Source organism: Mustela erminea, chromosome 5, assembly GCF_009829155.1.
Source record: "Mustela erminea isolate mMusErm1 chromosome 5, mMusErm1.Pri, whole genome shotgun sequence".
Taxonomy (NCBI): Eukaryota; Metazoa; Chordata; class Mammalia; order Carnivora; family Mustelidae; genus Mustela; species Mustela erminea.
Window position 1 is genome coordinate 81,279,055 of NC_045618.1, and position 128,008 is coordinate 81,407,062.

The 128,008-nt window shown below is 37.5% G+C and overlaps 1 long non-coding RNA gene across 1 annotated transcript; it reads left to right on the forward strand.

Annotated features, from left to right (window-relative positions):
• The first annotated feature begins 1,269 nt into the window (after positions 1 to 1,269).
• Positions 1,270 to 114,855, forward strand: LOC116589995. Its single transcript, XR_004285470.1, has 4 exons — positions 1,270 to 1,350; positions 10,795 to 11,005; positions 29,639 to 29,757; positions 114,608 to 114,855. It is a non-coding gene; the product is annotated as an uncharacterized LOC116589995 (long non-coding RNA).
• Positions 114,856 to 128,008: the final 13,153 nt, after the last annotated feature.

Here is a 128,008-nt window from a genome sequence, read left to right on the forward strand (position 1 = left end):
AAGTTCGTCCCCTGCATAAAAACCACTGAGGTCCAGGATGGGAAAATACAGAGGAAAGGAGGAAAGGCTTGCTGTCCCGGAAGCCTCAGCTCTTCTGAAACCACCTTTCCATTCCAGACACTGAAGCGGCAACCAGCGGGGCAGGAGGAGCAGAACCACGCATGCGGCCCACACGCGTTTCCCATCTGCCCCCGGGGCTCTATACCCGCGCAGGCGCAGCCTGCAAATGCCAAGCTGTTAGCCCCGGAGAAACGATTCCTGATTGTGGGGAATGTGGGCCGAAGCATAACCACCATGTTTTAAAGGCTCTGTCGGTAAGACCACTCAGACAGGGAGAATCCACTGGCCCACCGTGGGCACAAACCCCAGTTTCGTACCTTCTCTGTTTCACTGTCCCCGGTCGCACTCCTGACTCCGGCCTGGATCGCTTCCCTAATGAATAACAGGCATGCAAGTCCTTGTCTCCGGCTTTGCGTTGGAGAGAAAACAGCCAAAATTCTACCTATGGAAGGAATATATTAACAGCAGAATTTTGTTGTTGGAGGAAAATGGCCATGCAATGAAATAATATGCAGCCATTCAAAAAGAGTGAGATTTGGGGTGCCTGGGTGACTCAGTCGGTTAAGCCTCCCACTCTTAATTTCGGCCCTGGTCATGATCTCAGGGTCCTGAGATCCACCCTGGGTGTGAAGGCTGATTAAGATTATCCCCTCCCTTGCCTTCTCCCCACTTCCCCAAAAAAGTGAGGTAAACTAATCAAGTTGACATTAGAAGCCTTTTTTTTTTTTTCCTCTGAGAAAGAGAGAGAGCAGGTGAGAGGAGGGGCAGAAGGAGAGAATCTCAAGTGGACTCCACAGAGCTCAGTCTCAGGACCCTGAGATCATGACCTGAGCCAAAATCAACAGTGGACTTACCGACTGAGCCACCCCAGCGCTCCTTAATCAGAAACTTCTAAGACATACTGTTGCGTAAGATAAGGAAGACGCAGAGTAGTGTTACGATATGATGTCATTTTGTAATACAAAACAAAAATAGCCCCTCAGAAAGCTCCATATCTGTACATAAACATCCTTATTTGCAAATGTATACGTAAGCATTTATTTTTAAATTCTATATGTATATATACTTTAAAAAGGATACATGCTAGCTTTTTAAATGTGTTTGTGTATATGGGAATAGAAGAGCGGAGGTTAGTGAAACAAAAAGAGGTCTTTATTTAAAAGCCATGTCTGTGACATATTATTCCATTCAGATAAAACTGTACAAATATGAGTACGTGCTTACAACAGATGAAAGAGAGAGAGTCACCAATATACTAACAATAATCACCTCTGAAACATGGGATTTCAGGTAGGCTTTTACTTTCTACCTCACACTTTTCCTGTTTTAAGTTATTCAGTAGTTGTAGATTAAAAACAAAATATGGAGAGGCAGTTTGGCATAGTGGTAAAGAGTACAAACTCTGGGACCTGACAACTATATTCAAATCTTGGCTCTGTCACTTATGGTTGTGTGACTTTGGACAGGTTAGTTCATTTCTTTGGGCTTCAGTTTCCCCCTCTGCAAAATGGATATAATATATTACCTACTTCATTGGGCTGTTAAGAAAATTAAATAGGAAATATAGGTAAAGCTTTCAGAATGGTACCTGGCACATAGTAAATGATAAATAAAGACTAGCTATTATTATTTCTTTATAGTTGACTGAGAAGGAAAATAACTGGAGGGCTCAAGTACACCGTTAGTTAGGCAGGGAAAAAAGATAAGCTTCACTGTTATTCTGGCCTGGGTAACCACTCACATGCAGCCACTCTGCTCCTGTAAGTAAGCAGCCTCTACTTCCTGGACGGAAGAAAAAGAAAGAAAGAAAAGAAAAGAAAAGGAAGAACAAAGAGAGCAAAGGAAGAAAGGAGTTAGAGAGAGGAAGGGAGGAACAAAAAGAAGGAAAAGGAGGAGGATGACAAGGAAAGAAAGAAAAGGAAGGAAACGACCCCAAAGGTTCCACTTGGATACTGATGCGACAGGGCAAACCCCCCTCCTCCCAGGTGTCTGGTCTGACCTGAAGGATTCTCTTTCCCGTTTCCTGGTAATCTCAGTTCTTCAAGAAGTGTGCAAGTCCATGTTGGTGGTCTATTTTTTCTTAATTGAGATATATAACTGTTAGTATATACGTTTTGCTGACATTCATGTCACTATCCTAGATATCAGATTTAAAAATACTTTTAATCAGTTATAAATGAGAATGTATACACAATAATTCTAAAACTGTGTCTTCATCAAAGTTTGCTTCCAAGTATGATACATGTGGCTTTAGTGCCAATTCTTATTAACTGTGCAGCGCAATGTGCTGACACCCATGACACATTTCCCCTTCTTCAGTCACACAAATACTTCTAATTAGCCATAAATGAGAATGTATACACAACATTTCCAATAGCTACTCTGTTCCTATCAGAGTTCACATCAGAGAAAACTTAAACTGTTGCCACTGAGCTGCCTTGCTCTAATTCCAACAACTCTTATTTCAGAAATGCTTAGAAAATTGAATCTTTAGATCTTGCTGGGTAAACAGATCTGAGGTAGATTTATTTCAACCCAAGTCCTTTATTTGAGATATGTGTGCTCCTGAACCCAACTAAAATGCATACCATAGCCATTTCAAAGGCAGTGATAAAATTACTTGGTTAAATATTTTGGCTAGATTTCCTGTTTCCAGAGGCCTGGGCTTTGTATTCTGTGGCTTCTGCATTTGCATGTGGTGATGGGGGTAGTATTAAATGGCACCACATCTGCCAACCTCCATAAATACCAAGCCACACAGGATAAGCCCCATGCACCCATCGCCACTGTGAGCCACACAGACAAGACAACGCCACATCTCAATTACCACCTTCAAAGTCTCAGATCTTTTTGGCTTTCTTCAGGAATCTAGGCTGTAAGTTTATTAGGATATCACAAACCATAACATAATTCCTCAGTTAAGCGTGGAGTCTATAGTATCACCTTAGTTATAATTCAGATAATTCTCCAAACTTGAGGCTGTGAAGCATTCTGATCTGCTCTTAGATTTCTCTATAATCTCTCCTTCGTTTTATAACAGGCTTAGTCTTCTGTTGCTGTGTGCAAATGGCAGTCCTTTACAAGTCATCAGGCCATGATTTGTGCATGGCCTGATAAATTGAGGTGAAAGAGAAGCTTTTTGTGAGGGGAGGAAAAACGGTTCTGTTAAACTTTGCTTACTTTCACTACCTTTAAAAACTCATTAAATAGGTTTCTGCCTTCTACTTGCCGAAGTGTTTAAAACCCTTTTTAATGAAAAATTCTAATCCTATATAATCACACCATAAGTACTTTCTTTCTGTTCAAAGAGGAAACAGTGTTAAATTTTAATGCATACCTCTGGCAAGCTATAATAAAAGTGTTCAGTCAGTTTTAAATCCGATTAGTGTAACTGTTACAGATTAGAGAAAAATCCCAAGTGATTGAAGCAAGTCCCCAGCTCAAGGAACTAATTTAGGGTCCAGGCCTATCACACCAGAATCAAAGGGAACATGAAGGCTTTCGCATCCAGTTTGCCCAAATTTGTTCAGAAAATAATAAAATAGGGTCCTGTGCTAGATATTGCAGCAATATAAAGATAACTTTTCGAACAGGAGGCAGATAAGGCATAAGGCACCACTAGACAATGTGAAATGAGGGGAAGAGCAGAAGTGAGGAGTCCTCTAAGAGAATTCAGAAAGGACGGAATCACATGCCAGGGAGAGAAACCCTGAGACTTCTTAGAGGATGTAACTTCTAAAAGAGGATTTTTAGGACAGACAGACTCCACAGATGAGGAAACACGATTATCGCTGCTAAGGTGGCAAAAAGTATAAAATTTTCCAAGAATTTGAGAAACTTTGTTTAGAACTTTGAGAAGGGTGGGGAATGCCACTTTGTTGAGCAGAATGTTGAGCAGGCACTATACCAGGAATCAAGACCTATTTTCTCATTTACTCCTCACAGCATCCCAGTGAGCTGGTTATTATCCCCATTTTATAGGTGAGAAAAATGAACCTCAGATTGTCAAACTTGCCTAATGTTGAACAGCTAGCAAGTGGTGGCACTCCGAAGAAAAATATGGTTGAGCTTCTCTCAGTATTTAGCCTCGGGAACTTCCTGAGTCATACATTCCTCTTACTCACCTTTAAGGCCTGATTTGTTCTAAAAGACTTTCCTGACCACCTGAGTTAGAAATTGTATTTCTGGTCTCTGAAATCACAACATTCTTATTGTCATTACCCAAGTGGCATTTACTGTACCCTGCCTTCTATTATTATTTCTTCTCATGCAGTTGTTGGTTGGGCAATTGTGTTGAGCAGGAATATCAAAAACATCTGAAAAGAAATGCGTATATATATTTAAATATTTATATTTTTGAGGCTGTCCTTCCACGTCACTTTGCCTTCTTCAGTTGTCTAAGACCATCTAGAGGAGAGGGTAGTTATCTAAACCCAAAGAGTTTATGCCAGAACATGTAAAGGCACCAGCAATAAGCATTTTTAAATATTCCCTCAGTGTTTCAAATTCCCACCCCCTCCCCAGTGAGAACCAGTAAGCTAGGTGGATTGAAAATCAGGTGATTACACTTAAAAAAAAAAAAATTAAATTGAATTTTTTAAAAAATCACGTGATTTGATATCAGGTCCCAGCTCTGCCACTTACTAGTTGTGTGATCCTTACCATTTCTGAGACCCACTCTTATCATGTATAAGTTGGAAATCATTTTATCTGCTTTTTAGGATTAATTTAAAAGTCTAATGACTAAGTCTGTAAAGTCTTATATAATGGGATGGTATTAACATGTCTGGATTAGAAACATCTTAAAATCTGGACCCTGCGTGCTCCTTGCTTTTATATATACAAACTAAGTGATTGCACTTAGTAGATACTTAATAGTAGGTGTTGATTCACAAATGTATGTCTCAGAACCTTAGGAAAATAACACATTCAACTAAGATGTCAAGGAAACATACTGAAATGTCCTCCACCTGGGATACCATTTATCTCACAACTTTTCCCCAGCCTGGATACATTTTAAGGACAATGCCTACTTAAAAGTCATGGCTGTCTCTGAAATGAGGAGCTTTGGGCTCCAGATTGTCATTATCTACCATCTTTCCTCTCTCACACTCTCCATTCTATACCTCCCAACCAAGATGCTCACTTACACCTCTTTACAGTCAAGGTGGAACTCGGCCTTAATAAATTAATGATTACTAAAGAATAGAGGACACTTTTTACCTTTCAAAACAAATCTTCTAATGAATGATAAGAAAAATTAATTTCCTCATTAAAAGAGGACCAGGAAGGGGAAATGAAAGCCAAATACAAACCCCCTACAGTAAGAGAAAGGATGGCAAAAAAATAAAAACAAGGATTCATGAATGCAGGAAGAAATTAAAACAAACCTGCAGGCCCTCATAAATACAGCAATCAGGCAGCTCCATGCATGCATCCCATATTTGAATTTTTATTTTACATGAAGTATTTTTGTATCTGCTTTGCCTAAATTTGGCCTCTTACCAAAGCCTAATGACTCTACTTTATGTTAAGCTTTTCGAAGGATCTAAACTTAAAACTCGGGGGGAAAAAACCTGTTAATTTATCTTGTAGGAAAAGGTGTTATAATTTGAATGAAAAACAGCAAGCAGACAGATAAAAAGGAGCTGGCACAAAGCTCAGGCAATCAGTAACATTTTTTGTACCTGCAGGCTGAGAAATTGTCTCCAGTGTTGTATGATGTTATTACCATTGCCTATTTTCACTTGTACATTAGGTTCAAGCATAATTGTGTGAAGATTTGATGTTCTCCACAGATTTACTATTTTAATAAGCTCATAATGTTAAAACACTATATGTGTTGACAGAGGTACTTACACTGTATTAAGCAAACAAATCAAATCATTTTCTTTAAAATGCTAAGCAGCCTAATTTGACCTTTCTACAGGCCCTGGTCAGTTCGGAAATGGACCCAGATAATAGTCTTCTCTGACTCTCTATCTTTATTCCTTTCATCAGCAAACATACTTGTCCTCACAGACCATATGCCATTATCACTCCAGAAACTGCCTTTACTCTATTGAAGTTTATGGGGCAGAGTGGAGCCACTATGCTTGATACTCCTGAATATTCATGGTAGCCAGAAGTAAGCTCAGGTACCAAAAAGCAAGTGTGTCATCTAGTTCATAAATCTATTTTTTGAAGTAAAATTTAGGACTTGGTAGGATGTGGCTGTATTAAAATAGGAGACATTAAATCCATGCAACAAGCAAAAGGGAGACTCATTGGCATAAGTAAATTCAAGGTCAGAGGCAGCTGGATTTTGACATTGAGTTCAATATCGAAACAAAGAAAAAGTAGTGTCCCCAGTTTTTGCAGATCATTTTGGCCTCTTCTTTATTTGAAGAAATAATTTAATAACTATTTAAAAATACATATCATTTTCTTTAGATTAAAAAAACACATAAGCATGGAAGAAAGAAATCAGTGATTCTCTCTCTCAGAAATGATCCTTGCTGATTTTAGATCTTATTATTCCAGGCTTCTTCTGTGCATGTTTGAATAGGTTAATCTGACACAAACTGATTTTTAAGTTGGTGTTTTTCTTTCCACTTAATGCTTTGTTAATATCTTTCCATGTGGTTAAATACTCTCCAACTTCAATAACACATTAATAGCTGTGTAGTATTCCATCAAGGAATACTGTGTTGCCTATGGTGGGATATCTGGGTTGCCTCCACAACCCAATTAAGATGGTAATGAACTTATAGCAAGTTCTTTTTTAATATCAAAGCCTCCATCTGCACTCCTCATAAGACATTTTATAGCTCTAAAAGGCTTTAACTCTTGTGAATTTAGTGACTTAGACTTTTCTGTTGACTTCCATTTAATCTTAAGGATATATTACACAAAACAACCCTTTTATCTGAAAACTTGTCAAAAATAATTACATCTGCATCAATTAACATTTTACTTCTATAATTCCATAATGTGTACTTCATATATATTTGTTTCTGCAACATCATCCTTAGAATAAATATATGAAATAATATACACACTTAAGAAACATTGCACAATTACTTCCACCTAATCCAAAGACAATTCTCTTTTATCTACTGATTCATTCAACAAGTACTTATTAGGTACCTACTGTATAACATGTACTATGCTGCATGCCACTGGAGAAATATTTAAGCATCTACATTGGGTATGTCTTTACTTCAAAGTCAAAGCCACTAGGAAATGTTTATGTTTTTCCTATATTTTCCACAAATATCAGAGGCAATACTTAATTTATGTTATATAAAGATGTTGTTCTACTTTTGAGTGGCATGTGGGCCTTTATCACTTGTTGACCAATTAACTAATAACAAGAAGGTCTAACAAATCTCTCTCTTTTTTTTTTTTTTAAAGATTTTATTTATTTGACAGAGAGAGTGAGCACAACCAGGCAGAGTGATAGGCAGAGGGGAGAAGCAGGCATCTTGAGCAGGGAGCCTGATGTGGGACTCATCTCAGGACCCTGGAATCATGATCTGAGCTGAAGGCAGATGCTTAACCAAGGAAGACCCCCCAGGCCTCCTATAACAAATTTCTCTTGACAGAAATATAATCTATACCAATCTGGGCCAAATTAACAGGGATTTTCAGCAGTTCTGTACTTTCTGTGGCCCTTAGATAACAGCCAATAGATAATCAATTATGTAAGAGGCTCATCTTGATAGGTGAGATGGGCAAATGAGCATTAACAAACTTTTAAGGGTCCCATCACCTCCACAGTAAGTTTTAGGGCCTGCCCATCAAGATCATCCAATATCTCTCTTGCATATCCTCAGGCTAAACAATGTTCCTTTATCCCATCATTTCACTTTTTAATATGTCTACCTTTACCTTCTCATTTCTTCAGTGATTCAGCTATAACCTAAAAATTTACCCATTCTATCTGCCATCCTTCTAACACCTTCCCAAACTTCCATCAGACTAAATAATGACCCTCTTCTAGTGAACACTTCAAAGAACACTCAAAGCTGGCCTCTTTCTCAAAATCTTTCCTGACTGATTGGAAGATAAAGCAGCTTTCCAAAGAGTTCCATCTCAACAGCATGCCATTCCCCATGGAATGTGTATTTGGATATAGATAGTGTTGTTACATATGTATGAGAATATGTTTTACTTATTCACCTGCCTTTTTTCAGCCTGATTGTGAGCCCCTAAAGACTAAGAACATGTTTTCTCTTTATTCTGTAATGATCCCACCCCCACAGAGTTACACTGCTAAATGTTGGTGCCACCTTTCTCGAAAGCAGCTATCAATAATTACAACACTTTAACTAGCTAGGTCTTTAGAATACAGATTTTTAGAGGTAGAAGACAATGTTAGAGGTTACCAAGTCCATCACCTTTCTCTTTTTAAAGCTCACATTTATTTAGTATTTATTACATTCCAGATACTATGCTAAGCTCTTTATGTGAATTATCTCATGTAGTCCTCACAAAAATTGATGGAGTAGGAATTCTAAATATCCCCATTTTTGTGTGCCTACCAAAACTCTCCTTACACCTTTCCACGAGAAAGTATACACAAATGAACAAACAATAATAGCTTAACCTAGGATGAGGACTAGAATAAGATGGAGGGGTGCAAGGCAAAATTTGAGGAGGCTTGCTCTTTCAGGGTTGTGCAAGCACTTCCTTACATTTTGCCCTTTAGGTACCTCTCTTGCCTCACCCTAGTCTCAGTCCTTACTAGACCTTATTGTATGTCAGGTACTGCTGTAAGTATATTATGTAGTTAATACAACAAACCTATGAGGTAGGTAGTGTTATCCTCATTTACAAATAAGGAAATGGAGATTAAATAATAATATGCCTGAGATCCCACAGTTAGTAAGTGACAGGGATGGTATTCAAATCCAAACATCCTGGTTGTAGATAGATAATTAAATGAATACATGAAATAAGGAATGAATGACTATTAAGGCCACACTGAAAGTTAGGCAGAGCTGAGGGAGCCCCAAATCCTGATTTCTGGCTCTCAATCTAGTACAATTCCCCCATACCTTTCAATATCAAAGTTTCTTTGGTGACTTATCAAATTAAATGTAAGCAATTGTTGACTTTTCTCTAACTGAACAATTTTTTTAAAGCAGGTAATAAAGACGTTTGAATCAAGCGCATGTAAAAGGTAGCAGTCCATAATTTCTAACAATGCTAGACTTCTTTTTCTCTGAATTATTTAATCTCATAGTTAGGTAAAGGTCACATTTCTAAACTATTTAAACAATTACTGACTATAAGTATAACTGCATGCTACCAAGCTGCTCATTTTCTACTAAAAGTTGTAGATCCAAGTATTAAGATCAAGTTCTTTCCTGCCCCACTTTCTAGGTAATTTTTCTGGTTCTGGTAATATTTTCATGGATTCCATGATTCAGAGCAATAGAGATTATCTTCACTAAGGGATCTAATACTTCACAGAACATTGAGTTGTTGCTTTATCTTCCATGGAGTATTTTTGCTCTGCCTTAAAGCTTCCTTCTCTTAATAAGAACATCCCTACCCTGATTTTATGTTACTTTGGTAATTCTCACATTGCAGGAAGTTCCCAGATGATAAAGTTTATAATACTTGCTTGTCAAAAAAAATCAGGGAGTCAGAAAAATACTGCCACTTTTGTTACCATTGATACTAGGTTAGTTTTATCGCTTCTCAGCCTTTTGGCTAAGATCAAGTGTGATACTAGGTTAGTTTTTTAATTTCCTAATCTTCAGTTCTAGGAAATGAATCTGATTGACCAAGATCATCTTTCTAGGCATGCAAAATCACCTATGACTAGCTGCCTATGCACTAACTCCCCTTAAATTAAAGATCTTCCAGTAATCTAATCATTTGAGGCCAGGGACAGGGACCCATAGAAGAGAACTTGGCAGTTTAGGGAAGCTTCATATAAAATGGTACAGATTGGAAATAAGTAAGCAGTGAAATAAATAAGCAGAGCAAGATGTTTTTTATACTTTGATGTGTATTTCAGAAACAAATTGGAATAAGGAAGTCTATGTGAATTAGTAAGAAACAAATTGGTTTTTAAAAACTCCTCAATGAGTGTTATACTCTGAAAACTGGAACAATGGGAAAATTTAGAAAATATTAGAAAATGTTGTCTTTAGGAAAATATTGAAGAGGCTTCAGTAGCAACAACTGTCATGAATGGGTTAGAACATGCAACATGCTATGTACTGTAATACCTAGATATAAACACATGAAACTGACAATCCTAAGAGTACATCCAAGAACTTCATGGACATACCTGATAAAATTTCACAGTTGTATTGAGTGTCTAAAACATCAGCCACTTTTTTTTTTTTAGACTCCATTTATTTATTTTAGAGAAAGAGACAGAGACAGAGAGAGCATGAGCAGAGGGAAGACAAGCAGACTCCATGCGGGGCACAGAGCCCAACACAGGGCTCAATCCCAGAACCCTGACATTATGACCTAAGCTGAAATCACAAGTCAGATGCTTAACCAACTGAGCCACCCAAGTGCCCCAACAATAGGCATTTTATTTGAATGAATTTATATCTGTTTCATGTCCTTTTAGAATAATAGTTTCTGAAGATAGTGCTTTGCTATTTAAGATTTGCCTTATGCAGCACCTAACCCCATACATCAATCCAGGCAATAAATAAATAGAACACTGTAAGATGTTGGAAAATATAAATATCTTTATTTTTCTTTTTTTTTAAATTTCAGGGGAAAAAATAACATGAGACCCTATAGTGAAATGGAACATCTATAGATTTTGAAGCTAGAGAGGACAGATTGAACAGTGCTTCTGTGAGGACTTGGGAAATCAATTATCTGCTTTAACCTGACTGATCTCATCTTGTAAATTTTTATGAGGATTACATAAGAGTATGTAAAGAACATGCCATGTCAGAACTTGTCAAGTCCTCAGGATAAGGTAACTTTTATTACTTTATCATATATATTTTTGGAACAGTAGAATCATAGTATAAAAACTATGACAGATGGATATAATATATCTAATGTAAAATGTGGCCAACATAGACAAATCAAATATTGAAGAATCGTGTATCAGTCAGGGTAAGCTAAATCAACTAATTAATTTAGCAGAGGCTCAACTTCAGTTACTCAGGGAGTAAGGCTGACAAAGACACTACCTTCTAACAGCCACTTCTTCTGGAACATATAGACTCTTCAGTCACCAGCACGGTAAGAGGGCACTGGAGTGTCTCACACATTGCTAAGCACATATCAATATTAGAAATGACATGTATCACTTCCACCCACAACCAATTGCAAAAGCTAGTCAACATGGCCCCATCTAATTGCACAATGGTAGAGAAATGTAACCCTCTCATATACTTGGAAGGAAAGGAGAATGAGATACGGTGAACATTAGAAGGCCTTACCAAAAGATTTGTCCTTAGCTCAAAAGGCTTTCAGAAAAGAACCATATAATTGAGTTTTTAATAAGGTGGGTTGTTTTTTTTTTTAAGAAATGAATTTTATCTTCTTGGTGATGTGGCATATTTGGTTGATTTGGATGTGGGGCAAAACATTACAATTAATCATTGTCGGAGTTGTCCTGGGTATGGCAAAATAAAAAAAGTTGCCATCCAGAAAGGAACTTTGCACAACAAAGTGTTAAATGAAATACTACCAGGCAAAATAAGGCAATATTCTTTTGCTGTCTAGCACCACACAAGATGCTAACTAAAAGAGTAAATAAAAACATTCAACATGCATTTAGCTTTCATAATTTACCTTCTGCAAGGTTGATTTAGAGTATGCAGAATATGCCACATTATTTAAGCTGTAAAAAGGAGCTGCTTTACACTACCTGCCATGTACAATTATAATAATCTGTCAGACAAATATAATTACAGAGTGTGATGTCTGTTTGAGTGTGAAGGCTTTGATTGTGTGGTATTGTCTGCTCCACACTGTGGCACAGCATAAACAATTGTACTCTGTGGCAACTCTCAGCCAGAACTGATGCTCACATCAGGAACGCCCCATTAAATAGCACAAACGGGTGGGTTTGGGTTGAAGATTGTTGACTTTGTTTGATTTTTTTCCCCCGACACTTTTCCAAGGGCAAACTTGACCACAGTAAGTTTTCTGCAGTACAGTATGATAGGTCTCCAAGATATTGTTAATAAAAGTGAGTGGGAATGGGAGGCTAAGGCAAGGTATGGCCAATTAACAAGTTCCAACCATTTTAATGATGAAAAGTAGGTTGAGAAAGGAATGCATGGGTCACTTTAATGATTAAAAAAATAATTAGGTGACACTTCATGGATCTAAAAGATTAAGTTGGTATTTTATAGAGTAAGTTATTATTGTAATTTGTTACTGGACCTCACACCAGCTGACAAAATAGAAAAGGTAACCATCATTATAGCCTCATATCGTATTAAAGAAATTAAAGATGTGTTTGGCTTTAAATTAATCAATTGTTTCCTCGTTGTACCTTCTATACTAAGTTGGATCAAGCTATTTTTAATTTATTTTTCAACTGATGATCTCATCACTGTGACTGTGACCTTCATACCCAGATATTTTGCTGTGGGACTTCTCTGCAGGGTACACCTTTTGTTTTTTAAGATGAAACTTGCCTAGAAGGGATTTAAGAGTATTGGCTTACCAAATTCTGCTTTTTTATAGTTCATGTGGTAGAGAAGTTTTATATTATAATCCAAACTCTATGCCTGATCACATGGTCAGTCCAAAGTAAAAACCTGGATTTGGCTTCTGGTTTTCTTTTAACTTACAAATATATAATGTCATGATGATATCTGAAACAGCTTAGAAAGATTAAGCAACTTTTCACTAACAGCACAATTTGCTTTCATTGATACATGAGCACTAATATCCTATCCCTTCTGGCCATATGAGAAAAGAATTCCAGAGATTAGTTAATATAAACCTGATAACGTTGTGCTAGAGATGTGAGTTTTCTGGATGAATCCACCATTGAGAAGAAATAGCATTTTTATGATGTTTCAGTGTTTGAGTCTTCCAGTATAGGCTCCATGGACAATAACAAATCTATCATAAAATAACCACAGAATCTTGAAATCTTTGCACTGGAAAGACCTCGACCAAATAGAAATGATACTTCATTCCTTGGACCCTAATGTACCCTCTGTATCTTTCTCTCATAGTTTTTGGAAGGATAAGATGCCTACTTATATTGGTCTACAAATCCCTTAAGACCAAGAATTATAATTTACTCCTCTTTGTCTCTTGAATGCTTGCAATAGGACCTAGGGTAGCATGAATAGCTGAAATGATAGATGAATAGAAAAAAGAAAAAAATACTATATTGCAATAATGGATATTTGTGGGACCTTCTCCAGTATCTACTCCCTCCCTTCCTTTCCTACAGTCCCAATTTCTGTTTGAAGATTCAAGTGGTTTCAGAGAAGCTCTTATTATCTCCAACTCCAGGAGTAGAATATGTAATCTAGGTTAAACCAATTAGCACATTCCATCTATCTAACAAGTTTTTGGCTCTGCCTTGAGCACATGACCTAACTAAAAATTTTCATTCAGAGTGAATCTCAGAATTATTTCTGGGAAGGAAGAAACAAAGATGCTTTTTGCTGGGTGTAAATGTGGAAGCATGCAATCCTAGAGTGGATGACAGCCACTCAGGACCATGAGGAGAGCAAGTCTTAGAATAGAACCAATGTTAAGAAAGGTATATAGCAGAGACAGAAAGAAACTGGAAGCCTCATTCGAACCTAATCTTATCTCTGGATTTTTCAGCTATAAAAAAAGAAACAAAGAAAATAAAATTCCTTTATTTTTCATGTTAGCTTGGGTCAGATTTTCCGTTTCTTACAACACAAAGCGTCCTGATTCAATTGTAAATAATGCCATTGAACAGATGTGAGCTGAACAAGCACCATGTACTTCAGAAATATTGGCAAGCCCTAATGCAAACCATTCCACAAACAAACTACAAACCAAAAGTGATGAACACTCCTAATTTCCATTTCCCACTAAAAGGAACCAAGGCTTCCTAAAGAAATGGTTGATTTTCCAGGTCTTGTGTAGGAAAGGTACAAGTTGAGACAGGGACATCTAGTTATGTCAAAAGGCAAGATAGTTCTCACAAGCGACTATGCTAAAGAATGAAACCAATTTGAAACAACTCCCACCAGCTAAAAGTGGGACAGCTTGAGCATCTAATAATAATAATAGTAATAATAATAATAATTGCTAAGGATCAAAACTGATCAAATATGTTAAATATGATGCTTTCATAGTGGTACTAGAGTAAATAAATTTCATTGATCATAGAGAGTATTAGGAGACCACCTAAATAAAGAGAAACAAATATTTAATTTGCCTTTCTTGTATGAACTCTGCTCCAGGGAGTTGTTAAGTTGTTAATAGTTGTTAAGGAAAAGTTTCTCACTAAACTACATTTCCTAGCAAAGAAATGAAGAAAAGTCCTTGTTGCAAATACTTAATGCAATAATAGATCTGGGCAATAAACGTGAGTGGCTGCTTACATCCCCAAAAATAAAACCCACACATTATGTGCCTCTTGATGGAAGTGTACCATACCACCCATGAAGTATTCTTGTCAAATAATCAAACATGAATCAGATCAAGCCTCTTAGTCTAACTACTATTCCATAGGAAATAAAAGAGAGATGCAATCAACAAAATCCAAAGTGTGGGAAGCTCTACAGAGAAAATGACCCAATTTTTATGAATAAACTGCAAGGAAAAAATAGAGATATAACTTATAGATTAAAAGGTTCTTAAGAGATATAGCAATCCTTTGGTAACGTGAAGACCTTATTGACATTCTGGTTTAAACAAACCAACTATAAAAAATATGAGACAATCAGAGAGATTGGAATCCTGATTGAATATTTGATGATAGAGGGAATTACTATTTTTATAGGTGTGATAATGTTACCATTGTGATTTTTTTAATTTCTTACCTTCTATAGATTCATACAGAAGGAGTTATGGGTACAAAGATGTCTAGTACAACATTATTTGGGAGAGGGGAAATAAAGGTGAAATAAGATTGCCATGAATTCATTATTGAAGTTGAGTGGTAGGTATATGAGGGTTCATTAAACTATTCCTTCTGCTCTTGGATAATATTTAAGATTTTCCAAAATAAAATTTTTAAGTATATCATTCCATTATCATTCAAAATCATATATACATGCCAGCCTTTCTTGCTTTCACATGAACAGGCTGTCATCCTTCAATCATGTTTTAATTTCTCCACATTGTAGTTCACCCAGTCACTGATATCTGTATGCCTTCTTCCCAGAGAGTGGGCATTATCCCACACATGCACACTCATCCCCATGGAGGTGTTATAGGAAATCCATCACTCTCCCAGCTTAAAAGACTTCACTTTTTTTTTTGTCTTATTGTTATGTCCAGCTAGCCGACATATAATACATCATTAGTTTTTGATGTAGTGTTCAGAAGTTCATTAGTTGCGTATAATACCCAGTGATCATCACAACACATGCCCTCCTTAATAGCCATCAACCAGTTACCCCATCCACCCAGCCGCCCCTTCTGCAATCCTCACTTTGTTTCCCAGAGTCCAGAGTCTCATAGTTTGTCTCCTTCTCTGATTTCTTTCCATTCAGTTTTCCTTCCCGTCCTCTATGGTCCTCCACTCTATTCCTAACTGGAGGGGATTGTGCTAAGTGAAATAAGTCAAGCAGAGGAAGACTTCATTTTCATAGACATGGTTTTCTTCCATTTATTTCCTTACACCTCTATTCTACTTTAATGGCACTATTTATTCCAATTCCTACATTCCTCTTTAGGAATGAACCATACTGACTAACTCATGCAGACAGACCTATAGCTAGCCAGTGCTATGTTGAAAAGTTTCAACATCTACATTTCTGTGGGCCTATATACATAATCTGGCTCAGTGTAAACCTCTTAAGTGAAATGCTCTCCTGGAAATAAAACCTGCTCTCTATGTTCTTCTATTTTATTTCAAACTCAATACAAAGCAATGGTCCCCAAAGAAAAGTTATGCTGGAGTTAGGTTCACACTATTTCCCTGAAATGTAATAGGAGATTTAAACACAGATGATATGACTGGTTAATAAATGTCACCATTGAGTAGCTTTGTTCACCTAATAATATCATTCCAATCATTATAAACAAATTGAAGGGGTTCTTATGTGAAACAAACACGGCAGGACTTATTCCTGCGTAACACAAGACCAAGCCAGGGCAGCCAATCCTAACGGCCTTCAAGAAGGGGCAAGACTGGCGTGCAGCTTTGTGGTATCCCGGGAGGATTTTATTTCCAAATATAAAATTCATGCCATGCTCACAGGCAGAACCTTAGAATAGTCATAATGATCTAATGGCAGCATTACTATGGAAGGCTGCTACTAATACTTTGAACTACTGCCGTTCTATACAGATCCAAGGATATGATTTCAAAGCTCATGTGGAATGAAGACTGCCCCAACTGAAAGCAATCCACCTGAGTAAAAAAGAGAGGAAAGAAAAGAACAGGGTAGAATGCAACCGAAGCCCACAATTTGGGATTTCTAGGATAGGGAGGTCGGAGCTGGTTCTCTGATTATGGGGTTTCTTTTATTATTGTTGTAGTTTAAAGGAGTGGCAAAGAAAGAGAAATTGTCTCTAAATTGCATGACTGACTTTTTGAATTACCTCTAACTTAAAGATTATAATGTGTTTATTTTCCTCTTCCAAGAAGAGAAGGATAGGAATTGTTCCATCACCCTCATGCTCTTTTCCTTCTGCTATCAAAGGAACAAGAATTCATTGATGACAACTCCCTTGTGCTCAATCTTGCTTCAATACTGACAGCAAAAAGAAAAGAAATAGCATATTAACTGCAAAAGAGGTCCGAACCCCTGTAAGTCCAACCTTATAAAACATCCAAGGCCTGTTGGGCCTGTCACTTGACATTTAGACAAAAATGGCTGTTAGGCAGAAAACTGCCTAACAGTTAAATGGCTGTATTTATAGGTAGTACTCACTGTTTCAAACCTAACCATGCAATTCTTGTGGGAAGAAGTTCTGACAGAGCTAACAAGCCTGTAAAAGATAGATAGATAGATAGATAGATAGATAGATAGATAGATTTAGATATAGATATACACACACACATATATACATGTATGTGTGTGTGTGTGTGTGTGTGTGTGTATATATATATATATATATATATATATATAATTTTTAAATGCTTTGGGAATTTCCTTTCATTCGTTCAATAATTTGCAGTTGGAATTCATAACTTTAGCAGAGTTTCTCACATACAATCCCAAATTTGGAAACACCTATTTTAGAGTATATTGTAACATGTGTTTAAGATACATTGAATCTTTGGAGAAAAGTGCTATAGAAATTTAATAAATGAAAGCTCATTTTTGAAACTCTGTAAAAATACATGCGTTTGAATTAATTTTTAGCTAGACGATCTCCTTGGCAGGTAATGTGTAGTGATCCCATATGCCCCAGATTTTAAGGTTCTGGAGTATGGGAAGAAAAAGGTTATGGCCTAAAGAAGCTCATTCTGAGAGTGGAATAGTTCTCGACAAAAATCGGAGTGGGAATGCCAATTTTGGCCTTGAAAATGCATTCACTTATGCTATTTGGAATGTGAAAGAAATTTGAAATATATAAAAAGTAGAGTTATAAAGGGCAGCTGGATTCAACCACATGGTCAAATTTGAATCAGCAAACTGACATTCTCTGAGATAACACACATTATGTCCTTTAAAATTAAAAAGGAAAACAAGAGCCAAGTATCATTACTCATTTGTTATTTTGTGAGCTGGTTCAACTCAAGAATACATAATTTTCTGGTTATAATGCAAACTAAGGAAGGATGAGAGCCAGATATAAACAATCTCTTCCTTCTGGAGTAAAATATATAGCTATCTAGGGAATCAGTGTGATTATGAAGAGACCAGATGCTTTGATTCTTGGCTGCTATAGGACCTGGCCTGGCAACCTACAGCTTTATCATCAGAGAGGTAAAGATGAATCCAAGAGATTAAAAAAAAGATAGAAATAAAATTCTTTGTAAGTAAGCAAAAGTGGGGACAACCTTTTCATAAGCAAAGTAAGCTGATGAAGGTGCAGAAAAAGGTTTCACCAGAAAAGCCACTGTGTTATTATCTTGCTTAAAGCATGACATTTGAACCTTCACATGGAAGCATCAGTTTCTAATGCATTAAACTTTGGGGTTATCTATTGGACAAGTTCTGGTTCTTGTTTTTATTTCTCTTTAGTGATTTGTTGACTATTATGTATTACCAACATATTCACAGCATATATAGCATTTGATTAATATGTGTATTTTGTAGAGATGTTTTATTTAAGCCAACTAAATAATGTCCTTCATACATACTTCCAAATTTAGGACAAATATAGAAAAGTTATTTATGTTAATATCATGTATTATATTGAAGTTGCCAGATCATTTAATTTCCCTGTTTGCTAGAGTTAGAAATGTTTTACATACACCACAAATGACTTGATCTTCCAAGAAATCTTATTTTGTTATTCCAAAAGTATAATAAGGGATTGAGGGCAAGTCTGGGAATATGACAGAGTAACCAGAGCTTAAGCTCACCTTGTCCATGGCTACAACTAGATAACACATTAGTCTAAATAACCCAGAAAATGACCTGAAGACTAGCAGAACAAACTCCACAACCAAAGATAGAGAAGAAGTCTCATTGAAGAAGGTAGAAAGGGCAGAGATGTGAGGGGTAGTGTAGAGCAAGGAGCATGGAAAGGGGGGAGAAACAGATTATCACACCAGGGGGTCCACATAGGGACTCTGAGTCCCTATAACATTTGGCTTTGAAAGTGGAAGGACTAAATTGTGTGAGTTCTTACAACCAGCAGAACTTAAAACCTGGAATTTTAAAAATCATTAACTCAGATATGGAAGAACCCAGAGGGTGATAGGAAGCCAGGTCCCTGCTCCTAGAGAGATAACACAACAAACAGTCAAAGGAGATACAGTCTAGAAGCAGTAGTTTGAAAAACACCTAGTACATATAGGAGGAAGAGTAGTTTACTCATTTCAGAGCACATCATGGAGGGGCAGGGATTGCTAAGGGACTTCTCCAGGAACAAATTTACTGGCAGGCACAATCTCCCTTCTCTACCCCTCAGAATAAACACATGGCCACCTGCAGGAACCAGTGCTGAACTGGCATTCACTAACTTTCTTACACCTGGCCCTACCCCCTCACACTTTGGCAGATACACCCTTTCTGGTCACTTTTGCCTCAATCCCAGTGTTGTGGGCCCAGAAGACCTGTGCAAAGCTTGCTAACACCTTGTCTCCTGACCTGCATGCTTTGTGAAGCCTCAGTCCCACTGGTGGTGGAGACAGCTGGCCCTATAGAAGCCTGAGGCACACCTTGTTAAAATTGCATGCCCTACCCCATCCAGGGACCAAACACTGCCCATAATTATCAAAGAGAACCTCTGCAAACAATTGGACCGAAGGAGAATGTGGCCAGGGCACAACAGCAGTGTGCACACAACACATGCAGGAGACATCGCCTGAAATGCCAGGTTCTCCTGAACAAGGGACACTACACTACAGGGCACAAAGGACCTCATCTTCATAAGGCCATTACTTTCAAGAGCAGGAGATACAGCTGACCTTCTTTTTTTTTTTTTAAGGTTTTACTTATTTATTTGACAGACAGAGATCACAAGTAGGCACAGAGGCAGGCAGAGAGAGAGGAAGGGAAGCAGGCTCCCCACTGAGCAGAGAGCCTGATGTGGAGCTCGATCCCAGGACCCTGAGATCATGACCTGAGCCGAAGGCAGAGGCTTTAACCCACTGAGAGACCCAGGCCCCCCTATAGCTGACCTTCTTAACAGATAGCAACAGATAGAGAGTTAAGCAAAATTAAGAGACAGAGGAACATGTCCCAAATGAAAGAACAAGACAAAACTACAGCAAGAGACCTATGCAAAAAAATGTATAAATAATATGCCTGATAGAGAATTTAAAGTAATGATCATAAAGATACTCACTGGACTTGAGAAAAGAGTGGTGGATATCAGTGAGATCCTTAACAGAGTGATTAAAAAAAAAAAAAAAGAACCAGTCAGAGATGAAAAACACAATACATGAAATTAAAAATATACTAGAAGAAATAAGTAGAAGACTATAGGAAGCAAAGGAGCAAATGAGTGACCTGAAAGACAGGATAATGGAAAGTAATCAAGCTGAGCTAGTGAAGGGGAAAAAAATTATGCAAAATGAGAATAGACTTCAGAAACTCAGTGACTTCATTAAGCATATTATTTGCCTTTTAGGGATCCCAGAAGAAAAAGAGGGAGAAAAGAAGGCAGAAATTTTATTTGAAGAAATAATAGGTGAAAATTTCCCTAATTTGGGAAAGGAAACAGATATCCAGATGCAGGAGGTACCGAGATCCTCTGACAAAATCAACCCAGTGAGATCTGCACCAATACAAATAGTAGTTAAAATGGCAAAAAGTGGTGGTAAAGAAAGAACTTTAAAAGCAGCATTAGAAAAGAAGATAGTTACATACAAGGGAAATCTCATAAGTCTATCTATGGATTCTTTCAGCAGAAATTTTGCAGGCCAGAGGCAGAGGGACTGGAGTGATATATTCAAAGTGCTGAAAGGAAAAAAATCTGCAGCCAAGAATACTCTATCGAGCAAGGCTCTCATTCAGAATAGAAGGAGACATAAAGATTTTCTCGGACAAATAAAAGCTAAAGGGCTTTATGACCACAAAACCAGCCCTACAGAAATGTTAAAGGGGACTCTTTTAGTGGAAAGGAAAGACCATAAGTATGAGTAAGAAAAGTAGGAAACATAAAAGCAGTAAAAATAAGTGTATCAGTCAAGGGATTCACAAAATAAAAGGATGTAAAATATAACACCATATATCTAAAATGTGGAGTGGGGAGAGAATAGTAAAGAACAGTTTCAAACTTAAGAGACCATAAACTTAATATAGACTGCTATATGCAGAAGATATTGTATATAAACCTAATAATGGTAACCATAAATCAAAAACCAAGGATAGATATGCAAAAAATAAAAAGGAATCAAAATATATCACTAAAGAATATCAGCAAACCACGAAAGAGCATAAAAGAATAAAGGAGCAGAGAAGAACTACAAAATCAACCACAAAACAAGAAACAAAATATCAATGAATCCATATCTGTCAATAATTACTTTTGAATTTAAGTGGACTAAACACTCCATCCAAAAGACATAGGGTGACAGAATGGATTAAAAACAAGACCCACCTTGGGCGCCTGGGTGGCTCAGTGGATTAAGCCGCTGCCTTCGGCTCAGGTCATGATCTCAGGGTCCTGGGATCGAGTCCCGCATCGGGCTCTCTACTCAGCGGGGAGCCTGCTTCCTTCTCTCTCTCTCTGCCTGCCTCTCAGTGTACTTGTGATTTCTCTCTGTCAAATAAATAAATAAAATCTTTAAAAAGAAAAAAAAAACAAGACCCACCTATATACTGTCTATAAGAGACTCATTTCAGACCTAGAGACACATGTAAATTGAAAGTATGGGGATGGAGAAACATTTATCATGCAAATGGATGTTAAAAAAAAAAAAAAGCTGGGTAGCAATACTCATTTTGGACAAAATAGACTTTAAAAAAAAACTGTAATAAGAAACAAAGGACACTATATAATAATAAAGGGGACAATCCAACAAGAATATATAACAATTCTCAGTATTTATACACCCAACACAGGAGCACCAAAATACATAAAAACAGTTAATAACAAACATCAAGAAACCAATCAGTAGTAATATAATAATAGTAGAGGACTCTAACACTCCACTTACACTAGTGCACAGATCATCCAAACAGAAAATCAGTAAGAAAATAGTGGCTTTGAACAACACACTGGAACAGATGGATATAGCACATATATTCAGAACATTCCATCCCAAAATAGAATACACATTTTTTTTCCAAGTACACACGGTACATTCTCCAGAATAGGTCACATATTAGGCTGCAAAAAAGGGCTCAACACATGCAAAAAGATCAAAATTATACCATGCATCTTTGTTGACCACAAAGTTATTAACCTAGAAATCACAAGAAAAAATCTGGAAAGAGCACAAATATATGGAGATTAAATAAAATGCGACTAAATAATGAATGGGTCAACAAGAAATGAAAGAAGAAATTAAAAATTACATGGAAACGAAAATATAATAGTCCAAAATCTTTGAGATGCATCAAAAGTGGTTCTAAGAGAGATTTTATAGCAATACAGGTCTACCTCAAGAAGCAAGAAAAATCCCAAATAAAAAACTGAATCTTATACCTAAAAAGGCTAGAAAAATAAGAATGAACAAAACCCAAAACCAGCAGAAGGAAGGAAATAATAATAAATATTAGAGCAATAATAAATAATATGGAAACCAAAAAAGCAAAAATAATAGATCCATGAAACCAGGAGCTAGTTCTTTGAAAAGATCAACAAAATTGATAAACCTTTAGCCAGACTCATTCAAAAGAGAGGGAGAGGGAGGACTCAAAATCATAAATGAAAGAGGAGAAATAAAAAAATGTCACCACAAAAATACAATGACTGGAAGAGAATATCATGAAAAATTATATGACAATAAATTGTACAACCTAAGAGAAATAGTTAAATTCCTAGAAACATATAACCTATCAACATTGAAGCAGGAAGAAATAGAAAATTTGAACAGACCAGTTACCAACAATGAAATTGAATCAGTAATCAAAAAACTCCCAATAAGCAAAGGTCCAGACCAGACAGCTTCACAGGGGAATTCTACCAAACATTTAAGGAAGAGTTAATACTGATTCTGAGAGCTTTTCCCTGAAGATCAGGAATATTCTCACCACTTTCATTCAACATAGTGCTGGAAGTCCTAGCTACAATAATCAGACAAAAAAAAAAGAAAAGACATCCATATTGGTAAGGAAGAAGTAAAACCTTCACTATTTGCAGAAGGCATGATATACTATATGGAAAATACAAAAGACTCCACCGGAAAACTACTAGAGCTGATAAATGAATTCAGTAAAGTCAAAGGATGCAAAATCAATGTATAGAAATCTGCTGAATTTCTATGCATTAATAATGAAGCAGCAGAAAGAGAAACAAAGAAAACAATCCCACTTATAATTGCACCAAAAATAAAATACTCCAGAAAATAAATCTCCCAGAAAATAAAATGACAAAGAAATGTATAGTGGGAAATAAATGAAAGAAAATTAAAGACTTGATCCAAGAGATCTGCATCTAAATTCAAAAAGAACAGAGAAAATGGTGTGCTAGAAATTACCAAAAAAAAAAAAAAAAAAAAAATTCCAAACTGAGGTAAGTCTAAAGATGGGAAATTGCCTCTGAGTGTCCAGCAAAATGAGTAACAACAAAAAGACTCAGATAAAAGCACATCATCCTGAAATTTCAGAACAATGTGAATATTAACACTATTATCAACAATAACAAACTTCATTAGAAAATAAATGTGGAGGCACATGGGTGGGCCAGTCAGTTAAGCATCTGCCTTTGGCTCAAGTCATGATCTCAGGATCATGGGATCAAGCCTGGGATCGAACTCCCAGGCTCCCTGCTCAGCAGGGAATTCTGCCTCTCCCTCTCCCTTTGCCCCAGCCCCCTGCTCATTTTCTCTCTCTCTCAAATAATAAAATCTTTTAAAAAACGTAATCGTGACTTTCTAGGTGAATATTTATGGTGTCTGACTAGAAAAAACAACGAAAATCTGCCAGAAAGTTTGCTTTGCATCGGCTCAAGGATTAATACTACCACAGGTCCCCATACATGCAACCTCCTGTTCTATCTTACTAGCTGGTAGTCAAGTGTCCCGATTAACTGGACAACATCATTAGTCAGCTGACATTTGAAATTCAGTATTTTAGGAGTATCAATGTAGGATGTGTGAAAGCATGGGTCATATGTGAGATAATTATTTTACAGAAGTTAAGGATGGTCTGTAATAATAACACTAACAGTTACTGAATTACTGCATTCCAAGTGCTTTCCTTGATTTATTCCCAAAGATGAACCTTGTCTATCATCAGCTCCATTTTACAGATGAAGAAATTGAGGTTTAAAGAAGCCAGGCAACTTTCTCAGAGTGCTATGGCTCAGATTAGAATGCAGACAGTGTAGTTTTAGAGCCTGCGCTCTGGACTACTGTTCTCTTCTGCCTTAATACCTACTTAGAGAAATGTTGAAGGGGATAGAAATTTGGAAAATCAAGGAGGAAAGAAGTCTTCTCTGGTGGAGGTTGTGGTAGAATAAAGTGGAGTAATGCCAGACAGCAGGAGTCAGGAGGGAGAGGAGGCAATGCGTCAGAATTGAGAACTCAAAAGAATTGAGAACTGATGTGATTTCATTAATGATTCATTTAACTTATAGAGATATGCTGATAAGCTCCTTTACTGAATAGGGCAAGAATATTGGCATCAAAATGGATCTTTCTTCTGAGACTCTCCCTTCATCCCTTTCATGTCTTTTTACTGCCATTTCTTTGACTTCTCATTCCCTTTTATCACCAGGCTTCACATTGCAAGCAGAGAAACCCAGGCTTGGCTTCTTCTGTTTTAACTTTCCTTCGTTTATATTTGCCCCCGGGAGTCTTGGCAACTAGGCACGGTGACGGTGACAGCAACCTGAAGGCAAAGAGGACCTGGTTCTCCCTCCCACCCCCGGCCTCATTAAATATGGTGCAGTTCCTACCAAGAGGGCTGGGGGTGGAGGCTGTGTGGGCAAAAGACACAGCTTCCAAATGTTCCTGTAAATATTCATAAAAACATGTCAGTGTTGCTAAACCCACAGCAAACGATAATCATCCATCCCCCTCCACCCTGCATCTTTTTGCTGTTAATCCTTTTGTCCATGTTGAAATCCTTCCCACAATTGCTTCTTCATCTAGCCCTGTGTTTTTGAATTGCTGCTAGCAACCCCAGCCTTTGCAGCCCTTCATGCAAGTCTGTGGCACCATTTTAAAAGCAGTGGTCCTCTGCTGCCAACAAGGGATGTAAATGACATAAGCCATCCTAGGGATGTTGCTTCTTCTCATCTTGATTCCTTACTCTTGGGGAACACAGCAATTATTCTGCCCAGGAACTGATGGGAATTTCTGAGCAACCTGGCACATCTGAAACATTTTTCTGACTCATTGAGCTGGCATATACTGCTAGATCAGCACTGGCCCTGCTCCACACAGCCTGTCACCAACAGTGGGTGTTGTTGTAAGCACTAGTTTTGATTGTGGCAAGATGGGCTCTCTGACTCTCCTCTTGTTCTGTTGAGTTCAGAAAAGGCATCTGGACTCCATTCACATTACATTTGACAGGAGTCCAAAACCTAAATGAATGTTGCTAATAAAGAACTGTAAGGAAAAAACATGTTGAGAACTACTGAGTGTATTCAACACATCAAGCTTGGAGCAGGGGGAAGGGGAGGAGAATGAATGCACTGGGTTAGGATCACCAACTGGAGGGCGAGAGCTCCGGGCTCTGTTCCTGGCTCTATCCAAGAATTGTGCCTCAGATTGCCTTCTTTAAATTGAGAGTGCTTTATGGTACGATAGAGATTCCACATAACCTTGCATATGTTTAACTCCGCTGTTGGTCAACTAAGTCTCAAATGAACTAGTATTAATTGAACAACCACTCTGTGTCTAAGTCAATGGCTGCCAAGGGGTAGCTTTAGCTCCTGCATAATCTTTACTGGCTCCTTCTCTCCAAATTCTTTGATCTGGATAACTGGTATGTCCTCTTTTTTTTATATAGCACATTCAAACTTGGCCTATACCCAGGTCCCTTTTATCTTTCACAGGCATATCTTTTGTATTTCAAACTCTATCTTGGTCTCAGAAGACAAATGCACAGAAGAGGGTGGGTTTTTTGTTGTTGTTTTTGGTTTTTTTAAGATTTTTTACTTATTTATTTGAGAGAGAGAGAGAGAGAGAGAGAACATGAGCAGGGGGAGGGGCAGTGGGGAAGAGAGAAGCAGACTCCCCACTGACCAGGGGGCCCCCATACAGGTATCAATCCCAGGACCCTGTGATCATGACCTGAGGTGAAGGCAGACATTTAACCACCTGAGCCACACAGGTGACACAAGAAGTCACCTAAATGTTGACTAAATGTCTAAATGGAGTTGGTCAGAGTTGGCTGAAAAATGTAAATACATGTAAACTTTAAGTATCAACAAAGACCCCCTGGACAGTGATTATTTTCTGTACTATCTTCTAAATATGATTTATCTGCAAAATATACATATACCACAGTAACTAAATGAGGAAACTTTTAAAAGACTATCTTAAGTTTTAGGATAATTATATTATTATAATTAAAATTCTCCTTTCAAGTAACGTTTAGCTAAAATAGAATAAAATAAAATGATGGAATCTACATCACCTTAAATTGATAAAAATCATATTATCTGTATGTGAAACATTGCCTGCCTTTATGTTATCTAATATAGAGGAAATATGCCTTGGTCGTTAAGAAGTGGTGTCACATGGGGTGCCTGGGTGGCTCAGTGGGTTAAGCCTCTGCCTTTGACTCAGGTCATGATCTCAGGGTCCTGGGATCGAGTTCCGCATCGGGCTCTCTGCTCGGCAGGGAGCCTGCTTCCTCCTCTCTCTCTCTCTGCCTGCCTCTCTCCTACTTGTGATCTCTCTCTGTCAAATAAATAAATAAAATCTAAAAAAAAAAAAAAATGGTGTCACATGAATAAGAAACAAATATTCCTGCTGAATATTTTTAACTGCTTTGTCCGGAGAAAATTTCAACCATCTAAGTTTTTGCAGAAATGTTATGATTAAAAAGTATGTTTTTAAATGGATTACCAGCTTGTGCTATAATGTTATGATTATATTTGTGTTAAGACTCTTTAGTTTTAGCCCATACCTCTGAGACCTTAACCAATCTACTCTGAAGACCAGGAAAAGTAGAAAAACCAAAACCAAAACAAAAAAACTACAAATAATCTAATGCTGCTCTTGGTGGATTATTTTACGGTAGATAACCATGTCAACAGCTTTTCTGCCCAACAGGTGAAACACTGGGCCCGGAATTCAGAGTTGTGATGTGTCAAGCAAACATATAATACACAGTGTTGATGGAACATATAATAAAGTATTAGCATATTATTTTGGGATAATAGAAGGTTGCCCTTTTTGAGGATGGAATTTCTATGCTTACATGTAACCATGTATAATTTACCCTATCTGAACAAGCAAGGACTGGAGCACAACATTCACCTGCAAATATCCCTATAGGTAAAAAGTTTCAGTAAAGTTGGAAAAATATATTGGCTGACTTAAAGGGGAGAATAGTAATGAGTGCAATTGCACATGTGTTAAGTTCCAGGTGTTGGTGAAGCAGTCAAACATCAAAGACCCTGCAGTCATCTAGAAAGGTAAAATTACAGGTTGAGGGATAGATTTGGGATTCAGCTGCTGAAACTGTGTGAGCTGAGCTCTTAGAGAAGGAGCATATGCAGGACAGAACAAGAGTCAAATGACCTGAAGCTTGTGAGATTCTTACGGCTATAAGTCAAGAAGGAAGTTGACAGAAATGTGGAGACAAGTCAAGGAAGAGGAGAACTGAAGAATGAATCTCATATTTGGATTAGAGCAGATCACTCATTTAATCATTCAGACATTAAACCAGTATGTAGAGTACTTATTTGTACCTGAACCTGTGTCAGGAGCTGGAGATATAAAGATGGAAGCTGTGTGTCTTGCCTTTTAGTACTGGCATAGAAAACCAAACAATATTACATGAGGTGACAATTGTTTTATTATAGAGATACTCATGGAGAAATTGCATGGAACTTTTGGGGGGAGTCTCCTTCAACCCTTGATTCCCTCCTAATTAACCAAATCCCCTCTCTCCATCCAGACAAATTTTGACATTTTCTATTTCCATTTCTTTTTTTTTTTTTTAAGATTTTATTCATTTATTTGAGAGAGAGAGAGAATGAGAGGGGAGAAGGTCAGAGGGAGAAGCAGACTCCCCATGGAACTGGGAGCCCAATGTGGGACTCTATCCCAGGAGTCCAGGATCATGACCTGAGCCAAAGGCAGTTGCTTAACCAACTGAGCCACCCAGATGGCTCCTACTACTTACATTTCTTTACCTCTTACTCCTCAGCTCACTCTATGGTAACTTTATGCAGCCACCACTCCACCAAAGTTGCTCTCAAGTTTCTCTGCTAAATTCCAGGATAATCTTCAGTCCTTATATGCTTGACCTCTTGGCAGGATTTGATACCTTTAATCATTCTTTCTTTTCAAAATCCTTGCTTTCTTTAGCTTTCTAAGATGACACAATTTCTCCCACTTTATTTATTGAAGACCCTTCTTCCTCTACCCACACCATAAATACCAGGGATCTCTGGAGCTCTCTCTCTTATTGTGTGTATGCAAATTAGTTCTTCACCATATTCATTGTTATTGCTATCATTGTTATTTCATTGTCCTTCCTGCCACTCACTGTAAATTTGCAAGGCCAGGATTATATCACTCCTCTATTTCCAGTGCTAGCCCTAAGCATGACATGAAGTTTGTGCTTAATAAATATTGAGTGTAGCTCCTGGGTGGCTCTGCCAACTCTTGATTTCGGCTCAGGTTATGATCTCAGGGTTGTGGGATCAAGCCCCAGTTCAGGTTCTGCACTCAGCACACAGTCTACTTGAGATTCTCTCCTTCTGCCACTCCCCTCACTTGCTCTCCCTCTCTTTCTCTTTCAAAAATAAATAAATAAATCCTAAAAATAAATAAATATTAATTGAGTAAATGAATAGTTAATTGAGTCTAAGAATCCTTTACCGTAAGGTTGTACTTGAATTGGAGTTTAAAAGAAAAGTGGAAGTATCGAGAAAGAAATAAATGATAGATGATTGTAGACATTTGTGGATTTTGAGCAGATGGGTGATATACCAAGATTTGAAAGTTGGGTAACTCCAGTGGCAGTGTTGGGGAAAGATAGGAGAAGGGGGTTCAGGGCAACTAATATTGCCATATTTTTAGCAAGAAGGCCGATGGTTATAGATAAAGTAAAAGGTAATGAATGGTTCAAGGCACAATCAAGAGGTTGAACCAATAAACATTAAAGATGGATTGGCTACAGGGAGTGACAGAGAGGAATTTTGGATGCCTTGGATTCCTTCACTAGCATAGGAAGCACAGGAGAAAAAGAAATTCGGGAGAAAAGATTAGGACCAAATGAGCCTTGAGTTTTTAAGTGTTCCATTATGGGTGCAGGAGTTAGAATTCATTATAAATTCTAGGAGTTCAGGAACCATGTCAGTTTAATCACATAGTTCATCCTAATGTTGGTGCTTGATAAATTCCTTTGATGGTATTGATGGAATACCACATTGCCAATACTGCATTACAGCTCCATCTAGGGGATCCCATTTATACAAAGATGTGTGTTTATTTACTCATCCTTGTGGGGCTTTATGACTAGGTTGCCCTTTAGATGAACATTATCTATTTTTGCAGATGCTGTTTCAAAATTGATTAGTTCTCCGACCCGCCCACTGGAATCATCCAACCTATTGAAGAAGCAGAATGGGATGTGGATTATAGGGTTTCAGATAACACCAAGTCCCTTGTGAAAGGTATGTTATTTCATTGCTTTGTTCCGCTTTTGGAAGAGTGTAGCTGTGTTTTCTTTTCTCCAACTGTATAGGTCACAGCAATTTTTTTTTCCACCGGGAATTACAAGCTATACGGAAGATTTCCAGAGTAGAATCACAGTCTCACACAAATGCTAAATACAACTAATCAGGGCCTGGAAGGTACACAGAGGGTAATTAGTAGGTTATATTTGGGTCAGCACTAAGGTCATTTATGAGATACTACAAGAAAAAGACTTTGTCTTTCTGTAGGGAAAAATAGAAATATATTCATCTTGTACATTGTAATAGATGCATAAAAATGGGTTAAAGGCATTTTTGGTAATTTCACATGTATATGTATCTCTGTATGTAAGGTGGTTTTAAAGTACAAACTGAAACGTTTTACCATATTCTTTTTTTTTTTTTTAATTTTACTTATTTATTTGAAAGACAGAGATCACAAGCAGGCAGAGAAGCAGGCAGAGAGAGAGAGTGGAGGAAGCGGGCTGTTTGTGGAGCAGAGAGCCCGATGCGGGGCTCGATCCCAGGACCCTGGGATCATGACCTGAGCTGAAGGCAGAGGCTTTAACCCACTGAGCCACCCAGGCACCCCCGTTTTACCATATTCTTAATGAGTATTAAAATTGGTAACAAGAAATTGCGTAAATTTTCCCACTATGCTATAACTAGTAGCATTGACTGGTAGCATTGCTAGAATTGACGAAAGGGGATGCTCACTCTTAACTTAGTCGGCTTTCCACTACTAAAAAGATATCATTTGGTAGTCTTAAAGCCTTCACTACACAACTATCACTAATGAATTTATAATAGTAGAACATGCCATGTTTATAGTAGATCTTAGTTCATGGCCTATATAGGCTTTTCAGGGCTTCCCTGATTTTTTTTTTTTTAATTTCTTTTCAGTGTTCCAGAATTCATTGTTTATGTACCACACCCAGTGCTCCATGCAATACGTGCCCTCCACAATACCCATCACCAGGCTTACCCAACCTCCCACCCCTCTCCCCTCCAAAACCCTCAGTTAGTTCCTCAGAGTCCACAGTCTCTCATGGTTCATCTTCCCCCTCCAATTTCCCCCAACTCCCTTCTCGTCTCCATCTCCCCATGTCCTCCATGTTATTCCTTATGCTCCACAAATAAGCGAAACCAAAAATTAACAAGACAGTAAACAACATGTGTTGGAGAGGATGTGGAGAAAGGGGAACCCTCTTACACTATTGGTGGGAATGCACGTTGGTGCAGCCACTTTGGAAAACAGTGTGGAGATTCCTAAGAAATTAAAAATAGAGCTTCCCTATGATCCTGCAATTGCACTACTGGGTATTTACCCCAAAGATACAGATGTAGTGAAAAGAAGGGCCATCTGCACCCCAATGTTCATAGCAGCAATGGCCATGGTTGCCAAACTGTGGAAAGAACCAAGATGCCCTTCACCAGACGAATGGATAAAGAAGACGTGGTCCATACATACTATAAAGTATTGTGCCTCCATCAGAAAGGCTGAATACCCAACTTTTGTATCAACATGGACAGGACTGGAGGATATTATGTTGAGTGAAATAAGTCAAGCAGAGAGAGTCAATTATCATACGGTTTCGCTTATTTGTGGAACATAAGGGCTTCCCTGACTTTTATGAACACTAAATGAGAGAAGATAGTGTTAATTCAAAGTGTGAATGTAAGATACATATTTAGGAATTGTTGAATATAGTGTAAGTTTATCATATTGGTGAATTACAGGAATAGGTTAAAATAAAAGCCATTAAAAAAAAAATCTCTTCTTCACATACTCACATAAGGATCTCATTTATACCCACTGTTTCAACCACCACCCTCCTGGAACATAGTTCTCCTTACTTTCTCTATCTAGGTCAGACCATCTCTCTTAAACTCTAGATACACAGATCCAACTACCTTCTATATCTACATCAATTTCTGTCCAAATCCACAACCTTATCAATATCTTTACATTTAAGTATATTCAAAGTTAAGCTCATTATCTTCTCCGATAAACCTCTCCTCCTTCTTGCTGAACTTTCAAATGAGCCAAATGTTCGGATCTGGGTATCATCCTCCTTTCCTCTCTCTCCATCACTACTAGTGTATAAACAGTCACTTCTTATAATAATTTAGCTTATAAATATCTATGGAAACCATTCCTTTTATTCCCTCTGCCACTGTCTTAATTCAGGTCTTCATGATTTTTTTCCCCCTGAATGACTCCAATGATCTCTTAATGGGTATCTTAGCTTCAGTCTTTTCTTTTTTTTTTTTTTTTTTTTTTAAAGATTTTATTTATTTATCAGAGAGAGAGAGAGAGAGCACAGACAGACAGAATGGCAGGCAGAGGCAGAGGGAGAAGCAGGCTCCCTACTGAGCAAGGAGCCCGATGTGGGACTCGATCCCAGGACGCTGGGATCATGACCTGAGCCGAAGGCAGTGGCTTAACCAACTGAGCCACCCAGGCATCCCAGCTTCAGTCTTTTCTGATCTCTCTTTAATTCATTCTTTGAATTTCTACCAGACAGAGTATTTTAAAATACAAATCTGGCCATGTAACTCCCCTCCTTAAAATCCTGGTCTGTTTCTCTTACCCTTAAAAGATGAACCTGAACTTCTACTAATCACATAAAGTAGAAGGCATCAAGCATGAGTGCTCTTAACTTTATTGAACTCTTCCCGTGTGTATACGTATTTTCAACTATTCCTATCTTTGCCTTCCCATCTTCCTTCTTTCTGGCCAAGGCAAAGTTCTGGGCCCTTGATCTGTGTGCTTTTGCTCTCTGCTTCCTCAGCTCTCAGACCATCATTTGTAGCCATTCTCCTCATTCTCTACTTCTCTGCCACCTCATTCCTCTTAATATACAGACATGTCCAAGTTTCCTTGATTTTAAACAAACAAAAATCATTCCTCAGATGCAACAAGGTCAAAACAGAACTCACCATTTCCCCATACCATACCATCTATGGTTAACTGATTTTTGTCCTTCAAAACAGAGCTTATGTTGTACTCTCCATGCTCACTCTGTGTTATTATATCATTTTGAATATTTACCTATAAAACACTTCACATATTAGAGTTAACTATTTGTTTGCTTGTCTTTATTAAACTGTGAGCTTCTTGAGTGTGGAAACTGGTATAATTATTATCAGCAATTAATTAATTAATAGTACATATGTCAAAACATAATCTCAGGTCTGAACACTATTATTTTTCTAAAATTTCTATTTTTAGCTCTCATTTTGTCAGAAACTAAATTTAATCAGTCAGGTCTTTACCCACTTCCCTACTCCAGAGAGAACTGTGTGTAGATTCTAGGTAGGTATTGAAGTACTGATGCTGGTGAAGGTGGGGCATGGGGTATGTCTGGGCTCAAGTTGGCCAGGCTGCATCCTCAAAACTTCCCATTCCTGGTTGGTCTTCATTTAATGTACATTCAAATGCCTATACCCTCCTGATCCAGACAACAAGTTGACTTGGCTTTCTCTCAGTTCTCTTCTCTTAAGAGACATGTAACTGGAATTTCTCTGGTTCTTCTCCCCTCCCCCACACCCCCACCCCCAGAGATAAACACAGTGGTTGAGCACTGAGTGGGACCTCATCTCAGGAAATAGTAGTGTCTTAGCTTTCTTAATTTCTGTCTGTCTCTCTCTCTCTTTCTCTGCCCTCTAGAATCAGCTTTTAAATCAAACTGGCTTTGAACTTTGCTTCCAAATCTGTTGGCATAAACTAATTGCCCTGAGTATTTCAGGGATTTGGGTTTTGAAATTCCAAATCCTAGTGTATGACTTTGATCCTTTCTACTCAAAAAAAAAAAAAAAAAAAAAAAAGAATACCTAACTAAAACATAGCCTCACTAATGAAAAACTTTAACTATCGAATGTAAGAGGAGATTCAGCAGTAAGGGACAATTCTTGGGTTGGTTCACAGAGCAGCAATGTCAATGATTTTTCATATTCTTGCCTTTTCTCTTCTTCTTCTCTATCTTCTGTAGTATTGGCTTTTTTCTCAAATTTGTTTCCTCATGATTTCAAGATGGTTGCCTTTCTCTCTTATTATTAGGGAGCAATACTTACCATATATTTTTGTTTTATTTTATTGTATTTATTTATTTAAATTAATTTTTTAAATTTTTAATTCCAGTATAGTTAATATACAGTGTTATATCAGTTTTGGTTGTACAATATAGTGATTCAACAGTTCCATGTATTACTCAGAGTTCATCAAGATAAGTATACTCTTAATCCCTTTCACCAGTTTCACCCATCCTTCCATCCACTCAGTCGCCATCACCTATCCAATGCATTCCCCCCACCCACCCACCTCCCCTTTGGCAGCCATCAGTTTGTTCTCTAAATTTAAGGTTTTCTGTTTTTTGGTTTCTTTTTTTGTCACTCATTTGTTTTGTTTCTTAAATTCCACATATGAGTGGAATCATATGGAATTTGTCTTTCTCTGACTGGCTTATTTCATGTATCATTACTCTCCAGACCCATCCATGTCATTGCAAATGGCAAGATTTCATTCTTTTTTATGCCCAAATAATATTCCATTGTATATATTTATATTATCTCTTTTTTACCCATTCATCAATCAATGGACACTTGGGCTGCTTCCATATCTTGGCTATTTTAAATAATGGTTCTATAAACATAGGGGTACATGAATCCCTTTGAATTACTGTTTTTGTGTTCTTTAGGTAAATACCTAGTATTGCAATTACTGGATCATAGGAAAATTCTTTTTTTAACTTTTTGAGAAACTTCCATACTCTTTCCAGAGTGGCTGCACTAATTTGCATTCCCACCAACAGTGTGTGTTACTTTTTCTCCACATCCTCACCAATACCTGTTTTTTCTTGTGTTGTTAATTTTAGCCATTCTGACAGGTGTGAGGTGATACTTCGTTGTAGTTTTGATTTGTATTTCCTTGATGGTAAGTGATGACGAACATCTTTTCGTATGTCTGTTGTCCATTTGTATGTCTTTTTTGGAGAAATGTCTTCATGTACAGAAATCTCTTGTATTTCTATACACCAATAATGAAGCAGCTGAAAGAGAAATCGAGGAATCAATCCCATTTACAGTTGTAATGAAAACCGTAAGATACCTAGGAATAAACCTGGCCAAAGAGGTAAAAGATGTCTGAAAACTGTAAAACTCTGATGAAAGAAACTGAAGATGACACAAAGAAATGGATTAGAAGAAATGCTCATGGATTAGAAGGACAAATATTATTAAAATGTCTGTATTACCCAGGGCACTGAGTGGCTTATTCACTTGCGCATTCAAATAGTGGTTTCGGCTCAGGTCATGATCTCAGGGTTGTGAGACTGAACCCCACATCAGGCTCATTGCTCTCTACTTAAGATCCTCTCTCTCCCTCTCCCTCTGCCTCTCTCTCTCTCACTCTCTCCCTCTCCCTATCTTAAAAAAAAGTCTGTATTACCGAAAGCAATCTACACATTTTTTAAAGATTTTATTTATTCATTTGACAGAGAGACAGAGAGAGAGCACAAGCAAGGGGAGCAGCAGGCAGAGGGAGAGGAAGAAGCAGCCCCCCACTGAGCTGGAAGCCAATGCATGGCTTAGTCCCAGAACCCTGTGATCATGACCTGAGCTGAAGGCCAGAACTTATCCAACTAAGACAATCAGGTGCACTGCAATCTACACATTTAAAGAAATCCCTATCAAAATATGGACAGTATTTTGCACAAAACCAGAACAAACAATCCTAAAATTTGTATGGAACCGCAAAAGACCCCAAATAGCAAAAGCAACCTTGAAAAAGGAAAACAAAGCTGGAGACATCACAATTCCAGACTTCAACTTATATTACAAAGGTGTAGTGATCACGGGTGCTGGGGTGGCTCAGTTGTTAAGGGGCTGCCTTCGGCTCAGGTCATGATCCCAGGGTGGCCCACATCAGGCTCCTTGCTCGTCAGGAAGCCCGCTTCTCTCTCTCCCACTCCCCCTGCTTGTGTTCCCTCTCTGTGTCTCTCTCTGTCAAATAAATAAATAAAATCTTTATTAAAAAAAAAAAAGTCTTTTGGTACTGGCACAAAAATAGATTCCTAGATTGATAGAACAGAAAAGCCAGAAATAAACCAACAATTATATGGTCAACTAATCTTCGACGAAGCAGAAAAGAATATCCAATGGGGAAAGGACAGTCTTTTCAACAAATGGTGTGGGGAAAATTGGACAACAACATGTCTACAGATATTTTAGAATAAAATAATTAAAAAGCTGACTATAAGCCTTTATTGACCAATATAATTTTCTCCAGAGTAATTAATCAGAAAACCAGACTTTTCTTTAGGAGACCACCCAGATTTCAGTATTCATAGATCCTTTCTCAGGAGCTGGTCTCTAATCTTCTGCCTGGCATATATACACTTGGCAGCCAGCATTACTGGAGCTTAATAGCAGAGGAGGTTGAGAAGGTCTTCTCCCTTTCTACTATAAAAACTTTTTTTCAGTCTTCCTGTTTTTAGTGAGTATTTCACCCCAGCATTCCACCGTACCTAGTGTGCCAAAGTCCCAACCTTATCTGGTTCAATTTCTCTAATGAATAAATAATGTAATATCTCATTATATATACACAAGTATTATACTATCCACATTACTCTTAATGTTGCTCCCTTCCTTTAAAAACTTGTCACAGATACTTTACTATGTCAGTACATGTAACTCTACCTGTTACCTAGAGGCATCATCCTTAAAATGAAAATTTTATCTGAAAATCATGTTACCTCTTTAAACAAAAATTCCCAATCAAGTGGAAACTCATTTGCCTAAAAATTGGTGTGTGATATTCAACAGACCAATCATATCCAACATTATCTTAAACAAGCAGTAATAAATAAAAAATTTTCATAATTTATGTTATGTTTTCATTGATAGAAGTTATATTTATGTTCCTCCAACCCTACCACCTTTCCACTACTCCCCATATTATTACACTCTGAGAACCCAAAATCTTTTCATGAAAAATCCAGTGGGTACCCCCATGCCCCATGCCTCTATTTTAATCCAAATGAAAATTTCCACATAAAGCAATGAAAAAAAATTTTTAAGTAGGAGGGGGTACAGACTATATAAATGTCTTTTAGTCTTTCAACTAAATGTTTGGTTGAGTTGGTTAAGAATTCCTCTCTCCCCAAAACAAAAGAGAAAAAAACAAATTCCAATTTTTCTTTAAAAAACGTCTAATTTTTGCATTGTTTTTTCCTGAGGGGTTTTATTGGTCAAGATGATTGGAGGCAGTCAACAGAATCCACTCTCACTATGTTAAGCAAGTAATTAATATATTCAAGTACATTAGGTAACTTACAGGGAAGACTAAAGAAACATACTTGAAGGTAATAGTCTAAAATTAAATCATGCCAGAGAAGTGGCCTGAAGAAAAACATGCCATTGTAGGGGCACCTGGATGGCTCATTCGGTTAAGCATCTGCCTTCAGTTCAGGTCATGATCCCAGGGTCCTAGGATGAAGCCTTGCATCATTGGGCCCCCTGTTGGACTTCCTGCTCAGCAGGTAGTCTGCTTCTACCTCTGCCCCTCCTGATACCCCCCCACCACAGCTCATGCTTGCTTGCTCTGTCTCTCTCAAAATAAATAAATAATATCCACCACCAGGTGGTGGGTATTAAGGAGGGCACATATTGCATGGAGCACTGGGTATGGTGCAAAAACAATGAATCTTTGAACACTGAAAAAATAAAATTTTAAAAGTTTTAAATTTTAAAAAATTAAAAAGGAAGGAAGGAAGGAAATCTTAAAAACAAACAACCAAAACAAAACAAAACAACACTGCCATTGTACCATTACCCTCCTTGATGCCACTTCTTTGTCAGGAGTTCATCCTTACAGCCACTGATATCCCCAAAGCAGGATACCTCTGACATAGGCCAACAAAATGGAAACTATTCTATTTTGTTGCTCATCTCTAAATTCAAGTCTCACTCAGATGATCTGTGACCTAGATCTAGAGTGGCTGAAGATTTTTTTTTTAATAATAAGTATGTATATCAAATGTTTTCTAAGTTAGGCTGTTCTAAGTGCTTTACAAGTATGAAATCATGAATGCAAACATCACCTCTGCTCTCATCTTTAACAAAAAATTGAAATACTCTTCTTGTCCCTTTAAAATTTCTTTTTTTTATTTTTTCCTTTGGTTTTGTAATTTTTTTCAGCTTTAGTAAGTTATAATTGATAATGCAGTAAACTGCACATGGTTGAAGTATATAATTTGTTTTTTTGACATATTTATGTACTTATGAAACCATTACCATAAAACATCATGATTCTATCCCTAGTCCCTAAAAGTTTCTCCATACCATGTGTAAGCCATTCCACCTCCCTCATATTTCCCTGTCCCAGACAATTACAAAATTGTTTTCTCTTGCTTTAGTTTTCATTTTCCAGAACTTTATATAAATGGAATCATTATGTATTCTTTTTGTCTGGATTCTTTCACTCAGTATAATAATTTTGAGATTAATCCATGTGATTTTACGTATCAACAGTACATTCTTTTTTTTTTCTCAATAGTAGTATTCCATTGTATGGATATAGCATATTACATTTATCCATTTATTATTGATGGGTATTTGGGTTTGTTTCCAGTTTGGGACTATTACAAATAAAGCTTCTATGGATATTCATGTGAAAGTCATTGTAGAGATATATGGTTTCATTTCTCATGGGTAAGTACAAAGAAGTGGAATGGATGGGTAAATAGTAGATGTATAGTCTACTTTTTAATAAGTTGCCAAATTGTTTGCCATAATTGCTATGTCGTTTTACATTAGCACAAGCAGTCTATGACACAGTTCCAGCAACTTCAGCTTCTCCTCAACAGCTAACATGGTCAGTCTTATTAATTTTAACCATTTACTGGGTGCCTATTATAGTTTTAATTTGCATTACCAAATTGATTAGTGATGTTGAGCAGATTTTGTGTGTTTAATTGCCTCCTCTATGTTCTTTGATGAAGTGTCTGTTCAAATCCTTTGCCATTTTTAACTGAGCTGTTTGTCTTAATATAATTGTGATAAGTTCTTTGTTATATAAATGTTTTGCTAATATTTTTTCCTATTCTGTGGCTTGGGTGTTCATTTTCCTAGCATTGTCTTTCAAAGAATAAAAGTTTTTAACTTTTTTGTTTGTAGTTCTATGTTTTTTGTGCAATATCAATGAAATCTTTGTCAAATTAACATATTTTCTATTGTTTTCATCTAGGAATTTTAGTTTTACCTAAAATAGTTTCACCTCTTATATTTAGATTTATGATCCATTTTGAATTAATTTTTACTTATAGTGTGAGATCAGGGTAGAGATTCATTCTTTTGCATGGATAATCCATTTATACTAGCACTGTTTATTGAGAAAATAATCCTTTTCCCCACTGAAATTTCTTAGCATATTTGTCAAAAATTATTTGACCAAACCTAATTATGTCTATCTGCAGAATCTCTGTTCTATTCCATTGAATTACATGTCTGTCTTCATACCAATACCACACTGTCTTGATTATTATAGCTTTATAATAATGCTCCTGGAATCAGATGGTGTTATACTCCAACTTTCTTCTTTCTCAAGGTGTGTATGCATGTGTGTGTATGTGTGTGTGTGTGACTATTCTAGGTTCTTTCCATTTCCATAAAATTTCAGAATCAGCTTGTGAATGTGTATGAAAGTGTGCTGGGTTTTTAATTCTGATTTCACTGAATATATGGATCAACTTGGGTCAAATGTCAAATGACATTTCAAGATGTCATAAATACAGCACAGCTCTCTATTGATTAAGGTTTTCTTTAATTTCTCCCAACAATGTTTTGTAGTTTTCAGTGTATGTATCTTACACATATTTTGACAAATTTATCCCTAAGCATTCCATATCTTTAATGCTATGATAAATGGTATCATTCTTATTTTCATTTCAATTTCTGATTATTTGCTCCTAGTATATAAAAATACAATTGGTTTTTGTATATTGGCATTGTATTCTGCAATGTTTCTAAATTTCCATATTAGTTCTAGTGGCTTTGTAGTCAATTCCATAGTATTTTCAGTATAGATAATCATGTTATCTGTGAATACAGATACCTTTACTTTCTCCTTTCCAGCTTACATACCTATTTTTTTCCTTGCCTGGCTAGAATATCTGCTTTATTGTTGAAGAGAATTGGCAAGGGATCTAGGAATTCTAATTTAGGTAGGCAACAGGGTAAGAATTTCCCATATATGAAAAAAACTAGATAAAAGGGGATGGAGAATCATAAATATGACAACGACTGGGAGAAAGGAGAGATGGGCAGGAAACAGAGAAGGGTGGCAGTTTCCCACGATGTGTTCCTTAATAAATGTATTTTGTACCTGTTTGTGATATATGGGCATTCTCAGGTATAGGCTCCAGCATTGGTCTCTTTTGCAAATGTCAAAATCTGGTGCTCTTACGCATTTAGTAAAGGTAAAAAGGCAGTAATTTATATCATATCATATCACATCATAACATATTATATTAGGGATATAACTGGGCTCATTCTTCATCTGGTTTATCCTTAACTCAAGCCATTGTCCTAAGTCAGCAGCTTCATTGTTGATACACGTCTCTATTCTTACTTATTTACAAAAATTCAATGCTCAACTTTTACCTTTTAAATATGTTGATAACTGAGCAATTTCACACAGTTTTTTTGTGGAGGCCAGATAAGTCATTTGATTTATTCTAATTTTGTTTGCATGTTTATCAGCTAACACATAACGTATGGCTATTAATTACATATTTTGTCTAAAAAAAGTATTTTATCAATTGATTGAGTTGATCAATAAACACACTATGTCATCATATTTACTGAAGTTATTGATTAGAATTAGCTAAATGAATGAAAAAGCCAGAACTGAGATATGTGTTGCATGAAAAAACAAAAAGGGAGGAAATCAGCATCTCTTTTATCTAATTTACACAAAGCCAATATTTTCAAAGCCATACCTGATTACACAGAACTAAAACCTAGAAAGATGAATTCAAAGTGAGTTTAGAATCCAGGTTCCTGACACTCAAACAGGCCAAAGTATTTGAGAAAATTAGTGCTTCTCCAGAGATAAGCCATGACAGGTTGATCGTGACTGAACTTCTCAATGCACCAAATGCACATACAATGTCTCAATGAATTTTCACATTCTGAATTGAAATCTGGTTGTTAATGGCTTTGCTGCATAATATCCACAGAGAAGCCTTGATAGTGAGCAAATGATCAAAATCAACGTCAATGTGCAAAATAATTTAAGTCAAAATACACATGACCCAAACCTTTTAGCAGGTAATGAGTTGTTTTAATCATTTCAAATTATACTTCAGAAAGTTATTCAAAATTCTGAGTTAGTAAAATACCTTTTTTCTTTTAAAATCTTTCTTTTTTCATATTAGCTTGTCAAGGCCAAAATGATATATCGTTATACACCTCAAATATGACTGCTTTTCAAACACAAAATGTCTACAATAAAAATCAGATTTACTTGATTAAATTAATACTAGGGCTTGTGAAGAAAAATTTTTCGATAAAAGACATATTTTAAAATATAGTCGCTGCTTCACACCAGTCACTTTCTATAAAAATCAACACATTTCAAACAAAAGTATTCAAGTATTATGTTCTTAAACCTAACGGCAATGAATTTGGATGTTTTCTCTTATAGTTGTGCTCCCAAATTATGAATGCATGAACATTTGGCCAGTATGAATGGCAGTTCTAGACAAAACAAGCATTATAGTCCTAACGGTTCTAAAAATAGGTAAGCAGTATTCCCACCAATGTGGACACTTTCTCTACTTATACAGTAGCCACAGCCACTCTGAGAACTGTATTTCCCCGGGTGTGGGGGTGACAGGAAGTGACCTGCCCTTCTCTTGACTGTTTTTGACCAAAGCTGTTAGTTCTGCTGCTGCTCTGACAGTATAGTACTTTATGCAGTCACAGATATTTATAAAGCAGAGAGTCCGATGAGGGTTTTTGTCATAAGTTTACTTAATAAATACACAAATAATGTAGGAAAAAGCAGAACAATACAGAAAATCAGAAGAGAGGAGTAATGGGGAGGGAGAGATTAATTGCTGAAGAACATTATAACAAATTAACTTAGAAAAATATAAGCATATGCTTCTTAATAACAAATTTTACATTTTAAATTGTTTTAACTATGATAGCTTGAGTAAGAAAACATAATATGTAAACTGCGTGGGTTTTGTTTTCAAACTCCTTCTGTGGGTAGGGGGTGTTCACACCAGGGTGAGGAAGTTTTATAAACTAGCAGATAAAATGAAAATAGTAAACACCCGCAGTCCTCCAACCAGAGACAATACTTGTGCTGGTTAATTTCTGTTTGCACCTCTAGATCCACTCTCCATAGTTTTTTGCCCTGCTCTATGTGCCAGAAGGCTGATCTCCAAGGAAACTTACTATGTTTCACATATGCTGTGCGCAGTGGGATATCAGATCACAGAATAGGAATAAAACTAGTTTCGTATTTTCCCCAGCTTCAGCTCTGGTTACTGTTCTCTGCTTTTGCCCACCTGGGGACTAAGGCTGGCCACCCTACCCTATGTTGCTAAGTCCCTGGATGGCTCCTAAATCCTGCCCACACTTCTATAAATCATCCCTTCTTTAGACTTTGTTCAGCTAAACCCTATTGGGTGTACCATCAGTGTCCTACTAGGACCCTGATTAGTGGATTACTGTTAATGTGTTTATTTTTTGCCATTTAGTCTTTTAGGTATGTGTTTTCATTTTGCTTTATGTATTATAAGAATTTCTGTTTATTATGGAAAACTCTTTACAAACATCATGTGCAACCTAATTTACTTAACTTTTTGTTGAACTACTCAGATTTTCAATAACATAAACAATGCTGCAAAGAACATCTTTGAATACAAATAATTGTTTTGATTGTTTCCATGGGATGAATTCATAGGATTTAACTACTGGATCAAGAGTAAGAATACATTTTTTTTTAATTTTTTAATATTTTTTCTATTTATTTGACAGGCAGAGATCACAAGTAGGCAGAGAGGCAGGCAGAAAGAGGTGGGGGAAGCGGGCTCTCTGCTGCGGGGCTTGATCCCAGGACCCTGGTATCATAACCTAAGCCAAAGGCAGAGGCTTTAACCCACTGAGCCACCCAGGTGCCCCACATTTACAATTTTTGATATGTGCTTTCACATTGTACAAATTGTCACAGTTACCAGCATAGCATTCATCATGCTACATCCCTGACAGCATTGAATATTATTTTACATCTTTACTAATTTCATAAGTGAAAAGACATCTTTTTTCCATTTGCATTTTTATATTACTTATGAGAGTAAATCTTTTTAATGTTAGTTAGTATTTTTCCTTTATTCTTTTGAGCAGTCGTGTTTGTATTTCTATGTTTTAATTGCTTAAAAAATGCTTTATTCTGGAAAATTTTAAATATAATTTTTTAAAATAGAGAAGATGTTCTAATGACCTTTTTAAAAAGATTTTATGTATTTATTTATTTATTTGACAGATCACAAGTAGGCAGAGAGGCAGGTAGAGAGAAAGGGGAAGCAGGCTCCCTGCTGAGCAGAGAACCCAATGTGGGGCTCAATCCCAGGACCCTGAGATCATGACCTGAAGGCAGAGGCTTAACCCACTGAGCCATCCAGGTGATGAGGGAGCATGGGGCTGGCTGAAGACAAAGCAAAAGCTGGCGCCTTGCACCCCCCTCTCCATCCGCTCCCCCTCTGTCATATGTGTAGCATCCCTCAGGCAGCCCTGACTGCCATGAACAATAAGCAAATAGTTAACTTGCAGAGCTCACAATCCTGCTAGACAGGAGTCTCCCGTGGCTTACAAATGTCCTAAATCTCACTAACAAAGACGATTGATAGCAGGATTGTGACATCCCACCAAAAAGTCTCCCAACTATCTTAATGTTAATGGCTGGTCTAAAGACAACATTGATCCAGCTGCAAGGGCAAGGCCTCCGGTAGGCCTCAGACATCTTGGCACCTTGTAGGCCCTCTTTAGCATATGAAAACTCCGCTGAAACCTCCCTTCCCCTCACCTTCCCCCAACTGCAGGGTACATAACCTGCCATCCCTCACAACCCAGGGCAGCAGCTCTTCCTGCCCGCGGGTCCTGTCCCCGTGTTTTAATAAACCACCATTTTGCACCAAAGATGTCTCAAGAATTCTTTCTTGGTCATCGGCTCCGGACCTCAGCCCACCAAACCTCATCTAGGTTCTAGAGCTTCATCACAGGCACCCCCTGTTCTAATGAACATTTATCTAGCACTAACATCATCAATACTTACACTGCCTTGGAAAAATTCTTAAACATTCCTAAAGATAAAGAGCACAAAGCAGGATTCTGTAAAAAGCTAGTGTTACACCATGGGCATTCTAAGGCCCAGGCCCTAGTGCCAGTCACTCTCTACTAGATTAGCTGCTTTACATCCTGTTCCCACTTAAGCCTCTCATAGTTCTTCATGCCCAGCAGGATGTTCATTTACAGATTCATTCAGGGTTACCTGCTACCCATTCAAGAGCTAAACCTAGGCTCAGAGATGAGGCCGAAGTTTCCTGACTAATGAGAACCAGCTTTAAAGGAACAGCTGGCTACTCTTCCATAAAGAAATGCAATGGCTTTAAAAACAGGCAAAGCCACTCATCCCCAAGAATGGCCACTCTCCTATTTTGGTCTTTTTTCTCCTCTTTTCATCTTAGAATGAAAAAAATTTGAGCCAAAATGAGACCCTGTGGCTACTCCAAACCCCTCGAGCCATCCCCTGCACTACCTTTATGGTGCTGATGATAAAGAAAGGAGGGGAGAGGAAGGTCAAAGGGATAAAAGCCACCCCAGTGGCTTCCTGGCCTTGCCTTGCCTCAGGTGGGGCCTGACATCTTCCCAACTGACTGTGGAAAATGCTAGGCATTTGAGATGGCAGGAGCCAAGAGGAAAGAGAAAACTCTGGTTGAAAAGCCTTTTTCCCAGTACCCTGGAGAGGTGAGGAAGGCCAGAGTACTAGGTGGGAAATCACGGGCCCATTGTTTCCAGACAAGGGCCAGGCTGAATGGAGACCTTTCTGATGCTAATTATTTTTTGCTTAGATTCTTCCTTCCTTGGAGGGGAGAATCCTGGCTACCAGGAGAGACAGAACCCTCCAGCTTTATTGGTCAGCTTTATTTACTGTTTGTCCTAAGGATATTTAATGAGGGTTTCAGATCTCTTGACCTGGAAAAGCCAGGATTCTGGGCAAATCCCAGCTGGAAACAGGCAAGAATGCCCTCAAGTTCTGGCTCTCATACCAGTTTCTCATCTTAACTCTTTATAACTTGTGTGATCTTCAGCAGTCACACATCAAAGACTGATGGAGAGGGCTCAAGAAGGTAAGATAACACAGGTGAAGTGAATGGCACAGAATCTAGCACATCGGAAGCATTCCATAAATATTAGCAGCTGCTGCAAGACATTCTCTTCCATTTTCTGAAAAAGGAGTGGAAATAATTCCAACAAAAGCCTCCCTAGTCACCTCCTAACCCATTGCCTTACCTGACTGCACTGGCCACACTGCCCTGGCCACCTTCTTCCCCTAGACGGTGACCTTGAATTATAACCCTCTTGCTGGTGATTTCAAGGTTCACAGAGAGGCAAAGGGGACTGTGGAGTCCAAGGCCTTTCCCAGATGGGAACCAGAGTAGATGGATATTGACAATTTGATGGAGAAGCCAGAAAACTACTAGAAGAAGAGTAGCACCCCTCTGAAAGGCTGCTTTACTTCATGATGCAGCATGGTGGGGCTGAACGCACACCCTGAAGATGACCATCCTGGGTTCTGCAGGGGCTCTGCCACTTACCAGCTGTGTGCTCTGGGGCATATCTCTACTTCTCAGGCCTGTGCTTTCTCATCAGCTGTTGCCCTGGACCAGGCCTCATGGGGCTGTCAGTTGCAGGAAGAGCAGAGTGAGTCTTTATGGCGTCTAGTACTAAAAGTGAGGACATCAGCAATCCTGGATCCTTTGCTGCAACCTTTGTGAGCAGGAGCAAGAGTGTGTGCTCCTTGGCGTGTATGCTGCTTGGAGGTAGTGATGCTATAGCGATCTAGGAATGGCCCAGCAGGTAGATAACCAGGTAGACTGCCAGGTGTCAGCACAGTCAAGATGCCTACAGAGAACTTATAGCTCTTTAGGAGTGGGAGTGGGCTTGAAGGGTGGGTAGTTTTAGCTCTGGTTGCAGTGGACATCTGAGGCAATGCAACCTTCTCCCTGTAGCTCCTCTATCATCACATATAGAGCGCCACAATCCAAGGCTACCAGGTTGCAGGGCGTATTGCATCCCTCTCCCTGCACGCACCTGTATTCTTTATTTACCTAGTGCATTTTATATGAACTCCTTATATTTACAAATCCAATTATATTTATGGTGGGGTGCCTGGGTGGCTCAGTTAGGTAAGCGTCGGACTCTTGACTTTGACTAGGGTCATTATCTCATGGTTGTGAGATCCAGCCTGGCACTGGGCTCAGCACTGGGCATGGAGCCTGCTTAAGATACTCTTCCTCTCCGTCTGTCCCTCCCCCTCCCACCACACTCTCTCTCTCCCTCTCTCTCTTCCCCCAATATAAAAATATATAGAGAGAGAATTATTTTTATGTCGTTTCTCAAAGGACATTTGACATATGACAAATGACAAATATTTCCCTCGCCTATATTTTGTCATTTAATTTTGCTGATTTTATAGCTTTTTTCAAAAAAGGTGGTCAAATCTATCAAGAATTTACTTTATGATTTCTGCCTTTTATAAGGCTCAGAAAGTTCATCTTTACTTGGAAATGAAAAATATATTTACCTAAAATATATCTATGTATATTCACTTATATAACTTTTTTATAACTTTTGTTTTGAAATAACTTCAAAAGCACAGGAAAGTTGCAAGAATAGCTTAAAGAATTCTCATATGCACTTTATCAAGATTCACACATTTTTAATATTTTGCCAGATTTTTTTTGGTTTATCATCTCTCTCTTGCATGCTCACTCCACTTGCTTATTGTCTGCCTGATGTATGTGTACGTGTGTAATTTATTTTTTCTAAACTATTTGAAAGTAGACTGCATACATCATAACCATTAACTCTTTAATATTTTAATGTTCATTTCCTACAGCCAGGAATATTTCTACAGCCACAGTACAATAATGGAGTTCAGGGAATTTAACGTCAACACAAGACTTTCATCTAATCTGCAGTATATATTTCTAATTTTTTAAATGTCCCAATAATGTCCTATATAGCATCTTCCCCTCAAGCACAGAATCCAGCCAAGAATCATTTATTGCATTTAGCTGTCTGGTATCAGTAGTCTCCTTTAATCTGGAATAATTTCTCAGTCTTTATGTCTTTCATGGTATTTTAATTTTTCAAGAACATAACCTTATTATTTTATAAATTATATCTTGATTTGAGTTTCTCTAATGTTTCCTCATGAGTAGAGATGTGTCCTTCTCATGGTACACAGTATCTATCTAAAAGTACACAGTATCCATCAACTTTCTTTGGCAATTTTAATTTTAATTTTGATTACCAGTCATGGTTGTATGATTTTCCTACTGTGTGATTAAGAATTTTTTCTTTTACAATGAATAACAATCTGCGAAGACATATTGAGACCAAGCATCATCTTCATCAAACTTCCCCTCCAAGATTAGCATCCACTAATGACTCTTGCTCTAATCAGTCTCCACCATGTAGTTGGAAAATGCTGATTTTTTTTTTCCAACTTCACTACTCCCTCTACATTTATTGGTGGACAGAAAAAAATCCTCTTCTCTCCTACTCATTTGCCCATTTATCTATTTTTATTAGTATGTCTTCATTTTTATTCAGTGTTTATTCTCATTGCTTGATTTTAAATCTTTATCTGCTTTGTTAATTTTTAGTACAACTCATTTTATTATTTATTATGGAAAAGCTTTATTCTTAGAGAATTTGCAGAGGCATTACTGTAATTTCAAAATATTTTCCTAATCATTATCTATTTTATCCCCATTTGAGTTGTCTATTGCTGCATAACAAAGCACCTCAAACACAGCAACTTATCATTTCTTATAATCCTGTAGGTGGTTGGGGCAGTTCTTCTGCTAATCTCTCATGGGCTCACTTATGTGGCTTCATTTAGCTGACAGGACGATCCTGGATAGGGTCACTGAGATCTGGGTTGTCACCAGGGTCGCGGTCACCACCAGTTTTAGACTGGGTGGCTTCAGGATTCCATGAAGGCAAGAGTAGAACTTGTAAGGCCACCTATGGTCATGTTTCTTGAAAGTCACATGTCACTTTTTACCATATCTTTTTTGTCTGAGCAAGTCGTCAAGCCAGCCCAGATCCAAGAGACAAGGAAATAGATTGTTTCTCTTTATGGGAGGACCTGCAAATGTTTGTAGCCAATTTTAATTCACCACAATCCTAGTAGTGATTCTGAGAAATAAAGAAAGCCAGTTATTGTCTTCCCTCTTTTGTAGATCAGGAAACTGAGGTACAAAGAGGTTCATTAGTATAGTATAAAGCAGTGCTACTTTTAAAAAGGCCCATAATCCAGCTCCATGAATATCATCTGGGGGTTGTTAGAATTGCAGATTCTCAGATCTCACCCCAGGCCTACCAAATTAGCACAGAGATACTATCTAAATAACAGAGATATTATAGTAATAGATACCATTAGTATTATCCTACAGTAATACACATGTCGTGCTTTGGAGTAGGTCCCAGGAATCTGTGTTCTGGTAGTGTCCAGGTGATACTTACGCACCCTAGAGTTGGAGAAGTAATGACATCAGAAAAAATGGATTGTAGTGAGTGGAACAAAACCACACTCATGTCCCAGTTTTGTCACCTGCTAGCTAGTTGATCCTAAGTAGACCACTTAACCTTTTGGAACTTCAGTTTTTCTTGTCAGAAAAAAAAAAAATGGTAATATTATCTGCTTTGCCTACTCCAGCAGCCTATTATGAATATCAAAAGAAAGAAGATGCTGCATGGAAAAACAGCCAGTAAAATAATGATGAATATGGTAATGTTGTCCAAGATCACAGAATTTATTAGTAATAGAATCAAGCCTATAACAGCTGGGTTCCTGGTCTTAAACCTCTTCAGGGATAAACACTAATTGGGCCAGCAGCTTTTCAGTCTTTTCCAGATCATCAGAGCTATGGCAAACTGCAATACTGATTACAAAGAGCAGGCAAACAGTGAGTGTGACACACTCTCAATGAAACAAAGAGCCCCTTCTCTCTCCTGTCTCCTTCCTTAGTAGCACAGACCCCTCCATGCCCTAAACAAGCTCACACAAGGCCATCACAGCAGGGCATGGCCATCTTTTTTTTCCTCTTCATGGGTAAAGATTATTGAGTGGGAAGTGTTCGGGATGAGTGAGTGTTACTGGGAGTGGGAGGTGGAGTGACAATCCTGGCCTAGATCCTGTTTTTCAAGTTTGATGCATGTCAGTGGAATGGCATCTACAGCCTGCTGGAGTTTTGGGAGAGTCAAAATTTGAGAGCTAGTGGGTGAGAAATTGCGATCTCTTGCTGATTATTCACCTCCTCCAACTTATATTTTTAATGCACCCACTCTTAATTCTGATCTTCCCTACAAGCAGTTTTCTAAAACTCAAGAAGCCAAGTGCTGTCTTATCAGCTTTCTCAGTCTTCCTCAAGCTCAAGGAAGTAATGAACTTGGGAACCCCCTTACCCTACTTAACTGAAAACCCAATTTTGCAAATAAGTTGACAGGAAAAAAAGACGTGTCTAGGCATTAAAAAAAAAAAAGTGCAACATATAAAAGAAGAGAACACAGACTCCCTGGCTCAAAACCCAGCTCCATTCCTTACTGGCCTTGGGTACTTCCTCTGTTCTCCATTTCCTCTTCTGTGAAATGAGAATAATGATTATAACACATAGATGTTATGAAGGCTCCATGAGTTACTACATGTAAAGCCCTTAAGAACTGTCCGTCACATGCAACTACATGGAGCATGACAGATTTTGCCACACCATACTAGATTACCACAACTGCCTATCTAGTCTTCTGCCTTTAATCCCTCCTTGCACCTAACTTTTCCTCCCGTTTAATATTTCTCAATCACCAGTAACACCCTTTTCTCCCACCTTAAAGAATGTATTGCCTATTGCACAAACTCTAAGCTTCTTGGCTTACATTTAAGACACTTCTCATCAGTTCCTTCCAACTCTATCCAACCACATTACCCAATAGCTTTAGAACAGGGATTTTTCCCTGGCACTACAGACATTCTGAACTGAATAATTCCCTGTTGTGGGAAATGTCCTGTACATGGCAGGATGTTTAGCATCATCCTTCCCTGTCCTCTTTCCACTAGATGCTAGTAGCAACATTTCCATTCTGACAACCAAATATGTCTCCAGATATTGCCAAATGTCCACTGGGGATAAAAGTCTCTCCCAGTTGAAAACCACTGCTCTACGAAGACACCTTCTCTTACTATGCTTTCCTTGCCATTTCTCAAATATGCCTGGACTAATCTCACTTTGCTTCTTTTACTCAAAGTACATTAATTTTTTTCTTATGGTAAGATATATGTTAAACTTACCATTTTAAGTGTATAGTTCAGTGGCATTAAGTATATTCACATTGCTGTGAAACCATCACCATCAGCCATCTTCATAACTTTTTTTCGTCTTCCCAAACTGAAACTCTGTATTCATTAAACAGTAACTCCCCATTCTCTCCTCCTCCAACCCCTGACAACAACCATTCTACTTTCCAACTCTGAATTTGACTACTCTACCTCATAGAAGTAAAATCATGGAATCTTTGTCTTTTTATGTCTGGCTTATTTCCATTAGCATAATGTCCTCAGGTTCAATCATGTTGTATAGCACGTGTCAGAATTTCCTTCCTTTTTGAGGCTGAATAACATTCCACTGTTTGTATATACCACATGTTGTTTATTCACTCATCCATAGATGGACATTTGGATTGTTTCTACCTTTTGGCTATTGTGAATAATTCTGCTATGAACATGGTTGTACAGATGTCTGTTCAAGTTATTGTTTTGATTTATTTGGGATATATACTCCAAAATGGAATTTCTGGAACATATGGTAATTCTGTGTTTAATGTTTTGAAGCATGATACTATTTTCCATAATTCCAAATGCCTACACCATTTAAATTTCCACCAGCTATATATGTGGGTTCAATTTCTCCATATCTATTCCTTACCAACATTTGCTGTTTCCTGGGTTTTTTTATGATAGACATCCTGATGGTATCTCATTTTGATTTTTTTCTTGCATTTTCTTAATGATAAATAATGTTGGGCATCTTCCTCTGTGCTCACTGATCATGTATATATTCTCTTTGGAGAAATGTCTGTTCAAGTCCCTTTCCCATTTTTTTAATGGGGCTTTTTGTTTTTGTTGTTTTTGTTGAGTTGTAGGAATCCTTTATATATTCTGGATATTAATTCCTTATCATATACATGATTTATAAATATTTTGTCCCATTCCATGGGCTGCTTTTTCACTCTGTTGGTAGTGCTCTTTGATGTACTGAAATTCAAGGAATCTTGAATTTTAGTGCCATAAAATCTTTGAAAGAGGTGTCTCAAAATAAACATAAACCTTCAACATGTAATTTAGTACTATGCACATAAAATTCATATTAGTTTTCTATTGTTGCTGTAACACATTCCCATAAATTTAGGGGCTTAAAACAATATACCTCTATCATCTTATACTTCTATAGATCAGAGTTCTGAAGCGGATCTTACAGGGCTAAAATCAAGATGTCAGCAAGACTGCATCCCTTCTGAAGGACCTAGAGGAGAGTATGTTTCCTTGCTTTTTCTAACCGCTAGAGTCCAGCCATATTCCTTATCTCATTGTCCCTTCTTCTTCCATTTTCAAAGCTAGAAACATTGTTATTGCCCTCTGACCTTTCTTTCATAGCTATGTTTCCCTCTGACCCTCATTTCAGACAGGAAAGTTCTTTTAAGGATTCATTTAATTAGGTTGGGCCCACTCAGATAATCCAGGATAATCTCCCCCCCCAATCAAGGTCCTTAATCCCAATCACATCTGCAAAATTCCTTTTGCCATGAAAGTTAACACATTCACAGCTTCCAAAGATTAGAGATCTTTGGAGGCCTATCATTCCGCCCTTTACAAAGAGGAAAAAAAAAAAAAAAAAGTGAAACATAAGTAAACCTGAAATTGGTATTATTATATGACTTCTGAGCACATTTTCTCCCTCTTATCTTAGCCAAGCAGAATAATAAGTCTTCATCCTCTGGACTTTTGGATGTTAACTGAATTTCTATAGATTCTTATGACCATCTGCTATACTGACCAAGATATTTCATGAATTCACACTCTCTTTTCTGGTTTAGAATAATCAATATTAGAAACAGATGGGGTGAAATTTTTCAAAGTTTTATCATAACTTTAGCAAAGTAAGAAAAATCAAGCAAATTGAAATGCTACCTCCATGTTAAGTATTAGTATGTGTATGTATGTATATTAAGTATACATATTAGTAAGTGTGCTAATTATTTATATACTTCTTTAAGTAATTGGTATTCAGCCAAAAGTGGGCAATGGGATTCTATCCTAAGTATTAGTGTCCTGGAGATACCTATCACTAGATAATGGAGGCAGGGTCATCATATTTAATCACATGGTTAGTTTTCAGCACAAGGGACCCCAAATCCATCTTGTATTCCATCCCCAATCCATGCCCCCCAAACTATGGTCATCTAGAAGAAGGAGCATTTTTTTCAAATATTACAAAGATGCCATATAACTAATGGTAGCCTTACCTGGAGGGTAATCAGAAGGAGGGAGGTGCACATTTGACAGCTCCTTACTGGGTCAAAGTTATGCTAGGACACTGAAAGAAATTACACATACACTATCCAAAGTATTCTAGTTCATAGGATGCCTGGGTGGCTCAATTGGTTAAGCATCTGCCTTCAGCTAGGATCCTGGGGTCCTGGGATGGAACCCCACATTGAACTCTGCTCAATGGGAAACCTGCTTCTCCCTCTCCCTCTGCCTCTTCCTTTGCTCATGCACTCTCTCTCTCTCTCAAATAAATAAATCTTTTTAAAAAAAGAAAGTATTCTAGTTCACTGCTGGAAGAGCATAAAGCAAACAATAGATACATACAGCACATACCCTTGCCAGGGTACCCTTACACATATAGCACATACAGCTTAGTATGACATACGGCTGAAATATTCTGTACAGAGAGAATGTGGCCAGGGCAAAGTCAAGCTCTGACACACTCTCCATACTTAGACATCAATTTATCATGGCCTCCACTCTAGCTTCTATCCACATCCACCTATTCTATATCCATTTTCATCCAGCTCTACCATGAGCTATTCATTTTAACTCAGTGGTCCCCTTACTAATTATTATACACAGAGCATTAGATACAACTGTTTTCAGACAGAGATATAAAAATATCAACTTATATCTAAAATACCTCCCCAGAGTGACAAGAAGCTCTACCATAGTAAACTCTACTTAAATTGAATCAATTATTTTTCTTATTTTATTTAATATCAAAATATTTTTTACTAATCTCAACATTAGCTAGTTTGGAACTGCACACTAGCATCAAGTCTGGAGACATGGATTAATAAAAGATCTTATTGATATTGTAATACATAATAAAATAATGTTATTATGTTTTCAGACATTATGGCCACACTATAGACAAACAGAGAAGTGAGAGGAGGGTGCACAGAAACAAGTCAGAGAGAGAGAAAGATGCATTAGAAATCACCCAGTATAACCTCTTTGCAAAGATAAAATTCATCATCATCAAAAGAATGCTGCAAGATGCTCTTTGTTAAGAGCCCACAATTTGCTTGTTCCCATGCAAGAATGCACTATTCAAACACTGACAAACAATATCTAAGAATCCCTAGTACAGATAATAATACAGCATTGGCTTGTCATTCATTTTAAGGATTTTTTATTGTAAAATAGGAAAGATCTGATAGAAATGATTATGGTTCTGTAGAAATGTATATTATAGTAAAATCACACACATTTCTATAGATCCATACACTGAATGTTTCTTTTAGAAATCAAATACAAATAAATATTGGTGGAAAGAAATGTATTAAAATTCATTTTCAAAATCTTTCTCTTCTTTTTTTGTATACATCTTAAAAGAAAGGAAATAAAATCCTTTACAGAGGCAATGAAATGAGAGCTTATCCTACAACTCCAGGATTTTGACTAAGAGTACGCTCTACTCGATATTCAGTGGGCAAATAAACATGTAGATCAAAGCCTTCCCACAGCCTTGGGATTTCTAGACTCCTGCCCAGCCTCTCTCCATTCATGTCATTGTGTCTCTAAGCACACTAAATTTCTCACTGTTCCCTGAATTTTCTGACTTCCATCCCTTTGGACAGACTCCTCCCATTATCTGGAACCTCTTTGCCTCCTTATCTATGTGACAAACTCCTATTCATCAACAAGGCCCAGCTGAAAATGCCATCTCTTATTAGTTTCCCTGGCCTCTCTTATTCCATTCCCCCTATTGTGACTGCAGAATTACTAACATTTGTGTTTCCAAAGCATTAAATTACATGTGTGTCTATGATAACACTGCATAATGCATTATTACTTGTGTATATGTATGCATATATGTGTATGTATGTATGTATCCAGCACAATCACTGGATTTGTTCATCATTTTTCCAGTACTCAGAGACTAGCATATTACATGGCATAGCCTGATGAGTAGAATTGAATAGAGGAAACACATAAGAGATGAACTTTCTTTTCCCTGAGATGATATCCGTTCCAGAGAATATAGAAATATCTTTACAAGACCAATAATGAGCTTAATGGCACTTAATATCAATTATGTTCAATCTTCAATTTTAGAAATAGCTTTCAATGTAGGTTTTTTTTACCAATGGCAGTTAAACAAAGATATTAAAGGAAATTTTATTGCAGCAATTGCTCAAGTTGAAACAGGTTTGAGAACAAATCCAATTTAAATACATACCATTTACTTCTATTTACCTATAAGATGTTTAAAATTGAACACGTTGGGGCAGAATTATAAAAGTCTTCATCTTCAGTTGTGAATTGTGAGGATGCTTTTCAAACATTGTACTGTGGTTGGTTACTCAGAAATTCAAATTATGTCAGATTATTCCACCACCATACATCACTAACTATAATGTTCATTCAAATGAACCTACGCTCTATGGAAAGCTCTTGTTCCAAAGGATTGGCTGTAGACTTCCCCAAGATGGCACAAATTAGGATAATTTCTCTAGATCATGTTCTGTATAAATCCCATGCTCCCATGGTGATGGGCAGCAACAGAGGACATTCATTGGTTGATGAGAAAGGCTGTACGTCCTTCATCTGAGTTTCTGTTTAAAGGTCTGAGGCTGCCAGAGATCTTTAAACTGATAATTCCCAATTAGTGAAGTTTGGGGAAAGCTAGCATTCCCATAATATTTTGATGAGCTTGGGTAGTATAAAGCAATAAAACTGGTCTGGTCTGGAGGAGCAGTCCTAGAATATGTATCAAGAACTTTTCAATCTTTGTGCTCTTTCTATTTTGCCCCTAAAACTCTCCCATAAAGATCTGAATGATGATGTTTCTAGTTGATTTCTGAGTCTTTGCTGTGGTAATGCTTAAACTTCTTTGCGCTAGTCTCTCTCCAAAGAATAAGTTCATCCTCTATTTACCCAAAGGATCTTGAAGCAAGGCCTGTTATTTATGCTGGCACTGCAGCTTTTCCTCTGGAGTTAGCTTTTCTCTCACTTGAATGGTTATGTGAGAATATTCGGTCATTATTTGAATATCTTGATCATATTTTTTCTTTCACTTTTAGAATAATGTATTTTGCATTGTATCATGTGTAACTTTAAACTTAAAACCAGGTTTGATTTCAGAGTAAACCAAATTAAGTTGTTCAGCTGATAGCATTGGGAGAAAAAGGGAAAAAGCAAAAGCACAGCATATCTGGGATGGGAGAAGGAGTGAAGAGTTCCTGAATATCTTATAGGTCCCACCTTATCCCTTCTTATACTCCTGGAACTTCCCTGAACACACTATGGAAAAACACTCTCTGTAAGTTCTTTTATTTTTTTTAATTTAAATTCAGTTAGCCAACATATGTCTGTATTATGTATTATGTCTTACATTATGTCTGTAAGTTCTTAATGGAGAATTAAAATGACTTTTTTGGAGTTCTGTATATTTAAGTACCAAGAACTTCCATTCCAAAGCACTTCTTATATAGAGACCAAGAAAAATGCGTTAAGTACATAAGTGGACATATAGCATACAAGTACATACTGCTTGTATTTTTTCCATTATTTGAGTTCTTAAACAAAATACTGTTTTTCTTTATGTAGAGCTTCACTCTCTCCAGCAGTCTGGATCTTCTGGGATGTCCATTTCCCTTGTCAGGTCATGAGAGAAAGAGAATAGCAGAACAAAGACATATATGGTCAGAAGACTAGCATGGCTTCACCTTTATCACCATGTGACCATTACTAAGCATCCACCTCCTCTTGTGTTAATGAAACTAACAATATCCGTGTTACAGGGTTCGTATTTGCATTTGATTGAATTAAATCACATAGAAAGTAAATAGAAGTGCATTTTTGCTGTCCACAGTGATCATGTAAAATCCACAGGATTTTACAGCAGTAAAAAGGAGGCAAGACCATCTTTAACAACCATTGTTTTAACCACCACAGACTGATTCTGTATCTTTTAAGAGACAATAGGCCTAGCATTATCCCTCTTCTTATTTCCTGGGGAGAATGTCATTCCTGAGAATCCAAGGCTACTTCAGGACCCCTAACCCTGTGAACCAAATATACCTCCCAAGATTCCATAAGTCAAATTATGAATTGACATTAGTCACCCATCATTAGGACAGTTGTCCACTTTCAAATCTCTCCTTCTTCTCCCACACATATAAACTCAGGTGAGCTTACCTATCTTTTATCTCATCTCTTCAGAGTACCCTATGTTGCTTAAATTAATACAGAATCCATCTATTTTTTTTAAGCTAAACAAGTCTTTTTTTATTATTTAATTTAATTTTTTCAGTATTCCAGGATTCAGTGTTTATGCACAACACCCAGTACTCCATGCAATACGTGCCCACCTTAACACCCACCACCAGGCTCACCTATCCCCCCACCCCTCCCCTCTAAAACCCTGTTTGTTTCTCAGAGTCCACAGTCTCTAATGCTCCATTTCCCCCTCCAATTTATCCCAATTCACTTTTCCTTTCCTTCTCTTAATGTCTTTTTTTAAAAACAGTTCACTTCACATTTAACTGTTGTCCTTTTGCTATTTTCACCTTCAAATCAGTCTTTCTCATCATCACTTCACTTACCTCCTCAAACCTTTAATTTCCTCTTACTTTAATTCTAATTCTAATGCCCTGAATCTCTTGACATTAATCCCAACTATCCAAAAGTATTTTCCACTGTTCTTGGTGGGTTCCTGCCATTCAGGTCACTACCCCCCAATATGGAAGGCTCTTTGGATGACCTCTCTGCTTCTGTCCACTTCCTAAAATCATACCCTCTCTCAAGGACTACACCTCAGGCCCTGAAATCTTCCTGCTACTCTAGTCGTGCTAGACCTTCCCTCCTCAAACTTTCTATAGCTCCTGGAAATGATAACACATAGTTTAGTTCTTAATTAACCACTGTCTTGTCTTTAACTTTTGTTTTACTGTCTCATTTCTGCCTTATCTCTCTAGCTACACTATAAACTCTGAGATAAGAGTAATACATGTCTGTGTCTCTTACCTACCTAACGTGATAGGAAATGTTGACAGCCTGTGTGACTTGCTGTGCCTCAGCACTTTATGGTAAAAGTCATCATAACTATATAATAGAGGAAATTTCAGGCCAATAGGGAATGCTTAAGAGAAGGACAACTTGGCCCTCAGCAACCTCCATGCAGGCTATACCCTCTTCTTTCCAAATAGAGGTCAGTCATTACACAAAGTGACATTGCTATGGCTATCACTATTAATTAACTAACTCATCCTTACACAAAGTGACATTGCTATGGCTATCACTATTAATTAATTAACTCAGTGCTATAGCTATATCTCATTGGAAGTTTCCTGGAAGAGGTGAGATTTGTTTGACTGCTTTATAATAATGTCTCAACTATCTAGAAAGCATGAGTAACAAATGAGACTCCATAGTTTCATTTCCAAGTGAGCAAAAATTTACTCTTAAATTTGAAGCATCACATCTTTTACGTTTTAACCTTTAATGGAAATTTGTGATACAACCTAAAATGTTTTCTTAAAAAGGCTAACATGGACTTGATTTAACACTAACAGAGCAGTATCTCTCAAATTTTTCTATAAAATTTCTACCAGTAGAAGAGAGTAAACATCTGTCACCAAGAGAATAGACATGTAATGTCCTATTTTTATCTTAAGTTACTATCTAAATTTTGCTTTTCATAATATATCCTTGTTTAAGAATGAAGTTAATTATTTAAATTAATGGTTCCTGTCACTGGTACATAGATTTGACAGTGTTTGTTTTATTAATGACCTCTTTTTGAAAGGTTTGTTAAATGTTTGTTAAATTTGGTTAATGTTAAAACACTCTTCCTTTATGAAATGATATTGATAAATAGCCTTAACAGATCAAAAAAAAAAAAAAATAACAACAACAAAAACCTTGAGCCCCTCTCCTTTTATTATATTCAAAAGTCTGGACCTACTATTTTAATTTACCATAAAGTTAGAAAAAAAAAGTTTCAGGGGCTCTTGGGTAACACAGTTGGGTGACCAACTCTCAGTTTTGGCTCAATTCATGATCTCAGGGTCTTGAGATTGAGCCCCATGTCAGGCTCCCCATTCAACATGAAGTCTACTTGGAATTTCTCTCTCCCTTTCTTTCTGCCCTTCCCTACTACACTCTGTCTCTCTCTCTAAGATAAATAAATCAATCTTAAAAAGGAAAAAAAAAGTTCCAGAGAGATGTTGCACATGAGTCCCATGTTTCCTTTACCACTCAGCATACTATTCTATCCCCCAAAAGTACTCATTTTATGAACCTGAGTTTGGGAGCCAGCCTTGAAAGCAGTGAGGCTCTCAGGGCCTATGGAAGTAGGTGGGGTTTCTGATCCCTCACTGAAAATCCCAGACTGCTATACTTGTTGTGTTTCCCCACTTGCTATCAAGTCATAAGCTGTCTTTATGTTTCCTTTCCTGTGCCTGATGTAACAGCCTTTGTCTCACTTTTACATTGCTTCTTATACACTGTCATGATTAGGATGCCAAATTACAAAGATTTTATATTGAATATAAAAATCAGAGTAAATATGCCTGAGTAAGTGTCTGAAGATTTCTCTAAATTAATAAATAAATGTTAGTGTCTGGACACTATATCTACTTTGGCCATTCAGAGATTCTTCCATCCAAGTACTAACCAGGCCCGACCCTGCTTAGCTTCCGAGATCAGAGGAGATCGGGTGCGTTCAGGTTGGTATGGCCATAGACCATTCAGAGATTCTTTTTCTCTCTTCTGGCTCTTGGCTATATTACAGAAAAGTGAGAGTTCAGGCAGCTAAATTCTAACTAGATGAACCGTTAGAAAACTTAAATGATAGGGTAGACAATGAATATCCCACTTTAATTAAAATATAGTAATTTAGGGGCGCCTGGGTGGCTCAGTCAGTTAAGACTTCAACTCTTAGTTTCCACTCAGTTCATGATCTCAGGGTAGTGAGATCTAGCCCTGTATTAGGCTCCATGCTCAGGGTGGAGCCTGCTTCAGATTCTTTCTTCCTTAACCTCTCTTTCCTGCTCTGCTCCTCACCAATTGGTCACTCTTTCTCACTCCCTAAAATAAATAAATAAAATGTTTAAAAGAAAAAATAGTACTTGATAGGAAAAGCTATGTTGTTATCTGTTGCTGCATTTGTTTTAAAAAATCAGACCCAAAACTTATGCTTGCAACAATAAAAATTTATTCTCATGCTCATGGGTTCTCAGGTCACCCAGGATTCAGGTCATCTAAGCTGGGCTTGGCATGTGACTTTGCTTCCAGTTGTGGGTCTGACTGGAATGAGTCCTTGCTGCAGGTTAGACTCAATTCTGTTCCACTGCATTCATTCTAGGATCCAGGCTGAAAAGGCAACAGCTACTGGGGCAAGTTCTTTTGGTGATGCACAAGAGGGCAAGCCCATCTATAAGCACATTTAAAGCCTTTCCTTATGGCATAACTGTTAACACCCCATTGGTCAAAACAGTTCACATGACAAAGTTCCAGCATCAAAGGGCAGGAAGATAATCCTCACCTACCATGAGTCACGGCAAATACCTCTACAGGAAGTGAACTGTTGTGGGAAAATCAATCTACAAAAGGCTGGATAACCTCTAACCATAGCCACTAATCACACTCAGCTTCCTGGAAAAAAGAAAAAACAAACCTTAAGGCAATTTCTGAAAGAGGAGAAAAGGTCCTTGTGAGATATAGAGTGAGAGATTTCAAATATGATTCATTGAATAAAGGACATCATGAAAGTAGTGGAAAATAGTTCTTCCTAATGTCGCAGTTGCATTAGGATGCATGTAAAACTAAGTTTGCTATAGGCTGGTTTTATAAGTGATAATTGATTGCAAATTATATTGACAGTTATTGAACATAATTATTCACCACAGGAACCATCCTTAATCAATTAATCAGGGCACAATTCAACTTCACTTCTTGCACGTGGCAACAACCAATCTTTCTTTTCTTTTTTTTTTTTTTGCGTTTTTTCTTTACCTACTTTGTTTGCTGTTGTTGAAACATTTTAACAAATTAATTAGATGTTAATTCTTAGCAATAAATGAAACCCTTAAGGTGCTTAAATTGTAAACTCCACAAGAAAACCTGTTTATTCCCGAAGTTTTCCTCAGACTCTGAATAAATACAGTCTCCTCCAGAGATTACACCCAAAGAATCATTCCAAGACCCTCCTCACTGATACCAGCTCGGAGAGACATCTCCAAGGATTTACTGTTATTCAAATTTTAATGAAATGCTTTAAAAATGACATAGAAATGATGCTTTTTGAAATTTTAGCTGAACCAACTATGGTAACTTATAAGACTTACACTCAAACTTCTGAACAAACTGAACAATATAGAAGCTACAAGACAAAACTTAGTAAGAATAAAATCATACCATGTTCTCAGTGGTGGTGTATAACCAAAGCCACCTAATAGGTTGGGGGATAGGAAGCAAGACCCACTCATATGAAAATAATCTAGCTGTTTTGATTAACATCAAATAACAGAAATCAACACTGAAATGTAACTCCAGAAACATTGGTGAATACATGGGCTGCAAGCATACCCAAAGAGTTCAAAATAAGAAAGGTAATAGTTCCCTTACTCTGTTTTGGCCAGACCCCAGAAAAAGTATTGTATTTATTACCAGTGTTAGTTTCCAGAGGAAGTTGAAATATGGGAATATATATACAGAAGATTGTGATTAGGGGAGAGCTGTGTTTCAACACCAGATCACATGAAGAATGATGGGAGGAGAAAAGATACATTGAGGAAAGGAAAAGGTAGGAGAGACAATAGAGTGGACTTTAAGTATTATGGGAATGGCCTGAGGGAAAGGAACGAAGATGGATTTTGAGCAGCAACTACAAAAACCTGAAAAAATTAACTGACAAAAACTTCAGGAAGTGTCAGCTCCATAGAAATCTTAGATTTCCCCTTGCCAAACTTTCATCTCATGGAGGTGGTCCTTGGTCATGGTCAGTCTGTGACCTAAAGCGCATTCCAGCCCCCACAGTTCTAGGATTCTGTACAGGAAGAACAGATGTGTCAAATTTGTTATTACACTGAATTTTTTAAGTTCTTTCTTCTATTGAAAAATCAAGTACATCTTTGCAAAATAAAAATAGAATTTTATTATAGCAGTACAAACATTTTATGCCATTCTTTATAGTTTCAAAACTATGAATATCCAATCAAACTTCATAATTGCTTTCATAAGTGCCTAATTAAACTATAAATATTATTAAATATATCTACGTACAATAAGAAATGGAAACATCTGGATGAAAAATGAGAAATTTAGACAAGCAGCTGGATATTTTACCTACACAATTGCTAGACAACATGATATTCAGAAGCATCAAATGGCTGATAGAATTTTGGCATGTCATCTGGATATTTGACTGTATCTTCTACTTTATTTCACATTGCTTCTTAGTTTCTCAGTTTCTCTACTTTTAAATGGGAATATTTTATGCACTCCTCCTACTAAATAACATTATCCAGTCACAGATAAAACACTGTTTCTCCTTTCCTGTAAGCTGACCCTCTATTCTGACCTCTCCCTCTTCACTTTACCATTCTACTGGAATATCAGAAACTCAAGAAAAATCAAGTTAAGGGCTTTTGGAATGCACCTCCCCCCCCATCCTCTCCTTTCCAGCCTGTAATGACTATCAGAAAATTCTACGAGGGGCACCTAGGTGGCTCAGTCAGTTAAGCTTCTGACTCTTAGTTTTGGCTCAGGGCATGATCTCCTGGGTTATGGAATCAAGTCCCATGTCGGGCTCTGTACTCAGCAGGGAATCTACTTGAAGATTCTCTTCCTCTGTCCCTCCTCCCCCAAAGAAAGAAAGAAAGAAAGAAAGAAAGAAAGAAAGAAAGAAAAAGAAAAGAAAGAATTCCATGAATCTGACCTCAGAACTCTCATGTGAAATGTTCCTCAAACTGTCGTCTGCCACCCCAAGCCCCTATCATGTTTGTATCTTAGATGCCAGTGATCCCTTTCCAATTCAGTATCTTTCTCTGACCTGTTTCCAGGGCACCTAGTCCCTTGATTTGCCTACTAGCCCTGGACTTCACAGAGCTTATAGTGAAAATAATAATAATGAAAATACTAATTCCAACTTAATGAGCACCTACTATGTTCAAGCATTGCTTCAAGTGGTTTATATGAATTAATTCATTTAATATTCACAACAACCCTATTGAAACAGGTGCTGTAATTATCTTCATTTTGCAAATGAAGAGAGACTGAGACAAATACATTTAACAATTTGCCAAAATTCTCATAGACATTGCACCCCAAACCCCAATACATATTCAGGTATTCTTACTGTGGAGCCTTAACAACTATGCCATACTGCCTATTTAGTCAGTCTACTCTAATTTCCAAACATTTCACCAAATTTCAAGTGTTCTCAAACTCAAAAAAGATGGTTATAATAGATTCTCTCCATGATTCAAACATGTGTACTTCATATCAGGAAGATGACATTTTGTTCTAATTAAGAAATTCAAACAACTGCCTTCCTAGTATAAAAAAAGCACTTGGCCTTTTCTTTTTCTCATTGTTCTCGGAACAATGTAAGAGCAGCAGGTAATCTTCTACCATTTAAATATTTTTTCTTGTTTTATAAAGGTTAATCCACATGAATGAAATATTTCATTCATTTAGTTAACAAATATTTACTAAACTATTATAGGCACTGATGATACAATAATGACTTAGTGAAAAATCTACACCCTCATGGAACTTACATTCTTTTAGGGAGACATGCTAAACAAGGTAAATATATAAATTATATGATACGTAAAATGATGGCAATGCTAATGAGAATATAAAGCAAAGAAGAAAGATTTGCAGTATCAGGGAGGGGGGGTTGAAATTTAGTTACGGTGTCCATCAAAAGCATCATGAATCCTTTTGCATTCATGCTTTTGCATCATATCTTTAACATAAAGACCTGTATGAGTGAGGGATCTAGCTGTGAAAATAAATAGGAGAGGAGGCAGGGGGCAATCTAAGTTGGGAGTATGCCTGGCATATCCCAGAAACACCAGGAAATCAGTGTGGCTGGAGGAGAGACTATGAGGAGGGAGTGGGAATGGAGGGTCTGGTGGGACAGAAACAGAAGATAAGGTCATACAGGTAAAGGATGTTGGGAGTGGGGAAATAGAGGTATTCAGATCATAAAGAACCTTACAGGCCATTATAAAGAATCTGGCTTTCATCTGAATGAGCTGGGAAGCAACTGGAGGGTTGTGAGCAGAGGAGTGACAAGATCAGACTAATGTTTGAACAGGATTATCTGGCTGCATACTGAGAATAGACTACAGTAGGGCAAGGGTAGAAGTGAAGAGGTCAGGTAGGAGATTATCACACTAATTCACGTGATACATGTAGTTGGCTTGGTCCCAAGGTAACATTAAGAGAGATACGAATTGATAGAATTCTGGGTATATTTTGGAGGTAGAGCTGATAGAATTTACTGACAGATGTGGGGTATGAAAGAAAGAAGTCAAGAAGGACAATGAGATGTTTTGGTCTAAACAAATAGAAGAGAGTTGATTAAAAGCTCCTTGAAGAATCAGCCACACATATTCACTTAACACATAATGAATATAAATTTTAAAATACTGAAATAAATTGAAATTCCTCTGGAAAGTGTTAAGTATGTGTAAAGCAAAAAATAGGATAATATGAAGGTGTGTTATTAAAATATAGGATGTGTCTCCATTTAAATATGACATTGATAGTCCCTAGTACCCAGTAAATAAAAAGAAAGGCTTAATTCTTTCCACAGTGATGTTCAGATAGCAGATACTGAACACAGCATAAAATATTTGCCAGAAAATCTGATAGTCAGATTTTGATATTTATTAAGGACTTTCCATATTGAGTTTAATTAAGGATTTGATTATGAATTCTACCTTGAAGGCATGATTACTACTTATCTCTTCACTCTTGGACCAAAGAGAATTACGGATGCTGAATATCTCTCTACTGCATCTATGAAATAGTCATTAGTTTGAAAGGCATCTCTTTTCTTAGTGTTGAAAATTGCCTGGAGAAATTTAACTCATTCAGCTTTTATAGTTATCTTATAAGGAATCCTGGGTGTATTTTTAATATTATAACTGAGATGATAGATGAATCATCACAACTAATTTCCTGATAAATATACAATTGTCTTTTATTACCCTTTTATTATCACATATTAGGCTTTTATTCCTGTTAATACTGGAATAAGTATGATGAAATATGATAGGGAAATAATGAGTATAAAATTCACTACCCACTTTCATTATTTAATGTAGCTGCTTCTTTTCCTAGCTTTCCCATTTCCAACATGTCAATGGAAAAACATCACCATGGAATAGAAGACTCTCTCTTTAAGGAACCCTGCTGTTAGCTAAATACCTTGGGTATCAAAAAAAGCTGAAGGGTTATTGCAATCCATTTGAGCTCTTAAAAACTTTTGAAACCTGCTGTTAAGTGTATGAGGAATCATACAGCTATTCAACAAAAAGGAACTCCTGGGATATGGGTGGTGTCTCTTTCCTAAGGAATTGAGGGTCTAGAATATCATAAACTGGCAAATCACGGCAGCCCCACAGTCCCTCAAAAAGTAATGCTGTTCTGTCTTTTTCTAATTGAACACTCCTATCTTATCTCCTCTCTACTCCTTTACACCAAGGTCTGCTGTAATCCATTCTTAGCATCAGAAATATTTAGAAACCCTAGTTTCCTTTGAAGATGGTAAGAATAGTTAAAGAAGCAATAATCACATTGTACAATCAAGCATCAGAAAGGGAAAACAAGCAAGGATGAATACCTCACCTTGCTCTCCCTTTAAAAATAATCCGGAGAAATTAACCCAAATGCTAGTGAATTATAAAAGCATCATGTAAAAACTAGTGACCAAGAAAACAATGATCAAAACTGAGTTAAATCCAGGCACTTAAGATGGATATGAATTTTTAAGCCCTGTACTTGGATGTGTAAAAATTATAACTTGATTAATTTTTTTCTAAAATACCTCACTTTATGTTCAGATACACTACTCTACTCCAACGGTATGATAAAATGGGCTTGTACCAACTCAAAAAGCTGGATTATTTTCATTTCTTCCCAGGTTTGTACTAAATGACATCATGTCGGTAGTTTAAAATTGCCTCTGGTAGGAGCATTTATATCATGGAAATATCTATTACAGATTTGGGGTTTATTTTGTTTTGTTTTGTTGCAGGAGAATCAGCTGTTAAACATTAACCATCATGCTACTGCTCTCCCCTACGACAGAAATGTAATCCTAAGCAATTATGGATAAACTTTCCCTTCCTCCTCTTTTCCCTAGAGGAACATTTACAATCTGAGGGGCTTCTGAATCATCCATGCATCTGGAGAAGATCTCTAATCATCAACTAACATCTGCCTACTATGGCATTCTCTGAGATGTTCATACAATACCATCCAGTCCTCAGTTAACATCTCCTTCCATAGTGACAACCCACAATATATCACCACTGCAGAACTGTGTGGTCCAATCTGCCTTCCACTATAGTGTCCCTTTGTCACTACTGTGAGGTCTCTTCAAGTTCATCTCCTCTCCCTTGACTAATTCCTGCACACCTCTCTCAGGGAACAGGAAAACATGGCAATTCCAAAATGCTACTCTTCATCTAGGAAGTGCAAATTTTCATGGATTACCTCACACTCTTTTCAGACTAGACATAATCTTGTCATCATAGGCACTCTCTTGCTGCTACACCTCATGTCAGAGGTATAAGGAACCCTAGGCCTTGTCGTTTTCTGAGACACTCCTAGGAGATAAGACATGCATCTTCATTGCTCAGATTGCCACCTATGTAAGAGGGCTCAGTTCCTCTGCCATGGGAGTTTGCATAAGGAGATGGCATGATTCTTGATCACTTCAGGTTTTATTCTCTATTCTTTTCTCAATATTTGTCCGTGAATTAAGTATCATTTATTAATGACTTCTCCCTCCATTTTAAACAATTTCAGGCAAGACTCTAATAACCCTTTATAATCTGCTTCTCCAGAACTATGGCCTAGTTTTAATCCTCGCTCTTTTCTCAGTATTTCTGTCGGGAGCCAACACATATTCAGATAGTTTTTCCAATATCCACATTAATGGTTGGTTTCTATACTATTCCTTTTACAAAGACAGCCTCATCACAATACTGGAAGCAACTGTATTTTCAGATGTTTCTCTAATTGTCTTTCATGCAATAATAAATATAATTAAAAGAATAATAATAAATTGCAGAACATCCATTTTGAGTATTAAAATTAGTAGAATCAGTTTTCCTACCAATATTCTTCTTTGGGAATCACATTCAGAACTTAAACTTCAAATGTTTATTTTTATTGAAGAAAGGTAGTTTGTTAAATATATTTAATATCAGGAATAAATATGAATTTTTGATAGAATTGATTTAGTGCCAATCATGTGTCATTGTTTTAAAGGTAAATTAGAGAGCTTTTCCCAAAACAAATTTAAATTAAAACCTACCTCTTTTTCTCTCTCTTAGACAAACACTTAAACATAAATATGCAAAGCAAAAGGTCCACTCATCAGGATGAAAATGTATGCTGAAAATATTGTTAAGAACAAGACAAAGTATATCCCATGCTAAGTGCCAAATGTTTGGTAGCAACAATAGAAATTATTGACCACAGGAATTTAGAGAAAGAAGGGAGCACTCCAAGCTAAGTCTGTCAAAAGAAGGCAGAATTTGAGGTGGACTTTATAGGATAGGAAGAATTGCGATGGTTGTAGAGGAAATCGGAGTAGGGAGAGTAGCATTAGCATGGTGAGCATACTTAGTCGTTTTTAAAAAGTACAAAGTGAATGTGTCTCATTAAAATGGGTAGATGAGAGTTCAAGAAAGGTAAGACTGGAAGATAGATTGGGAACAGATCTGGAGGTCTTTAGATGGTCCATGAACAGGAACTTCAAAGGATACTGTCTAGAAAGTGAAAAACCACATAACAGGAGAAAATATTTATAAATCATTCATTTGTTAAGGGTCTAAAATCAAGAATATATAAAGAACTCTTATAACTCAACAATAAAAAGACAAACAGTCCAGTGAAAGTGGGGAAAGTATTGGAATAGACATTTATCCAAATAAAATATACAAGTGGCCAATAAGCACATGAAAAGATGCTCAGTATTATTAATCATTAGCGAAGTGCAAATCAAAACCACAATAAGATTCTACCTCACACCCACTAGGATGGCCAGAACCAAAAAGATAAATAATAGCAAGGGTTAGCAAGGATGTGAAGAAATCAGAACCATCATACACTGTTGGTGGAAATCGAAAATGGAAAACAGTTTGTTGATGGAAAACAGTTTTACAGCTCCTCTAAAAGTTAAACATACATTTTTGGTGCCTTATGACCCAGCAGTACCACACCTTAGTATACACCCAAGAGAAATAGAAACATGTTCATACAAAAGCTTGTACACAAGAGTTCATAAGAGCATTATTTATAATTACCAAAAGTTAAGAACAACCTAAAAACCCACCAAGTAAAGAAAGAATGAATACATAAAATGTGGTATGTTCATGCGATGGAATATCATTTATCCATGAAAAGGAATGAAGTGTTGATAACTGCTATAACATGTAAACATTATGCTAAGTGAAAGAAGCATATGTTACAAAAGGCATACATTATAATATTCCATTTACTTACAAAATGTTCAGGATAGGCAAATCCACAGAGACAGAAGGTAGATTAGTGGTTGCTAGAGGCTGGGAAGAGAGTTTCAAGGGAAGATGATGAAAATATTCTGAAATCAGTTAGTGGTAATGGGTGCACAACTCTGAGAATGTACTAAAAACTACTGAAATATACATTTTTAAATGGAGACTTTTATAGTACATGAATTATATCTCAGTAAGAAAGAGAATCTACAATAAGAAAAAATAAGGGATTGTATATTTTAAAACTTAAGCAGCTACAGAATATTTTTGTAAAGAGTATGTTCACCTTTGCATTTTGATCTCTCTACCTTATCTTGTCCTTTGACCTACTACAGCATTTCTCACAGTGAAACTTTCTTTCCTTTTCTATGCAGCCTCCACTTCCTGACCCAGTCTTGCTCCCTGACCCTTGCCATCTGACACCCAGTTTCATCACGTTATTAAAGTTACTAAATACTTCTTTGCTACTAGTCTAGTAGGTAGATGCTTATTTGTGCTCAAGAAAACAAATCATTTTATTTTGTGATTATGATAACTACCTTTTCTTGCAATTCCCTGCTCCTTGCCTGAGGTAAGAAGCATTTTCCTCCTTTTGCTTCATAAGTGCAAAATATCCCCCTCAAAGATATATTTTTGACCGTTTGATCTTCTGGAGCCCTTGGTGGTCTTATCAAACCCATGATTTCTGTAGGACTTGAAACTCTTCCCCAACATTTCTCCACAGCTCTAATCCCTCATTTTTTACTGTTGCCACACCTGTACACCTTAATAGACTGAAAAGGTTGCTCAGTCTCAACACGACCTAAACTAAACATACAAATTTTCTCCCATTTTTTTACTATCTGTAATGATCTTAATATCTTCACAATTACTCCAGCTCAAAAATTATAGTAACATTTCCACACTTTTTTTATTCAACCAATTGCTAAGACCTACTCTCACTTCTATGCCTATTCTTCATTCCCACTAAAAATAACCTAATCCAAGTATTCACTACACCTTGACTGGAATATCTTACCCTATATCCATGTGTCATATCTATCCTTCCATAGCTGGTTCAAACACCGGTATCTCCATAGTGCTTTCTCCAACTTCTCTACCTAGAAGTGATCTCTCCATCCTCTAAAAGTTTACCATGTTCCATCTACATCCTCACAGTTACAAGAATCCCCATAAGATAAGGTAGAAGGATAAGGTAGAGAATACTAACTTTCCCACTACAAGTAGCTCCTGAAGTTAAGAAACATAACCACTAGATATACTTTGCAATTCAATATTTCTACTACATTGCTTTGTGGTAGTTCCTAAAAGAATTTAAGATAGCTAGTGCTTTATACAAAGTAAGCCCTTGGCACACCTGGGTGGCTCAGTGGGTTAAGCTTTTCCCTTCGGCTCAGGTCATGGTCTCAGGGTCCTGGGATTGAGCCCTGCATCGGGCTCTCTGCTCAGTGGGGAGCCTGCTTCCCCCTCTCTCTCGGCCTGCCTCTCTACTTGTGATCTCTCTCTGTGTCAAATAAATAAAATTTAAAAAAAAAAAAGTAAGCCTTCAATAACTATTTGTTCAATGAATAGATGTTCACATGATCTTTCTTTCTTTTTTTTTTTTTTTTTACATGAACTTCTCTTAAGTACCACTGATAACTTGCAGTCGGAATTCAGAAGAGTAAATGAAAAAAAAAAAAAAACCTATCACAGACTAACTTATCTTCTACACATGCAAATAGGACCCCATCTACCCTAAAATAGGAATTCCCCTTCCCTCTGCTGTTACTGCCACCACAAAGTTCTTACTCCGCCAGAGGAAGAAAAACCACTGCTACTTCACTCCTTCTTCCTGCCATGGTCAGGGAATTGGTCAAGATGAGGTCAAAACTTCAGGCTCTTAGGGATTATCATTTCCCCCAGCCCTCTCCTTTCATCCTTCGAACCGTGGGTATCTCAGATTCCTGCCTCCCATTCTAGTACCTCAGTCATGCTCATTCAACCCATTATCCTGCTTAAAATTCTTATCTGGCCATAGAAACCACCACTGGTTCCTTGAATCCACAGCACTCGAAGTTCTGTGGTCACAGATTGGGGAGGGAGTGTTTCTGCTCCTACCTGGGATGGGGAAAATGACCTGCCCTCACATTCTAGAGCACTCTGAATACATTTTCCCATAGAAATATTATTAAAAATAATAATTACTTTTCACATTTCAAATATATTTCACGTGACAACCAAGAAACTCAGTAACAATTTACTACAATGTTTTCATGGGAAAATGGCTTCAGAGTTGTTGTTTTTTAAAGATTTTTTAAAAATTTATTTATTTGACAGAGAGAAAGATCACAAGTAGGCAGAGAGGCAGGCAGAGAGAGAGGGGGAAGCAGGCTCCCTGCTGAGCAGAGAGCCCGATGCGGGGCTCGATCCCAGGACCCTGAGACCATGACCTGAGCGGAAAGCAGAGGCCTAACCCACTGAGCCACCCAGGTGTCCCAGCTTCAGAGTTTTAAAGATGAATTTATAATGAAATTCATTGTAGAAAAAGATATGTATTTTTGGAGAACTTCATTTATCCTTGAATAGAATGGTGTTATTTTTATTTTTATTATTATTATAAATCCTAAACTCTAGTCTATGGTTTTCTTGCTATCAGCTCAAGAGACTAAATCAATGCAATCTGAGAAAGATCCCTCCAGTTAAATTAACTTTTAGACATGAAATTCAGAAAACTGTGCCGTAGGGTCCTTTGGATAAAGTGAGCAAATATTTTGGGTGAAACCCAAATGGATACTTGATTTTCCAACTAACTTAAATGTGTGAACCTTTGTAACTGAAATCATTCAAGGTTTTAATATTAAAATGGATGAGAAATTTTTAGCTGCCTTTCAATCTGCTTTAGATTTCTCTTCATCACCTTAGGAAGATGTTATGCTGCTGACAACTAGGTGTGATTTTTGTCACATCAAAATACATATACACCTGTGCTTAAGACAAAAAGGTGATTGTGAATAAGGCTCACAGTTTGAAAGTACAACAGGATGGTACAGAGCAGAAGGTTTGATAATGAGAAATTAGAGTTTCCTGCCATTCTTGAGGACTGAACGGAGGGAATTATTTGCTTTATCCTGGCAGCAATTTCCCTAAACCCTTTGACATGGCATAGCTCAAGCTGTTGCCAATGTAGACAGAGAAGCTACCAGCCACAGCTCTGAACTGGAGCAAGATTCCCTGGAGCATGAAATATATTGAAAAACCTTTCTAAATAGGATTGATCACTTAATTTGACTGCTTTAGAGAAAATCCTACCTAGTCTTCAATGTCTAGCATTTGTTCACAGCTTCCTGGAAACTTAATAATCATTTCTACCATACATGTGTGTATATATATTCATGCATATTTTAATTAGATAATCTAATCATGGAGATGATCATCAACACACCATATTAAAAGTGTTAGACACTAGTTATAGAATATTCCTTAGCTTGGATTTCACAATATGTTACCATAAGCAGCAAGCTCTCCCTCAGAGAAAAAAATTAAATCTTCAGATGCCTGTTTGTGTCTTTTCTTCCAAGATAGGTGTGGTGACATCAACCACTGCCACTAGTCCTCAAAACAGAGCCACCACCAGCACAAAGAGGACCATCATATTTAAAAACAGAGAAGTTGATAGCAGTTTTGTTAGCCGCACACTTCATTTCGAGGGGTTAACTTTTGCCTCTCACTTATACTTTTTCTTTCATGAATGAGCAATTAATTACTTAGCTGCTGTCGCTGTTTCAGAGCTTCGTATACAATAGCCTTTTGTTTTCTTGCAAACGAAAGAGCTTTGAAGGATTTCAATCGTCAAAAACATAGAGCACTTTCTTTATTTCTGAACACAAAAAAAGTGTCTATTCTTATGTATATTTAATAACAGGCTTCAAAAAGAGCCGTATTTTGCTCCTTAACATGATCTGATTGATTCTTGCAGCTAAGTCAAAGGAACACATACAAATCTTAACTCTGGGAAACATTTTCTATTTAAAAATTTTAAAGTGTAAACTTTATAATAAACTAGGGGAGAACATGTAAATATGTTGTATTTCATTTTAAATACAGTTAAGCACAGTTTAAACACAACCAACTCTTTCCAGATGATAATGTGACTTGGATAATGAAGTGCTTCATCTTAAGTCACAGAAAGTTCAGTGCTGTTGCAGTTTACAGTTACAGGGAAAACTCTGTGTTCCTTATTTAAATACGTTTATCTCTTGAAAACAAGGAGATGCATGCACTTATGTAAACACATATAGTCTTCATAGACAGAAGAAAATAAAATACTGAGACATTATCTGGTAGAATTAGTGGCTGTTAATAATACCTGAGCCATAAATCCCTCATATGCCCCTTTATTTCTTAAAAACAGATGTGGGTAAGAAACAAAGAATTTGTCTTGGATAATAAAACGTCCATTCATTTTGAATTTATTTTTTTGTATGGTGTAAAAAAGTGGCACACTTTCATTCTTCTGCATATTGCTGCCCAGTTTTGAACACTGGGTGTTATAGTTAAGTGATGAATCACTAAATTCTACTCCTGAAACCAATATTACACTATATGTTAACTAACTAGAATTTAAATAAAAACTTGAAACAAAAATAAATAAAATAAAAATAAATAAGTAAAAGTTCAGATGATGGGTAGCATTTTTCTGCAATAAAGTATTTTTTTAGTTAAAAAAAAAACTTCCATTATCTAGAATGGTTATGGAATTAAAATGTCCTAGTTAATTTAATAGTCTAATTAATTCAGCATTAACCAGTACATACTTTCTCTTTTAACCTATGAAATTAAAAATATGAATAATTCAGTTAAATATTTAGAATATTTTCCATCCCTGATAAAGATGAACTGAACTTGGAATATATGTTTGTCTTGATATTAAAAAAAACTATAGCCCTGACACATTGTTTACTGTTATCAATCACTTCTCTCTCATAATATTGGTGAGATTTCTGTGGGTACACATACACATACACATGTACACACACAAACACATCAATAATGGAGGACTCTAAATAGTTAAACTCCAACAAACTGAGAATATACCATAAGTATCCCAGCTTTGCACATAATTTTATGTTTTAAAAGTACTATATTTTGTGCTTTTAAATTCTGGTCTACTGGAGAACTTAATAAAGCATACTTCCAGCATTTACGGCAAGATCATGTACAGTGTAAGACAGCCAGGCCAGATGTATACTGACCTGACAACCCATTATGCAATCAGCTCTTGGCTCTGGTAGTCAGAAACAGCTCACAATCTGGTAGTCAAGGTGACCACTGATGATATTCTAGGCTTTGGATCTACCTTCCTCTATCATCCTTCATTCAGTCAAATGGGGTTCAGAGACAGAGTCATCCTACTCGGTAAGGCCCTTGGAGAATATTAGGAATCCAGTTAGGTTAGATTGACAAGAAACCAGTTCTTCACTTATGATTACCTCTCTGTACCACCACAGTATTTAGGCCCTCCAATGAAGACAGTTGGAATTCAAGTGATCAAGAGGTTCTCCATTACGGGAGACCAGGATGATTTGGTTAATTCTGGCTAAAATTATCAGCTTTCCAATTTGGTACTTCTATCTTAATATGACTGCATTGAAACAGACATAAAATATGATGGACAGTTTGAAATATCTCAGGTTTTGGCTTAAATTCTGCCTAAGACACACTCCAGGGCAATTTTTAATACCTGAATATATTATCACATTATGTTGCCATGGCATAATTTATTTAACCAATCCCCTGAAGCTGGGCATTAAAATATTTCCATTTTGACCTTAATAAGTAGCTCTGCCATGACTATCCATGTGGTTGTGTTCTTGAAAGGATAAAGCTCAGTGGTTAAGAGCATAATCTTTGGTGCCCAGCAGACTGAGGTTTGGGTCCTGTCATTTTCTAATGGTATAATCTTGGATAAATCCCTTAACATCTCAAAGCTTTAGCTCTTTCATCTGTAAAGGGAAGATAATTTCACCTAATTCCTAGGGCTTTTAAGAGGATCCAATGAGGAAGTACATGTAAATTCATAGTAAATAAATGTTAGTTTGCTCTTAATGTGCTACTTACACTTATTTCCTTAAGATGAAATTATACACATGGAATTGTTGTATTCATTTACTTTTTAAAATGATTTTATTTATTTTGGTGGGTGGGCAGAAGGAGAGAGAGAATCTCAAGAAAAATCCACATTGAGTGTAGAGCCCAATGTGGGGCACAATCTCACAACTATGAGATCATCACCTGAGCTGAAATCAAGAGTTGGATGTTTAACTGAGTGAGCCACCCAGGTTCCCCTCATGTACATTTTTAAGGTTCTTGATACATGTTACCTAGTTGCTTTCAAAGTATACAATTCCCTTAATAACAATATTAAATTATACTATAATATATGCATTGGTTTGTGTCTAGAATTAACCTGTGAACTCCTTAATAGGAGTTTGAGGTCTCATTTCATCTCTGTTTTCTGGGTGACTACAACAGGGGACAGATACACAACATATGCTCAATCAGTGTTTGTTTAGTGAATATCTATGCCTTTCCTTCTGACATGAATAAGCACATCTATTTTTTTAAACAGCACCACCGTTTCACAGTTTCAGCTACAGCCCTGCTTCTCATCAATTCTGGAGTTCATCACTGCAAGCAGATAAAATCAAGTGGGCTTTGACTTTGCCTTTCACTGTGAAAGTCAATGGCAGTGGTTTTCACCTGGGGAGCTTATTTTAAAATCCAGATTTCTGTGTTCCCCTTGCAGAGATTCTGAGCAGGGCCTGAAGTTCCAATCAGGGCCCAGGAATCTAATTTTTATTTACCACCTTCCAACCACCACCATTCCTGACACAGGTAGTATATATGTGTCAGTCTGATAGCCATTGGTCTCTGGAGTCTTAGCTTCATTAATATCAAAACTCTTTAGATTTCTTCCAGTACTATAACTCAATAACGTATTTTTAAAATACATAACCAATCAAAACAAACTCAGAGCCCTACAATTTATCCATAATATTTGCTAATTAGTAGGAGATGCATTGTTGCTAAACTAAACAGGCTTTCTGCTGATTTGGGGGAAGAACAGGTGAAACAAGAACGAATATTTATCCCAGTACCTATCCTACCCATACATGCCAAATTCCATTCTGGTACCTATTCCCAGCATAGTAGGAACTGAGTTGGCCTGTTTGATTTTGACCAAAAGGAAACATTATGTTATCACTCCATCTTATTCTCTTTCATCTGAATGCCCACAGGTGGGCTGGGAGTGGCCTCCAAAAGAGTGTCAATGTCAAAGCTTGTGAAGGCAGAGCTAAACAGGCTCCCTGTCTTTTGCTGTCCTTAGTGGGCAGCCCAAAATCAACAGACCCAGGTGAAGGTTTGAAGAAGGTGGCCCTCAGAAAGTTCTTTAACATCAGTGGGAAATGCCAAGGGTCACTGGCAAATTTAACAACTGAGACTTAGAAGCCAATGCTCCTGGGAAAGGAGCATTCAAAGTGAAAAGACAAATGATACTAGTAAAGAGCCACTCTTAAGCTTGATTTCATGTAGTTTGGGCTTGTGTAGTTCTTGGTACATCTTTATCCAGCTCTTCTCAGAATGGCTCCCAATTACTCAGCTACCCCAAGCCTCAGATGAGAAAACAAATGCTATCATACATCACTTTTCTCTTCTTATATAAAATAAAGATGGGGTTGTTAGGAGGATTACATTTGATGACTTAGCAGAATGCCTGTTACATAATACAGGTGGCCAGTCATTTTCTTTCTCTTTTCCTCTCTACCCACACCCATCCTTACTCCCAATTTCTGTCTTTCTGTGTCTGAATAGGACTGCTAGCACACATGCTTCTATGTCTTCTCTTTTAAATAACCAAAAAGAATTTGTTCAAAACCATCATTACATACCAACATATTTATTATGGAGTTTAAAATAAAAATGTAAATTATTATTTATAACCTCAACAAATGTATAATCTGATAGGAAAGAGAAAACTAGCATGTATGTAACATCTGGAGAAGAAAGAAAAATTTATTAAATTTTATGTATTCAATTTATTATTTAATTTATTAAAATTTAATTTATTAAAAATTATCTGCTGGCCATACATAAGTACAATAGCAATTGAAAGAAAGGAGAAACCTATGGGTCTGAATTTCCAGAGAAAGTTTCAAGGAATAATCAGAGTTTATTTAATCTTGTCTCTGAAATAAAAACATTTACCTGTTATTTACTCTGTGTCAGTTATTATACCAAACAGAGATAGGTTTATCTTTTATCTTTATCATTACTCTCTTCCTCTTTATGAAAGTACCATTCAGTTTGCATAAGGCAAGGAAATCACAGATGTAAGGTATATAAGACAAGAACGGGAAAAGAAGCAACTCTGAGACAAGAGAACTGTAGGGATTTGTCTCATGCATTGTTCAAGCAAGACCCTACTCTACAAATAAGCCTTTCCAAACCCCAACATACCAGGCTATATCTATCTATACTTTCTCTTTCAAGTCAATTATAGCCTAAACCATACCTCTTACACAATTCAAGTTCTCATCATTTCTTGATTTAAAAAAGTCCATGGCATTAGAGTCTCAAGCCTAACAAGTATTTCATGCAAAAAGTATTTCATGGCTAGTTGCACAAAGAATAAGAATATTTTATTCTTCAAGTGATAGTCACGGAATTAACCTGACTTTCCTTGAACCATAGGAATGTTGCCAGGAAGAAATGATACAGTGTGAAGTAGTGGAAAATATACTGGCTCTGTGACAGGTCACCAGAATTAGAATTCCTCTATTCCCCCACCCATTTGCTCACTTGCTGTGTCACCATCGATAAATAATTTAGTCTGAATTTGTTTCCTTGTGTGTAAATTGAAGGTATAAAAAATTATCTGTAGTAGAGGATTTTTGTGAGGATTAAAGAAAATAATCTCATTGAATGCCTTTTGGAAATTCAAAAGCATTATATAAATGTTATTGTTGGGGTGCTTGGATGGTTCAGTCCGTTAAGCATCTGCCTTTGGCTCATGTCATGATCCCAGGTCCTGGGATCAATCCCTGCATCGTGCTCCCTGCCCAGCAGGAATCCTGCTTCTCCCTCTCCCACTCCCCCTGCTTGTGTTCCCTCTCTCCCTGTTTCTTTATTTTTTAAAATAAAAAATTTAAAAAATATATTACTGTTTCTTCTTTTATTTACCATTTATTTATCATTTGCAGAACTAAGTATTGTTGCATCAGATGAATAAATTTAAGTTTGCTTAGAAGGAAATGATTCTTATAAAATAGATGCTGGGTCTTCCTTCAGGCATACTAAACTTCACCTCCATAGTATAAGTATTTAACTATCTTTTCTACAAAAAGCTTATTTGTGACTCACACAATCTGATTCCTTTGCCTTATGAGGATCTTCAAAACACCTCTATTTATTCTAGAAAATGAAATTTCAGAAGTTGTTTTTTTTCTCCAAACCTAATGAATTTTTTTCATTTACCAAAGAAAGATTATACAACCAGAAGAATTAGTCTATTGCTGCCTCTTTAAAAGACTCTCTCCTCTCCATCGTTCCTGGCTTGTATTGAAACCAGATGGTAAAACCAAGACTGGAACATCCTTTGGTGTCCAGAAGGAGGCCAGTCTGGCCAAAGCATTGTCATTCTTGTCAGCAACCAGAGTCAAAAACATTTTTATAGTTAATCATCAGGAGTGCCTACTGGCTCTAACAGCCATTTATGCAGTATTTGTCAGCATGAAGGTTCTATCCACACCACAGATGACGCCATGTCGGCAAGAAATGTGTTTCAATATCCTTTAGCAATGAGCTGAGCAAATTTTTATGGCTGACTCCCAAAGCAAACAATGATATAAAATTTAGTGCCGGACTTCTTTTTCATCAAATTCTGTGGATACCAATACCTTTCATTTTTAAAAATGGACTCCCTCACAGCAAGTCTGGCCTGGAACATTCATTAAAATAGAGAAAGTTAAAGAACTACAGCAAGTTATCAAAATACTTTTAAAGAAATCAACCCACCCTAAAATGAACTTTTATTTCCAAAGATGTGGAGTGGCAGTGTTAGATTCTGAGGAATCAGAGTAATTTCATGGATAAGGGCCCACCAATAAAATCCTGTCCCTACGTACATTTCAGTAATCAGTGGTAGCAAGGAGGTAGTGAATATGAAAATAAAGTTATTAGAGAAAATGCAGTATTCCTTGGAGCTAAAATAGAGAAGTTTTGGTGGCCACAGGAAAGGAATAACATTTTAAAACATGTCAAGGGCATAGGCTTATCAGGTCTTATATATAGCTGATGAAGCTATTCATTTTTCAAGTACTATAGAAAAGCAAATCCAGATATCTGGAGAAGGACATTCAAAAAAAGCTTCTCCACTTTACAGTTGAGGCTTGTCACCATATCAGAGGGACTCAGATGAATATTTCATGTGAAAGATTCAAGTAGAAGAATTTGAAGGAGATGCCTAGGGCAGCAGAACTAAATTGCAAGTACATACTACAGTATTGCAAGATTTAATACAGCTCTGACTTTATTCTATGATGAATCTGTACACATGTCATCAGTGAAACAGTGTTCAGGGTACAAACCTTACCAGTTTCAGGTAGTAACTGATGAATGCTTGCAGAAACTAGAATCCCGTAATACTGAGGTTATTCTTCCCAATATGATATTTATATTTATAGCATTTCTGAATCGTATTTTGCACAAAACAAAATGAGATAATAATTTGTTACACTGATCCTAATATTTCTCAGTTACTGAAAGTCAAGATCCCTGATGAGGAAGTACACATTTATTTACTTTGGATTGATTACATTTGAAATAGGATGATCAGTGTCATTTATCTTTTATTTCTTTAAAAATATTTCCAAAATTATCTGAGATATGTGGGTGATGATTTGGTCTGGTTTGGTTTCCATCCTTTTGAAATTGAGAGTGACTATTTTCCTATAGATAAACTCATGGCTATCATCAGTAATGCTCTCTTTGTTGTTTTTGAATTAACACAGAGAATATGTATGGTACAGTGGCCATTAAAAGGGACAGAGGAGATTTAAAATAGACAGTAGTTAAAAATCCTTAAGACTAAAACATTAGCATCTGCTGTTTTAAAAGAGTAACAATTGAAAGAAAAAATTTAGTGGAAGAAAGAACCTGAGAAATTTAGTCAGAATTTTTTGTTTACAAACTGTTGTTATTCCTTGTCATTCCATGGTGAAGCATAAGAAAAATAATGTATCACATCTTTAAAAGATAGCAATAATGTAGGAGACAGTACATGGATTTCTTTCCAAGAGCTCACTGCCTAATTTATATGTCTTTTGATTGGCCAATCATTTTCATTCCCAAGCAGAAATGATTGGAAACAAGCTTCCTCCAACCCCCCACTTTAGTTGTTAACTGAACCAATCATAAAAAAGACCAGTTTTGATCCTACAGAGTAAATAGGTTCATACATTTAAAGAAACATGGCTCTCTACCTGCCCTTTGTTAGACTAGAGAAGATATGCTTTATTTCATTCCTCAAGAAAAAGTTATTTGTTTTTCTTTCTGAAACATAAAGTGAGCTTGTAAACAGCTTTACACTAAATTAAAATGTTCTGAAAAGAATCCTAATACTGAGAGGTATTTCTATTCATTAACCAAGGAGCTAGTCATTCTGAATGATAAAAGCTGCGTTAGGTTAAAAAACATTGTTCCAAAAGGAGTTTCGCGATTCTGACCTTCTTTTGCTCCATGTATTATATAAAAAGAGAGCTTGAAATTATCTGGCAATAATAAAAAAAAAAAATTTAAGCAGGGCCCCTGATATCAATTTTCTCTTCACATTTATATTAAGAAACTAATAACATATAGATTAAATAAAGCCCAAGGATCCATTTAAGCCCTCACTTGTTATGTAAAGGGCCAGAACCTTATGTAATATGCATTTTCTTACTAATTCTTCAAATTTTGAATGCTTTGTGTGATACCAAGGAATACTGAATAATGGGATTTTTTAATGTTTTTAAAAGCTGTTTGAATATGCAGAGCATATGAGCTACTTTTGTCAGTAGTTTGGTGACATCTAGTGGAAATAATGATTTGTAGCCTACCGCAAAGTTCAAATCCCATAGCAAAAGGGAGCTGTTTGGGACCAAGAACAGGAATATACAATCAAAGACATTTTCCTACCTTCTCCTGTGTAACAAAAGTAAGCACGTTTAGGTAATATTTCTGAGGAAAAGTAATTTGACATCCATGCCAATTACATTAAAAATATTCTGATCAGAAAATACATAGTCTTGGTAAAAAATTTTGGAATATGAACATACAAGAAGTGACATCTGGGTGGCTCATTTGGTTAAGTGGCTATCTTTAGCTCAGGTCATGATCAAGAGTCCTGGGATGGAGTCCCGAATGGGCTCCTTGCTCAGAAGCCTGCTTCTCCCTCTGCCTGCCACTCCCCCTGCTATATTCTCTCACTGACAAACAGATAAATGAAACCTTTAAAAAATAAAATAAACATACAAGAAAACAGAAATTCTCTAATTCTTCCACCCCCGCCCCCATAAACACTCATTGGAATTGTGTGGCTTTTTTTTTCAGGCTTACATATTTTTGTTGATTTTTTTTTTTTTTTACTAAATTTGGATATTTGGAATACATAATTTTATATCCTTATTTTTTAACATTCTGTGAGCATTTTTTGCATGTTATCAGATATAAGAATAATTTTAATTATGAGACACAGACAACATTAATATTATTTCAGAGTAGGATATTATAAGCCTATAATTTTGTGAATTCTATATGAGGATCCAGGAATGATGTAAAAACATGATTCCAATAAGGTTCTTTCATTTGAGAGAGAGAGCACGCATGATCCGGGGGTGGGGGTGAGGGCAGAGGGAGACAAGCAGACTTCCCACTGAGTGGCAAGCCCAACACAGGGCTCAGCCCCAGGACCCCAAGATCATGACCTCAGCCAAAATCAAGAGTCCCTAACCCAACTGACTGAGCTACCCAGGCATCCCTCATTAGCACCATTTTTTTTTAAAGACCATGCTATCCAGGAGTGCATGGATAGTTCAGTCCGTTAAGCATCTGCCTTTGGCTCTGGTCATGATCCCAGGGTCCTGGGATTAAGCCCCACATCCAGCACCCTACTCAGCAGGGAGTCTGCTTCTCCCTCTTCCTCTGACCCTCCTCCCACCCCACCCCACACCCCCTCAAGCTCCCACTCTGTCTCTCTCAAATAAATAAATAAAATCTTAAAAAGAAAAAAAAGAATGATTTTTAAAAATAAATAAAAGAGCATGCAATCCATAGAAATAATAAATATGTGCTTTACATCGACAAAACTTTATTGAGGACATTACCAGACCCTAGGAGTATTGAAAAATGAATAAAATCCATACCTTACCTGTGAAACACAAGTAGTATAATAAGGAAGAATTAAATATGTTTTAAATAATAGTACTTGCAACCAAGATATAGAACTATAACAAAGGAGGAAGTTATGAACTTTACAGGGAAAGGAAATGGAGAAATCCTCCAAGAAGAGGTGACAGCTGTTCAGGACTTTGAAGAATGAAGAAGGATAAAGGGTGTTAACAAAGGCAAGAAGCATGGAATGGCTTAGTGTAGGTTGGCGTCTGTGGAGGAAAGTCGTTAACCATGCAAGATGTGACTAGAGGGGATGGCAGACAGCTAAGCATCTTTATCGTGGAGGTATGGAAACCCACTAAAGGTTCTTTTTTAAGGACAGCAACATGATTACATTAGCATTTTATAAAATCATGCTGACTGCAGTGTGGAAGATGAATAGGAGAAGAAGGGACAAGCCAGTAGACTGCCACAACAAGTCAGGAGGGAGATGGTGAGGTCTGCATGGAGAAAACACTGGGAGTCTCAATAGAAAACAGAGAGTGTAAGGCTGTTTAAGGGGGGGACAAATAGTGGAATTTAAATATGTTGGGTGATGGGCACATAGGTGCCAAGAATGACCCTGAGTTCTGCTTTAGGTAACTAATATGTAGAACAGCATTCAGAAAATTACTAGTTATGGAAGAAAGGAGTATGATTTTTAGATTGCACACTGCAACATAGTGTAAGATTGGACAAACCCTAATTTATCTTATGATCACATGATAGATAGTAGGGAAAGAGGTGTGTATGCACACCATATCCGCCTGGTCCGGGTTTTGAATAGATTCTCTTTGACATAGAGTTCAAAGAAAAAGAAAATTTGACATGTCCTCACCACCCTAAGGATTAAATAAATAAATAAATAAATAAATGCCTCCACCGTGGGCGAGAAGTGGTTAATGTCTCTAATTGGCTTCAGCACAGAGCCAAGACTCAGGGTGAGAGGAGTGCTAAAGAGTTTAGAGACATAACCAAGGAGATTTGAAAGAAAAACCGATGTCAGCTGTCACAGAGATTTGTCTACATGCAGTGTCATTAGGAAGAGTAAATGACCTGCTGAACTCTCTGGTATCGAGAAGACATTTCTAAAATGTAGAGAAGATCAGAATTATATTATTCGAAGGTTGTTCCTCCGTGCTTCTGTGCATATATGCCTCCATACACACAAAGTGGAGGGAGAGCTTGTAGAGCATGTAACTTGAAGACCCGGATTCTCTGAGCAGTGGTCCACCAGCAATTGAATTCACTAAGTAAACAGGAGCCACTGGCATGCACTTATGTGTTCAAGTCACCGGCTGCCAGGCAGTAGATTTTTTTCAGCTACCATGGATGGAGTACTCACAGTGGGCTAAGTGCTCTACAAACATTATCCAGTTTAATCCTTTCAACAACCTATGAGTTTAACCCCCAGCATCAAGATGCTGAGGGAGGTTAAGCCATTTACCCAAAGTCACTCAGCCAGTAAATGGAAGCTCAGATTCAAACCCCCCTCCAAATCCAGAGCTGTACCCTTAACCATTATGCTGTCCTAGGTCAGCACTGTTCATTCATTAAAAAAAAAAATCAAATTCTCTTAAGTCTTATTGTTATCTAATGCTTTCATGAATACAACGAGCCCTGCGTGCCACTAGCTAAATTCTGAATATCAACATAGTTTCATTCCTTCAGACTAGTGGCTCCACAACTGACTTTGCGGTGTGCTCTTATTTTGTTTCAGAGCATACAGAGCTGGTGTGTGAGAGACAGGTGGCAGCCGGTTACTATGGCAATTGTCTGTCATTAATGATAAAGGGTAATTACTGCAGCAAATTTCTGTTTAACTTGAAAATCTGACTTGTCCCCTTTCCATAGGGGGCACAACCCTTTAAACCCTCTCTTCTGTTCACAACGGCCTATCATCTTGTATAAATTCTGCCTAGGTAACTTTCACTTTTTACTTAGCTCCAAAGAGCTAAGTAAAAAGCCTGACTTCTCAAGGATTTAAGAGAAGGAAGAGGAGATGAGTCACAGAAAGAAAAAAGCTAAAAAAAGAAATTAAAGGTACACATTTCCCTCTTATACAGACTGTCTAAACTTGTTTTCCCTTAATTAAAGTGTGAAAGAAATAACCCCAGGTATGGCACAATCATGGACCAGGTTCAATGGCTATTTGAATAGCCACATGTGGCTAATTACTAGAGGCTGACTGTAAGGCCGAATAATACCTTCAAAGTGACTTAGAGAACTCTGAAAGAGATGAAGATGTCCCAGAGAACATGATTCTGAGAAATCCCTGTACTCAGTATTATTCACAAATCTTTCCAGATCAGCTAATAGCCCTTTTGATGGGGGAATCGTACTTGGTATGTCGGGGGCAATGTGGAGTGAAAAACTTCATTAGTACCTTTTAATTCAGTGTTCTACATGAGATTTAAAAGGACAATTTCTACCCCTAGTACATTACAGACTGTGCTAGGTAAATATTATCATAAAAATAGATGCCAAAGTAAAAATCCCAGAAACTGGGTCTTAACATAAAATCAAACACCTATTTCATCTCTCGTTTCCTCCCATACTTAAATCTAGAGTTCAAATACTTCTCCTCCTGTTAAGTTTCTTTTGAAATGCTGCGCATTATTGCTTTGACATACCAGTGATGAATTCACAGGCCTTGTTCTCACAAACAGGAAATCTAGTCTAAGGCCCATTTCATAATTATCTCTTTCTATGTTAATCCAATTCTCATCATATTTAATACCCAACCTGCAGATAGGTGGACAAGATTTTGATAAAAGATTGATAAACGAAAGACGATTCTCCACAAAAATATTCTTATAACTTAGAGACTACTGTGCCAAGATGTCCAGAATCTTATCCTCAGAGTTTGGCCTGTTTACTGAGGTCATGTTTCACTCTGTCAAAAACTTTTTTATGTAGCCATGGAGAAGCTCGAGCAGGAGTTTGGGTGGGAAAGAACCCAAGGGCTGACTCACCTATTCGGGCTCTGTTAACGCAAGTGGGAAAGGGGGAGGGTTCACCAGTATTTATAATCCTTGAAACTGTAACTCAGAATCACAGAGATTCAAGCACCCTGGAGCTTATAGCATAATGACCAGGCTCTTAAACCAGGGGCAAACATCTCTTTCGATCAAGATAGGATGATTCTTTTTCATCTTAAGAGCCTACAACTGATAGAAAGAAGATTGGGAGTTACATTCAAAAAGTCATATTCAATTTGCCTATGGCATTTCTGTTCCATGGGATGGCAAATTAAGGGCACGAAGCCTGGAGGAGAAGGAAAACTGATCGCAAAATGGAAGTGGAAGAAGGAAAGGGAATCAACTAGGTTTGAGGTATTTTAGCCTTGCAGACACTTCCTTGTTCACTGGGGCTGTTACTGCCCTAAAAGGTTGATTAACTAATTTCCAGAAGGGTGGGGACTTTTGCTTTTGCCTGTTTTGATCCCTGGTGTATCCCAAACCTGAACAGTTCCTGGCCATGGTGAATTCTTAATGAATACTTGTTGAATATATGAATAAAGCCACTTAACTCTATTTTTTGCCATTTTAATCCTTAAATCTTTACATCTTTGTTTAAATTAGAAAAACCAGCAGAGGCTATAAATTAGTACCTGGACTAAAGCAGCATTAATGACAGCAAGCAAATCCAAATAAAATTAGGCTGAAAATGTAAGATACGGCCTCAATTTCCTTACCTGCTTCCAAGGAGGATTTAACACTGAAGCTCATGATTACATCCTGCAATTTGCTTTGTTAGCTGAGATGAAAAACACAGATTTATTCAGCAGGCCTTCCCCTAGTGGGGGATATTCTCTAGGACCAAGGGAAAGGGACTCAGGAGGTCCCCTTCAATTGGTAAAAAAGTCAGTGAGAGGGGCGCCTGGGGGGCTCAGTGGGTTAAAGCACCTGCCTTCTGCTCGGGTCATGATCCCAGGGTCCTGGGATCGAGCCCCACATCGGGCTCTCGACTCAGTGGGGAGTCTGCTTCCTCCTCTCTCTCTCTGTCTGCCTCTCTGTCTACTTGTGATCTCTGTCTGTCAAATAAATAAAATCTTAAAAAAAAAAAAACAAACAAACAAGAAAGTCAGTGAGAGATTCTGAGCTATAAAATATCTTTACCTACAGAAATCTAGAGAGCCCCCAGGAACTTAGGGCAAACTGGATGCAATAATTGCTTTTTTTGACTTTACCCCTCACCTTTCCTCTCTCACTGACAACAGGCTGGCTTTGTCAAAGAGGAAAATCAAATGTGGATATTCCTGTTTCTTAATACACTTCCTCTCCTTCAACCACAGGCAAATTCTCCCCTGCCCTCCAGGAGACACTTGGCCGTGTCTAGAGGTATTTTGGATTGTGACAATTAGTATGGAAGGCTACCAGCATCTAGTGGATAGAGGCTAGGGATATTACTGAACATTCTATAGGCCCCACAACAAAGAATTTTCTAACCCAAATGTCAATAGTACTGAGTTTGAGAAATAATGTTCTCCATTATCTGGCACTTAGACTGTGCCAGGTGCTAATGGTAAATGCTTTTGTAGGCCTAATTTAAATTAATCTTTACAAGAATCTCTGAAGTGAACCTTATTATATTCTTCATTTTACACATGAAGACAATAGAGGCTTACAGAGTTTAAGTAACTTGTTGCACTGTCACACAGCCATAAGCAGCAGAGCCCATCTCCAAGCCCAGATTCACCTGACTCAGAAACCACACACTACCGCCCCTCCCAAGTCCCACCAAGCCTTCTAACAGATTATTTCCCTAGCCATAGACACAGCTCATTCCCAGAAAGGAGCTCCAACAATGGGCATGTTTAGGTACTTTCATTAGCTCACATTTCAAAAGTCATGTAATAATAATGGGCACTTAGCCCTTGGTTTGTGCCAATTTCCATTACAAGGGCTTTGTTTGTATATATTAACACACTGCATCTTCCAATCACATGACATGGGTTCTGGTATTGTCCTCATACAGTTGAGGACAACGAGATTCAGAGAGACAAGGTCACATAGCCAACAAGATGTAGAGGTGGGATATGGTTGCAAGATGTCCAATTCCAGTTTCTATAATCCTCTATTATAGTTTGCCTAGGATACCTGCGAAGCCAAAATGGCAGCATAAGCCACTCACTGGGCCCTGACCCTTCCTCCTCCACAGGCTTTCTCTCCAGTACCTCCGTAGGAATTAATCTTTGCTCCCTTTGCTATTCTTTGTGGAGCTGCCAAAACCTCTCAGTAGGTGGTGATACTGAAAGTAGGAAGATCAGAAATAAACTCCTCTCCAGTTAACTAGCCCCTGAAGGCAAACCAGCATCACCCTCACTTACCGCTTTGAAATTCTCTTTCATTGTTTGCATAAAATTTCCTTTTATTAAGTGTGGGATTCAAAAAGGTTTTCAAATAATTACTGCAGTTAGTCTAAATGTAAAAAAAAAAAAAAAAACCTAGAAGGAAAACTGTTCGCAATTCGGATTTGCATAATTTCTTTAACACTGCCTAAGTTATCCACATTCGCAGCTAAAGTAGGGCAGTATTTTGGATGAAATAAAATGAAATCCATTTGCCAAGCTGACCTGACCTTTGGCATTTCTTTTAAGCATCTCAACTTGTTATGGGAACTCAAGTAATTAGATACTCGGGCACTTTTTCAGAGAATTATTTTTTATCTCCTTGCTTATTATGTCTTAAGTGAACTTTATAAAAGTAGGAAGGTTAATTTCTGGGCTTTCAAACATGAGTCAGTAGATACTGTGAATCATTTCTCCTCATTGATGGCCTTCGCGATCTCACAAATTCCACCAGAAAAACATTCAACTCTTCTCACTTAAAAAATGCACTTTTTATGGGTACCTATATATAACTATAAATTAACATAAATATATATATCGCCTACTGCCAATTAGTATGCACTTACAAGCAGTGCCCAATAACCCTGATGATAAGTGAAAGTACATCAGCGATGAGATGTCCCTGGGAAATGAATGGGAATCTCAGCAAGTATTTAACTTAAGAGTAGGTGGAGGAGACTCATTACTGGTCTGGCTTGTTGCCTTGTTCTGTTTGAAACCTTGATTAAAGAAATAACAAACATGGAATGCTAATTAAATGGTTTGACCAATTTCAGCAAACAAGCAGGTCTGATTTGGGGAGCAAAAGGAGGGGATAAAACACTACAGCTCTGCTACATCAGTTCTTTAATTCGTGCTCACCCAAAGGCCTCCAGACCCGCAGAGTAATTGATTCAAGTGTAAAGCAGAGGAAAATGTGTCAACTTGGTGAAGATTGCTATAGGCCACAGCTTGCAGGCCTCCCTGAGGTCTCAGCCTATGACTGCAGACTGTCCTGCTCCTGGACCTTCTTCACCTAGCAGGGCATGCTGTAAGTGGTGAAGAAAGTATTTAAGTATAAATAGTCTTGCCTGACTTGAGCAAGTAAAACTGTTCCTTTAGTTTGGGGCACACACAGCTTGGAGACCAGTGTCCTGGGCATACCAGTTGTATCTCCACATAAAATAAATGTCAGCAATACCCTAGTATATAATATTGTCTATTAGACAGTGCATAAAGGCCTACACTGTGTGTACATACTGTAGCCACACAGAAAACATTACCAAATGAGCCTGCTTTTAGCCCACTGCCTCATACAGTGGTAATTAAGGAGAACTGCTTTTTGATTTGCAACTATTTGCTGTTCTGCAGGAAAAACAGAGCTTAGACCATCTTGTTCCATTTGTTGTTTCCATGCTTAATCTTCTGATTCACAAGGAATTATTATACCCAACACCTATGGGGAATTTAATTGTTTGGCTCCTACTCCTCTGGCAAGTGTAATTATGGAGGAGGAGGATCTGTAGATTAACATTTTTTTAAAAGCTTTATCCAAGAAAAAATAAATAAAAGGAGGTGGAGTTTTTTGTAAAACCTTGTATTGAATAACACCCAGGGTTGGAACGATGCCAGTACTGAGCTTAAGAGAAAATATCAATGTCTAAATGGAAGGTCAAACCAGGGCCACGAAACCCAAAAGTTTGATCCCATCACCATTAATTTGGGCACCAGCACATTCCCATCTATTCCATAAATATTTGTAGAAAATTAGGATACATTTCACATGTGTGGATGAAATATAAAATGAAGTGGTTTTGAACGAACTGGGGATAGTGATGTTTTGGTCTATTTTCATTGCTCTTTCATGACAAAGTTCTATTTTTCTGCAACCAGAGATGAATAAGAGAACTGTATTCCCTCCAATAGTCTGAAAAAGCAGGAAAGACGTGATGTTTCAGATTGTGTCCATATGCTTTTGGGTGGTGCTAAAAAGTTGGTAAGCAGACAAATAAATGAGGATTGTAGCAGACACCATAAGGGTCCCACCCATATTCCTAGGATCCTCCTAATTCATCAGTAGACTTCTAGCTGCCAGCATCAGCACCTCTGTACCTGAGGATTCACAGTTCCTGGAATTACAGAAAGCCATGCTATCTGTGGTGGCAGGCCAATGACTCTTGGGAGTTGATGAATAATTACCCCAGCTCCCTTACCCCTCAGATGGGATCATTTGCAACATCTTCTCCAGAGTTTCTTAATCCACAGGATTAAGCTCCAGTTGCCCACAGTGGTAGTTTGCTTAATACCATATTCTTTATCGGCTACCTTTGCTTCCCTGAATCACCTCCCTATTTCTCCAGAGGTATATTTTCCGCATCTGGACTTCTTGTTTTAGAATCTACTTGTGGGGAATCCAAATGAAGACAAGGTAGTTGCCTTCAAAGGGCACCGAATATGATCAGAGAAATGAGATTAGAAGAGAATAGGAGAGGAGCGGAAAAAGCAGGAAGGAGAGAAGAAAAAGGGAAGTGAAGGGAGGGGAGAAAAGATAGAGCCATTGTACGGTAAATGTAATTAGGATGGTCAGATACCATATGCTAAGAAATGCGATATTTGTTTCTTTGTATGTGATCTCCTGTCATTAGACATTAAATTCATTCATCCAACAGATACTTATTGCATGTCTACTACATGGTGGGCAATGGCACAGTAATAAATCAAAATGTCCCAGCTTACATCCTAGCATATATACCATAATTCACAAATCATGTGGTAATAAGTGTTGCAAAGAAAAATGAAGCAGAATGCATTAGTCTACTCAGGCAGCCATGAGATATTACAGGCTGGGTGGCTTAAATAACATAAATCTATATTCTTACAGTTCTGGAGACTAGAAGTCCAAGATAAAGGTGCTGTCAGGGTTGGTGTCTAATGAGGCTTCTCTTTCTACTGTGTAAATGACCATCTTCTCTCTGTCCTCCCATGGCCTCTTCTCTGCAAACATTGAAAGAAAGATCTCTAGCAAGTTTTCCTTCTCTTATAAGGGCACGAGTCCTATAGTATGAGGGCCCCACTCTGTGTCCTCATTTAACATTTGTTTACGTCCAACTAGGCCCTACCTTCAAATACAGTCATATTGGGGGTTAAGGCATCAATATATGAATTCAGAGAGATAGACAGTTCAGTCCATAGCACAGAGTGAAGGGATACATTGTAACCACAGAAACTGATCTTATATTAGTCAAATTAGTGAAGAATTAGCCCTAGAATTTATTTGGTATATGTCCAGAACAGGTGTATCTGTGTAATAGTTAACTACTATCATCATTGTGGATTTTAATATGATAAAATTTATGACAAAGACTCCAAACTAAAATAGAATATATTTTACTCATATGGAGTAAAAAAGTTTTTTCCCCATTTCAGTCTCTTTGGTTTGTCTTAATCATGTAGCTGTGCCCTCTAAAAGTAAAGTTTTTAAAACTTTAAAAAATAAAACTTAAAAAAAATTTTTTTAAAATAAAGTATGCAAAGTTTTCAGTTGATAGCAAAAGAACACAATTTTATTACTTTAAAGTCATGTTCCAGAACAGAAGGAATAAGTAAAACTGTGGCATGGAATCCCTATGCCAACCCACAAGAGAACAGAGGGCCTCTTGAGCTGCCATATCAAGTCTTGATGGACTTCAGAAAACGCTGATCTTCTAGAAGAAAAGTTCCCATGTTAATTGCTAAGCTGTTTGCCTGCTATCTCCAGAACATGCTTGGCTCTCCTTCAAACACTGTTCAACCTGACCAAATCAGAGAGCTGTATATAGACCAAACATACAAAAAAAAAAAAAAGACAGTCCTCACCCTCTGTATAATTATATGGTACAAATAATAGAGTTTTTGTTAACTACCAGCTTTTTTTTTACAAATCCTATCAAATATCTGAGACAGTATAATGCGGTAATTGCATCTGTGAACCTGTGCAACATTTAGACAATGAGTTCCAAAGGTCAAGGTACATAATACATATCCAATATATTTCTCTGATGAGCCTCAGAAGTTTAATATGATGTAAAATGAAACTAAGAATAGAATATGCATTCTCTGTAAGAGATATTAATTCTTTAGCCATTACCAAATGCCAAAATAGTATTTATTTTTAAAGAATCTTATACTAATTGCTTATTTACAACTTTGCTTATTGAGATTACAGAAGGATTTGATTCAACATACGCTTAGTTTAACTTTTAATCAATAATAGGTGGTTTAAAAATCTCAGCTATGTTTTCACTATTTATGTAGAGATCAAACCTCAGTTGATACTACCAAGCATAAGTTGCTTCGTCATTTCAAGAAATGAACTCCTTGATGTTGGAGGACCCCAGGGCTCAATCTTTAATTCTCTACCTATAATTTTTCTTCCAGTCTCTTGGCTTTAAAATACTATCTATAGTCCAATGATTCTAAAATGTGTATCTTCAACACAGCCCTCATTCCCAAACTCAGGACTCGAGGATCCAAATGCTTGCTTAAGAACTCTAGTTAGAAGCCCTCTCAAAGACAGCAGCTCCCAAATCTGAACTCTGATTTTTTTCCACCAAACCTGTTCTACCCATAGCCTTCCCCATCCCACTTGATGACAACTTCATCCTTGCAGTGGCCCAAACCAAAAATCTGTCAATCATACTTTACTCCTTGTTTTCACCCAACACATCCGATCTGCCAGAAAACCATACTGATAATATCTTAAAAAAATATTCAGAATCCAACTTTTTTTTTCCTTCTGTACTGCATGGGTCATTTTCTACCTCTATAGGGGCAGAGGTTAATGTGTACATGTTTTGTTCAGTAAATATGCAAATAAGTTTGTCCAGTGGAACAGATGACCACAGAGGTTCATGATCTTATTGGACATTAACTAATTTTGTATCTAACCTAGCAATCAATTCAATTTCTTATAGGTACCTAGCTTCTCAAAGCCCTTTAGGCTAATGTAACATCTTACTCATTCCCTTATTAGCTTATGAGATGAATAACATCTTTGCTTTAATTTTTTTTAAAGATTTTATTTGACAGACAGAAATCATAAGTGGACAGAGAGACAAGTAAGGGGGTGGGGAAGCAGGCTCCCTGCTGAGCAGAGAGCCCAACGCAGGGCTTAATCCCAGGACCCTGAGATCATGACCTGGGCCAAAGGCAGAGGCTTTAGCCCACTGAGCCACCTAGGAGCCCCTTTTTAAAATTTTTTTTAGTAATCCCTGCACCCAGCGTGGGTCTCGAACTCACCACCCCAAGATCAAGTCAAATGCTCTACCAACTGAACCAGCTAGTCACCCCAAGATGAATAAAATCTTTAACATGTTTTCATTCTACATATCCTTGAGAGTCACGATGTAGCCTTTTTGAAAATTATATTTTAACATGTCAATGATCAATTATGGTTTTTTAGTATTTGGGAACTACAATGAAATATCTCAAGAGCTCAGAAAAGAGAGACATAAGATTATCAGCTAGAACATAAAAGGAAACTACATCATGTTCATTAACAATAATTCAATGTGTTAAAGTTGTTATTCTTTATAACTTATTCTTCTTTATAAGTTAACTTATAAATTTTTCAGAATCCTAACAAAGCACCATCAAGTTTTTTTTCTTTTTATTTATTGTTTGATTTCTGAAATAATTCTAAGTTCATTTGGAAAAAGTAAATAATAGGAAACCAATAAAAAAGAGCTATGTGGATTAGTCTTATCAAATATTAAAATAAATTATAAAGTCTCAATAATTTAAAAGGTAGTATCACAGCATGAATAAACAGATATAAGAATGTGACTAAAAGAAATAGACCCTAGTACATAAGGGAATTTAGCATAATTTGAAATATAGCAAGAGTGACACCTTAAATCTCTGGGTAAAGATAGCTCATTAAATGAGTTGGGATGAATCTGGGGGAATATTATGCTGTATTCATACATCACACTTGAAACCAAATGACTTCAAGATATCATTGTAAAAAATCACATCACCAGGCACCTGAGTGGCTTAGTCAATTAACCATCTGCCTTTGGCTCAGGTCATGATTCCAGGGTTCTGGGATTGAGCCCCACACTGGGCTCTGTGCTCAGGGTGGGGAGCCTGCTTCTTCCTTTCCCTCCACCTGTGACTCCCCCTGCTTGTGCTCTCTCTCTCTCTGTCTGTCAAATAAATAAATAAAATCTTCTAAAAATAATAAAAATAAGAAATAAAAAATGAAATCTCAGATGTACTAGATGAAAATTTGGGAGAATTCCTTTACGTCCTTGAAGTAAGAAAGACCTTTCTAACTATGACTAAAAAATCCTCCACCAAATAAATGCTAAACTTAAAACTCTTTAAATATGTGTATACTATGTGTGTATTTTCCTCCCACGTGTAAAACACTATATACACAAAGTAGAACTACAACCAAGAAACTTAGAAAAGTATTCATATCTTATATCACAGATAATGGACTAATCATATATATTTTTTTAAGTCACATAAAGAAAGAATAAGAAAAATAAGAAAGAAAATAAGACAAAGACAAGCAATTCAAAAGAAAAACAGTCAATATAAGAACAACCAGCTCACAGAAAAGGAAATGCAAATGACTCTTAAATATCTATCTTCAAATCTGTTCTTTTTTTCTTAGATTCATTTATTTGAGAGAGAGAATGTGTGCTCACATGCAAGGGCAGGGAGGAGCAGAGGGAGAAGGAAACAGAATCTCAAGCAGACTTCCCACTGACTGCAGAGCCTAGCTCTGGGATGGATCTCACCACCCATGAGATCATGACCTTTGCTAAAACTGCCAGTGGGACACTCAACTGGACTGAGCCACCCAGGTACCCCTTCTTTATATCTTCATAAAGTGAGAAAGAAACCATTTTCATTTATCATATTGGCAGAAATGCAGACATTTGATAACACATTCAATTAGCAATGCTGTGGAGAAACAGACACTCTATACATCAGGAATGTAAATAGGTATAACCCTATGTATGAGTTTTATGCTCTATGGAAAAAATTGACAACCCCTGTCACAATTACTTATATATACCTTTTGACCCAGCAGTTCCTTTCTGGAATTTATCCTACAGGTAAATTTGCATTTTTTCATTTTGTCCATTTGCATTCGTGCAAAATGATGTCTGTACAAGTTTAATCACAACAACATTGTTTAGAACAGAAACAAATGTCTATCAGTGATGAATGGTTAAAAAAAATAAGTTAAGGGGCACCTGGGTGGCTCAGTGGGTTAAAGCCTCTGCCTTCGGCTCAGGTCATGATCCCAGCGTCCTGGGATCGAGCCCCACATCAGGCTCTCTGCTCAGCGGGAGCCTGCTTCCTCCTCTCTCTCTGACTGCCTCTCTGTCTACTTGTGATCTCTATCTGTCAAATAAATAAATAAAATCTTTAAAAAAAAAAAAAAGTTAAAACTCATGGTACAGCCACACAGCAGAACACTTGGCAATCGTAAAAGAAGAATTAAGATACTCTGAAGGCACTGATGTAAAAGATATCCAAGATTTAAATGGAAAAAAAAAAAAAAAAAAGCAAGTGAAACAAGTGAACAAAAAGCTTAAAATCGTAACTTCTGAGTAAAAAGATGGAGTCATAGAACTTCCTTTATGTTATATGTGGAAAAAAAAAAAAACAAACAACACTTTGAAAGCATTCACAAGAAACTAATAACCAATGTATAGCAGTCATTAACTTTGTCCCTTGGACCTGTTGCTGAAGGGAGCATAATTCACATATGGCCCTAGTTTTGCTCCCTCTGGCTCTACCCATGTCTATGCTAAAGCCTACTTCCCAAATAATGGCCAAGCAAGACTGGGATAAGAATGGGCAAGCCCATTCCAGCAACCCAGGGGACTCCTTTTACAAGAAACTCCCCACTGGCCTTGCTTGTCTTTCATGGAACTGTGCTATAGACTGTACCCAATTCTCTTTCCTTCTCTCTCCTTCCAGATAACAGATCGGCACATCTCATCCTGTTTTGGTGTCTGTTTCTCAGTGGACCAAAGTTACCTTTTGAGGGGTGCAAAATGAGGCAGATATGGAGCTGGAATGATTATTTTTGAGCCATATAAATGAACTATGTATTCAAAAATTAAATATGGAAATACTCCTTAGCAATGTTTTTTGAAGCATTATTCTAGTATCTTCTGCAAGAGTCACTTTCCTGGCCCCCAGCCCTGGGTTGGGGATCCAGAAATGTGCATTTAAAGGTCCTCTGGTGATAGTGTAATACATAGTTAAAGTATTAGAGGAACTATAAAATAAGCATGAACTGGACCAAAGTATAAACATGTAAAGTGAACTGATGGAACCAGAATGGCCCATACTACACAGCAATTAAACGATGCAACTCATCTAAACAATGAACATTTGTATTGGTGGAGATGATGGCTAGAATGAAAGATCCAACAGCCAAACACAGCTCTTCTGAGCTTTTTTCCAGTACAGAGAGAACAATAATCAAGGAACTTCAGGTATTCTGATTCTACTGACAAAATTAACCCTCCCCCCAATAAGGATGGTTCCTGATGTCTTCCTTCTGCCATTAAACATTAAATAACCTCATTTCATTTACTTGATACTGGGCCCACCGAACAACTTTGTTATGATAATTTGGGTAGCCAAATCGTTGTGCCTATGGAAGGAAATTGATAATTTCTAAAGAAAAACAGAACTTTATTATATTCTAGGAGTGTGAAAAATACTGTATTTGATATATAATTTATTTCATTCAAATTATGCCATTCTTTTTACTCACTACCCATTTCCAGAAATGCTTGTGTTTACTTTTGATTCTCTAATTGCCTGACCTGTGATGTTCCAATCAAAAATCAATTCTAGAGGTGCCTGGCTGGCTCAGTCAGTGGAGTATGTGACTCTTGATTTCAGAGTTCTGAGTTAAAGCCCCATGTTGGATGCAGAGAATACTTTAAAAAAATAATTTAAAAAAATTTTTTAAATCAACTCTCTAAAAAGTCTCTGCTTATAGCTTTATTGCCAACCTTATTTTGCCAAAATAGAAAACCATGTCTTGTTATTTAGAAATGCCAAAGACTTCTATTTCTGTTAAAAAATATAATCCCACGTAGTTAATGGGGGTATTAGAACTATTACTTTAAAGCATACATTATTTTTAATTATCTGGTTTCATTGCCTGGAGATCACAGAAAGAATGGCAGGCACTATATTAGAGGATCTCTTCTCGTGCGATATTTTGCATCAAACAGCTAGTGACATTTTACTATATAGTCTTCATTCTATGGGCTACCTTTATTTAACCATTGCATCTGCTTGAGAATATCAATTAATAATCATTTTTCTACTTAACTTTCCAGAGCTAGATTAGCAAAGTCTAGCCACTCAGCTTTAACTTACAATTCCAACTTTATTCCATAACTTAAAACATTGGCGTTGCAGTATATTGCTCTTTAACTCAACAAAAACATCACATTAAATGATTTCTTAAGCTACTACTCCAAATCTTCAGAGATTTTATGTGACCTTGTTTCCTCTATAGGCAAGTGAAGATAAAAATTATGTGCCTTATTGTATAATTGAATTTGGAAGGAGAAAAGGTAACAGAAGAGAGGGAAAAAGATCTCAGTATACTTTAAGCATGCTTTTCATTCTAAATGTTTGAAATGAAACCCGTGATGTAGGATAGAATTCCTATGAAAGTACTGTTCTCATTATGTCTTCAGTTTGTATGCAAGGCTCAGCTGTGTTACTTTTATTGCCGTTTTCAGCAAGAATTCAGGAGCGAATGAAAGGATGGAAACTCAAACAGAATGACTAAACTGTAATACAAAGATAATGAACTCCAATGTAACAGGACAGCAAATTAGAAGGCTGGGAAGTTGTTAGCCATAAAAAAGAAAAAGAAAAAGAGCTTTATTTCCACACTTTTGAGGCATTCTTTGGAAACCAGAAAAATCTAGCAATACAGTTAACCCAGTTACTGTCAGTGCAATTCTACTTTCAAAAGAAAGCTAGACTAACATTTTTAAACAGCAATTATGTTTTATGAAAAGGGAAGAAGAGGGAGTGAGAAGAACATCAAAACCCCTAAAAGCATGACCATGAGAAACCAATCAGAAAACAGTTTAAGATCTCCATTCACCTCAGCTTTTTGAAAGAAGTGTTTCCTGTCCTTAGCACCCTCCCTTTATCAGCCTGACAAGGACCTGGGGGCTATCAGAAGTTGCCACCAAAGGGATTCATATGCTAAACTGAAACGCCGGCTTTCTAAACCAAAGGAAAAATGAAGTAAAACAGGGACCACCCACCCGGTCAGGAAACAATGTACTCTGAGTTAAATTCCTTTTATGCCTGTTTCTTCTTCAGTGACTCACCAGAAGTCTTAGAGAAGATGGGTCACCTTGAGCTTATCCTAAAAGAGTTTGCCTACAATCAGTTTTAATCTTCCTAGACACTAAATTAAGACTAAGACTACTCTACGTGGTGGACCTCATGACGCACTGGTGAATGAGCACAAGTGGAGTATTACAAAACAGTAACAAATTGACCAGACTCTGGAATGGCCTTTCATAGTTGCAAAATCCAAACCAGAAGTTACTCTGAATATTCCAAGTGATTTTTTTTTCTTTTTTTTTTTTGAGATCCCAAGGAATTTTTCTGAAGGGGAAAAAAAAAAAAAAAGCCTCAAAATCCATAAGATGATCTTAACACATACTCCAGTTAAGAGTTTTAAATCTGATCAAATACAGTTAATAAAGTTACTTTTTATATATATTTTCTTATCAGAAACACGTTTTGAGAATATTACTTATGAAACCTCTTTCTTTTTGTTCTAACCCTGCAAGCTAAACATGTTCCATTTATTTTTAAATGAAGTGAAAATTAGCCAGGTGTGTTAGATAAGCTTTCTATACACAGGTCTAAATATTGACAAAGGGAGATGTGTCACTGGAAAAATCATCAGTCTGGCAATTATCACGTTAGCATGTTAAGTGGAAAAAGATGTGAAACTTCTAAATGTGTCAATACAGATTATTTCATTTCCACCAGCTATCAGCTATACTGTGAACATCAGTTCTTTAATGTACACTAAGCAAACAGTTCAGCTAAAAAAATTTCTCTGTGCCTGAAAAAAAAGGAAAAGAAAAAGAAAAAAGAATCACAAGGTCTGGTGCTAAACCACGTATGTTTTTAACTACTCATTCAAATGACCTAAAAAAGAAGGGAGTGCAAATGATGGCAAAAGGACTTTCCTGTATTATTTATTTTTGTAAGAACTCTGTCTGCACTCCTCTTTCATTGAGTTATATGGGTGATCCCCACCACTCTCCTTGGTCCCAAACCCACAACCTTTCAATAAAAATAACAGTGGCATTTGCAACGGGGCATCATATTACTACTCTTACGGGACTAGGAAACTAAAATATCTCAGTTGCACATTTTAGACTCCTATGAACTGAACTTGAAGATGAGTGAAGTGCTATTAATTTTTGGTCTGTGAAACTGAATAAAGGGAAACTCATATATAAAGGAATGGGGTGGGGTGGCGGGGGACGCCTGTGTGGCTCTGTCAGTTAAGCATCTGCCTCTTGATTTCAGCTCGGTCATGATCTCAAGGTCTTGATCTCAGGGTCATGAGATTGCACCCCACTTTGGACTCCACACTCATCCAGGAGTCTGTTCCAGATTCTCTCCCTCTTCTGCCCCTCCCACACACTTGCATTCTCACTCTCTCTCAAAATAAATAAATCTTTTTAAAAATATTTAAATAAATAAAAATAAAGGGGAATCTGGAGGTCAGCAAGGGGAAGCTCACAACCTTACCACTCAAATTGCAGACCCCAACAAGAAGAGACAATCTTACATTTCCAACAGGAAGTAGCCTACTTCACTACTTTATCAGGAGAAAGGTAGACTTTTCTCCTTGTCCAGCAATAAACTCAGCCAGTAAGAAAATACCACAACTCTGCCAATGGGAAACCATTACCGTCTTGAACTCTTGTTTTCCTCCAATGGACTTTCATTCAAAGCAGCCCCTCCCAACCTCTGCCCTTTCTCTAGAAAGTAGACTTCCTTTCCTTTAATCTCCAGACTTGCCATAGCTTGCATATCCTGAGTTGTAATTCCTCCGCTACTCACAAATAAACCCATTTTGCTGGTAAAAATAGCTGGCTGTTTTTCTTTAAAGTTGACAGGTATTATTAAGAAAAAATCAGATATATGTAAGAGTAAATTCTGGCAGTATGAAAATGCCATATTTTTTATTACCAGGTGATTAGGTAACCAGATAGAACAATGATGTCCCTGCTAGAACATCCTTTAAAATATACATCCTTCAGTGATACATTCTGGTCCCTTTTCTTCCCTTCCCCTTTCCATTTTTCACCCATCATTCTTCTTTCTGTGCACCAATGGAATTTGTGTTTACTAAACCACCGCTCCATTTCTTCCTTATCGTTCACTGGATCTAACCTTGCTGCTAATCACAGCTCTTCTCTGGCTTCACCAAACTCCCAAATATTAGCTTTTCAAATTCCCAAAAAGTATGGAGTTAGTTCTCTTATCTAGGAGTGGCATTTTAAAGTCCTAGTGAGTTTGGATTGCTTTTTTTTTTCTTCTGAAGTCCCATTAGTTTCAACTTCATATTTGGTTACAATTGTGACCATTTACTCACTCCCTAACTTTTAAAATTTTGTCTCTACCCTCTCACTTCACTGAAATTTCTCCCTTAAAGGTCACCAACTACCTCATTACAGAATCTAATGACACTGGAAGACACTCATCGTTTTCTGCAGAACTAGATCCTGTTGACTCGTTGTTGACACTTTCTTGTTCCTTTCCACACTATAACACTGCATTCTCCTGCCCCCCCTCCCTGTTTCTTATTTCTCCCACTTCTAGAAGGTAAGAATCTCCACAATTCCATTCTTGGCTTGAGACATTGAGTCCCCCTGTAGCCTCAACCAATGTCACAGCCTCAAGTTCACTTCTAGTGTGATAACCCCAAAACTCCCCTTTCTGACTCCAACCTCTCATAGACAAGAAGGCATATTTCCAAATGTTTACTGAGAATTTTCAACTTAGTGTCTTTCTAGCATCTCAAATTTAGTTATGTCCAAAATAAACTCATCATCAACCCACCTCTCCAAATAACCTTCTACAACAACTTCCATTAATAGAACCACCAAACATCAAGGTCTGAATTCCGTCATCTTGGACTACCAACTTCATTCTCCATATCTTATTAATTACCAGGGCATGCAGATTCTTCCATTTTGATGTCTTTTCATCCTATCACCACCATTCAAGTTCAAGTGTTTATTTCTTTTGCCTGGACCAGTTAGTCCTCAAAGTGAACCAACAGCATCAGAATCACCTGGAAACTTATTACAAATAAAAATTTTCAGCCTCCAGTCCAGATCTATTAATCTGAAACTCTGATAGTCAGGCCAGCAATCTGTTTTTAACAAGACCTCTAGTTCATTCCAATGTGTGGTAAAATTCAAAAACCATCTGACCTTAATTATTATCGATGACATTTAATTGGCCTTCTTATCTCCAATCTTCCTTTTCTGTACCCTCTCACATATTTTTACTCTAAGAATTACCTTTCTAAAGAATAACTCTTAACATGCCCCTTCTTTGATAAAAATATTTGACTCTGTAGTGTCATCAAATAAAAGTCAAAATCCTCATTATGACCTCTGAAGACTTCCAGGGTATTTAAATGAGGTATAATCAAACATAAATAAAGTAAACCATAGTAAATTATATCAAGAATCCATCTTAAGTAGGTTCTAAAGTTAAACATATGTTTCTCTAATCTTTTTTCCACATTAGCCACCGTTAGGATTCTACCACATGCTATTTATCATTTGTTAAAAATAACAACAGAGTAAAACCAGTAAATGTATTGAAGGGACTGAAAACCTACCAAAATGGTATCAAAGTGAAAACTTCTGAGCTATAGCACATGCAAAAGGAAAAATCTTATCTGATTTTTTTTTTTTTAAATCTTTGTATAGCTTTATAAGTGTCAGCTACCACCAGCTGCCTCCCACCCCTAGGAGGTCTCCAGTCAGAGAAAGCTGCCTTGGGCACCAGGATATTCCAAAAACAAAATTTGTGTAAACAAGCATCTTCAGAACCTTCCAGCATATGAAGACTTAGCCTCCCTCCATACCATTAAGTTGGCATATAAACATTTAATCCTAACTATTAGTCGGTAGAAGAAAAGTTTTCTTCCCAACAAAGTATTCATCTCATCCATTGATCTTGGTCATGGGGAAAGATACTTATGAACCCTAAGACTAGCTAATTTTAGAGGCAGTATCTTTTTTTTAAAAAAAGTGACTCTTTTTTTTAAATCCTTGTGAAAAAATTTTAGTGCTCATGAGGGTTTCATATCCATCTTAATATCCAGGAATATGATCAAGGAATAAGTTTTAAAACTGAAGTGGCCGTTAAAAAAATAAATAAATAAAAAGAATGAGACATAAAATCCCTCTAATCCAATCCAATAGAGACCTCAGAAGTTATTTTGATGACATTTTCCTCAGTAACATAAGTCAGAAAATCAGAGGCACTCATTAACTCCTTATTGCAGTCTCATATACACTATCCATCATTGTTCAAAACATGCCAGATCCATCTAAAACACATAATGGTACTCCAGCTACAAAGGAGTGAATAGGGCAACAAATCCTCTCCTCCAGAGCAACTATTAAACTGGAAAACATTGTCAGAAACAACCATTTCAAGGCTCTGGAAATTGACCAAATAAAAGAGAAGTATATATTCAGAAAAAATAAAATACTGAACTTTGTAAGAACCATGGGAAACAGTGGTGTTCTTGCCTAAAGCTCCTTGTATCATCTCCACCATTTCCAACTCTGCCAGTGAGGTAGTTCTACCAGGGTGGGGTTAGTGATAAAAAAAAAAGAATTTCACTGCTTTCTAAAGAATGAAAACCACAGACTAATTTCCTTCATGAATATTGATGCAAAAGTCATCACCAAAATATTAGCAAACCAAATCCAATAACATATAAAAAAGACTACACACCATGACCAAGCGGATTTATCCCAGAAATGCAAGGTCGATTGAATATCCAGAAATCAATTAATGGATATATAATATTAATAAAATAAAACACATGAGTATCTTAATAGGTACCAGAAGAGTATTTGACAACCCAACACCCATTTATGATAAAAACTCTTGTTTGGAGTTAGGAATAGAAAGGAACTTACTCATCTTGACAAAGTGCATCTATGAGAAACTTATGGCTAACATCATACTTAATGGTAAAAGACTGAATGCTTTCCCCCCAAGATTAAGAACTAGGCAAGAGGGGCACCTGGGTGGTTCAGATGGTTAAGCATCTGCTTTCAGCTCAGATTGTGATCCCAGGGTTCTGGGATCCATCCCCACGGCAGGCTCACAGCTTAGTAGGGAGTCTGCTTCTCCTTCTGCCTCTGCCTCTCCCCCCTGCTCATGCTCTCTCTTTCTCAAATGAATAAATAAAATCTGTTAAAAAAAAAAAAAAAACTAGGCAAGATATTCACTCTTACCACTCCAAATCAACATTATACAATAGGTTGTATCCAATACAGTCAGGCAAGAAAAAGTAATTAAAGGAATACAGATAGAAAATAAAGTAAAACTGTCTTTATTCACAGGTAACATGATCCTAAGATATCTGAAAGAAAGAAGGAAAGAAAAAGAGAAAGAAAGAAAGATTCATTAGAACTAATATATAAATTTAACAAAGTCACAGGATATAAGATCAATATACAAAATTTAACTACATTTTTAAAAAATATTTTATGTATTTATTTGACAGACAGAGAGCACAAGCAGGGGTAGTGGCAGGCAGAGTGAGAGGGTGAAGCATGCCCCACCATGGAGCAGGGAGCCTGATGTGGGGCTTGATCCCAATCTTGAGATCATGACCTGAGCTAAAGGCAGACACTTCCATCTGAGCCACCCAGGCACACATTCTGATTGTTTTCTTAGGGAAAAAAAAAAATCCAAAAAGGAAATTAAGAAACAATTTCATTCTCAATAAAATCAATAAAAATGGATACTAAGGATAAATTTAACAAAAGAACTGGAAGGCTTATACTCTGAAAACTATAAAACATTACTGAGAGGTAGTATCAACAATAGTCAAACTATGGAGAGAGCTCAAATGTCCATCAACTAATGAAAGAAGATGTGGTATATATATATACAATGGAATATTACTCAGCCATCAAAAAATGAAATCTTGCTATTTGCAACAAGGTGGATAGAGCTAGAGTACTATGAGTCAAAGAAAGACAAATGCCATATGATTTCACTTATATGTGGAATTAAGAAAGAAAACTAATGAGCATATGGGAAGGGGGAAAAGAAAAAAAAAAGGAGAAAGGAAAACAAACCATAAGAGATGATAAACAAGCTGAAGGTTGATGGAGGGAGTGGTTGGGGGTGGCTGAGATGGGTGAGGGTACTTGTTGTGATGAGCTCTAGGTGTTGTATATAAGTAACGAATCACTGAATTCTACTCCAGAAACCAATATTGTACTGTATATTCACTACTTAAAATTTAAATTAAAAAAAAACTGAGAGAAATTAAAGATCTAAATAAACAGTTATATTCCATGTTCATGGACTGTTAAGGTGGCTATTTTCCCAAAATGGTCCATTTTGTAAGCCCAATCAAAATCCCAGGCATTATTTTGTAGAAATAGCCTGATCCTAAAATTTATATGGAAATGCAAAGGACACAGAATAGCCAAAACATTTTTTTTGAAACAACAAACTTAGAGAATATATGATATCCAATTTTATTTTATTGTTTTTTAAGATTTTATTTATTTATTTGACAGAGATCACAAACAGGCAGAGAAGCAGGCAGAGAGCGAGAGAGGGAAGCAGGCTCCCCGCTGAGCAGAGAGCCCGATGCAGGCCTCAATCCCAAAACCCTGAGATCAAGACCTGAGTCGAAGGCAGAGGCTTAACCCACTGAGCTACCCAGGTGCCCTGCTATCCAATTCTTAAACTTACGATAAAACAACAATAATGAAGACAGTGTCAGTAAGTATAAAGATAGATATATAAATCAATAAAAAAGAATTCAGAGTATGGTAATAAACCCTTATTATTCTAGTCAATTGATACAGTGGGAACATGATGGATTTTTTTAACACATATATATTGCTGGGACAAGTGGCTATGCATCTGCAACAAAATTAATTTAGATTCTTACATAGAACTTACACAAAAATTAACTCAAAATAAATCATGAGAGGGGCACCTGGCTGGCTTAGTCAATGGAGCATGTGACTCTTGATCTTGGGATCATGAATTTGACCCCGATGTTGGGCAAAGATCATACTTAAAAAAAAAAATCATAGATATACTTGTAAGAGCTAAAGTTATAAAACTTCTAGAAGAAAACAAAGGAGAAAACTTGGATTAGGGAAAGATTTCTTGATATATCAAAAGGCTTGATATATAAAAGGAAAAAATGACAGATTAGACTTCATCAAATTTAAAACTGGCTTTCAAAAGTTACCAATAAGAAAAATGAAAAGACTGGGAGAAAGTATATGTAGATCATATGTCTGAAAAAATACGTAAAATATATAAAAATCTTTTACAACTTAATGAGAAGTGAAATAACCCAATTAAAAGTAGTCAAAAGATTTGAATAAATATTTTACCAAAGAAAATACACAACTGGATAATAAGCAAATAAAAACATTTTCATTGTCGTTAGTCATTAGGGAATTAAAAGGTAAAACTACAGTAAAATATGATACCTACAAATTAAAATTACTTTAAGCAAAAAAAGTGACAATAGATGATATTGGTAAGGATACTGAGAAATTGGAACTCTCATACATTGCTGGTAAGAATGTGAAATGGTGGGGTGCCTAGGTGGCTTTGGCCCAGGTCATGATTTCAGGGTCCTGGGATTCAGCCCATTGGGAGGGTGGGAAGGTGTCTGCTCAGTAGGGAATCTGCTTCTCCCTCTTCCTCTGTGCTCATTCTCTTCTCTCAAATAAACAAAATCATTTAAAAAAAATGTTTAAAGTATATGAAATGGTATATAGCCATTTGGAAAACAGTTCAGCAATTTCTTAAAAGGTTAAGCCTAGAGTTACCCTGTGACCTGGCAATGCCACTCCTAGAATATACCCAAACGAAATGAAAGCATATGCCCACACAAAAGCTTCTAAACAAATGTTCACAGCAGCATTATTCATAAAAACCAAACAATAGAAATGATACAAATGTTCTTTAATTGGTAAATGGTGAAATCAAATACGGTAGGTATATTCATACAATGAAATATTACTGAGCAATAAAGAAGGATAAACTTCTCTCTTTTTTTTTTTTCAGCACAACAGTATTCATTGTTTTTGTACCACACCCAGTGCTCTATGCAATCCATGCCCTCTCCAATACCCACCACCTGGTTCCCCCAACCTCCCACCCCCCCGCCCCTTCAAAACCCTCAGATTGTTTTTCAGAGTCCATAGTCTCTCATGGTTTACCTCCCCTTCCAATTTCCCTCAACTCCCTTCTCCTCTCCATCCCCCCTTGTCCTGCATGCTATTTGTTATGCTCCACAAATAAGTGAAACCATATGATAATTGACTCTCTCTGCTTGACTGATTTCACTCAGCATAATCTCTTCCAGTCCCGTCCATGTTGCTACAAAAGTTGGGTATTCATCCTTTCTGATGGAGGCATAATACTCCATAGTGTGTATGGACCACATCTAAGAAGGATAAACTTCTGATACATACAACTTGGATGAACTCCAAAACAGGATGCTAAGTCAAAGAAGCCAAACATAAAAGACTACATATTAAATGGTTTCAAACATATGAAATTTCCAGAAAAAAGCAAATTTACAGAAAGCGGAGAAATGGCTGCCTAAAGCTGGGAAGGAGGTAACTGCAAATGACACTGAGGAAACTTTTAGTGGGTAAGAAAAATGTTCTAGAACTGAGTTACAGTAAAATTTACCCTGAATTCTATAAATCTGCTAAAAATTATTGAATTGTCCACTTATACTGGGTGAATTTTATGGCATAAGTTGTATCTCAATGAAGTTATTTTTAAAAGAATTATTTTTAAAACTAAAACACACATACACACACATGTAATTAGCTACAAAATACCATGAGTTCTGTTCTATTTATTCTGCAACAGTGTAAAAATCACATATTTCATCAAGATTGAAAATAAATATGGAGAAAATTAAGAACATTTGGTTATAAATCAACCAATGATGGCACTTTATTACCAAGTTTCTTTTCTATTTAACAGCTTATATAAGCTAATTTATTCATGCCCATACCTAAACAGCTTTTTATCATTTGGTAGAAATTCTTCTTGCTTTAAAATTTTAGCCATGGTCAATTAAGCTTTCTTTCTTACTAATTGTGATTATTTGGTAAGAATGTCTAAAAGATAGGTTTCTTTCTCTGTGATAATCTCCCTGGAGCAATGTCCCATAGCATCTGTACCTTTGTGTCTTGTTCTTTGTTCTCCTCCTTCTCCCCTACTCTTTCCTTTTTCACCTGATTCAGAATTTCTTTTTTTTTTTTAAAGATTTTATTTATTTATTTGACAGAGAGAAATCACAAGTAGGCAGAGAGGCAGGCAGAGAGAGAGGAAGGGAAGCAGGCTCCCCCGCCGAGCAGGGAGCCCGATGCGGGACTTGATCCCAGAACCCTGAGATCATGACCTGAGCCGAAGGCAGCGGCTTAACCCACTGAGCCACCCAGGCGCCCCAGAATTTCTGAGACATATAGAAAGAATTGATAATGTCCCGAGGTTAATGGAAACAATTTTGCTTTATGCAGTTTTCTTTCCACTGCACCACATTACAAATATGATGACTAGAAACCAAAAGAAGTAAAACTTATAATAAGAGAAACCTAAAAAAATTAATCACTTAAAATGCATTTTGCATTGTGAGATCATTGCAATGACTAGGTGTGGCTACTGTTTACCTAGGCAATCAAAAGTTCCTAGAGGCATCTGGGTGGTTCAGTGGGTTGAAGCCTCTGCCTTCGGCTCGGGTCATGATCCCCCGTCCTGGGATCAAGCCCCGCATCGGGCTCTCTGCTTGACGGGGAGCCTGCTTCCCCCTCTCTCTCCTCCTGCCTCTCTGCCTGCTTGTGATCTCTCAGTCAAATAAACAAATAAAATCTTTAAAAAAAAAAAAAAGTTCCTAGAAGTCTAGCTATGTCTTCTAAATCCATGCTGGTTCAACCTGTACTTTGTCACCAACTCATTGAGGTTTTCTACTCCAATTTAAATTTCAGTAGAGACCTTTTTGAACTCTATAACCAGCTAGAATGGACAGAAGAGTGGCAGTGATTCCAGGAATGCCCTGATTGTTTATACCCATTTCATCAGCCTGGTCTAAAGGGATGAGATAGAAGGAATGCTGAAAATGTAGGGACTTTTGTCTCCACTTCCCAAAAAGAACTACCTGGATATTTCCATTCAACCTTGCCCTTGTCTACACTGTGCATCCTTCCTCCCTCCCCAGAAGATAAGAATTTAACCCATTCAGCTTGAGAATGGAGGCTCTGGGGAGAACAGGAGCCAATTTCCAATATGTAATATTGTAAGGACCTATTTTATATTTTTATATTTTAGCCAGAGGCTTCCATTAAGGTTAAACAATAACCTTGTTGTTTAACCCTTAAACTGTCCCTGTTCCCCTTCCCCCAGAGGATTTACTTAAAAACAAGTCCCAGAAACCAGCCGCAGGTAACAAAGCTCAGATACAAGGGTGGGTCACGCCAGGTGGAGACATCAGATCAGTGTGGGGATGCATACTGTCTCCCTAGCTACCAAGGAGTATGGGCCCCGCCCTTTGGGAGCCTTTTTGGCGCCAATCCCAATCAAGGTGTAATAGGCAGGTTCTAATGTCTACTAGGCTAAATTGTAACTCAGTTGGTCACCTAGCATCACTGTGGAGTTTCCTGTGTGTGTTACAATCTCATTGGCCAGGCCCAACCGCATGGCCTTTGCCCTTAAAAGCTAGTCTGTGAAACAGAGAAGGGTCCCCCTCTCTTGTAAAAGGTGCAGCCCCGAACGTTCGGTTAGATTCTTGATGCTTGGTGCGAAATAAAGCTTTCCTTGACCTTCACTTTATATCAGTCTCGCTCCTTTAAGGACGGACCCATTATTGGGGCATAACAATATCTAAATCATATTATCATCAAGTATGTAACCATAGAGTTTTACTAAACCTAATAATCAAAAGAGAACTTGGAATTCAGTATAGAAAAGTTACATGCTTTCTAATTTAAAGCTAGAAAATAACTAGCATGCTTTTACTAGTAGTCCATGTGGTTGACTTACCATGATGATGTATACAAAAAAATCATAGTAATCCATTTCTCATTTTGGTTATTAATTTGGAATAAGCAAAAGATCCAATCCAGCTATTGAGATATGAAAGAAGTGGGGATGGAAGCTTCTGGAAAAGCATTCTTCACACCTAAAAAAGATCTCAAGAAAGAAATACTTCCACACGAATTTTACTAGTTCTGGATAGGAGGCGTGGAGTTGTTGAAGCCATCTTGTGAATATAAAGGGAATCAATAACAAAGATTCTTTCTCTGACCAAACATTAGTCAGGCTCTTCTGAGCCCCCTGCTGGACCAGGCCCAACATTGGCCTTCTATCACCATACTTCTAGAGAGACCAATTTCAGAAGAATTCTATTAAATTGGTTTATCTGGAATCTCCCGTGCTCCATACTTCATTAATCTGCTTTTACTGCTGTCCAGCACTGCTTTTCTTTGATACCAGTCTCCTCAGGAAGCCAGCAGTGAGGACAGCAGAGCAGGGAGTTGAAAGGGACTTGGGTTCTCAGTGACATCTGTGAACTGCTCATCATATAATAATATGTTTGAGTCGGGGATTTTTGTTTGTTTGAGGTTTGTTGTTGTTGTTATTGTTGTTTGGTTTTGGTTTCATTTGATATAGTTCTGGTAACTTCCTGCTAAAAGTATCTTAACAAATACTTTGTGATGATTGAACCTGGCCATTCCATCCCAGAGTATGATCATTTTTATAGGTTTGATTATATAAAAGAAATAACATTCCAAAAGAAAGTGGCAAAAGGGAAGAGAAATTGTTTCAGGAAAAAAATGACTTTCTATTTAATCATATGATATCCTTTTTCCCCCACATTTTTCCAGAATAAGAACTGTATCAGCAAATGCTCTGAAATTAAGAGAAAACAAAACAGAAATAGTAAAATTGCCTATAGCCATAGGGGTCCCAAGCCCTGGGTTGAGGCATATGTAATTTCATATTACCTGGCTAGCCACACGGAGTGACATGGGAGTTTGGGAAATTGCTACTGATCTGGGCCCAGCAGGGGGCCAAGGAGACTCTCCTTCCAACATCAAATTAGAACAGCACAGACCCTTGAAGAATATATTAAATGCCTTGCTTTTGTAGAACATTTTTAACTTGCTACAGTACTTTCAAATCCATTAGCTAATTGCAATCTTCAAAACAGTGCACTAAGGTAGACATTACCCCCATTTGACAAATGACAAGTACAGAGTGCATGGAGAAAGGGAAAACATTTGCTTAAAATAACTAACTACACTACGAATAGTCCATAGCCTTAGATTGCTTGCTCAGAAAAGCAAATATTCTCTGACCCTGTTATAAACAGGATCTGTTCAGGATTTTCCAAGGACCAAAGGGCCACAGTGTCTCTGAGTACACAGTGATTACACACTTACCCATCTATAGCCTCTGCTAGGGCCACTTTCGGTTTCAGGCTTACCAATTCCTGCTTCTCCATCCTCTATTGCTTTTCATCTAATCATCATGACCAAAAGATGCTGAAACTGTCTGTGGGGAATGTTTAACAGAAAAGCCAGAAAGGTACCTCCAGGGTAAAAGTCCTCCAGCTGCCCGAAGAGATCAGCTGCAATTGGAGAACATGCATCTTTTGCATCAATGAGATGACTAACTCGATTAAATTTTTCTAAACAGTGCTTTTTTCTTTTTAAAGTAAGCTCCAGGCCCATTTGAAACCTGGCCTCATGACCACAAGACCAAGAGTTACATGCTCCTCCAGTGGAGCCAGCCAGGTGTCCCTAAGTTGACAGAGTTTTTAAATAGAGTTCAAAATAGAGCAAACTGCTAAAAATAAGACAACAGGCCCAAAATGGAGTCTCTTATGCTAAGCCCTACATCACCAAACTGAGACTTAACTTAATTACAGTTTGGCTATCCCAGAAATGGAATCTTAAACCAGTCAATCAGGAATCACCTGATTAAAAAAAAAAAAAAATGACTTGATCAACCCTAGTCGCGCCATCTGTCTGATATCCCCCTGCTTTCCCCTGAAAGAAAGTAACCTTACAACAACCAAAGTACTTTTTTGCCTAGTATAACTTTCTTGTTTCTGCTCCCTTCTGCCTATGAAAGTCTTTCATTTTGTACAGCTCCTCAGAACTTCTTTCCATCTGCCAGACTAGTTGCTGCCCTATTCATGAATCATTGCAAAAAGCCAATAAAATCTTTAAAAATGTACTCAGTTGAAAGGTGCCTATGTGGTTCAGTGGGTTAAAGCTTCCACCTTCGGCTCAGGTCATGGTCCCAGGGTCCTGGGATTGAGCCCCGCATTGGGCTCTCTCCTCAGCAGGGAGCCTGCTTCCTCCTCTCTGCCTACCTGTGATTTCTGTCAAATAAATAAAATCTTGAAAAAAAAAATTTACTCAGTTGAATTTTGTTTTTTAACAAAACCCTTTAAAAGGAAAATGCACTGTTTTCATCTACTAGTCTACACACTTATGTGACAGTAAGTCTGGTTTTCACACCAAGCAATTCTCCAGTTCTCTGCCAGTACCAACTAGATGTCTTGGAGTTCAGTTTAGTTCTGACACTATCACTCTGGTGTTAGCATCATTCCCCACAACTTAAAGGCTCAGTCCTACAGGACTACCCACACTTCAGATACTGATCATAAACCCCAGTTTGTCACTGGTACTTCTGACTGGCTGGCCATAAGTTGGGGGTTCTACAACACTCCCCTTGGGTTTGAGAATTTGCTAGAATGGCTCACAGAACTTAGGAAAAGAGTTTATTCACTAGGTTATCAGTTTATTATTATAATATAACTCAAGAAGAGCCAGATGGAAGAGATGCAGAGGGCAAGGTATACAGAAAGGGACACAGACAGAGCTTTCATGCTCTCTCCAGGCACACCACCCTCTCAGCATCTCCATGTGTTCACCAACCCAGAAGCTCTCCAAATCCCATATTTCAGGAACTTTTATGGAGACATTATCATCTAGGCATCATTGTCTACCCCCTTTCCTCTCCCCGGAGCATGGGAGGTAGGGCTGAAAGTTCCAAGCTTCTAATTATGGCTTGGTCTTTCTGGTGACCATCCTTCATCTAAGAGTTATGTAGGAGCCCACCACATATCACCTCATTAGAAAAGATGTTCCTATTATCTAGGAAATTCCAAGAGATTGAAGACTTCTATATTGGAACCAAGGTCAAAGAAGAAATATTGGAACAAAAGAACCTTCTGCACCTTTACTGCTTAGGAAATTACAAAGGTTTTAGGAGCCCTGACCAGAAGCCAGGGATGAAGACCGAAATACATATTTCTTATTATACACAATATCATATCTTAACATCACATATTTACAAAGAAGCCAATTGTAGTCCTACCAAAACAACAAATTAAGGAAGAAGGAAATTGGTCTCTACTATCTAGAAAGTTTTAAAATGAAGACAAAAAGTCTAAATAGTCTCAAAATATTTGTTGTTAAATTTAGTCCTCTTATTTATTTTTTTTAAGATTTTATTTATTTATTTGACAGAGAGAGACACAGTGAGAGAGGGAACACAAGCAGAGGGAGTGGGAGAGGGAGAAGCAGGCTTCCCACAGAGCAAGGAGCCCAATGCAGGGATCTATCCCAGGACTCTGGGATCATGACCTGAGCCAAAGGCAGACGCTTAATGACTGAGTGACCCAGGCACCCAAATTTAATCCTTTTAAAGATGGAATTCAAACTAAGTCCAGGTACTAGAAAAAAAAATGGAAGTGATTGCCACTACTCTGAATCTATTCTTTCTTTGATTAGCATTATAGCACATACCTTTTTTAAATACTTTTTTGTCAAAACTTTACTAGTCCAAAAATAAAATTTATAGTATAGAGTGTATTTTCTCCATTGTTCTGTGATGTAAGCCCCAATTAATCTTTTTATTCCCCAGACTTACTGGAAGCTGGTATTTTTCATATTTAAGAGTACCTTAATAATGTTTGATTATGATGACTCCTATAGGAAAATTTTTTCAAATTCAATTATATGAAGATTTATAACTGGTTTGCCCTTACTTTTTCATTAGGTATTATATAATATGTTAGAGAGAGAGGTTGGTCAGGAAATTACCTTTAGAAATGAGAAACAGTAATAAATTCTTGGCAAATCTTTGAGCAGGAAGCTTTAGAAAAAGACCTAAGAAATTTTTTAAAAACCCAGTAGGGAACAAACTGAGGGTTGCTAGAGGGAAGGTAGCTGGGGGTTGAGGTAAATGGATGATGGGCATTAAGAAAGTTACTTGTAATGAGCACCAGGTGTTATATGCAAGTAATAAATCACTAAATTCTACTCCTGAAGCTAATACTACCCTATGTATTAACTAACTAGAATTTAAATAAAACCTTGAAAAAAAAAAAAAAAAAGAAAGAAAGACTTTTAAAAACTCCATAGTGAGCGCTGGCTGACTGGCTTAGGCAGTAGAACATACAACTCTTGATCTCAGAGTCTTGAGTTTGACCCACATTGTCTATATTGGACATAGAGCTTACTTTAAAAATTACAAATAAATAAATAAATAGAAACTATGTGGTGATCGGAGAGTACTATTTTCAGTTTACTAGAAAGCTGACTAAGCAATTTCTGACAAAACAGTTTTTCCACTCCTCTCAGACTCCTGCCAAAGTGTGAAGAATTTTATAAATACTTTAAAAATTTTAGTCACAGTATGTATTTTATATACACTGTATGTATACACCATAGGTGTAAAAGTTTTCCTACTGTATGTATTATAGTAAAATTTAAAAGTAACATGCATAATCACTGCTATTTAGTAACTTTCTTTATAAAGAAGTTTCTTAACATATTTCGGTAGTAATGTATTTTCCTGTCATGTTAAATGAGGTCAGTCAGGGGCACCTGGCTGGCTCAGTTAGTAGAGCATGCAACTCCTGATCTCAGGGTTTTGTTTATTTGGTTTGTTTGTTTTGGTTGTTTGTTTGTTTTTTTCAGGGTTGTAAGTTTGAGAAGCACATTGCGTAGCGAGATTACTTAGAAAAATAAAATATTTTCCAAAATATTAAACAAGATCATTTATATGAGTCAAAATTTCATAATTCTATATATTTTTCAAAAGGAATATTTAGAGCTTCTAATGAAAACGTAGACATTTGAGCAAACAGAAAGAATGCATATAACATACAGCAAAAGAAAAGAAAGAAAACCCTTTAAAATTATAATCAATATTTTTAAAGAAAATTATATATCCATGAAATAAGAATAGGAAGCCACGAAAAGAGGAAAATCAGAGGATTTCCTAGAAATTAAGCCAAACTTAAAATTTTCCTTCTTTTTTTTTTTTTTTTAAGTACTCTCAAATGCCCAGCATGGGGCTCAAACTCATGACACCAAGATCAAGAGTTGCATGGACTATCAACTGAGCCAGTCAGGCACCGCCCAAATTTTAAAATTTTAGTAGTAGGCTAGGCAAATAAAACTGGTAAATCTCGGGGCACCTGGGTGGCTCAGTGGATTGAAGCCTTTGCCTTCAGCTCAGGTCATGATCTCAGGGTCCTGGGATAGAGCCCCACATCAGGCTCTCTGCTCAGCAGGGAGCCTGCTTCCCTTCCTCTCTCTCTGCCTGCTTCTCTGCCTGCTTGTGATCTCTACAAATAAATAAATAAAATCTTTAAAAAAAAAAAAAACTGGTAAATCTCCCAGAGGATATTCCAGAGGGAACAAAAAACCAAGGGGAGGAAACTCTCAAAGATAGAACACAAGAAACTTTCTCAGAACTGAAACATATGAATCTCTAGGGAAAAAAAAGGTCTACATAATGAATGAAGGAAGACTCTCACCCAGGTTCATCACTACGAAATTTCAAACCACCAAAATTTTTAAAAGGTTGTTCAGTGGTAATATGAATGCGACACAGTAGTGTAGCAATGCCTTCAAAATTCTCCAAGAAAATTACTTTCGACTAAAAATTATATGCCTGATCTATCAGTTAACTGTAAGATTAAATTAAATTCAAACATTCAGGAATTTAAAATATTTCCTCCTATCTGCTATCTCCTAGGAAGCTAGTGGAGAATATTCAGCAACATGGGAGAAAGAAGAAGACCTGGATTTCAGAAAACAGACTCCAACACATGAGGACAATGAAGGGAAATCCAGGTTTACAGCTATGCAACAGCCTAGAAAGCAACTAGTCCAGATGTAAACAAGAGGAAAGATGGCTTCGGGAGATATAACTCAGGGCAGGAGCTTGAACTGTCCTACTGTTTAGAACTGTGTTTTAATATATTGTTCTATAATTAAAAGGTGTATGACAAAAAAAAATAATGATGAATACATAGAAAAATTTAGAGGAAACAATTATTACTCCAGGGAAAACAAAAAGTTGCATGAGAAAAGAATCTACTAGTTTCTGTAATCAACAATGATTTTATAAGATCATGATTTTTGGCAAATTTGATTACTGAAGTAACAGTATTATATAATTATTTGGGGAGTATGAAGGAGAAGACAAGGGATCGAGGGAAGTATAAAAGAGTTAAGACCTCCATTACTGTCATACAAAATCTATACATAATATCAAAGTTTGAAAAGTTGAAATTAGCAGGGGGTGGGAGAGGGTCAGAAACTGATCAGTTTTTTATAAAACTCTGAGTTCACACTGGAGGCTTTGGCAAGTGGGTTAATGCATTAACTTAATAAAAACAAAATCTAGTTTTCTAAAAAGTGTTTAAACTCTGGCAAGAGTCTAGTGTGGTGATACAATGGGAGGCAAGAAACTGAGGTCTAGTCCCAGCTCTGCCAACTCCAAAAAACTGTAGCCAAGTCGCTTTACTTTGGTTTCCTTATTTAACGACAGAGCTTTAAATATTTCTCTCAATTTTACACTTACATACTCAAATCTGCCCATCTTCAGTGAGGCTATTTCTTGTGTCTCCTTTACAATGATTCATTGGCTAATCAGAAAAAAATCCCAAGTGAACAGCTTCTTTTCCAGGATCTTAAATAGCCAGAAATAAACACATTCTTCTCTGACCCGGCGACTTTATATGCTAGAGAACTACAAGAAATAAAGCATTACCAGGTAAAAGGAATGCAGCGCTCTGACAAGATCTTAATTGACTCACTAAGTTATGGAGATTTTAGGCAACAATTTACCCTGTTCTTAAATTTTAAAAGTAGTTGCCATAGCAACTCCTAGACACAGCATATGGTATGTCTGGTACCTCCAAGATAACAGAGCAGATTCTTGATGAATTTTCCTTACAATATGTTGTGAACTTCTTGTACTTTTTAGTGTTTCAGTGGGCAATGCTTTAAGGTGCTAGTATTCATTATTATCTATATATTTTGAAGCCGATCTTAAAGTATTTTTCACTTGCGAAAAACAAACTTTTAATGCTTCCCATATCCCTTAATATCCTTTCTTCATAAAGAATAAAAAGGAACTACAAACTAGTAGAAATATAAGCAAACGAACGGGTAATCATGAAAGAAGAAAAATGTAAATAGAGAATAAATCATATGGAAAATATCTTGCTCACTTATAGGGAAAGGAAGGAAAATTAAAACTAGATACTATTTTTCCATTTATCAGATTGGACAAATAGGACAAGTTTAAAATGGTGCTGCCATTCTGGTGGGTAATTTGGGATTATAAATTCAAAGCCTTTAAAATGTTCTTGACATTTGACCTAGGAATTTCCCTACTGCTGGTCTATCTTAATGGCTTTTTTTTAAATACACAAAGATCTCTGTAGAAGAATTATTTGTAATAGTTAAAAATTAGAAATCATCTTAATATACAATAAGAGGAGATTTAAAATTAAAAATTATATAAGCTTTCTCTTATCAGGCATTTAGATTTGATGCAGTTTTTATAATACACATTTTACTACTGATACATATTACTGATATATTTTTATTGCAAATTATGGCATTATCATATACTATAGTACATAGGAACATATATGTACTTTATATGTGTGTATTAAGTAAAAAACAGTTTCTTAAAGAATATGGACAAAAAGGTGAATGTCTATTTACAGTATATTTATAATACACTGTATGCAGGCAATTGTAGAAAAAGGCACAGAAAGTATGTCCCTGCAAAAATAAAGTGGCTGTGGTGAACACCCTAAATTGATCCCCAGTGAGTCCTGCCCTTGTATAATCATTCTTGAGTGCTTACAGAACTGATGGCTTGCTTCTAAACAACAGAATATGGCAAAGGCAAGGGATGCAATGTCACTCTGGTGATTATGTTACATTATATAAGACTCCATTTTAGCAGACTGAAGAGAGAAATATTATCCTACTGGCTTTTAAAATTCAAGCTGCCATGTGGCAAGGAACTATGGGTAGCCTTTGGGAACTACAAGCAGTTTCTAGGGCCTGAAGGGCGCCTCTAGCCACCAGTCAGTAGGAAGCCAGGGCCCTCAGTCATACAGCTGCAAAGAAGGGCATTCTCCTGACAATCTTGAATGAGCCTGGAAGCAGATTTTCTCTAGATGGACTTCCAGATGAGAACATAACCCAGCCAGCACTTGGATTACAACCTGCTGAGACCCTGAGTAGAGAATCCAGCTATGCTGTGCCAGGACTTCAAACCTACAGAAACCGTGAGGTAATAAATGTGCTGTTGTAAGCTCCTTTTGTGGCAATTTACAATTCAGCATAAAAAACTAATACAGTGGCTGTCTCTAGAAAGTAGCCTTTTTTTTTTTTTTAACAAATTTTCCTTTCTCATTTGTTCTTTGGTACATTTTCTAAAATGTTATAATAAAAATTTCATTGCTTTTAAAACCAAAAGATGTTATTTTCAACAAATCATCTGGAAACAAAAAGTAAGTATGCTTTGCAAATTTTTAACTGATTTTGAATTTGGCAAAAGAACATTTTTTAAAGTATACAATAAAAATATAGCACCAAGATTACCCCAGATTTCTATTTTTTAAATGATCTTAACAGAATATTTTATTTAAATCATGTTAACATAGACTGTTTCTGAAATTTTAAGCTTTCTATATTTAATAATGCCTGCTGGGAGAAAAAAAAAAAAAGAAATCATACTTTTAAATTTTCCTTTCCAATTTTGACCATGATTTAAAATGGAAAAAGTTATGTTGATTGTGGCTAAATGTTCTCATTTTTATAGGCCATTATGCGCTTTAAATTCACTGTTGGCATTTTAATTTCATTTTACAAAATAAATCCCAACTGACAACAGAATAAAGCAAATTCTAAGTCAACTAAGCGAAAAAGTGTCACTGCAAACAGAAAGAACTTTGCAAACTGAAGCAACATTTCATATGGCTCCTGAACCTAAATTTCCAAAGTTTCAACAAGAAAAAAAAGTGTGTGTGTGTGTGTGTGTATTGGGGGGTAAGTATTGACAAATGAGACCATCTCCACAACTTACTATCTACAACATGACATTACCATTCAACTATGTGCATTAACATAAATTTACTATTGTAGAAAGTTCATGCCCAAGAAGATGAAAATTGCAATAACTATAGCTTGTTTCAGGAACTTGCCAAAATTCCATTTATCTGACCACTGGACTGCTCTACTTACTGTCATTAGAATAAATATCCCCTTCTCAAGACAATGGATAGTTTAATTAAGCTCCTCAAATGACTGTTCATTCTTGAAGATCTGCTTTCAAAATAGTACCTTGATATATTTACCAATTTGAAACTATTATATCATGAGTTTTGCCCAGTCCTGGTGAAGCATTAAAAATCTATCTTAAATCAAACTCATAAACTTCATAACTCTGCCACTGTTACTATCTCCTCTGAGATATATTTCTAACAATCTGTTAAGGTAGTGATCTCCCATACTGCAGTAAACACAAACATGGCTTTTCTTTATCAACAGGCTATTTTGATGGTATTTCAACAATCTTCACAGTCCCATCAAGACACAGTAGAAATCTGTTAACCACAGTGGCTTAACCATCCTCAAGGAAAGTGTGTTCCTCAAAGGCCCATCCATAGAGTCTCTTCTCTTCAAAAGATCTCCCTGATATGAGGAAGTGGTGATGCAACATGGGGGCTTAAGTGGGTAGAAGAAGAATCAATGAAACAAGATGGAATTGGGAGGGAGACAAACCATAAGTGACTCTTAATCTCACAAAACAAACTGAGGGTTGCTGGGGGGAGGGGGGTTGGGAGAAGGGGGTGGGATTATGGACATTGGGGAGGGTGTGTGCTTTGGTGAGTGCTGTGAAGTGTGTAAACCTGGTGATTCACAGACCTGTACCCCTGGGGATAAAAATATATGTTTATAAAAAAAATAAAAAATTAAAAAAAAAAAAGTCTCTAAGATGATTGTATTGAAGTAAGTACACCTTGGATTTAAGCTTCAGTTTCTTTCTTTCTTTTTAATTCCCCCAATAGTGAGTTTATTTTGACTCTCTTGGAACATGAAACCCTTTTTAAGGTTAGATTCTTTGATTATTGAATCAGATTTACAAAACCTTTGCCCTTAGTGGAAATCTGACTAATTATTAACCATAATTATTTGTCTATTCTTCCTTTTTTGTTGTGTATCTGTGAGAGAAAAGTAATAGGGAAGAGAAAGGGAATAGGTCCATGATAAGACCATTCCTTGAGCTGCCCTGGGAATGGAGAATTTCTGAAGCTTTCTTCTCAGACTGGTATCCTGTGGACAGACTCTACTGTTGGTCAATTATCAAAACAACATGGGAACTTCCTTCAGTCCTGAGGTGTCCCTGAGATTCTGGTTCTGGGTCAGATTTCCTCTTAACCTTTCCTTCCACCAGGAATTATAAGTGAGTTGAGTTTTCCATTGGTGTAAAGAAAAAACAGCTTTTACCACCTTTCTGTGTAGAGGGGAAAAAAAAAAAAAAAAACAGTTCTTCCCTACTGTGTTTCTTTCCTGTTTGTCTCCATTACTACTTGCACAGAACACTTCTGACCCTTGTGGTCACCAAATGTGTAGAGGTTTTTCCCCACACCAAGCAATTCACTGCAGTACCAGCTAGGTGTTTTACAATGTAACTGAATTCTAACATTATCAACACAGAGATAACATCAGATTTCATAGGTTAAGGGCTCAGTTCCCCTACCCAACACACACAGACACACACACACACATACATACACACTTCAGATACCAGTTGAAAGCTCAGGTTCTCCCTGTGCTTTTGACCAATCATCTATAGATCAGAGCTTCCAAAAACCCCCTCCGTGGGTTCAATTAATATGCTCTCATGGCTCTCAGAACTCAGAGAACCACCTATCTACTAAAGGAGTAGAAGGCAGGCAGTACCCAGATGGGCCACTTGGGCATGAAAATTATTCTGAGCCAAAGGCAATTGAGACCTTTGGGCTCAAGAAGAACTTGCTTCTCCTTTAACTACATGGAAGAATCTAAATTAGGGGTCTTTTTCAGAATAAGAGTTACTAGCAGAGGGCACCTGAGTGGCTCAGTTGGTTAAGAGACCGCCTTCAGCTCAGGTCATGAACCTGGAGTCCCAGGATCGAGTCCCACATCAGGCTCCCTGCTCAGCAGGGAGTCTGCTTCTCTCTCTGACCCTCTCCCCTCTCATTCTCACTTTCTCTCTCATGTAAATAAATAAAATCTTAAAAAAAAAAAAGTTACTTAAAAAAAAAAAAGAGTTACTAGCAGAGATACATTTTATCTGAGTGACCCATCTATATGGCAGGGCAAACATCTAATTACCAAACATCTGCTTTTCTTATCACCTTGTGAATTACATTCCTCTCCTCTTAAGTCCCAGACCACTTAATTCAGGATGATATATATACCTCATTTTGCCTCTTTCCATGTCTTTATAGATTTCCCATATGTACACTATTAAATTTAATTGTCTCCTGTTAATCTGCCTCATGTTAATTTGATTCTTGGCATAGCTAGAAAGAACCTTGAAGGGGACAGAAATTCTTGCTCTCCAACAGTATGTTGGGGAGTTCATTAAAGGATATGATAAAAGATACAGAGGAAGTGGGGCGTCTGGGTGGCTCAGTTGGTTAAGCTACTCCCTTCAGCTCAGGTCATGATCTTGGGGTCCTAAGATTAAATGCTGCTCAGTGGGGAGGCTGCTTCTCCCTCTTCCACTCTCCTTGCTTGTCATCTCTCGCCCTCTCTCTCCCTCTCTCAAATAAATAAATAAAATCTTGTGGGGGGAGGGGGAGATACAGATGAAGAAATACATAGGGCAAACTCTGGGAGGGTCCTGAGTCTAAGAGCTGCTGTCCCTGTGGACTTGGGGTATACCATTCTCCAGGTATGGATGTTTTTCACCAAACTGGAAACTCTCCAAACCCCATACTTTTAAGATTTATGAAGGTTTCATCATATAGACATTATCAATTATGAGTTCCATTTTCACCTATTCCCTTCTCAAAAGAATGGGGAGAATGGGGCTGAAAATTCCAAGCTTCTAAATATGGGTTGGTCTTTCTGATGACCATCCCTCATTCAGGAGCCCACCCAGAGTCACCTCATTAGAACAAAAGACATTCCTATCCCCAGGAAAGAACAGGTGTTTCAGAAGCTCTGCATCTGGAAGAGAGGTCAGAGATTAATATTAGAACTAGAGATACTCCTAGTGTTCTTATCCCTTAGGAAATCACAAAGGTTTCAGGAGCTCTTGCCAGCAACTGGGGGCAGAAACCAATATACATTCTCTATTATAGCACAGTAGGAGATGGTATAGTCATTAGGCTGGTGATCCAATTCACAAAGTACATGAGCAACAATTTTGACTATTCCCAGATGCACATGGATTAGTCTCAGTCTAAATCTGTGTCATCTACTCTGGGCTGGACTCCTTCTTCTCAGGTGTATTCATGCTACATCTCAAATTATTCTACTTATGTTTTCAAGTAATATAATTTCACCAATATAGAATCTATAGTGGCCATTTTGGTGAGCTTTAGATATCAATAAAATTACTCATTTGATAGGCATTATAGAATGAAAAGGGAACAAAATGCTAAATGCCAGTGGTCAGCTTGTTTGTATTATCTGAGGAAGCATGCTGAAGAAATTCAGATTCCAGAACTGCTTTATTAAGAGATTCCTTCACCAAATCAAAATTTGAAAAACTTAATACTAGCTCTCTTCAAGATACTTCAAATCTCAACTTGGAGTGAAAGATTTTTATCCTACTGTTCTTCCCCCATCCTATGCTCCTGCATATTATTCCATTTCTATCTCTCCTTCTGACCTACTTCCCTTCCTATCCTACCAGCCAGTAACACCCAAAGCTAATTACCTCTTAAAATTACTCTTTCCACAGGAAAATCCCTCATGGTTGATTATATGGCCTGGTACCATTTTAAGTGATGAATCATTGCCAAAGACTTCCAAAGCCTAGACAAGATGGAGAGAAATTTACAGAAAAATTTAATAGTATAGTTTTAGGAACATCAACTTCAGAGCTCACAAATCTATAACAATTGATTTCCATATTTGTGAGAACCTCAGATTAAAAAAAAAAAGAAGTTTGGCAAATCTATAGATGTTGGAGAAGATTTTTTGGGAGACTTTCACAAAAGCATTTCATATAGAAATAGAATGGGACTCTAATTCAGTCCTATAAGCAAAGAGAAGAGAATCTTTTTTTTTTTTAAATTTTATTTATTTATTTGACAGACAGAGATCACAAGCAGATAGAGAGGCAGGCAGAGAGTGAGAGAGGAGGAAGCAGGCTCCCCGCTGAGCAGAGAGCCCGATGTGGGACTCGATCCCAGGACCCTGAGATCATGACCTGCGCCGAAGGCAGAGGCTTAACCCTCTGAGCCAGGCAGGCGCCCAAGAAGAGAATCTTTTGAAGGGAAAGATCCCTTGGTGGTACCAGAGTTTCTCAATTTGAACTTTACAAACTTTTTACATAAAATTATGTAATTATTATGTAAAAATTATGCTTGGTAGCTTTGAAACTGTACCCCACAGGGTTAATGATGTTAAGACTGTCACCAGCAAGACCCCCAATAACCCCCCTTCCTCTTCATAGGAATGTTAACCTTACCTTTTAGAGGCAAATAGGAAGAGCTCCAGTGGCCTACACCAGTTTGAGCTCCACCATGAACTCACACCTACACAAATGGACAATGGAATGAATAGCCAACAGTTACCTCTGAAAGACCCTTCCCCCAGTTGTTAACTAATTAACTGCTCTTTTGCCTTTCTGTAACCACTTGGCTTTTAGGGTGTGACACTTGTCTCCTGTTTGAACAAGATACCTTCTGCTAATAGCTGAGGCATGGTCACGTAGGCAGGGGGCCGCATAGTCACGTAGGCAGGATGCTTCTCTGCCGAGTAATAAGGTCCAACTCCCCCTCCTCACTCCCCCTTCCCGCCTTTTTCTTCGTGCGCGCGGGTCCTCCAAAGCCAATCCGCAAACACCAAGTATGCCTTTTTCAAATGTTCAAATTGTCAGCCAATCAGCTCCGCCCCATCCAAAACTTGTTTGTACCTGTCTATAAAAATCCTGCAGCACCGCAGCCTGGGGTGCTCAGCTAGCAGGAGCTGCTGACCACTCGCAGGCGCCCGCGCTACAATAAAGTACCTCTTGCTGTTTGCATCCTGTGGCAGTGTTGAATTCTTGGGTAAGGGGATCCGCGGGTCTTTCAACCTCTACCTCATTATAATGTTAAAATCTCCACCACAGGGATGGGACGCCTGGGTGGCTCAGTTGGTTAAGCGGCTGCCTTGCCTTCGGCTCGGGTCATGATCCCAGTGTCCTGGGATCGAGTCTCACGTTGGGCTCCTTGATCAGCAGGGAGCCTGCTTCTCCCTCTGCCTCTGCCTGCCTTCTGCCTGCCTTCTGTCTGCCTGTGGTCACTCTCTCTGACAAGTGAATAAATAAAATCTTACAAAAAAAAAAAATCTCCACCACAGGGGGAACACAAGCTTCATTAGCATAGCAGGATGCATGTGGATACAGGCATTTTTTGTTGTTGTTGTTTAAATATTTTTTTTATTTACTTGACAGAGATCACAAGGAGGCAGAGAGGCAGGCAGAGAGAGGGAAAGGGAAACAGGCTCCCCGCTGAGCAGAGAGCCCCATGCAGGGCTCAATCCCAGGACCCTGAGATCTGGACCTGAGCCAAAGGCAAAGGCTTAACCCACTGACCCACCCAGGTGCCCCCAGGCATGTTTTCTAAGTATGCCTGTGCAAACTTGTGCCCTCCTTTGAATGCAATGATAAAACTACCCTTTCTGAATATTTATCCTAAATCTAAATAAGAGAAATCCACTCACTGCCACTAGAGGAAACACAGCCTTGGAAGTTTTCCCCACGAGCTCCTCATTTGCTGCAAATAAAGTTGCCTTTGCATGACAACACCTGGTACAGCCCCCACTTGTAACTCACCAAGGAGTGAACTCATGTTAGTTCAGTTACAGCTTGTTTTAGGAAAATAACCTATAATGACACAGTAAAAGACCCTGAGCCAAGCCTAGCCAATAGATTTCTAATGTTCATGCAACAGTAAGATAGACCTAACTTAAATATATAGCTAGAATTGAAAATCTTTTAACTAAAAAGGGAAATCAGTAGAGTTGAATTAACATGTTTGCCAAGTAGCCCCCAAATGATATAAATATCATATTATAGAAGTAGTAATTTTAGATGCTGAGCTAAATTATCTTTACATGGGATGTAAAGTCTCCTCATAAGCCAGCCCACATAATTATTACAGGAAAGTAAACGGATGAATACATAAACAGTCACAATGAGTTAAGCACTACAGGTGGCAAAAAGATAGTGCTTCAAGGTCCTAAAGGAGAGAATTTATGAAAATATGCATTTCTGGGGCACCTGGGTAGCTCAGTTGGTTAAGCAACTGCCTTTGGCTCAGGTCATGATCCTGAAGTCCCAGGGTCAAGTCCCGCAAAGGACTCCCTGCTCAGCATGGAGTCTACTTCTCCCTCTGACCCTATCCCCTCTCATGCTCTCTCACTCACTCTCTCTCTCAAGTAAATAAAATCTTAAAAAAAAAAAAATAGGTATTTCCTTTTCTGGTGCCCATTTTCTTTAGAAGATGCTTATTTACAGAAGTTTTCTTGGAAGATAAAAAAAGATTTTCTTTGATAACTGGAGCAAAAGCTTTCCTTTCCTTCAAAAAAGTAAACTAGCGGGGCACCTGGGTGGTTCAGTGGGTTAAGCCTCTGCCTTCCGCTCAGGTCATGGTCTCGGGATCCTGGGATGGAGCCCCACGTTGGACTCTCTGCTTAGCGGGGAGCCTGTCTCCCCCTCTCTCTCTGCCTACTTGTGATCTCTTTCTCTGTGTTAAATAAATTAAAAATTTTTTTAAAAAGTAAACTAGCCACCAATCAACCCTAGGGAAAATTAAAGAAGCAAAGATAGGAAAAACTAGTAAAATAAGAGGAGGATGAGGAAACCATGAGAAATGCTCAAGTAGATGAAAAGGCAGGTAGGGCAAGGTGGGGAAAGGTGAATGCGGCCCTGGCAGAGAGCAGCGAGGAGGCCCAGAAATGCAAGTTTAGAAATAAGTGTCAAACAAAGTCAGCCATGCAAAGGAACCCGTATCTAAGAAGAAACTCACTTGAGTACTCCATCAAGCACTCCATCTGAGAAAAGTCAGAGAGGGAGGACGGTTTACGGTGGCTGAGCTGACTAAGAATTGAAAAGAATCTTTGACTTTGTAAACCGTAGTGAGAGAAAAATAATAAAAGGTAGAGGGAACACTACCCTTCTGAGTTCTTGGCTGAGACCGCCGCCCCCCCCCGCCCCCGTAATAAAAGACAGATTAACAGAAGAAAACAAAAAGAAGTTTAATAATATGGATACCTCCTGTATTCATGGGAGACACTCAGGAAAACTGATTAACTCTCTGAAATGGCCAAGCCATCACCTTTAATACGTCTTCATCTAAAAACAAAAGAAGATGTTGGGGAGAAAAGGGAGGCCATTTATGGGAGGATACGAAGAAAAACACAGTAAACAAGCGTATGGTTGTTCTATAGGCTTAAGTCTCTGCTTTCTCTTTGCTAAGAGTTTCTAGAAATTTAGTATCCTCCTCTTCCCATACAGAGAGGGAGACACCCTGCACAAATGGAGATTTCCCTTATAAATGTAAATTTCCCTCACAAAAAGGCAACTTCTATTCTGTTTTCAGAAATATTCCTGTGTCTGCTGTTTCTTAAAAATAATCAGCTCAAAATAATCCTTATGTCAAAGAAGAGTATTTTGGAATGGTATGTTCTGCTCCCCCTCAGTATAACTGGTTAAAACAAGCTCCTTTGTTTATTAGTCAGAAGAGAGTCCTCAGCCAGCTCTGGTTATGGCCAGCAGGAGGGACTGAGGCGGGGCGGGGGAGGGGTCGTCTCCAATCTGCACGGTCCTTTATCAGCTCCAGGTAGTTAGAACCAGCCCCAGTGAAATACAGTAGTCAGGTTCACAGGAGAAAAGCCATTCTAATTCTGTACGTAAGCCCCACAAAGATAAGAGACTCCAAAAAGATAGCCAAGCAACTGAGCCTTATATACCATTCTGAGCTAAGGAAAGGGGTAGGGGTTCCAGGGCCTCAAATTGGAAGGAAAGCAAATCACAGGAAGATGAGAAGTTAAATTATTTGGTATAGAAAATTTGCCCTGCGGTGCAGGTGCGTCTGTTCTTACCAGTGTTATCTCTGGTAACAGCTTGCTTCCCAGTTTGGCCCTCTTTCTAATGTAAATTTCCTTTGCAAAGGCTTAACTTCTCTATTTTCAGAGACTCTTTGGTGTCTGCAATTTTGTTACCAACTGAAGTGTGTCGGTGCATCCCCAGGCCCAGTAAGCTAGTGTCTGAGACACAGGTTTTTTGTTTTTTTAAGATTTTATTTATTTATTTGACAGACAGAGATCTCAAGTAGGCAGAGAGAGAGAGAGAGAGAGAGAGAGGAGGAAGCAGGCTCCCTGCAGAGAGCCCAATGTAGGACTCGACCCTGAGATCATGACCCGAGCTGAAGGCAGAGGCTTAACCCACTGAGCCACCCAGGTGCCCCGAGACACAGGTCTTGAAGCAATGAGCCCTTTTTTATCAGAAGAGCAGCCCAATGAGGAAATGGGAGGTCGTTCCTAAAAGTGCCTTGCCCTGTTGAGCCTAGGGACCGCTTATTTAAATGTTTGGGCAAGTGAAATACATGAGAGTGAGGAATGTCTTTAAACCTTGTAACGCTGTGGGGAGTGGGTCCTTGACACAATCGGGAGGTTTGCATTCTTCCAGACAGTGAGGTGCCATTGGGATGTGGTACATTAAATAATTTTAAGACAAATGCTATCATCTGTTTCCCCATTAGATTATTAAAATTAATGTGCAACTGAAGGGTAGAATCAAAAGGGCAAAGGTAAAATGATTAATAGTACATAGGACTTCATTAACATAAAAAACAAGTAGGGAACAAAACAACATAGAGCTAAGTTAATAATATAACTAATAAAACTATAGTGCTGCTTATGCTTTCAAAATAGGTCCCAGGAGCCAAGCATCCGGCCCCAGTTTCTCAAAATACCCTATATGCCACAAAAGCATATTTTGGGGTATCATATTCTGCTCCCTTTCAGCTCAAAGGTCAAAATACTGAGACAGCTAAGGAGGTCAACCAACATAATATATGTGGGTCAACCAGATCCAGTGGAGGCCTGCGGCTCTGCTGGTGAAAAGCTTCACCCAAGGGGTGCCTGGGTGGCTCAGTGGGTTAAAGCCTCTGCCTTTGGCTCAGGTCATGATCCCAGGGTCCTCAGACAGAGCCCTGCATTGGGCTCTCTGCTCAGCAGGGAGCCTGCTTCCTCCCTTCCCTCTCTGCCTGCCTCTCTGCCTACTTGCTATCCCTGTCTGTCAAATAAATAAATAAAATATTTTTTAAAAAAAAAGCTTCACCCAAGACAGAACAAACAAAATAGAAGTTTATCGAATGTGCTGTAAGGGAGCAGAGGGCAGTACAGCAAAGGGAAAACTGTCTACCAGGAGCCAGTTTGGGGGGACAAGAATTAAGCTGGTGAGGAAGTATGGGAGCGGATAGAATTTTCCGTTTTTGGTACCTAGGCCCACTTTTAAGTAGCCCATTGGTCGGCTAGGGCCTATGGATATTTTGAGGCCAGTGGGCTGCCTTCTGAGCCTATTTGCATTCAATCCAGTGGCGCCTGTGGGCATTTTTACCTTACTCAGCTTACCACCGTTCAAGCCTACTGCCTTAAAACAGCCTCTACAGTATAGTTAAAGTGGAAATACTGGAACACACATAACAAGAAACATGAATATAATAAACTTAAAGAGGTAAGGTGAAACATAATATAAAACAGGAACAATACATTATTTTTTTTAAAAAGAGCAGCATCAGGGGTGCCTGGGTGCCTCAGCCTGACTCTTGATCTCAGCTCGGGGTTTTGATCTTAGGGTCATGAATTCAAGCACCACCCCCTCCCCCACGTTGGGCTCCATATTAGTCTTGGGGCC